Consider the following 141,666-nt stretch of genomic DNA (forward strand, 5'->3'; position numbering starts at 1 on the left):
TAACAGAGTTATTTGGTTGTTATTTACTGTAGTAACGGGGTTGTGCAGCCATAAGCACCATCAGTTTTCAGAGCATTTTCTTCACTCCAGAAAGGAGCCCTGTTTGTGCGGGTTTACCTGCGGCGGCTGTTCCGTGCGTGGCGTCCCGCAGCCTGCGGTCTCGCTGTGTCTCGGCGTGCCCCTCCTTGGCCTAGTGCAGTGTTTCTGAGGGCCGTCCGCGTCGTGCCAGGTGTCGGTGTGTCTTTACTTCTTTTTATCACTGAATCGTAAGTCGCTGTATGGACAGATCGCATTGTGTCTACCTGTTTAGCAGTTGATGGACACTGGGGTTGTCTCTACCTTTTGTCTGTTGTAAATATAATGCTGTAAACACTCACAGGTGTTTGTGTGGACATGTTCTTGAGTCTCTTGAGTATATATCTAGGAATGGAGTTGTTGGGTCATAAAACTCTAACCATTTTATAAACTGCCAGATGGTTTTCCAAAGCAATTGAACCATTTTATATTCCCACCAGCAGGTATAAGGATTCCTTTTTCTTCACATCATCACCAGCAAAAAAGCAATTATTTGACCTTTTTAAGTCAGTTTTTAAAATGGAGGTATAATGAGGTACAATATTATGTAAGTTTTAGGCATACAACAGTGATTCATAATATTTGAAGGTTATAGTCCATTTAGAGTTGTTATAAGATACTGACTATATTTGTATTAAATATGTTTGTAACTTATTTTGTATACTGAAGTTTGTACCTCTAAATTCACTACTCTGGTCTCACCCCTCCGCCTCCCGTCTCCCCAGTGATAACCACGAGTTTGTTCTTTATATCTGAGTCTCTTCCTTTTTTGTTGTTTACTAGTCTCCTTTATTTTTTAGATTCCACGTGTGATACCATACAGTATTTGTCTTTCTCTGACTTTGCTCGGCATGATACCCTCCAAGTCCATGCATGTTGGCATGATTATCTGCAAATGGCATTATTTCTTTTTTTTTTTTTTTAAATAGAAGTATTCCTTTGTACGTGTGTACCAGAACTTCTTTATCCGTCCATCTATGATGGGCATTTAGGTTGCTTCCAGTTTCTGGCTGTTGTAAATAGTGCTGCTGTGAACATCGGGGTGCATGTATCTTTCCTAATCAGTGTTTTCATTTGCTTTGAATATATGCCCACAAGTAGAATCGCTGGGTCACGTGGTGGTTTTTAATCTGAGAAGCCTCCGTTTCTCAGATCCGTAGTTCTCCGTAGTGGCTGCAGCAGTTCACGTCCCCACCAGTGCTGCGGGACAGTGCTCTTTGTCCCGCATCCTCTCCAGCGTGTGCTGTTTGTAGTCTTTTTGGTGATGGCCATTCTGACAGGTGTGAGGGGCGTCTCACTGCGATTTTAATCTGCGTTTCACTGATAATTAACGATGCTGAACATCTACTAATGTGTAGTTGACCATCTGTATGTTTCATTTATAAAAAATTTCTATTCAGGTCTTCTCCCCGTTTTTAAATTGGGTGGTTTGGTATGGCAAAACCAGTACAATATTGTAAAGTAATTAGCCTCCAATTAAAATTAAAAAAAATTAAATAAATTGGGTGGTTTGTTTTTTTGATGTCAAGTTGTATGAACTGTTTATACATTTTGCATAATAACCCCTTATCAGTCATATAATTTGCAGATATTTTCTCCTATTCAGTAGCTTGTCTTTTTGTTGATGGTATCCTTTGCTTTGCAATTTTTAAATTTAATTAGGTCTTATTTGTTTGTGTTTGCTTTTATTTCCTTTGCTTTAGAGACATAAAAAAATATTGCTGCAATTTAGGTTAAAGAATATTCTATCTATATTTTCGTTTAGTTTAATGGTTTCTGGTCTTACATTTAGGTCTTTAATCCATTATTTTAAAATGAAAGTGAAGGAGATCAGCCCTGGGATTTCTTTGGAAGGAATGATGCTAAAGCTGAAACTCCAGTACTTTGGCCACCTCATGCGAAGAGTTGACTCATTGGAAAAGACCCTGATGCTGGGAGGGATTGGGGGCAGGAGGAGAAGGGGACGACAGAGGATGAGATGGCTGGATGGCATCACTGACTCGATGGACGTGAGTCTGGGTGAACTCTGGGAGTTAGTGACGGACAGGGAGGCCTGGCGTGCTGCGATTCATGGGGTCGCGGAGTCGGACACGACTGAGCGACTGAACTGAACTGATAGTTGATTTACAGTGTTGTGTTAGTTTCAAGTGTACATCAAAGTAATTCAGTTGTGTGTGTATATATATGTGTATATCCATACATATATGTTGCTAACCTTTTCAGATTCTTTTCCGTAAGAGGTTATTAAAAGATACTGGATGTAGTTACCCGTACTATAAGTCATTTAAAAAAAATCTATTTTACATACAGCAGTGTTTGTTAATCCCAAATTCCTAATTTATACCCCCTTTGGTAACCAAGTTTGTTTTCTATGTCTCTGAGTCTGTTTTTGTTTTGTAAATGAGTTCATTTGTATTTTTTTTAGAGTCTACATAAAAGTAATGTATTTGTCTTTCTCTGACTTATCTCACTTCCCATGATAAACTCTAGGTCCTTCCATGTTGCTGCAAATGGCATTATTTCATTGTTTTTATGACTGAATGATATTCTGTTGTTTACATGTATTGCCGCCTCTTTATCCATTCATCTGTTGATGGGCATTTAGGTTGCGTCCATATCTTGGCAGCTTAAGTTGCGCTGCTGTGCACACTGGGGTGTGTTACCTTTCTGAATTAGCATTTTTGTCTTTGCAGATGCATGCCCAGGAGCGTGACTGCAGGACTCTATGACATCTGTCATGCTGTCCTCAGTGGCGGCTGCACCAATTTACGTTCCCACCGACAATGTAGGAAGGTTCTCTTTTTTCCACACCATCTCCAATAGGCCCTTATTCCATTTTGAGTTGATTGTTGTGTGAGGTGTGAGGAAATGTCCCGGTTTCTTTCTTGTGCATGAGGCTGCCATTTCCCAGCAACCATCTGACTTTACCGTCACCAGCCTGTTGGGCGTGACGTGCTGCCTTCTTGGGGTTTTACCTTGTATTTCCTGAAGGACTGGTAACGTTGAGTTCTGTTCATGTAATTTTTTCACCTTTTATATAGTCTTTGGAGAAATGTCTATTCAAATCCTTTACCCATTAAAAAAAAGTTGTGTTGCCTGTTTATTGTTGGCATTGTGAGAGTCTTTGCATATTCTGTATGCTGGCCCCTTACCAGAAGTGTGACTTGCAGGTGTCCCCTCCCACCTGTGGGCAGTCTGTTCACATTCTTGGTGGTATTGTTCACAGTGTGTGTTATTTATTTTGGTATGGTTCAGTTTATCTATTTTTACTTTTCCTGTTTGTGCTTTGGTGTCTTGACTAAGAAATCACTGCCCAGCCAGGGATCACGAATGGTTTGCTCTTTTCTCTGAAAGCCTTATATTCAGGTCTGTGAAGCACTGGGGTTAATTTTTGTATGTGCTGGAATATAGGGCAGCGGTCCCCAACCATTTTTGAACCCAGGACTGGTTTCGTGGAGGACAGTTTCTCCGTGGCACGGTGAGGTGTGGTCCAGGCGGTGGTTCGAGCCATGGGGTGCAGTAGGGGGAGCTTCGCTTGCTGTCCTGCCGCTCATCTCCTGCTGTGCAGCCAGGGACTGGGGAACCCTGAATTAGGGGGTTTGACTTCATTCTTTTGCCTGTGGGTAGCTGCATGTCCCAGCACTGTTTGCTGAAGAGGCAGTTTCCCCCCCACTGAATGGTCTTGTCATCTTTGTTGAAATCCATCTGCTGTTAATGTAGGGGCTTATTTCTGGACCCTTGGTTCTGTCCCATTATCTGTATGTCAGTCCTCATGCCGGTACCAACCGTCTTGATCCCGGAAGCCTTGCAGTTGTCCTGGGACCCAGTAGAGAGAATCCTCCGCTTCATTCGTCTTCCCCAGCATCGCTCTGGGCCATTGTGCATTTCCTCAGGAACCTTGGGCCAGCTGATCAACTTGATGAAGGCAGCTGCGATTTGTAGGAGTTGCCTTGAATTGTAGGTGAAACTGGAGAGTACTGCTCTTCTAACAATATTGCATCTTCCAACTCATGAACAAGGGACACCTTTCCATTTATTTCTTTAAAATTTTTTTCAATAATGTTTCATAGTTTTCAGTATACAAGTCTTACACTTGAAAAAATGTATCCATTTCAGATTTTTAGTAGTGTAGAGCAGTCAGTTGGTTTTTGTATATGAGCTTTGGATCCTGCACGCTTGCTGAGCTCATTTTTAATGATTTTTTGGTGGATTCCTTCGATTTCCTGTACGTGGGTCCTGCCCTCTGCAGGTGGAGGTAGACTCCTCTCCTTCGGCACGGCCACCTCTCCTCCTCCTGAGCTCTGGCTGGTCTCCAGCGCAGTGGGCAGAGATGGCAAGAACACACATCCTTGTCTTGCTCCTGGGCACAGGGGAGCTTTCAGTCTTCCCGTCGAGTGTGATGGCAACTGGGTTTTTCCTAGCTGTCCTGAAATGTTGAGGGTGCGCTCTTCTGTGCCTCATTTGTTGAGTGTCTTTATCACTATCCCAACTGCCAACTGATTTTTAAAATTGTACTTATATTGCTTTAAAATACAATGTGTGTTAAAGCTGAACATCGCTGTATTACATCAGTGTCCCAAAGCCATGTGTACATTTGTTTGACCAGAATAATTTTTTAAATGGGTAAAAAGACTATTGAAACATCTTGTCAACAGTTGAACCAGTGCTGGAAATGTTTGCATCTTAAGTTTACTTTGGTTACCTTTTACAGATACCACAGTTGATTTCTAATATTCAAACTTTAGTTAGTGTTTAGCTGAGTGAAAGTTTGGATCCCCACATTTTCACACATTTTATTCCAACAGCGCTAGTATTGCTGGGAGTCAGGGTGGGGGAGGCAGTTTCTTATTTTAAATTTATATAGCAGGTCACAGCCAGAACTTTAAAAATGCAGTGGGATAGAGACTTGAGAGTATGTCCCAGGAAGGGCACATTCTTTTGTGACGCAGGTTGTGGCTGGGTGTGCGTGCCTCCTAGCTCATAATGTAGGGTGCGTGTTTTTTTAAACGGAAAGGAAAGCTGCTGCAAATAAAGCTGCTAGAAGGGGGCAGGGGTGGGGCAGTTAGTTCCTTCTTCTGGTTGGTATTTCTTTCCATCCTTTTGGCCCCTTGAAAGTTCCTATAACTGAGCCAGTGTGTCTTAATTAGATTATGCGTGTAAAATATTTTTAACTATTCACTGTGTGTGAACATGTGAAATCTGATTTTAAAATGTTGACAACTCACCCAAAACTTAAAAAAATGGGTTTTGTAAAAGTTAAACCAAAACTCCATTATAAACCTCTAGGTTCCTGACCCAGATTCTGACTTTTGGCCTAAATGCTTGTTTTGCTTTGTGTCCTTCCGTTAAACAAAACCTCTGTTCACAGCATACAAAGGGTGATGCAAAAATAGTTTATTATGACATCGTTTATGTAAAGTTAGGTAATATTTACAGTAGAAATGATCAGCTACATCCATGGGAATCTAGCATGTCACACAAAGGAATAAATATTTTGACAAAGTAACACTTCAGTTTTAGCGAACACCTGATCAGAAATTTTGTTTTTAAAAAGGAGCCTCAAACTAAATGGTAAAAGTTTTGAATTGTCAGAGAGCAGCAAGCTGACCGGGCTCTTCTTTTCCTGGGGCCCCTGCTGCCCCCACGAGGGTTGGGCCTTCCAAGGGCGGGCTCTCGGGGTCTGAGTGCAGCCCTGTCTGATGAGCATTCTCTTTTAGCATCAGCACAGAGCGATGCAGGCTCGTTCTCTGAGCACGTGCCCCCTGAATGAACAGCCGGTGGGGGTAGGCATGGTTGCCGCCAGGGATCATCCACAGACGTGTCGCAGCGGCAGCCACTGTCTCCGTGTCCCCATTCTGTCTGGGGACTGCCTGGGCCCAGCAGTCAGGCACAGCATGTGTTGTCTCGAGTCTGGGTTGAGACAGTCACCCTGATGGAACTGTGTCTGTGAGGAAAATCTTTGAGGAACCTTATATTTTATAAATACTACTTAGGAAAACTCTTATCACTTAACTGGTTTTGAATCCTAACAGTCAGTAGATAACGTTGTTACTAAGGTTAAATCCTAAAATCAATTGGCTGTGATACAAACATAAACAAGAATGAGTTTTGTGTTCTTTGTACTCTGTTCCCAACTTCCTATGAAATAAAACGCAGACGTGTGTTGCGGCTCGCTGTGGAGAGGTAAGGGTGGGCGGCAGGGACATCTGGCGGACAGGCAGCATGGCAGGAGGCTCAGCCCCGGGCCCGCGGGTCCGTGTGGTGGAGGGGCGGCAGTGTGAAGCCGCCACGCGAGGCCCAGAGCGCGTGGCCTCCACGCAGCCGCAGTGCCGACAGACCCTGAGGCGGCGGCTGCCGGCGCGGCCTGCCGTGCACAGCCTGGGCAGAGAGGCGCTCCTGCACCCTCTTGGGTGCAGTCTTGGTTTTCCCTCAAGACTTTGAGTGACTTTCCCAAGAACGAGGAACAGGTATTACTGAGACCTTTCAGGAAGAAACAGAACCACCTATTAAATGACTCAGGCTTTATAAAAGGTAGGTCAGTCAGTAAAAATGTTTCCTTGTCATGTTGGTTGGAACTGTGTCGTACCCAAGCTGTTTCTTCTTGTCTTAAAAAGCGGTGCTTGTATAAGGAAAAAACCCACCCACACAGAAATCCATTGCAGTGACCCCGAGCCCTGTGGACACCGCTTGCTCTGCACGTCCCACTTCTGCACACAGAGGAGCAGGGAGCCGCCTGAGGGGCCTGGAGGGGCGGGCACTGTGTGTCCGGGCCACCGTGTGCTCAGGGAAGGGCAGGCCTTCCCTTTACAGAGGAACTTGCTGCTCTCGAGAGACTGAGAGTTCGCTTCCCTCCTGGGTTTCCGTCCCGTCTTCTATCAGGGTACCGAAACGCGTGGTTTCAAGGCCTCCCCTCGGGCTGTGGAGGGTAGAGCCTGGCGACAGTGTGGACGTGTGAAGACAGAAGGGCAGCCCCGCGCCGCCAGAGGACGGCAGGCCCGCTGCAGGAGTGTCCCAGGCGCCCTGCGCTCGGGGCCGCTGGGCGGGCGCAGCGAGGTGGCGGCGGTCCCTTCGCAGGACAGTGGCCCTGTGGGTGTCGGCCTCGGCTCGCTCAGGCAGACCCTGAGGATCACAAGTGCGCGTTCATACAAACTGCTGCTCCCGCTCTTCGTGGGTCTGGATGCTGCGAGTGACAGGCTCCACGTCTCTGGCCGGGGGCTGGGCCTTCCTGCGTTCTCTTCCTCCCACCTGCTGAGCCTCAGCTCGGCCTCCACCGGTCTCCCCAGCATGGCCATCGCTTCCCCCCACAAAGCCACACTGGTTCTGACGCCCAATGGCACAAGCCCGAGTGTCGCACTGCAGCCAGCATGGTCACCAGAACGCTGGCTTTCAGCCCTGCCGGTGGCTGGCGGAATGCACGACCGGAGGAGGCACGAACCTGGCACTTGTGCTGAAGGTGTGCAGGCACACAGCGGTCAGGTGACACCACACTGTCCGGCTGTCCCCTAGGCAGGTGTGGCGGCTCAGATGCAGGTGCCTGCAGATCCCCAGGGAAGGAGTGAATGTTTATAGGAAGAGTAGACGCAGTGGTCTCCTCCTATCCTTGGGGACATGGGGACGCTCTCCCTGTGGGGTCAGGGCTGGAGCTCCCTGGGCTTGGGGTCACCCGTGCCTCCCTGTCCACAGCCCCCCAGGCACCCTTTCTCTGCCAGCACAGAGACCACCTCCAAGGCTGCCCCGCACTTGTGCTCTTTCCTCCTCTGCAGTCGTGGCGGGCCCCCGTCGAGCTGGGGTCTGCTGACCCCCGTCAAAGAGCTGGGGTGCCTGTAGGGGGTGTGCCAAGGACACTGCAGAGCAGGGACCCGTGTCCAGCCTGCTTCCTCCAGCCATGCACAGCCCTCACCTTAAGTCGATGGCCAGCACTGCCCGGGGCAGAGGGTGGGTGTTTGGGGAGCCCCTGTGGCCCAAGCTTCTGCAGTGTGGCTCCTGGCCGCCTCCAGAGAGGCAAGCCCTGCCACCTTGGGTGCGGGGGCCCCTGTGGAGTGCTAGGTCAGACCCCAGGTTGACTGATGGAGACACGGGGCTAGAAGCTCCTTTGCCCGGATGAGTGGCAGCATGTGGCCCACAGGCAGACAGAGCAGCTCCGTGCAGACCCTGCACCCTGGAAGGAGGCAGCGGTGGCACAGTCTCAGTGCCCAGAGGGCCCGGGCCCCGCCCCCGCCCCCGGCCCCGCCAGACCCTCGGCGCTGTCACCCACACAGGCGGCTCTGAGACGTGCTGGTGTAGGGGGTGTCTGATGAGCAGGGTTAAGGAACTTTTGCAAGCATGGACCAACAGCAGTGATACAGTGGCCAGCACAGGATCAGGAACAGGGAAGGCCCTGCAGCCGGGTGCTCTGAGCTGTCGCAGCAAGAAGGTGGGCAGGGCTGCGTGCTCTACACCCCCGGGCCTCTGCCCTGCCTTCAGGGACACCCCACGTGGCCTCATGGTTCATCTAGAAACTGCACAACGATGTGTACGTTTTCACCCCCAAAGTACCTGCGTACCCCAAGACTGTGGCCCTCACCCAAGTGCCGACCAGATGCCGCGCAGGCTCCCCCTGGGGCTGTGTCCCTGCTCCCGTCCACACAGGATTAGTTCCTATGGAGTGCTGGACGATGCCTGGTGGCAGCCACTGAGAACACAGAAGCGCGGGTGCAGCCCAGCATGGGTGCCCCGGTGCCCTGGGCCTCAGCTCAAGTGAGCACACGTGCCAACGGCTGGTTTCCATCTAGCTCCAACATCCTCTCTGCCTTCTTGACATAACAGGGTCTCCGGTCAACCTTCCCCAAAGCAAGAGGGGGCTTCTTTCCAGAAAGGTTGAGGGGTGAGCGAGCTTCCTCCTGCAGTGACACTGAGGAAACGTGCTGTCACTGTGAGTCCAGTCTGGAACCCAGGCTGCAGGGCAGTGTCCACCTCATGTGAAAAAAGTAGGGTTCCTGGTGACCAAGAGAGAATGAGCATAGGAAGGAATGAGAGGGGCCGGGTTTTGTGCAAGATTTAATAAAAAACAGACAAAAATAGGAGTGGCTGCTTTCAGCATTTCCCAGGCTGTGAAGGGTTTACCACGGCGGTCTGGGGTGCGGCTCTAAGCGGTGTCAGTGGATGTGTAAGAGCTGCTGCCCTCGCCCCAAGCCCACGGGGCAGGTGCAGGCTCAGCCCCACCCTGGGCTTCCAGGGCCTCCCTGGGCTACGAGCTGTCAGCACGGGACCCACAGCACAGCCTTGTGGCCCCTCCTGCCCCACCTGCACGTGGGGTGAGACAAAGCTAGCTTATCCCAGGCTGCTGGGCCGTAATACTGACAGAGAGCCAGGGCAAGGCGGGGCAGGTTGCAGAAACCAGGGAAAGCTTGGATGAAGACCACAGGGAGTGGAGCGAGCCACCCACAGGCCAGTCTCTCATGCATCCAACCACAGTCAACGCAGACGACACCAAGAACAAGGACGACAATAAAAAAAGAGGTGGACAGGAGTGGCACGGGGGCTGTGGCCAGGAGGTGTGTCCAAGCTGCACAGGGGCAACTAGTCGCGCTCCAGGTCCCGGGACTCAAAGAGCTTCAGGCGATCTTGCACCGTCAGGCCTTCCTTCAGACTCTGGTGGAGAAACAGACAGGCTGTTGGCCTCAGCCCTGCATGGCGCAGGCGGCCAGTGGTGAGGCACTGCGCGGGGCCCCAGGGGGTTAGTGGGTGTGCGAGGAGGGTCACGGCCCCCGAGGAAGTGGTGTTACTGGACGAGAAAGAAAAAGTCAGAAACAAGACCAATGCTGAGCTTAGGGCTCTGTCAACAAGCAAGGATGAGACCAGTGGCGCTGCAGAGAAGACCCTGCGGAGAACAAGGAGGCACCTTCTGTGCCCATGTCTGGCCCCGGGAGGCCCCGAGCGTGCTCCAAGATGGACAGCCTCCCCGCTCCCGGGCCTCACGGGCCCTGCTGGTTTCTCTTGGGGCTTGGGGACATGGAGGCCATTCCTGAGCCTTTCAGGACGGAAGCCTGCCCGTGTGCATGTGCACCTTGGTAAAGGTGAAGGACGTGCAGACCCTCGTGGCACGTGCAGGCTTCCCTGAGCATGAGGCAGGTCTGGGTCCGCTTTCCCTGGGGCCCCAGCTACACCCAGGACAGTGCTGCTCGCCTGTTTTTTAATTCTGCCGCCACCGAGTCAGGAAGGGGATAAGCCCACGTCTCACTGACACGCGCTTTAATGTGCACGAGGGCCTCACGTGCTCTCGAGACTCTGCTCCCAAGCATGCCTGCTTCAGGTCAGTGGCACAGCACCCAGTTTCACCCAGGGGCTGGCCCTGGCACCTGCCACCCACACAGTTTTAGCTGGGACCTTCCTTTTCCCTAAGTGGCAGCAGACCGCCAACTACCCAGACCCGAGGACAGAGGCCTCCGAGCCCTGTCACAGGCTGGGAGGGGCCAGTTGCTGCCCACCCAGCACCTCTGTGACTCCACGTGCAGCCGCCCAGACGGGGCTCCCCCCAAGGAGCCTGGACATGTCCCGTCTGCTTTCAGTCCCAGAGAAGCCCGGCTGTTCTTAAGACGAGGAGCTGCTGACCCAGCGGGGCCAAGCCCTCCCGTCCCTGAGGGAGGCAGGTACAGAGAGCGCCCACAGGAAAGGCAGACATCCACAGAGCAGACCCTGGTTCAGAAAGCCCCAGGGACACGGTTAGCTTCTGGGTGACTTAATTCCTGTCTCCCCGCCGGGGGTGGGGGTGTTACAAACACATCAGGACAGAGGGCCACACGGGACCTGTGTGGCTGGCTGGCTGGCTGTTGACAGCACGTCATAGGCCCAGTGCCATGGCCAGTGGTGTCCCTGAGGAAGACAGCAAGGGCCCAGCTTGTCCCTGGGCCAGCAAGAACCCTGTTCTTATGTCGAAAACTTGCCAAGCCAAACCTACTCCAACGTGACTCTAGGGAACCCTGTCCCTGAGCTTCCCCCAACTCACTTGGTCCAGCCTTGCCGAGAGCCCCAGACAGACCTGCCCTCGCTTCCTGCCGTTGCCTTCACCAGCGAGCAAGGCCTTCCCAGCACACCTCTGCAGAGGCCTTGTGAACAGAGATCTGGCCCTTTGTCCAGAGCCCAAACTCCTTTTCTTGCTGTACTACTTTTAGGATCTTAGTTCCCGACCAGGGACTGAACCTGAGTCCTGGCACTGAGAGTGCCAAGTCCTAACCACTGGATTGCTGGGCAAGTCCTGCAAAGTACTTTATTTCCCCTGGCATGTAGTCCACCTGAGGAGGCGGGCTCACTGGATCAAGGCTTCCCTGAGGGGCCTGTTGTTTACAGGCACCGGCAGAAGGCCCACAGCACCCACGGTGAACCTGTAGCAAAGACAGGCCAGCCTCAGACAAGGAAGTAAGACTCGTCAATAAGAAAACCAGAAACCAAAGAAGCAGCCTGGGTTTGCTGAACAGAACTGCTTCCACATTTAAAAAAAAAGCCCCAACTAAGATTCTGACCATGAACCACATCTGGTGGGAAGCGGCTCAGGACTATAAGGAACAGAGTGGGCTGAGGACAGACCGCTGGGCTCAGCTCCTCCTGAGGCGGCCCCTGCAGCCTGGCAAGCTGGCACCTGCTGTCTGGCCCCGAGGCCCCATCAGCATCCCCGCTGCCCTCAGCTTCCTCACCGGGGCATCAACAAGCTCAGCTCAGCTGAGCTGGTGAACCCACTCAGGAGTGACTCGGGCCCTGGACACCCAGCCCTGTGGGAGCCAGGAGTGAACAGGCACAGTGTTGGAGTCAGGCAGCCAGTGCTCAGCCCGTGCCTCCTGTCCTCTGAGGTGCCTGGGTCCTCCGGGCTGGAAAACGCTCAGCCCCTAGCGCCTGTGGTCCCCGTGCTCTGCTGAGCATCTGCCAAGCTACAGGCATGAGGCATCAGCCCCCTTGGCCTGTCAATCCTGGGGGTGGGGAGTGGGAACTACTTCAGCGATGGGAGGTTCTTGTCAAGTTTGCCTCCTGACAGAGGGAAGAGGTGTCCCAAGAGAACGTAAGCACACACCATTCAACACGCGGGATGAAGGGCTGACAATGCCTGTGCCCCCCAGGATGTGGCTCTGGGCAGCCCACCAGGCTGGGGGAGCACCCCTCTGTTAAGAGGTTACAGTTAACTTCCCGGAAGAAGTTAAGAAACTTCACATGGATCCTGTCTGTGCTGCTGAGCAGGAGGAACAAGAATGACGGGAAAACGAGCTCCTGTGGAGGAGTGAGCAGTGCATGCAGGCAGCGCTCCTCGCGGGCAGCAGGCGAGTGGCGTGAGAGGAGGTTTACCTACACGACAGGGGGGCCGGGAAGCGGGTCGTTTCAGTTATCCCATGAGACCTGCTCAATTACGGACTGTCAGGGGAAGAGCAAAAACAAGACACACACACAGTAAATCCTAAGTGCAACAAGCTGGGCACCCCACCCTCCGCCCACCTTCCCGAGGGGTGCGCAGGGGGCAGGGGCCCATGTGGAGGAAATTGAGCGGACGGCGTCAGTGTGAACTGCAGACGTGCGAGGCGCGGTCCAGATGGCAGGACGGCCCCCGGGAGCCCTGCCGTCACCGAGGAAACAGTCCTGCTGCTGTGCAAGGGGCACTTGGCCTGAAGCCCCAGCACCGACCCAGTGGGATGTGCATGACTTGAGGCACCCTGGGGACCCTCCGTGCAGCCCCTGGTGGGCTCTGCACACCCAGGGAAGACCCCCAGACTCACCTTGGACCTGAGGCCTCTGAGCTGCCGGCCGACACATGACCTGTCTGTCTTCAGGAAATCGGGGTTGCTCTTGGACTTCATGATGTCTGAGAAGATGAAGAGGGCACACGGTGCTAGTTTTGTAAAACCCCCAGAACACACAAGTCTGAGGGCTTCCCAGCTTAGCATCGTCACCCACGTGACATCTCCATCACAAACCAGGGGAATGCCAAGCCCATAACCGTAAGTCATAAGATCCTCAGAACAAGGCACAGGGAGGCGTGGAGGATGACTGCGGCCCCAGGCTGGCTGCGGCCCCGCTGCTGCTGGGCCCCTGCTGCCTGCCCTCCCAAGATCCCGGGCTCTAGCTTTCTGTACTGAAGGCTCGCTCCCCGTCTCCTGTGAAGAGCTGCGTGGTGACTAGTGGGCCAGCCCCGCGACTGTGGAAGCTGAGCCAGCTCTGTGCTCCTGTGTGAAGTGCCAGGTCACAGGATGCGTGCGCTTCTGGGTAACCCAAGTCCTCTGGCCCCCAGACTCCTCTGAAGCAGCTGGTGTTACACCTGAGCTGAACTTTGCTGCCTGTGGCCTGCCTGCTTTGGGAGTCCGTCAGGAAAACGAGAAACATGGCCTGCTGTCGTGAACATGTGTACTGAAGAGTGACTGTCCCTTGTGAGCTGGCACCCGCCATGCCCTGCCCATGCAGCCAGGGAGAGAGTCTGACACAGAGAGGGCTCCTCTGCTGGATCAAGGGCCAGCAGCCCGACCACCCAATTTCGAGAGAGAGAATCCAGAGCTGCAGGACTCACCATATCCGGACACAGGTGGGTTCTCCGGGGACTTCTCACCCAGTGCTTCCGTGGCGGCTTTCAGCTGCTCCTTCAACCTGCTGACGTCGCAGTCGGCCTTCGCCCTCACGATGCTGAGCTCTGTGTAGATGTCTTTGTACTTGTCACTGGCGTACTTCTTATCCTTGGGGACAAAAGGACAGCAGAGAGTGGTTACAGACAGGCTGGACTAGGGATGCCTCCAGAAGCAGAGGAAGCAGGTTGACCACACCTTGCGGAGGCAGAAACCAGACACAAAGTACAACAGGCATGGCAGGGCCCCGGCTCTGGGCAGGCTGGTGCTGCCTTGACCCTGAGAGCACCTCTGTGCTTCAGGCTGGAAACCCCGGTCTTGGCCACCCCAAGTGAGTCCGCCTCCAGGAGCACCCGCAGGAAATGGCCGTGTGCTGGGGCCCTGGGCCCCGCCAGGCGGGGGCAGGACTGCCCTCCCTCATGTCCGCTGCCCCGCCCGAGGGCCAGCATCCAGAACACTCCTGACAGTGAACGCACTTGAGCCTGTGTGTGTGATCTCGACCCACGTGGCCCCACCCTCCAGGCCCTCATGGGACGTGCATTACCCGCAAAGCTGTCTGTAACTCGTCCTTGAGGGAGCTGATCTCCTGTTTCAGGTACTGAATTTCTGATTCCTTGACCCTTAACAAGACCTAGAGAGAGAAATGAGGGAGCTGCAGTATCACGCAGCTGCTCAGTGTTCCGTTTTGGAGGTCAGCACTTGTGATGTGGTGGAAACCAGGGAGAGGGGCAAGGGAGTGAGGGTGGGTTAAATGTAAAGGTCCCTGGGGCCTCGAGAGGTCCCATGCTGTCTGGCGGCTAACTGTTCTCTGTGTCCTGGCGTGACTTGGGTTTTCCCGTAAGCTGGGGCCACCCCTGGTCCCACGTGCGACTCGTGTGCCGCAAGCTGGTGAAGGGCCTGGCTCTGAGCCATACCTCTAACTCGTAGGCGTCCTTGCCCTGTGTGAGGGGCGAACCAGCGGCCTCGCCACCGGCGTCCCCAGTCAGCAGTGTCCGTAGCCGTGAGATTTCTGCAGCCAGGCGGTTGTTCAGCTCCTGGAGACAGCGACACAACCACAAGCTGCTCTCAGAGCGGCCTAGGGCTGTGGTCACGGCGCAGCCGGGCGTCGGAGCGAGCATGTGAGCTGTGACACCTGTGCAGAAGCCGTGTGCACGGGCCAGAGGTTTCCACGGAGCTGCCCCGGCAGGAGCTGCGCTCCCAGCCCCCTGTCACCACAGCCGGCGCTGAGCAGCTCCGTGTCCCCGTCTCTGCAGGATTGGGGCCTTTCGCTGCCCTCAGCCCTCACTTCGTGTTCCTTCTCTCCAGCTGACAGGTGGTCACCTTGGGCGACTGCAGTGACCAGGCGAACAGCTGCAGGCCCCAGGGTCTCGAGCCGGGGCCAGGCTGACAGGCCTGTCTGCTCGGTGCCTTGGGAGGATGAGTGGTCCAGTGCACACAGAGCAGCTGTCTTCAGACTAGACCTACCTTGAGCTGTTCCATCAGCAAATATTTTAAGTGTGCCCCAGTTTTCTAAGCAGCAGGCATGTTTTAAGAGAATAATCTGACAAAATCCCATGTGAGCACTGTATGGTCTTGACTGGGAGGTGTTTAAACACAGTCCCAGCCTTGGGGATGAAGCCCTGGGCCCCAACCACACAGTGACGAGAAACAGAGCCCTAGGCTAGCAGCCAGCAGCGGCAGTGACTTCTGCCCACACCCTGGTGAAGCCGGACATCGGGTGGTGCCTGCAGAGCAGGGCCCCGTGAGGCTCACCTGGTTGTGGGCATTGAGCTCCTGGTTCTCACGCTGGCACTGCCGTAGGGCCTGTCGCTCGGCCTCCAGAGCCTGGGCCAGGTGGGCGTTCTCCAGGCACTTCTGCGAGTACTGCTCTGAGAGGACCTCCAGCTCACGCTGCACGGACTGCAGCTCCTCCCTGGGGAGAGGGCACCGCTCACTCCTCTGGCCACGCCCTGGGCCCAGCATCCCCTTCACGAACTCAAGGGACAATGGGACACCACCAGGCCAGGCAGCCACGAGAGCCCCGTGCCCCATCACAGCTGCAGGTGTGTGCCCAGCCTAGTGGCTCCGTCCATCCCGCAGTAGTCTGAACTCTCCTGGGGTTCGGGGTTGGGAGAGCCTCACCCTCACACCCAAAACGCGCTGTTTCAGAGGTGCAGAGGTCAGAACTGGGCCATTTCTGGCCCTGGCTGACAGCCTACACCAGCTCTACGCAGATGTGGAAAACCAAGGCCAAGAGGCTACAGACCCCCTCCAGCTGAGGTGAGCTGCTGCCGCTGCCCACCCACCTCTGCCGTGAATGCGGCCCCCCTGAAGGCGGCTCTGCATGGCCTGCGGTGGCCGAGGGGAAAGCTCCCAGGGGTGCTGGTTCCCCTGACGGCAGAGCTCAACAGCTGCTGTGGGGTGGACACGCCTCCCCCTGCTGCCTCGGCAGACAGCACTGCAGTGAGTGCTGTTTGAAGACGTGGGGGTTGTGGCCGCATCTGCACTCCCACCCCCCAGCTTTTGAAGCAGCGGCAGCTGACGGAGAGAAGGGATCCAGGGCTCTCCCAGGTGGGTCCTTAAGATATGACTGTGTAAGACCTCTTCTGCTGCATCTTACTCTCTCTGTTTTACTGATTGGCTTCTGTTCAGCTCAGTAATGGGACCACTTGGGCCGTGAGAGCAGTGCTGGGCCAGCCAGGGTGGCGTGGGGCGCCTTGAACAGGAGGCTCCGAGTGGGCTCAGTGCCTTGGGCCTCCACCCGCGCTGCCGGGACCCACGTCTCAGAGGCTTGTACAGAGACAGGCGGAAGGCACAGCCCGCCCAGCCAGCTGGCCCAACTCACAGGTACTGTCGCCGCAGGGCCTCAACGTCTGCGTTGACGCTGCTGATCTGGGACCGCTGGCTCTTCTCCAGCTCCCGCTCCATCTCCTCGCGGTGGGCGTTCTTCATGGCTTCGATAGCTGTGGACAGGATGTGGCCCTTAGTACTGAGCAGCTTGGGGCGAGACCAACAGGAAGGGGATATCCCGCACTGCTGAGGCTTGGCCTGTTGGCAGTTGGGCCAGGAAGATTCCCTGGGAACTCCCCAACAAAAGGGATCAGGTGGGGTTTGGTTTTAATATTAAATAAAAAAAAAAAACTGATTCCGTAAATGTCCAATATAATATAGAACAAGCAGACTTTCGGGTTGGCCTGTCTTCTCTCTCGGTGCTAAGACCCAAAGCTGTTGTGGAACACAAAGGAGGGAACGCCCGCCGAGACCCAGTGCTTGGTGCTGACTCTCCAGGCTCTGACGGACCAAGGCCCTGCAGAAGTGTCTGCTATCAGAGAAGCACCAGCAGAGGCTGACAAGACGAAGACAGCCCCTCCGGTGCACAGATGTGACTGGCTCGGGGCTGATGAGCTCCCGAAGGGCTCCTTAAGCCAGCCGTCCCCCTGGAGAAGTGTTAGAGCTGGTGCCCAGCTTGGGGAGAGCGACTCCCACCTGAGATGGTGGCTGCGGTCTCCTCAGCCAGGAGGCGGTCCTTCTCCTCCCGCAGTTTCTCCAGCTCCCGCTGGTGCTGCCTCTGCAGGTCCTCGATCTTCTTCTGGTGCGTCTCTTCCATGGCTGCAAACCCCCGCTCGCACGTGGCCTGAAAGGTGCACAAGGGGCTTTACCCACTTCCCTTCAGCTCCCTGAGCAAACTGTGACCGAGAGGACCACAGCCCCACCCTGCCTGGCCCCCGGGCGGGAAGCTGCTCTCTGGAGCAGAGCCCGGCACCAACTCACTCCCAGTTAGAAAAGGGTGTTCACCCGGTGAGTCCTGCCTGATTCCTGTGGTTGAGTTCCATTTCTCTGCAAAGAGCTGGTACTGTGGGCAGGAGGAGGCTGCCGTGGAATTAAAAACGGCCCAGCCAGGCCCTTTATGGAGTGACTGGCAGGTAGGCCTGACAGGACGACGACAGAGAGCATGGGCAGAGGCTGGCATGCCTGGTCTGAGTTAACCACTGACGTGCTCAGAACCGCCATACCCCGGGCGTTGGGCACAGTTGTGAACAGAGATGAGTCTTGGTCAGCTCTCAGGAGCTGAGAGACCCTGTGAATGACAGTGACCCAGAACATGGAGCTGGGGGCCCAGCCCTGCCACTGCCCAGCTGGCCACTCTGAGATGGTCACTGAACTTCTCAGGCATGCGCTGAAAGAATCAGATTAGGGTGTGGGACATTTCCTTTTCCTTGTGAAGGAGTACAAAGAGGGGTGCTAATCACCAGGCGCCTCTGCTCATCGCATCGAGGTCACGGCGGAACCGCTCACCGGCCTGGTCTGAGCCTTGCTCCAGCCTGGCTTGGTTTATGACCTGGATGTGGGCTTGGGGAGCTAAGAAGTGGTCCGACTACCCCACACACCCACTCTGTATCCCCCAGGCCTGGCGTATCAGGTTAGTCTCCTGCACGGGATGGGTGAGTGTGCCTGTGGCCGTCAGGGCTGGTCTGTGCAGCTCTTTTGTGGATGGAGGCACATTGGGACCTCTCTAAAAGAGAGGGCTTCGCTAAGTAAGGCGCAGGAACCATGCTGCTCGGTTCTCTTTCAGAGCTGCGAGAATGTGGCCACGTCACCTCTGATGTAAATCTGGGGGATCTTCTTGTGCCCGGATTCAGGAAGGATACCAGGAACCCAGTCTGTGTCTGGGCACCTGTCTGACTCCCACAGGAGCAGACAGACCTGCTGTCCACCACTCACTGGGCATTCCTCCTCACAGTGGCTTCCAGATGGAGCCCCTGTCTCCTCTTTGCAGCTCTCACACCCCTGGACACCTGGAGACTCCCAGAGCTGCCCTCCCACATGCTTTGGTTCAGCATGGCCTCTCGGTCAACACACGGGGGAGGGTCTAAGTCATAGTTTGATGGGAATGTTTTAGAGTATTTCAAGATAAGGGTCAGAACTCTTCTTACAGAAACACTCAGGTACTTCCTTGGAGAGCATATGTTAATCTGTAAACACAATTCTAACTTTTAAGACAGTGAACCCTGGGGTCAATCGGTTCCTCAATGACTACTGTGCAGAGGTGCCAGAAAAGGCACCAGCTTGCAGCTATCAGGAGAGACTCCAGTCTCCCTCAAGTGACTGCTGTCAGCCCGGCACCCAGGAAAGCAGTTTGGTTGTAATTTCTATGTCTCAGAGGACCCAACGAGAACAGACTCAGGACAGAGAATGCTACGCAAATCCTCAGCCTGGCCTACATCCCCTCAGGGGCCCAGCATGCACCCACATCAGCACAGGGGCTTCTTCCCTCCTGACTTCAGGCTGACTGCGCAGACCCTGAGTGTCAGGGGAAGCAGCTGGGATGTTACTTTCAAACCCAGGCTGGTGTGCCCTGACCGCACGGGACCGTGCAGCACTTTCCATCAAACCTTGAAACCTCCTGGGATTCAGAATGGCTTTCAAAAGGTTTGGACTGAGTTGGGAAAAGGCAGTGCAAACAGCCTGGCAGGTGCCAAAGTGCCTGCTAATGCCCAAGTGCTTATCACAGCAGCACAGAGCCACCTCAGCACTGGACGTGGTGCCGGCTAGAGGAAGGGGAACATGTGAGGAACCTGGCGTTTACTGCATTCGTGTGGTAAGAAGCCCAAGAGCAGGCAGCCCAAAGCCCAGGCAGCTCCACACAGCTGAATGCTCCAGGGCCGGGAACGTCACCTGGACAGGCCAGGGCCATGGCGTCCTGCCCACCAATGGGGGTGTGAAACAGGATGGATGTGTTAACCTTGTGGAGAAAAGAAGGCTGCATCTCCTTGAGAGAACCACCATTCCAGACAAGGCTCCCCACTGGATGCGGCCCCTGGGGAGGGTGGAGGTGGGAAGTGGCCCTTGACACTGTGTGGCAAACACCCCTGTCCTTTGACAAGCCCGGCTTTCCGCTCCCAGGACAGTTAGAAGGAGAGGAACCTTGCCAAGTCTAGGTCTGCATGGCCTGGAGGTGAGGGGGGCCCCCACCGGGCTCTGCTGCGACCCCCTACGCCCACAGGCGGTCGAGGGGGAACAGCGCCTTTGGAGCTGAGAACCCTGTCCCAGCTGCACCCCGACCACTCCGCGCTGAGACCTTGAGGCTCTCCAAGTCCCTCTGGCGCTCCTCCTGCAGGGAGACTACACCGCCCGCCGGGTCCTGATGCTCCAGCTCCTCCCGCAGGACGTCCACTTGTGCCTCCAGCTCCCGGACGCGCTCCCTCAGCCGCGCCACGGACTCGGCCTCGCCCTCGCCCTCGGCCAGTGAGCCGCAAGGGGGGTGGCTCTGGTAGTGGCAAAGAGTCTCCTGCAGGCACCGCAAGGTCTGCGAGTAGTGCTCCTGCAGGGCCCGCAGCTCCTCCTCATGGATGGTCTGGAGCTCCCGGACCTTGAGCTGGAACCTGGCCTCCAGGGCCTGCACCTGCTCCACAGGCCGCCCCCCCAGGTCCTGCTCAGCCCTGGCCCCAGCTTCAGGCTGGCCCCAGACCCCGCCACATGCGGCCCGCAGCAGGCCCTCCACTGGGACCACCTCCTCCTTGGACTGCTCTGGTGGGGCAGCCAGGCTCGCGCAGTGCTCGCCATGCACCAACTCCAGATGCCTCTGCTGCTGGTCCAGCTGGGTGACCTTGGTCTGGAGCTCCACATTCTCCCTTTGGGTGAAGGCGATCTCGTCCAAGTACTCGCCCTTCTGCTTGCGGAGAAGCTCGGACTCCCCCTGCAGGGCCCCCAAGGCCTGCTCATGCCCCTGGTAGGGGGCCCCCTGGCCCAGCCAGGACTCTTTGTAGCCCCGGAGCTCATTCTCATACTCAAGCCGGATCCTGCAGGCTGCATAACACACCTGAGCCTGAAGAATTGCATCCTGAACTAATAAAGAAGAATACTGGCCAAGGCCTCCCAGACAAGCACGGCGCGAGAGATGCTGGGATGCCTGCAGGAGCTTCCGACAGTCCCCAAGTGCCTCCACAGAGGGAAGCGAGGTTAGGGAGGCAGAAATCTCCCCCAGGAGACTGGCCTTATCTTTAAGCTGCAGGGCAAGCTCCTCCTGAATAGCAGCTAAGACTCCAGAACTCTGGCTGGACAAGGGACAAGCCAGGGAGTCGGCTGGGCCCTGATGACTTGGTGCTTCTACCGGCGGGTGCCCGGCCCAGGACACCTGGTCACCGTCTCTGGTGCCCAGTGGAAGCTGCAGGGCTTCCGAGACCTGCTGCATCACCCTCTCAAAGGCAGGGGTCCGGTAGGCCCCGAGGACCTCCTGCAGCATGCACTTGTGCTGCTGCAGGGCCGCCTGTGTCCCCTGGAGGGTCTCCTGGACGCTCCGGAGCCTGCGGTGTAAGGACTCCCTCATCGAGCACGCGGCGAGACTGAGCTCAGCCCTGACCCATGTGGCATCCGCCAGGGCAGGGGCTGGGGCTGGCCGGGCACACGGCTGCCTGCCTCCCAAGGCGCTGGCTGCCTCTCCGCCCAGGTGCCGGCTCAGGGACTCGACCTGGCTCCAGAACTCTCCATCCACCAGCACCTTCTTGGCCCAGGCATCTGCTGGGGCCCCCGGACAGACCACAGCACTTTCAGACTCTAGCCGCCACCGATCTGACTGAGAGATCTCCAGGAAGACTTGCGACACGTCCGACGTTGTGTTCCGTAGCGAGTCTGCAATCTGGTCTATGAGGGCGGCTTCCAGAGCTATCTGCTCAGAGAGAAGCTGCAGCTGCTCCTGCTCGCTCAGTGTCAGCATGTGTGGCAACTGCTGGGATGGAGCCTTCTCCTCCTCCGAGAAGCCTGTTTCCCCCGTGGAAGCTGGCTTGGGACGCAGGGCCTGGACAGCACCCACGAGCAGGCTCTCCAGACCAGCCAAGGACCCCGCTCCTGCGTCCCCTGGCAGGGACCGCAGCTGTTCTCGACAGCTCTCCAGGCAAGCCAGGGCCTGGCTGTTCTTCACCTGGAAGTCGCTGAGCTCCCCGACATGGCTCTCGACCGCCTCCGCCCTGGCCTGTCTCTCCTGCTCCAGCTGGGCGGCCAGCGCGGTGACCTGGAGCAGGCTGGCTCGGAGCTGCTCGCAGAGCCGCGCCTCGGTGCTAGCCCATTGCTGGTGTAGCACAAGCAGCGCTTCCTGGCTCTGGCCCTGCTGGCTCTCCAGCCTTGCTGTCACGCCTTTGAGCTTCTCCTCGGTGACGTAGAGCTTGGTCTCCAGGGAGTGGATGATGGACAGGTAAGCGTCCGGGTCACTGGGCATGGGGAGTGAACTGGGGGTAGCCTCCGATGACATACTTTCCTCCGAGGGTGAGCGCTCCTGACTGGTGTCTGAGGACACACTGCTGGCTCCGGTCTTCTCGCACCCGTCAGGGTGGGTGTACTTCTGACACTGGATCGTGGAGAATCGGATTCTTTGCCTTTTAATGCCAGGTGCTCCCTGGTCAGGTTTTGAGGACACTTCCGACCTCAGGGGCACTGTGCTCTCGTCTCTGCTGGGGCTGCTGTCCCCCAGCTCCTCCTCCCCTGGGGCCACGTCCTCCAGCCCCGAGCAGGGCAGGCCCGGAGGCATGACAGCAGTCTGGCACTGCAGGCCCACACGAGCAAGGCTGTCCTCAACATCCTCCAAAGACTCTGTGGCCACTCGCTGTTCGATCTCTCCCTCTGCCTGGAGCTTCCCGTCTGCCTCATCTAGGCTGCTCCCCAGGGTGGACGGCCCCAGCACAGCCTGCTGCAGGCCCCGCCCCTCCCTTTCCAGCGCCTTCTCGTGTGCGTCCTGCAGGCGCCGCAGCTCCTCCTCCTTCTCTTGGAGCCTCGTGTGTGCGCCCTGGAGCTGGCCGGCCACTCTCCTGAAGGAGTGCTCCAGGCTCTGGTAGTCAGCCTCCCTTCCCCTCAGCTTCTCCTGCAGTGCAGCTACATCCCCATCGGACAGGGTGACACGGCCCAGCAGCTCTTGGAAGCGCTGTTGCGTCAGGTCGCGCTCATCGCGCAGGCTCTGCACATGCTCGGCCAGCTTCTGGATGCTGGCCTCCTTCATCTCCAGCTGCTCCTCCAGCCGCTGCACTGCCTCGCTGCCCTCGGACCCGGGGCTCAGCTTCTCCTCCTGCAGCGCCTCCACCCGGTGCTCGTGCTCCTGCAGCCGCCCCTCGAAGGCGCGGGCCCTGTCCTCTGCTTCCGCCAGGCTCCGCAGTAGCTCCTGCTTCTCCCGCTCGCAGCTCCCCAGCAGCAGCTCATAGTTCCTCTGCAGTTTCTCCTCCATCAGCCTCTGGGCCCGCTCGCTGGCACCCAGCTGCTGGCTGAGGTCGGTGATGCGCTCCTGCAACTGCTGTACCTCCTTGTGCCGGTCCCGCTGCAGCGCCTGCTGCCGTTCCAGGTCCCGCAGCTCCTGAGTCCTCCCCAGCAGCAGGGCCTCTGCACTCTGGAGCTTTCGCTCGCTGGTGCGCAGCTGGGCGCTGAGCGCGGCCTCGCTCTGCTGCCACTCCTCCAGCTGCTCTCGCACCTTGTCCTTCTCCAGCTTCAGCTCGCCCTGGAGCTTGGCCAGCGCCTGCTCCTTGATGGCAAGCTCGGCGGCAGCGTTGCCCAGCCGCACCTGGAGGCTCCGGATCTCGGCCTCGTGATGCCGGATCGCATCCTTGGCCTCCCCGTAGCTGCGCTTCAGGGCCTGAATCTGCCGTGTGATGAGCTCCTGGCGCTGGCACTGGGCCTCCAGCTCGCCGTGCAGATCCTGGTTGACTCTGTGGAGCCTCTGCCAGGTGCCGGACGGGGAGGTGGCCACTTCGGTCTTAAAAAAACCGATGAAACACGTGTTAGTAACACTCGGCCTCCCAGTTCTGAGTGTCACACCTCTGGCCAGGGTCAACCACAGAAAGGCTCCTTTGTGGGTCTGTCTTTTATCCTTTGCACAATTTTTTTTTCCCCATTTAAAAAAAACTAACAAATCATCTCAATTTTTTGGTAAGCAGCTGTTTTCAGATAAACAGAAAACATGAACAGTAACATCAAAACAGCTCTAACAGCACAGCTTCTAGGAGAAATAAACCAAACAAAACTGAATAATGGAGCAGAGTGGTAAGCAAACGAAGACTGCGGGACGAGAGACTCTGGCAGGAGGCGGGGGCAGGAGCAGAGCAGAGCATCATTTGTTTTGCAAAACAAAAGGCACATGGCTCTAGACCACAAACCCCACAAGAGCGCAGCACCCGACACGCTGCCCCTTCCTTCTGGGACAGGAGAAGGAAGGGCGGCACCGCTGGTGGACGTCAGTGAGGTGACATCCGAGACACTCGTGTGGGAGGTGGCGCCCGTCCTCCACAGTGACAGGAAGAACTAACCTCTACCTGCAAGAAGACAAAACGAGGGGGAACGGAAACCATGGAGAAAAACGTGAGAGTTAACAAAACAAACAAACCTTTGTGGAGTTCAAAATAACAAAGTGAAGCGTGCAGAAAATAAAACAATTGAAACGAAACTCCTCAAACTGAAAGGCATGCAAAATACACAGAACTAATTAACGGAGGAAAAAACAAGAACACGAAGGGAGTGAGAACAGCTCAGCCTGAGAACTGGCCTGCCCATGGCTCCCTCGAGGTATGCTGGCGGGGAAGCCACAGGTGTGACACTCAGTTATGTAAGTTAAGAGACAGTCCACGGCCACACGTGCCAGCTCCTCCTCCCGGCTGGCAGCACGGCGCCCACCCGCCACCATTACCGTCCTCACCCGTAACCCTAGAGGCCCTCCTCGCTCACCCAGACTTGAGATCATAAGCACAGTGAAAGCAGAGGAGGTTAAGAATAACCGCCCTCTGACCTGGCAGGGAAGTATTAACATGTCTGGCCTGGGGTCAGACACAGGTGGGTTCTGAGGTTAGCAATGTGCAAAATCTGCTGCCAGTATCTTCTCGGCCTGATGTCGGCAAGCAGCCCAACCGGGGTTTTAAAAGGTGCTCCCCAAACCTGCAGGGTCTCTGCACAGATGTCCCAGAAAGTCCTGGAGTGACATGTGCAGGAAAGAGGGGTGCCCCCATACCAGGTCCCAGGGCCTCAGGGTCTGAACTGGGCATGGCAACAACCATGGCTGAAGGCTGGGAGGAGGGCCCAGGGCACATGGGGCACCTCGGGCTGAGGCCAAAGCCGGGAAAAAGCAAAGCAGAAAAAATGTCCACCAGAGGGTGTTGCAGAGGGGGCAGGAGGACAGACTGCCCCGAAGGTCCACCGGACCAAGGAAACCATTGTGCTGCAGTCTGCAAATGCAGAGACGTACCACAGCGACTCGGGCCTGGAGAGTCGGGGGGCCCTCTGGGACCGTGTCTTGGTCTACAGAGACAAGGAACCTGGTGCTGGGGGACGGGGTGCAGGACCTGGCGCCCTCAGCCTTGGATGACGAGACTCGCGTTCTCAGTCCCACCATCCTGCTTTGCTCTTCCTGGAGCTCATCTGTCTGTTACCTCTCACCACCACATATTTGCTAAGGGGGCAGCGGAGTGCCGTACCCCAGAACTGGAGTAGGGCCTGGAGCACTGCAGGACTCGCAGCCCACACCAGCCTGCCCTGCCCAGATGCCCTCCTGCCTGGTGAGACACCTGCGGCTCCCTGAGACCACCTGGTGACTGGCACTCTGACACAGAGACACCTGCGGGAGACGATGGGTCTGGACTCTTGGCTCGGGACTGGGCAGCCATGTTTCCCCCTCAAACCTCAGGCTCGGCAGAGAGTAAGAAGTGGGGCTGCCAGGCGAGTAGACAGTCCCAGGCTGCCCTGTGGGTGGGGCACAGACACGGTCGGGGGAGGGGACCAGTCCTAGCTCTGCCACAGGCTGATCCTAAGGAGGCACTTGCCTGTTCCTCAGTTTCTTCTGTAAAATGAGACTAACACTGTTCTTGTGAAGTTAGAAATGACTTGCAAACATGTGACACTCATTAATAAATGTATGTTGGGCTCTTTGAGAGCTGAAAAGAAAGACAACAGAGTTATCTTATTAAAAAACAAAAAAGCCTTAGCTGTAGAGGGTTCATCAGATTCTCCCAATGTTACATGAGCAGCAGAAGCACACTGTCCAGAGCACCTGCTCCTGCTACAGAGGACCCTGGAGCCTGGCACTGGTTTTTGCACATTCCTAGCCTGCCTGGGTCCTGCACATGAAGCCCGTGGGTGCCCAGAGGGTGGCAGCCCCTCAGCCCTACCTGCAGCACATAGCCCTCCCGGGCGCTCTGCTCCCGGCCCAGAGCCACCCTCAGCTGGTCCTGCAGCAGTCGGTTCTGTTCCAGAAGGTCTGAGGCTTCCTTCTGGCTCTGCTCCAACTGCAGGCAAAAAGACACACGTGTGAACCGGGACGGCAGCAGCGGTCAGGAGCAGCGCGGCATGGCCCTTGCGGTCCTCCTGGTCCAGCGTGGTGGAGCTCGCCGGCAGGCGCGCTTGTCAGGTCTACACTGCACCAACGGCTCAGCTCAGGCTGTGAGTCAGCACGGGCGCCACTAGCTTCCAGCTGCTGGGGGCTGCACCAGGCCAGGCCCTACAGGAACAAGGACTCCATGCCTGTGTCTGAGGGAAGACTGCCCAGTGGGTCCTTTGGGTGTCCTCAGCATGACCAAAAAGGCCTGTGCTGCTCCAGGCAGGCCTTGTCCAAGGCTCTACCTCAGCTCCTACAGAACCCCCTTCGACCAGCTGGACACGATGGATTTTGTATAAAATCACGTTGGTGAGGATGGGTCCTCAAGAAGCAAGCGGCCCCTCACTGTGGTTCCTAGCAGCTGTGAGTCCAGCCATCACCTCCTGCCCCTTCCAGCTGCAGGCTGTGCTGACTGGCACAAGGACCTTCGTATCAAACCCTGCTGTCTGAAACAGTCTCAGAGTCTAGTGTGTGTGGCCTGCTGACCTGCAGTCCAGCTGTTTAGAGCAATCTGATTTTGGACTGTTAATTTACTGTGTTTTGCCTCTATTATTGTATTAACAGTCATAGAAAAATGTTGATGCTAGTGGTAAATACCAGCCTCATGAATCTAACAAAATAAGACGAGAAGTGAAGGCAGGCCAAGGGCCCAGCCTATGGTTTCATCAGACCCCAAAGTAAAGAGCACATCGGAATCAGCAGGCAGGCCGGCCATTTACACCCCTCCGGGCTTACCCAGGGTGCAAGGCTGCTGTGCCCACACAGGAGCCTGCCTGTTCACTGTCCTCTCCGCCAGTGTGCCCCAGAAACAGGGCAGGTGAAACACACACCCCACCTCTGGCACCGCTGGCTCTCAATGGCAGTACCCACCCCTCTTGTCTATGAAAAAGCCTGGTGTGCACCTCCCCCTGACCCAGCCCTCCCCCCAGTACTTATCTGGGACCTGTCTGTGTGCCTGGTTTGCTGAGGGATCTACAAGCCCTTGGGCCTAGGCCCATGGCTCCTACACTGTTGGGCACAGAGGGGGCCAAGGAAGGGGGCTGCATGGAGTCAGCCAGCCTGCCCACCCGTCCTGGCCGCTACCTCCTTCTCCAGCAGCGAGGTCAGCTCGGGCGTGGAGAGTCGGTCGCTGCCGTCTTCAGAGGACAGGTGCAGGGGGGCAATGGGCACCTGCTTCTCCTCCCGGAGGGGGGTGGTCTCCACCTGATGCCAGCGCTGCTCGATCTCCACATGCACATTTTGGGTCCTGAGCTCCGCAGCTGAGGGCGGCCCCATGCCCCGGTCAATCTCCATGCGCAGGGCCACATCGTCTGCACTGGGCCCCTCCACGTCAGGCGTCCCAAAGCGCTTGCGCCGCTCCTCCCGCCGACGTGCGCGCTCCCGCTCCAGCTCCCCGGGCTCCACCTCGGCCCGAGGGCCACCGGCCCTCTCCTGGGCCAAGGCCTGCTGGATAGGGCGGAACTCGGCCCAGTCGAAGGTCTTGGAGCGGCCCTCGCGCCTGCGCTCACGTGCACGGCTCCTCCTCTGCTCAGGGTCGGGCTCCCCAAGCTCCCCGTCCTGCTTCTCCAGCGGCCTCGTCTCTGAGGGGGAGCTGCTCCGGGCCTTCACCTGCGGCAGCGAGCTGCAGGGGCCGGAGACAGTGGTCAGGTGGGGCCCCCACCACCAGGCCCAGCCCCTGCTGTCATTATGTTCTTTTCCTGCTCAGCCGCGGTCCCTGGAGGGAATCCCAAGGGGCTCAGCCCTGCCGACAGAGGAGCCGCAGACAATGGCCCAGAGGTTTCCTGCTGGGTGATGCTAGGGTCTGAGAGCCTTGTCAGGTTTGCTGGGCACAGCCACCATCAAACCAGGCCATATGGGAGGGAAGCGTGTGCTGGGCCGGCGGTGACAGAGTGAACAGGAGCAGTTACTTTCCTCAAGGCTTGTGGGTTTTCAATAAGCAGGTAAGGAACACAGTCACGTCTGTGTTTTAAAAAACCACTCTGGTGGCTGGTGTGACAGCCCTGGGACCACCTGTGGGCCAGTGAGCTGGCTGACCTAGGTGGTTCCCACCAGCCAGCACCACATAGGGGCTCACTGGTCAGGACTCAAGAAGACTGGGTGGCCCACCTGGGCTGGACGGTGGAGGACACCCCTGCCTGCCCAGCAGCCGGGTGCACCCCCTCCCCCACAACCGTAAGTTGTGGCTGAGGACAAGACCCCGAGACTTCCCCCTCAGCCTCTGGTCCCACTGAAGCCCTCAGCACAGGGTGGGAAGCCCCTGAGTGGCAAGGGCTAGGGCTGGGGGGCTCCAGGGAACACAGACAAGGAGCCTCCAGAAGAGGTACCCTCTGTCCTGGGGGCTTCCAGGTCAGGACCACATGCCTGGACACACTTCTCCAGGATGGACCTTTCAATAACACCCAACTGCAAGCTGGCCCAGGGCCCCAACTGTGTGATGGTCAGGACATCACACCACCTCTCTGCCACTCTCTCTGGAGAGGAAGCCCCTGCGACCCCACCAGATTGGGGCTGCAGCACATGGATTGAGCTAAACTTCTGGTGTCTATACCTTCCTGGGACATGCATGGCTTAGCTACACTAAAAAAATCATTCTTTCCTCAAAGGGTAAAAACCCCCACACAGAGCAAACTGAGGCAAGCACCTCGGCTCAGACCAGTGACACTGGAGTCTCTTCCTGTCAGGAGGACGCTGCGGCCCTGATGTGGAGGGAAGGCACCTGTCCCGAGCCACGTGGGCCTGAGCACGTCCTCCACACTGCTTCTGAGGCCAGAGCCCCACACCTGCTCTGTGACACCCCGAGGCCAACGTCCCCCCACCTGGAGCTGGACCGGCCACGTGGGGTCCCTCAGAGAGTCCAGAGAGGGCCTTGGCCTCTGCTCCCGGTCATACAGACTCAGGAACAAATATTCTGTTCGTCTAACAGAAGAAGGAATAGAGTCAGCACAGGACAGAAGGAGTAGAAAGGAGAGTCTCTTTAGGATCCCTTCCCGACTGTTCAAAAATGTACGTCACCAGCCGGGAGGCAGGACTTGGCAAAGGTGTGAAGCCACCCCCAGGAAGAGACGTGAGTGCTCTGTGGGCACGAGGGCCACCCACCAGGCATGGCCTCCAACCCAAGAGAGGCACTTGAGAAGCACTGGGACTACAGGAGAGAAAAGTGTAAGGGAGAAACTCTCAGGACCAGTGAAAACACTGAGGGCAGGAGGTGAAGGCAGCAGATTTCTGGCTGTCACAGAACCAGCTGCATGCAGAGATCCTGTCTTGTCTGCTTTTTGTGAAATGAAAACAGCAGGTTTCTAACCATCAGGGCAGGAGGAAAGTGTGGGGCAAATGATGAGGTTCCCAGAGCATGGCTATGAACACAGGAACATCCCCAGCTTAGCCCCCTTGCACCAAAAGCTCCAAAGGGACATCTGTCCTGGTTGCAAAGACATCCTGGAGATGTAGGAGTGAGGCAGGAAGACCAAGAAAAGGCAACGCTGAGGTGCCCTGTGGACACAGCATCTGGTGCTGCCTTTGACCACCCAGGGCTCAGCGGCCAGAGATGCCTTACACCCAGGCCCCAGGGAGTTCATGCATTGGGCAGGGCTGGCAGGGGGTGGGGGCAGTGCAAGTAATGGACAGAGGGACAGGGCGGCTGCGCTGAGCCTCCTGGGCACCTGACTGGCTCACCTCGTCACATCCGGGGCAGAGGTCGGGTGGACGTGCTTCATGATGGTCTGGATCCAGTTCCTCCGGATTCCGGACGTCATGGCAGAGAGGGTGAAGGCACCTTCCTTCGTCTGCATGGAAGACAAGGCGTTAGCCATGAGTGCCCCTCGCTGACCCCGAAGGGCTCGCAGGAAGGACTCACCCCCAGGATGCCCCTCCCAGAGGAGCTGCTCTTGATGGGAGGAGCTGAGGGAAGGGGGTCTCAGCACGAGGCCCAGAGAGCAGGAACTTAGCACCATCCCCAGCACTGTCCGCAGAGGCGGCTAGGGGTCTAGCTCACTGAGTATGCCTCTCCCTCCTGCAGGACATGGGCACAGGGAATCATCGGAGCCCCCAAGTCACAGCTGGAGTGCCCTGCCAGATGCCCTGCAGCCCAATGGACTGGGGGATGGATTTCTCCTTCTAATGAATTCACTGGCTTTCAGGTCGGAACTCGGTCTTCTCTGAGTTTGGTTAACCTTGGTCACTGCCACATGCTGGATCTAGGCCCAAAGGTCAGGAGAGGAGTCCCAGCCCGGGAGCCCAGGGTGGCAGCTGGTAGGCTGCTGGGTGCCCGTCACACACCTCACGCTCTCAGGAGGGAAGAATTAGCTTTTCCCAAAGACAGGTCTGGACTTCCCTCGTGGTTTAGTCAGTAAAGAATCCACGTGCAATTCAGGAAACCTAGCAACTAAACACAGCACAGCACACAGGGACAGGCCTGGCCTTTGCCCTGCACCACTGTGGTTCAGAGTGGGGCTAGCCAGGCCAGAAGGACCAGGCGTGTGGGAGGGAGACGCCTGGCTGTGTGATGTCAGCTGGCCTCTGGGGGAAGGGCTGGAGCTTGCTGGAGCTTGCCTGACCACATGGACAATGATCCAGTTGATGGGTTATGAAGCTGCTATGAACACTCTGGACACACTTGGGCCTGGTGCCAGGCCTAAGCCTGAGCAAGCTCCCCAGGCTGGAAGCTCTGTGTATTACCAAACGTCAGCACCAACAGGGAGACTGTCCCCGAGGATGTGAAAACTTCGTGTTCAGTACAGTTCTCCACAAGGTGCTTCCTCAGGCTGATCCCAGTCTGTACCCTTTGCTAGAGTGTGTCTACAGTTCTAAGTAGAGTGTTCCCTGTGCTCTGAGTCCTCCCGGCTAGTTATATGACATGTGGGGGGTCTGGGGCACCCTTAGACTTGCAGTGGGCATCAGCCAGCTGGCATAGCCAGGGGTCTGTGCCCTCACCTCATCTGGCTACCCCTGAATAGTCCTTGAACCTCCATCTCTGATAAAGTGGCCAGTGAGAACTGCTCCATCTGTCCAGTCAAGTAATTTTTTTGAGAATGGGACAGCACCTTGCACATTGGAGTCCTTCACAAGATTGTGGGGCAGAAAAGACTCTGGTGAGTGGCTACATCGAGCAAAGAGTAGGTGCATGGGAAGCTAGTGCCCTGAGAGCTGAAGAAGCAACACCTTCGCTCTTACTCCCCATACCTCACCTCTTTCCAACTGTCCCTGTTCTACTGAAAGAAAGACCCTATTACTACAAAGGCTCTAGACAGCCTCGAGGGAGCGATGCTGGCGTCTGCTTTCTGCTGAGATCAGAGTGGGGATGGGGTGGGGAGCTACAGGGCAGAGAAAAGGAGAGGATGAGATGCCCGCCCGTCAGGCCCACGGTCCTCCCCTCACGCCCAGCCTGCTGCCCAGCCCCACCCCGCTCACGTGGATCTGGAAGCCATAGTTTCTCTGCACTGGGTACTCTGTGACATCGCAGCACGTAGACAAGTCAATTTCCCCATCCAAGTCGGCTGCCTGCAGAGGAGATGAGAGATTTAGAAGGTAAAGGTCAGGGTCCCGCGAGCTTTATGGCTACTGGACAGGTGTTTTCGCAGGCACTGCCGACCACACACCATCTAGAAGCATCCGTGCCGCCCCCACCCCCATCCTGCCGGGACACCCAGGCTGGGGCTCTCAGACCTCCCTTACCCTCTTAAAAACTGAGGGCCCCAAGGAGCTTTTGCTCATGGGGGTTTTATCTACTGATATTTGCCATATTAGAAACTGAAAAAAAATGAAAAATAAAAATTTTTAGTCATTTAAGAGCACAAACCCATTTCATAAATAAAAAGTTATTATTTTAAAAAACCTGCAGGACTTCCCTGGCAGTCCAGTGGTTAAAACTTTGCCTTCCAATGCAGGGGGTGTTTGTTCAATCCTTGGTTGCAGAGCTAAGATCTTGTGGTCAAAACCAAAACATGAAACAGAAGCAATATTGTAACAAATCCAGTAAAGACTTTAAAAATGATCCACATCAAAAAAATTTTGGAAAAAAATCAGAGAGATTTTTGCACCTGCCTTTAATGCCTAACTTCTGAGGACAGCTAGATTCTCACATGGGTCTCTGAACTTAGTCTGCTGGCAGCTTTTGGCTGAAGTGTATAAGGAGGGCCTGGCCTCACACAGACTCAGGCTGGAAAAAGTCTTTTCAGACAGTTGCGGCTGTTCTTCTTTGAAAAGTGGTAGTTTCCTAAAGATGAACTGCATAGTGGAATCTTTCTGTCCTTGCTGTTATGTTAAAATCCATGGTTCTACCCTGCTCCGTGCATGGACCTCTCACCCACGCGTGACCTGGTGGCACTACGTGCCGCTCCTGGGAGAGTCCCCAGACACTGGCGTGCTCCTTGTTGCAGAGCGAACGCCATCCACTGTCATCCCTGCCTATTTCATCAGGGAATCTAGGCTCAGGGACGCTGTCAGGTGAGAGACGACGAACACAAGTTTTCCAAAGTTCCAGTTTTTCTTAAAATCTCAAATTGAATCATTGATAACAGTTCTTTCGGTCGTTTTCCTTGGAGGAAGAGACTCGGTTTATTTAATCGAGTGAGCATCTGTGCGTTGGCGTTTAAGCAGAGATGGTGGGCCGCGAGGAGGGGGGATGGCAGAGGGCAGCGTGGTCGCAGTGGGTGCTCCCCACGAGGTGGCGTCACGCCTGGACAAGCAGCACAAGGGACTTCGCCAGCTTCCGGTGGGTGCTGAAGGCTGAGCCTAGTAAATCAGCACTTTCCTGTCCTGTGAAGGCGCTTTCTGTAAGGCTGTAAACGTGTGGCGGTGAAGGACACACTGGCTATCTGCTCCCGTAGCCTGGCTGGCTAAGGCACCCACCATCAGCACAAAGGCCAGCACAAGGGAAGAGGTCAATGGCATCGCAGTCTTCCAGCACTATTTTTGTTATAAAACCCTGGACGGGTCTCCAGGGGTCCATAAAGTACACTGTGAGAACAGCTCAGCACCTGCGCGTGCCCCTGCGGCCCCTGGCACCCACGCTACTCCCCATCTGCTTGCCCACCAGCCTCTGTCGCCTGGGCGTACAGAGGCACAAGAACCACTAACGTCATTCACATTTGGGAGTGTATCTCCCAAAGGAGATTCCTGGAGTGGGAAGCAAGGGAAAAGGTACAGGAACAGAATGCCAAACGCAGAAGAGGTTTTTCTGTAGGTGAAGAAAAAGCCCTTCTGTTTGGTGTTCAACCACAGAACCAGGGCTCTCAACCAGGCTGCCAAGTTCACCTGCCACATCCCATCCTTGTCCAGAAAACAAGGGACAAGATGAATTAGTTTGGTTCTTTGCAAGACAATTCACCACAATATTTCCGTGTAGAAAGAAGAAAACTGCTCATCCTGAGTTTTAAAATGAGACATCTTTCAGTGTTTTTCACAGAACACAGACAAGAAAAGCTGCTGAAGCCCCCCCATCCCAGGTGCTGAAGCAGGGCTTGGAGAGCCTACTTCTAGCAGAAGCCAGTCCCAGAACATCAGAGTCTGCCCCAGGGCTGGACTGGGCCACCCGTCAGCACACAGCATGGACCCGAGACACCCACCTCTTCAGCCACCGAGTCCCTGTAGAACCTCAGGCTTTGATCAGCAAGGACAAACCAGTGCTTCTTCCACTAAAAAAGAAGGGGAAAAGTCAAGACTGAACTCCACACTCCTGCTCCAAGGCGCTCCACAGCCAGGGTCCTGGGGGACCTCCCTGAGCACAGGGAACGCAGACAGTAGGTGGCCCCTCTGGCTGGGGCACACACACAGGACTCTGCTCAGGCCACAGGCAGCCACATGCACACGCCTTCTCCCCTGTGATAAGGCGGTGTGGGCACTCCACCCATAGGGGTGTGGCTGCAGAGGGGAGCCAGGCCCCCCAAGCCCAAAGAGGCAGCCTGTGAGTTGTGGCCACCTGCTGCCAGCAGGGGTGACCCAATCACAACCAGCCAGACTTCCCAGTCTTCACTGTGAGGATCGACAGGGGTGCTGAGTCTGCAGGCAGAGCCAAGGGGGTGGATATGGAGCGGGGAGAGGGAGAGAGGGAGAGAGAGGGAGAGAGAGGGGGAGAGAGGGGGAGAGAGGGAGAGAGAGAGGGAGAGAGAGGGAGAGAGAGAGAGAGAGAGAGAGAGAGAGAGAGAGAGAGAGAGAGAGAGAGAGAAGGAGGGCGGGGAGGGGCATCCGGGGGTCTCGCAGAGGGACCCGAGGCTTCTCCTGCCTCCTGGAGGCCTGATCTCCACCCCAGCAGCCACTAGTGGCTCGCTCTTTCTGCTCAAGTCCGCCAGCTCCTCCCAGACCTGTGGCTGCATCTCAGCTGCTGCCTACCACCTCACAACCAGGGAGCCTGTTCTTGGGGAACCTGGGCTCTCAGGAAACCTCTGCAGAATGTGGCCAGGCGGGAAGCTCAGGTTGAAGGGCATCCCCAGGCCTGAGGCTGATGCCCACCAGGAGCGGGGAAGCAGTCCACATGCTGGCAGCAGGCAGGCTGGTGCACCCACTGCCCACCACACCCCCACTTCTGAGGAGACGGGGTCGTGGTCACAGTCCTGGAGGTGGTAGACAAGGGCCAGCGCTCCCACACCCATGGGGACAAGGCCAGCTAGACCTTGCACCCGCTCCCCAGTGCCTGGGGCCACGGCAGTTCCAGCCACTCACCTGGCCATCCTCATACTGCTTGGTCAGCCAGCCTTTTTTGAAATTCAGCAGGTCGGGCTAAGAGAGAGGAATAAAGAACAGCTCAGAGAAAAGCAGCCTGGTGTCTGGATCTGTGCAGAAGCAGACTGATGAGGCAGGCATTTCTCTCCCAGTGAGGGGCCCTAGGAAAGGGGGCTTTTCCACGTGCCAGATGAGCACATGTGGCTCCTTGCCCTGGCAGGGGCTGCCCAAGCCACTCCCAGGGTGTGCATCTCCAAGGAGGGTAAGGTTGCGCACCGGGCACAGGTGCGGCCCCCTCGGCCCATAAGTAACACAGCAGGGCTGCCGGGAAGCAAAGAACAGTCCAGACAGAGCCATCCGGCATCTCACTGGAGGGAAGATGAGCACTGATGGCTGAGACTGAGAGTCTCATAAAGGCCACGGGAAGACTGACAGCATCTGGTGTGAGCACGACGCAGCAGTGAGCTGCCAGGACCCTCCAGCCACTGGCCTGCCAGGATGATCCTGAGCCCCTGCTTCCCTACAAGCAGCAGAGCCAGGACAGCAGGTGCTAACAGCACCTGAGAGCACCCATAGGACTCTCGCAGCCCTGGGCCTGGCTGGTGTCTTGTGTGGGTGTGGCAAGGCCAGGTGCACAGAGATGCAGCACTGCAACGTCCAAGGACCGAAGGAGAGCTAAGAGAACACAGGCCCCGGGGCGGGACACACATCAGCCATGGGTGCCCTGGAGCCTCTGCTGCAAAGTCCAGACTCCAGGTGAGAGAGCATGTGCCCTGGCCCAGCTTGGGAGTCGCTGGGGTCCCCACGCCTGGGGGGGTTGGGACCAGCCCTGGTTCCTCAGGAGGCCGAGGACGAAGGCATGAAGGACCCATGTGAGCCGCTGTCTTCACTCCTGGGGCTCTAATCTGCCTTTCAGGGCTCCCTGAGTGGGCGGTGGTCCCGCCAGACCTGCCTGATCACTCCCTACCTCCACTCAACGGCCACAGCTCTCATGCCCTGGAACGAAGGCCAGCCCCCTCCGTGGTGACCCCATGAACAAGAGACGTGCCCAGTGGGAAGGGGGCTCCTGCCTCCAAGACGTTACAGAGACAAACACTCAAAACGAGAAGAACAGAGGTTCGTGCTGTGGCCCCAGCCCCCAGAGCCAAAATTCTGTGGTCCTGGCGGCCTCCTCTGCCGGAGATCTCAGAGCTCAGGATGCCCATGTAGCCCAGAGAAGGGGCAGAAACACAGCATCTGCTTCTCACACAGACACGACGGCCCGTGCACAGGGGGCAGTCAGCACGGACACCAGCAGACAGAGCCCCGTGACAAGCAGCAGGGGCGACGTCTCCAGGCCTCAGAGCACAGGCGCCCGGGCTCACCGTCAGGGAGGACTCCGTGGACCTCCTGTCCAGTGACTTGGCTCTTCGGTGTGGAGACAGGGGGGAGGCCGAGGCGTCTGGGAGAGGAGCTTCGCTGGGGAGGTCCTGTGGCAGAGAGCAGTCCCGTCAGCACCAGCCAGTCCCTCATCCGCTAGAGCCGCAGGAGGGTGGGCTTCAGGGCCGTGTTGCGGGCAAGGAGTGGGGCTTTGCTGTCTGGTGCCTCGGCACCTCTGCCCCCGCGGACAGGACCTGCGTGCAGATGGGACCCACGCCCAGACTCCTGGTCCTGAGCCTCCAACTGCCTGCCGGGGCTTGAGCCACTCTGGTGGACAAGGCAGCCTTTTCTTGCAGACGTACCAGCCACTCGGCTCTCCGGGTCCCCATTCTCTCTGGGCCTCGTGGGTTCACAGAGGGAAGAAGCTGGGCTCTGTGCAGCGAGCAGGAGAGCCCAGAGAGAACGGGAGGAAGACAGAGGGTGGACTTAGCGGAGCCTCAAGAAGTAGGGGCCCTGGAGAGGAGTTTCAGAAGCAGAATCCACCTTGGAGATTCAGCAGAGAGAAACGAGGGCTCTGGCCATGACCAGAAAAGACAAGAAGGAAGGAGACCAGACGGCCTCAGAGAGGAAGAGAGTGGCTCTAGTTAGGACCTGGGACCCAAGGCGCATGAGAGCAGCTCTGAGCAGAGATGGATGGACTTCCAAGAGAAAAATGCGGAAGATGGGCCTCACCCTCAAGAAGTTCACTCAGGGAAGAAGGTGAGAGACGCAAGAAACGACCAGGAAACAAGAGCAGGAAGCTGGGCAGAAGTGGACCCACATGTGAATGGGCTGTATGGGGGGCCATATGCCACCCGTCCCCACCGCCTGCACCGCCCCAGTATTGCCCAGAGCCCGGACGCTCACCCGCTTCCTAGGGAACGCCCTCTTCTCACTGCGGCCTTGTCGAGTGTCACTTGAGGCTGAGGGCCCGGTGGACAAGTTGGTCTCCATGTGCTCTGCCTTCTCTGTGTCCAGGGCCTCAAACTTCTCTATTACCTGGGACCTCCTGCAAGAGAGGGCACGAGGCCACTGAGCGGGGAGACAGGGTTCCCTGGAGCCTAAGGGGACGTGGTCCGGAGTCTGAGGGGCTCCTGCAGCCAGCACCCCAAGCCAGCTCACCCCAGCTCCTGGGCCACCCTTGCGTGGGTGCTAGCCGCATACACCCCTGGTTCGGCCAGCTCGCCTGATGCCCCCACTTCCTCTCCCACCTCCACACGGGGCAGCTCTTGGACATGGCCCTGCTCTCTGCCTCCCAGCCCCACACTGCAGACGCCGCACAGGCTGTCGGGCTGACACAGTCGGCTCTCACACGCCAGCGGCCCCCTCCTGAGCCACAGACTGGTGGAAGGCAGCCAGCACCTCAGGCGCCCTGGCCTCACCACGTGCCTCAGCAGACCGGATGCAGCCCCCACCCCAGGGCGTCCAAAATTTAGCAAGAAAAAGACCCATGAATTAACATTGTTTCTGCCAACAGTAAAAAGAATCAAAACCCAAATTAAAAACAAAGCAAGTTGATTTCGTGTGAAAGGGCGGGCGGCATCATCAGGCCATCTACGGCTGGAGACGGAGCTGAGATGGGAGCGAAGCAGGCGGAGGAGGGGCGAGTAACGTCACAGCGACACAGCAGGAGGAGTGGAGAGGGGCAAGACCTGGAAGAAAACAAGGCTGGAGAATGAATAAACAGAAAGAACTGCTGGTAAAAATCAAATATGGTAAATCAAAATCATCCCAAGAATTAAAGCAAAAACCCAAGGCGATTACTGAGGAGGGAGACTATCTTGTCCCCGCGTCATGAGCATCCGCCTGGTGGATGCACCCTCATGAGCTGCCCACGTGTGCCCAGGCCAGAGCCCTGTTCCCCTTGAGATATCTCACAGGGAGGGCTGTCCTTGCATCGGACTAGCAGCAGAGTCGAGGGCAGCAAGTGAAGGGCCACTGGGCCCAGTAGCCTGAAGCCTAACTTCACGAGGAAGGGGAGGGGAACCCGGAGGCCAGCTCGTCCTTGGGAGGGGACCAGCGGAAGGGGCTCTCAGGGTGCTTCCTCAGGAAGGCAGACTCCCAGGGACCAGCTCCCTGTGGAGCCATCTCTGCTCCCATGGAGTCTCCTGCAGGCCAGCAGCAGCTGCAGCGGGGGAGCGAGCGAGCGAGCGCAGGAAGCCAGGCGGCGTGGGAGCGCCTGGGAACCACGGGGAGTTCTTGCCAGTGCTCGGGCTGGCTGCAGACCCGAGGTGGCCTGTCCCAAGTGTCCTGCTAGGTTTAGAGGACAGACCCGCTCACATGTAGAACGAGAGCTCTTCCAACCGACCTCAGGACCAGAAAGCCCCACGATGGCCTCGAGGTGTAGGGGCCAGTGAGTCAGGCCAGTTGCATGCTGCGGGCCGGGCCAGCCACGAGAGGTCAGAAGAGGGAGGGAAGTGCCACCTGCCAGGGATCTGGGGGAGTCCACCTCAGGCGTCTGTAAAGTGGGGCCTTTTCAGCTCAGGTCCCTATAGTCCTACAGCTGGGACAGCAAAGGCATCCCAGTGAGCCTGGTCCAGACTCCCAGCCAAGCGGCAGGTAGGACCTTGGCAGCTGGGCCTGGTTTCAGTCACCAGTGGTTCAACCAGCCACCCCCTCCACACTTGCTCGGCACAGCTCACCATTTGAGAAACACTGGGGAGGCTCTGTGGCCAGTCCAAAGACCACTTCAGGGCCAGGACTGGTCAGGACACCCACCCTAAGGCCTCTCAGCCAGGCTTCTGGCAGCCGCCCCCTGGGTATGGTGGCTGGTGTCCTGCCCATCTGGGGCTCTGTTCTGCACCACAAGACAGGGATCCAGTCCAGCACCAGGAGCGGCTCAGGATCAGAGAGCAGGCCTTGGACAGGACAGCAGCCAGTCAGAGGACACGAGGGCAGTGAGAAGTAATGTGGCAGGGTTAGGATGCAGAGGAGAGGGCCCCAGGGGAGCCGCACCAGGCAAAGCCCCTCCCCATGGTTGCAGAGCAGGCGAAGCAAAGCCCCAGAGGTGCCATCTGTCCCAGCCATAGCCGGGAGGGAACTCCAAGCCAAGCAGGTGTGCTGAATGTTAATTCTTTGGTCCCCGCCAAACCAAGGTGTGGCTGCCTGCTTGGGGGCCTCCAGGACGCGGTGAGAAGCCCCCTTGCCCAGGCCACTGCCTCCTACATCTAGCAAGTCCCTTCACTTACACCTAGTACACTAAGGACAACCTTGGCCCTGCCCCAGCTCTGCCGTCCCAGGCTGTTCCCGTGAGGAGGAGCCCTGCTCCTGCATCCCGATTCTGCCCTGAGTATGGAGTGCTCACACGCCTCAAAGGGTTACTAGTAAACCAGGTGGAGAGGCTGTTTGGAGGGTGTGTCCCCTACCCCTCCAGGACTGAGGCACCTCCTGTTTGCTTCTCTCTTTAAGTGTGTTTTCCTAGTGCTGGAGGAGATGCTTGGAGGGCAGGTGGGTGGAAGGAGCAGGGGAGCAAAGTAACCGGAGCTCTGCAAAGGGTCATCCAATGTGCCCACTCGCTCCAATTCTGAGCTGGGTCTGGGGGTGGGGCCGAGGACACTGCACTAACAGTGGGTCTGAATCTCCTCAGAAAGCAGCTTCTTTGGAAATGAATGAAAACCTCGATTTTCTCTTCCCAGAGCATGTTACAGGCTCTGGAATCATTTTGGGAGGTTTGAACCCCTGCATGACCCACTGCATGCGAGGGTGCGAGCCCTGCTACTGGACAGAGGCTCTGTTTACACGTGGGGCTGGAAGCTTCTACTGGAAGGGGCACTGGGGCACTCTGGTCCAGGCCTGGACTTGGGAGGCTTCAGAGATGGAACCATGCTCTTTCCCTCGTTCTCCGCAAGTGCAGGGCCCTCCCCGCCTCAGACCACAGCTCCACCTGGCCTTGGCCCATCTCCAAATCCGTGACAGAATGTCACAAAATGTACGAGTTTGTGAGTGCACATGTGGGTACCTGTATGAGAGAGCATGTTGAGTGTGCACAGTAGGGGCTGCAGGAATGGGCAGAATGTGTGCAAGCCCCTGGCGCGCCAGTCCCCCCGGCCCTTACCTCCTCTCGTTGCCAAACAGACGGGCCACCTCTTCCCTGCCAGGGCTCCGGGCCCGAGTCCTGCGCTCCAGTCGCCTTCTCTCCACCTGGAAGGCTTCTCGGTGGCTGATCCTGATGGCCTTAGGGACGTCGGCCAGGGTGGCATACTGCCTGCTGGCTTTAAAGGCATAGGCACGCCCCGGTCTCTCTGCTCCCCGCCCCCCAGCACTGCCGGAGTCCACGTGGGCAGGGGGATGGCTGGCCACATCCAAGGAGTTGAAGGAGCTGCTGCAGACGGTTCGGGCAGGGAGCTGAGGACCTGGGGGAGGAAGGGGATGGCCAGGCTTGTGGGAGGGTGGGCCGGAGTCGCTGTACCTGTTGGTGGGGGCGCCCGGGCTGGGCGGGGAGAGCGGTGGGGGCAGCTGTTGCTCCTCGGCCTTCACGTCCTGCTTGGTTTTCTCCAGGGAGAAGTAGCCACTCTCCACCCGGACTTTGCGGCCACAGTCCACGCGGTCACCACTTGTGGTGCTCTCCTCTGGAAGACGAGGGACAAGAGACGTGCTCGGCCTGCTGCCACCTCTGGTTCTACAAGCTTTGGAGAAGGCACGCAGGTCCAAGGCCACCCTAGGGCAGAGCCCTTTCCCAGGAAAGGAATGGGGCATCCTTACCTGCCTCTCCGTAATGGGTACCTCTATGCCAGATGGCCAGGGGTCCCTAAGCTCTAGTCTGGAGGCTCAGCTGGGACAACAGGATCCCCAAGAAGGGACATCCCACCAACAACCACTTCCCATTGAACACCAAGGAGAACCCAGGGAACGTGGTTAACACTCCAAGCTGCACTGCAGGGGGTGCGGTTCAATTCCCTGGTTGGGGAACTGAGATCCCCAGTACCACACAGCCAAGCTGGAAACCAAGTACATCATGACACAGAGTACATCATGAGAGGCCGTGCAGCCTCTCAGTGCATTGTTAAGGGGTAGGGAGGCACACCCGGGAGGAGCAGAGGAAGAGCAAGTCCTGGATGTGGTGGGCACCCACAGCTGGGGAGTACCGAGCGGCCTTTTGCCCAGAGCCTGAACAAGCTGCATCTTGCCTGAGTGGGCACAGTCTCAGCTGTCCATGTGTCTTTAGTGGAAACAGGGAAGCTGGCCTTCATGCAGAGCCCTCTAGGCCTGGACAACAGAGACCAAGTGCTGCCCCACTCTGCTCAGACAACTACAAGTCCTGGAAGGAGACATGCGGTCATGCCAACTGTTCCTGCCAGATGTTCCCCTGCTTCAGCCAGCACCTGGGCAGGGTGCATCAGTGGGAGAAGGACTCGACAACCCTTGATGCCACTCACAGGACACAGTGGGCTTCAGATAACCAGGCCTTGAACACAAAGCAGCCACGGGGAGCAGAGGCTCCTCTGGACACAGAGCTCACTACAGAGCATCCAGATTCTCCTGACACCAGGCTGGGGCACGGGAGCGACTGAAGGCTGGTAGGCCAGCAGACACACAAGGGCACCTGAGCCCCAGCACCAGCTCGCTCTGTCAGGAGGCCAGAACTAGTGCTGGGAGGTGGGGCACCAAGACAGGCAGGCACTGTGGCCACCCTGGCTACCACTTACCATCTCTGCCCTCAAGCCCTGGCTCCCTCAGGGTGCTGGCCGCAGGAGGCTGGCCCTGGCTGGGACTCTGAGCTGGACTCGGGCTGCTCCCATCTGGCTGGTCCTTGGCCCTCATTTCTTCCTGCCAAAGTGTGGACTTGGTGGTGGGGACTTTCTCAGCACTGGGGATGCTGCTGCTGCTGCTGGTGACAGCCATCTTGGCCGGCCCTGGCTCCTGCAGGGGAGAGTGGTGTCCATGCAAGCCTGGGAACACCCTGCCCGAGCCAGCGCACGGGTCTGGGCTGCCCGAGTGCCTGGCTACCAAGGTCAGCTGCAGTGTCAGAGGCCCAGATGCCAGAAAGCAAGGTTCAGCACAGAGATGTCCCGGCTGGGCTGGAAGCCTTCTTTCTTCTGCAGCCCCAGCCAGCACCCAAAGCCTCTAGGCATGCAGAATGGGAGCCTGGAGCCCAGGTGGGAGCCCAAGCTGGAGCTGGTGCTGCCCCAAGGGACAGCATTTGTGTACGAGGTACTTAGCCAGAGCATACAGAGAACTGTAACCCCACACTGTAAGCCTATGGCACCTGCTCATGCCCCGGGCCCAAGCTCCTGCCCAGCCAGGCACTGGGGTGCCTGCTCCTGACCTGCCACCAGCAGGATGGCTCTGGGCACCCCTCAAAGTGAGGCACATCTTGGCGGTCCTTCCCAAAAACAGACTGCCTGCTGGGCTCTGACTAGCACCACACCTTCCAGTCCTCACCAGCCACCCCAAAAGCTCCTACAAGGGGAGCTCACCTCGGCTGAGAGGAGGTGGCAACCCACGTTCGCATGGCCAGTAAGAGGCAGAGTGGGGCTCTAAGCATTTGGCACCCCCAGGGGCCCCTGGGAGAGGAGGCGGGCCCAGGACGGGGGCTGCCTGTTGGGTGGGCACCTGCGTCCACAGTGAGACAGCCAGCACTTTGCCTAGTCCAGAGCTTCCTCAGTTCCACAAGGGGCTTGGGCCTCCTGGGACAGATGAAGCTGGGATGGCTCTCCCGCAGGCCTGGGAACGCCCACTACCCCTTCTGTCACAGCCATCAGTAGCCCTGCCTCCCTGGCTGGAGGCTCCTGAGTGACCTGAGCCACCGAGAAGAGGTGGCTGGAAGAACGTGGCTTCTGACGGTTCCCCAAGGCTCCAACAGAACCAGCTCCAACGACCCGAGGACACCAGCCCTGAGGCCCTGAGCCTGTGGTCAGCGGCGCCCTGGCTCCACACCCAACAGCCATGCTGCCCTGAGCAGAGGTCTCTCTGGGTGGCCTGCTGTGCCCCCACAATAACCTGGGGCCCACACTCTGAGGCCAGGCATGGCTCTGCAGGGCTCAGAGTGGAGCCGTGTGGGCGTTACCTAGAGACCATGCTTGACGAGTCCGTCCCCTCTGTGGAGGGGGGGTGGACCAAGGGACACAGAGGCTGCCAACATGGGCTGTGGAGGAAGGGCAGCGCTGTGCCCGGGAGAGTAGGGTCCTGGCACATGCACACTTTCCTGATGCTGGGGTGAACCCAGCATGGGGCAGGGTGCTGGTGAGGCTCTCCAAGAGGAAATTCCAGGCCTGAGATGTGAGGGTCAGTGACAGGGCTTCCTAGCACCAGGCAGTTCCAGGCCTGCCTCCTGGGCCCCTGACTGTCCTAAGACTCAGCCCAGAGGAAAAGGGCCCTGGAGGCGCCAAGGTCCATGGTGAGTCTCCCGTGGTAGCCATGCTGTCTCCTGCCTGTGTGCCCAGCCTCACTGCGTCAGCAGGGGCAGAGGGGCAGGGCAGGGGCTGGTTTCTGGGTAGTCACTTCTCTCCTCCAGAGCACATGGGTGGAAAGCAGACTTGGCAGGGGCGGGGCCAGGGCACATGGCAACACGCCCATTCCCCACAATGTCAGCACCGTGCTGGGGGGTGTTGCCACTCACACCAACAGAGTCCTGGTGCCTGTGTAAGGCGGGGGAAAGGCCCAGGGCCCCAGGGTGCTCCTCTCTGTGTGGCCAGGACTGCTGCAGGCCCAGGGCTGTCAGTACCATAAAGAAGTCAGCTGAGAGCAAAGAGAAAATGGGGCAGGAAGGGAGGCCCAGTCAAAGGGCTTCTGCAGCCTCCACATGCTAAGCAGGCCCCTTGTGAGCAAGTTTCCCACAGAAAGCCACCTTTTCTACCCCTGGGGCATGGGAGCTGAGCAGAGGGCCAGTAAGAAGGAGGGTTCTGACCCAGAGTGGGCATGGCAGCAGGTCCCAACGGGTAAACAAGATGCCTGAGAAGAGGTGGCAGCTCAGAGCAAACGTGTGGGCCTGTAGTGGGTCGGACCAGGGCCTGACAGGAGCCTCAATCACAGCAAGAGGCCTGCTGTTTTATACATCCCTGAAAAAGACCAAGAAGCAGGGGCCAAGAGCCCAAGCGGGTGAGCAGACGGAGGAGCCAGCCTCCCACAGCTCCACCCAAGGATGTGTGCCCCTAGCCTGCACACTGGGCTGGGTGAACACACAGCCCCTGGCCTTACCCAAGTCCCAGCTCTGGGGTCTAGGGAGATGGAGTGGGGAACCCCTGGTCACACCCTGAGTGGATGACCACTCCTCTCTAGGCATCTGGGTACCAGGACGCCCTTCCTCAAATAGCCAGAGCAGGAAGAGGCTCTTGGGAACCCATGCCTCTTAGGCTCCAGCTCTACAGGTCTGGGCCAGCCTGTCTCCCCACTGCCCTGGGCTCTGCTGCAACCCAGCCCCCGGTCGAGGGGGTGTGTGCTCTCCCCTACAGCCCCATTCTTGACCTCCCTCTGGCCTGAGGGGTACCTGCACACTCCATGGCCCCAACTCCCAGATGCCTGAACACCCTCCTTGAAGCAGGACCCTGGGCCCCCTGCCTGCCTGAGTTCCTGGAGGGCAGGGTACAGCAAAGGGACACCCCCAGCCCTGTTAGTCTGACCCAAAACTCTGGGGCAATAAGAAAAAGGCTAGATTTGGGTCTTGGGTTCTTCTCTCTATAGGGGCCCCTAAGGCACACAGTCAGTTGGCCCACTGTGCCCACTGTTCCATACCCATGAATTCCACCAGCTGAGGAGCGTGCAGTCCTGCGGGATTTACTATTGAAAACAATCCACACAAAGTGGACTCCCAGAGTGCAAACCTGTGTAGCTCCAGGGTCATTGTACTGAGCACCCAGGAGGGGCCTGGCGCTTTTGCCACCGCTCATAGTAAGCTGAGAACTCGATTTCAACAGGCCCGTTTCACAAATCAGCCCGCTGAGGCCCTGAGCCCTCCTGGTGCCCTGAGCCCCTGCAGACCAGCCAGGGGAGGGAAGCCCTGGACCCGGGGGACTGCCCCAGCCACCTCCCACTCTGGCCTCGTGGGAGCTGGTAGGAGCACAGAATCAAGGCTGTGCCAGTGCTTTCCATTGATGGTTACCGTGAGAGCCCCTCACGGCCAGGCACTGCAGGACCACTCCTCCTGGCCCCCTGCCCAGCCTGCTGTCTGTAGAACTGTCTGTGCGGAAGGTGGAGCTGAACTGAGCCTCTCCTCCCAGCATGCTCTTGGCTCCCAGCAATTGGCGGGATGGTCAGGGGAGGGATGGGCACTGTGCAATGACGCTTCTTGGGGCAGCCCCACAGCAGGCCAACCTCTCCAAGTGGGGGTCTTGCCCTGGGGCCTACAGAGGAGCATGCAGAAGGCAGCCCACAGACTCGGAGAAGGCAGGTGAAGACCCCTGAGCTGAGGGCTGCCTCAGCCCTAGCATCACCCCTTCCTTCCCTTGCCCCCAATTCTAGGCTGGGTCCTGAATCCCCCAATCTCCCAGGGTGCTTTTTCTTTGCCCCAGCTCCACTGAGGGGATGCCTCACCTGTGGTGTGGGGGGCTCCACCTTCCGCTTCTTCTTCTGGTTCTGCTTATTGGTCCTGGGATAGACTGTGAGCATCTCCAGCCACCTGGAAGAGAGGAGGGTATGGCACCAGTCAGACCAGAGCTGCCACTCCAGGGCAGGAAGTGCCAGCTGCACAGCTGGAACACGGACAGCCTGACCACTGGCCTGGTAAGGACTTGGCACTGTTTTTGTTACCAGCCTTCCTCTGGGGCTGACACTCCACTCTAAAATTGCCCTCCTGGAGTGCGGCTGGCCAGCACAGACACGCTGCGACTGGGAAGCCCCGAGGACCACTGGGGCAAGAACCTAGGAGTCGTTGCCAAACTTTCCGACAGTGGTCACTTCTGGGCACTGTGCAGCTGACCTCCCACACTCTGGAGAGGCTCACCTCTGGGCCCCAACTGCACAATGAGGGCGCCCTTGGGGGCACCTCGGAAACACCTTTGGGGAAGGCCTAGTGGAACTTCCCAGGGACCAACACCAAGGCCCACACACTGGAAGGTTCACTCTGGACCAGCAGCAGGGAAAGCAGGCAGGAGCATGGACTTAGATCTGGCTCTGCTTCCCTCAAACCAAGACCCAGGCAGCTCCTAGCCCTCGGGGCTCTGGCCTCTCATCTCTGGAACCAGGGGGATACTGCTTGCCTCCCTGGAGCTCCGTGGGAGCTGGGAAGGTCGGAGCGAGGGGAAGGAGGAGGTGTGGTGGGGTGGAAGGGTGGTGCTCTCTCCACAGGGGACAGTACTGCAGGGGATGCTGGGCCAACTCTGCCCAGACACAAGGGTCTGCGTGGGCTTGCGGCCAGCCTGTGACAAGAGCCTGGCAGCAACGGCTGAACTGCTGAGGGAGGCAGGGTCTGCAGCGCCAGCATACTGGTTGAGGCCGCAGCGAAGACCAGCACCCAAGCGCAGGGCAGGAAGAAGGGCCTGTCTTTAGTTCTCAGAGGTGCTCCTTTAATGTGTTTGTGTGTGGGATGCCACTGGGGTGGCTATGCTGCCAGCAGCTGGGAGAGGGGTTGCATGTGGAGTGCACCCCTCCAGCAGTGGAGCTGAGGCCCAGTCAGATGAGAGCAGGGTTTCTTGGCCTGAGAGTGCACGAGCGAGTGCACTGCATGAAGAGATCTGAGCACAGGCTCTGCTCCCAGAGCCCCGAAGCTAAGAGGAGACGACGGCTCACTCCGCACAAGAGCAGACGAGCAGGCTCCAAGGGCTCACCCATTTACCCTGAGGAGTTCGAGTGCTTGTGGGTTAACAGACTTGCTTTCTAGCTTGCCAAAGGGAACACATTTCCTTTGCAAAGTTCACACCAAGGACCCCGCCTGCAGAGGGCCCCTCTCCAGGCTCTACCTGGGAGGGGAAAAGAGACTGCTTGTGAAGTCACGTCATCCTCCAGGGCCTGGGAACAGGGCTGCGGCAGGCATGTGCAAAGCAGTCAGGGAGCCCTGAACCCATGAACACTGGCCCTGTCGCTCTCGACTAGTAATGCTACCGAGCTGGGTAAACCTGTGCGCCCCACACGACAGGGCCTTGAGGGGAAAGGAGAGAAGACCTGCACCATGGCCACACAGTTGACTGGAGAGAGCCCCTGAAGCCCCTGCCAAGCACCAGAGGGAGGTCCCGTCAGAGGCCAGGCTGTGTAGGGCTGACCTGGGCCCCAGCTCCCATACTCCTAGTGCCCTGGGACCTCGGACACCCCTCCTGTCCTACGTCACCCAGACCCCTCCCAACTCAGGTGTGTGCTTCTGTGTGTGATGCCTAAATCTCCTTGAGGAGTCTGGTTGGGCAGTGGAACCTCAGCCAAGGGTGCCTGCCAGACAGGCCATGGCAGCAGGTGGGAACCAGGACCCACGAGTGGCTCTGCTGCCACTCGTGCCTGGGGAGATCAGGTTCCCTTCATCTCTGGCCGTCCGTCTCCAGCTGCAGAACCACTGACACTGGAGGAGGGAATGGCAAACCACGTCAGCATTCTTGCCATGAGAACCGCATGAACTGTATGAAAAGGCAAAGAGACATGACAACGAAAGATGAACTCCCCAGGTCGGTAGGTGCCCAATATGCTACTGGAGAAGAGGAGAGAAAGTTCCAGAAGGAATGAAAAGGCTACGCCAAAGCAGAAACAGCCCTCAGTTGTGGTTGTGACTGGTGGTGAAAGTAAACTCCGATGCTGTAAAGAACAATACTGCATAGGAACCTGGAATGTTAGGTCCATCAAGGTACATTGGAAGTGGTCAAACAGGAAATGGCAAGAGTGAACACTGACACCTTAGGAATCAGGGAACTAAAATAGACAGCAATGGGCAGATTTAGCTCAGATGATCTACTACTGTGGCCAAGAATCCCTTAGAAGAAAAGGACTAGCACTCAGAGGCAACAAGAGAGTCTGAAATGCAATATGCTGGTGCAATTTCAAAAATGACAGAATGATCTCAATTCATTTCCAAAGCAAACCATTCGATATCATACTAATCCAAGTATATGCCCCAACCAGTAATGCTGAAGAAGCTGATGCTGAATGGTTATATGAAGACCCAGAAGATCTTATAGAACTAACACCAAAAAAGATGTCCTTTTCATCATAGGGGACTGGAATGCAAAAGTATGAAATCAAGAGACACCTGGAATAAAAGCTAAGTTTGACCTTGGAGTACAAAATGAAGCAGGGAAAAGGCTAACAGAGTTTTGCCAAGAGAACGCACTGGTCATAGCAAACATCCTCTTCCAGTAACACACAAGACGACTCTATGTATGAACATGACCAGATGGTCAATACCAAAATCAGACTGATTATATTCTTTGCAGACAAAGATGGAAAAGCTCTATACAATCAGCAAAAACAAGACCGGGAGCTGACTGTGGCTCAGATCATGAACTCCCTATTGCAAAATTTAGACTTAAATTGAACAAAGTAGGGAAAACCACTACACCATTCAGGTATAAATCAAATCCCTTACGATTATACAGTGTAAGTGACAAATAGATTCAGGGATTAGATTTGATAGAGTGTCTGAAGAACTAAGGACAGAGGTTCGTAACACTGTAGTGATCAAAATCATTTCCAAGAAAAAGAAATGCAAAAAGGCAAACTGATTCTCTGAGGAGGGCTTAAAAATAGCTGAGAAAAGAAGAGAAGTGAAAGGCAAAGAAGAAAAGGAAAAATATACCTATCTGAATGCAGAGTTCCAAAGAATAACAAGGAGAGAGAAGAAAGCCTTCCTAAGTGAACAATGCAAACAAATACAGGAAAACAACAGAATAGGAAAGACTAGAGACCTCTTCAAAAAAATCAGAGATACCAAGGGAACATTTCATGCAAAGATAAGCACAATAAAGGACAAAAATGGAACAAACCTAACAGAAACAGAAGATATTAAGAAGAGGTGGCAAGAATACACAGAAAAGTGAAAGTGTTAGTCGCTTGGTCACGTCCAACTCTTTTTGACTCCACGAATTGTAGCCCACCAGGCTCCACTGTCCATGGAATTCTCCAGGCAAGAATACTGGAGTGGGTTGCTGTTCCCTCCTCCAGGAGATCTTCCGGACCCAGGGATTGAACCCACATCTCTTATGTCTCCTGCATTGGCAAGCATGTTCTTTACCACTGGCACCACCTGAGAAGCTGAGAATACACAGAAGAACTATTACAAAAAAGACCTTAATGACCCAGACAACCACAGTGGTGTGATCACTCACCTAGAGCCAGACATCTTGGAGTGCGAAGTCAAGTGGACCTTAGGAAGCATCACTATGAACAAGGCTAGTGGAGGTGATAGAATTCTAGCTGAACTATTTCAAATCCTAAAAGATGATGCAGTGAAAGTGCTGTACTCAATGTGCCAACAAATTTGGAAAACTCAGCAGTGGCCACAGGACTGGAAAAGGTCAGTTTTCATTCCAATCCCAAAGAAGGGCAATGCCAAAGAATGTTCAAACTACTGCACAACCGCATTCATTTCACATGCTAGCAAGGTCATGCTCAAAATCCTTCAAGCTAGGCTTCAACAGTACGTGAACCGAAAAATTCCAGATGTACAAGCTGGATTTAGAAAAGGCAGAGGAACCAGAGATCAAATTGCCAACATCTGTTGGATCACCAAAAAAGCAAGAGAATACCAGGAAAACATCTACTTCTGCTTTACTGACTTCACTAAAGCCTTTGACTGTGTGGATCACAACAAACTGGAATATTCTTAATGAGATGAGAATACCAGACCACCTGACCTGCCTCCTGAGAAACCTGTATGCAGGACAAGAAGCAACAGCTCGAACTGGACATGGAACAACAGACCTGTTCCAAATCAGGAAAGGAGTACGTCAAGGCTGTATACTGTCACCCTGCTTATTTAACTTATATGCAGAGTACATCATGTGAAATGCCATACTAGATGAAGCATAAGCTGGAATCAAGACTGCCGGGAGAAACATCAACAACCTCAGATATGCAGGTGACACCACCCTTATGGCAGAAAGTGAAGAGGAACTAAAGAGCCTCTTGACGAAGGTGAAAGAGTGAAAAAGCTGGCTTAAAATAACATTCAAAACACGAAGATCAGGGCATCCTGTCCCATCACTTCATGGCAAATAGACAGGGGAACAATGGAAACAGTGACAGACTTTATTTTCTTTGGCTCCAAAATCCCTGCGGACAATGACTGCAGCCATGAAATTAAAAGATGCTTGCTCCTTAGAAGAAAAGCTATGACCAACCTAGACAGTATATTAAAAATCAGAGACATTACTCTGCTGACAAAGGTCCATATAGTCAGAGCTATGGTTTTTCCAGTAGTCATGTATGGATGTGAGAGTTGGACCATAAAGAAGGCTGAGCGCTGAAGAATTAATACTTTCAAACTTTGGTGTTGGAGAAGACTCTTGAGAGTCCTTTGGACTGCAAGGAGATCAAACCAGTCCACCCTAAAGGAAATCAGTCCTGAATATTCATTGTAAGGACTGATGCTGAAGCTGAAACTCCAATACTTTGGTCACCTGATGCAAAGAACTGACTCACTGGAAAAGATCCTGATGCTGAGAAAGACTAAAGGCGGGAGGAGAAGGGGACAACAGAGGATGAGATGGTTGGGTGGCATCACTGACGCAATGGACATGAGTCTGAGTAGGCTCAGGGAGTTTGTGATGGACAGGGAAGTCTGGCGTGCTGCAGACCGTGGGGTCTAAAGAGTTGGACATGACTGAGAGACTGAACAACAACAAAAATGCTTTGCTCTCTTAAAATCCATGACATTCTAAGAGGAGGATTAAGGCAAGACAGTGAAACTGGTCCTCCCGTCTGTCCCTGGTGTTAGAACCGAAATCCTGCCTCTCCCCACGGGAGGATGACTAGCAGGGAGCTGGCACCCCAGGAAGAAGCCACCCACCCCTCAGGAGCATGGGTCTGGCCCCCGCTCCACACCCACCTCAGTGAAAACGAGATCTCACTTCCTCCCACGGCAGTCTTGGCCAGCTGCAGCTGATGGGGCCCCAAAGCCCAGCCCATCCCTCAAAGCCACCTCCGTTTCCCGAACACAAGGTGCCTGATGTCCTAATTCCTTCTCCTTGTGCAGTAATCAGCCCAGCCCCTCAACCCAGAGAGTTTATTTTCTCCTTTGCACCTTAGGAATGACAAGCTTCTCCACGACCCAGTGCCCGAGCTCCTGGCTGGGCCAAGGGGCACCTGCTCGCTGTCACGCACCATGTCACATACCTGTGCAGCTGCGTGCACAGAAGAGCAGGGCCCCCAGGAGGCAGATGTGACAGGGCTCAGAGCACGGAGCTCAGCCCCCTGCGCTGGCAGCTGCCTGGAAATCTGGGTCCCTCTACTTTCCAGGGCTTCTCCCAGCCTCCACCCAGGGCATGCTGGGGGTGGGGTGGCCCAGAACTCTCTTCTGTCATGCAGACAAGAAAAGCAGTGCATGTGGTCACCCTGTGGTGACTCCTGAGTGCACACACGGGGGTCATGAGGGAGACATGGCCTCTGCTCCAGGGCTGACCGCTGGCTGAGGAGGACAACACACTTGGGCAAACCCCAGCCTTCACAGGCGCCAGCTGACAGAGCCATACACCTCGTGGGGAAGGCCTCCTGGGGGCCGCACAGCCTGGAGGACGGAAGGGAGGGCAGGGGAGAGGCAGCAGGGGGCGTGCGTGGCCAGCAGCTCAGAGCTGCAGTGCATGGGCTGCAGGTGGGGGCTGGGAAGGGCCCCAGGGCCTTTCAGGCAGGAGGCCGGTGAGGCTGGATGAGCTCTGGAGACCAAGACCCTCCTGTCTGAGTGAGAAGAGGCCAGAGTGAGGTGAGGATGGACTGGGAGACCAGAGAGAGGCCTGGAAGATGTGCTGACGCCAGCAGAGGGAGGCGGCAGGGGAGCGAGGCGTGCAGGGGCAGCTGGGCAACTGAGGGTGGGGATGAAGCAAAGGTGGGTGGAGAGAAGAACTCAGCAGACATGGGGCGCAGGCAGTCCGAGGACCCCGGCAGGTGGGGCGGCTCGGCTCAACACACGTGTAGCAAACTCACCCGCTGATGATCTCCTTGGTCTCAGCCCGGATGAAGTGCTCTTTCTCAGGGGTCAGAATGCACAGGGAGAACTTCTGGCCCGTCCGGCCCTCCCCATCCACCACGTCCGTGCACTGGTTCATGTTGATGGTGCCCTGTGGGAGGGTTGTGGGCTGCAAGAGGAAGACAGGGCAGGAGTCACTGTAGGGGCAGAGGGAACATCCCTGTCTCCCCAGGTCCTTCCGGACCCTCCTGGCTTCTCCACAAGCACTAGGGCCTCACAGCTGTGCAGATCCCCCTGCCACGCGGAGCATGGGGGCGGGCTGCCTTAGTCTGGCCCTCACAGCCCCGCGTCCTACTGACCCACCCCGGGGGAGAGAGGTGACAGGCCTGCTCTTCTCAGAGGACAACCAGCTGCATGTTCCTTCCCACTGAAGAACAGCCCAGGAGTGCTGGGGGAGGACAGGGGCTGTGTGTGGGGGGAACAGGCAGCAGACCCTCTCGAGGACAGCGGGGGTGACAGAGGCAGCCAGGAGCCTGGTCTCAGAGGATGGCTGATCCAGAAAGCAGTGAGAAAAGCTACAGGAGGTGGTTTTGAAATTGCAAGGCTATTTTTAAAGGCTAGGAGGGGCCAGAGAGAAGCACACCTTGAAGGCGGACTGGGGCAGGCAGCCCGGAGCCTCGCACCTGGGGTCGTCAGAGGTAGGCCTCCTTCAGGGCTGCCTGGCCAGGGCTGGGACAAATTATAGCACTTCCCCCCTTTTCTCAGTCAAAGCTATGAGACACTGACATTAGGGAGAGAAATCCAAAAACAAGATACTGAGCGGATGAGTGAGGACCCTCCTGGAATGCAAGGAGGCTTTGGGGAAGGAAGCAGGGGGCTGTGGCGGCCACCACACCAGGCGCGAAGACTCCGTGAAGGGAGGGGAGCCCAAGCTCCAACTCCCACCCCACCTCCACCTCCACCAGGGGCCCATTCCAAGGGCCCAGCGCTTCCCGGCTGGTCCTGGAGCAGCAGCAGGGGCAAAAAAGGCCCACAGTGGTGCCTGGGTTCCCTTCCACCTGCCAGTCCCCTGCTGCAACAGAGAGGAAGGGGATCTGGTCTGAAGATGAGATGCCGAGCTCTGCTGACCCACCACCAGCCAGCTCCCTTTTTGTCCACTGGGGCCCCACCCAGGAGCCAGACCCCAGAGGTGGTGGCTTTCCGGAGTCCTCGCCCTGACACAGCCGCCAGCTCGCGGGGTTACTGCAAGGCAGGGAGTAAGTTCCCCACTCCAAGAAGCCTTTCCGTGGAGCCTCTGGGATCTGCCCGTCCTCCTGAGGCCCAGCTTAGGACAGAGGCGGCAGGGTCGGAGGGCAGCCATGTGCCCACAGAACAGCATGCACCTTCACTGTGTCTTCAAAGTGTGTCCTGTCTCAGAAGTGCTCCCAGGTGGGCATGAGAGAGGGGCCACACCCACGCCAAGCTGAGCGCGTCCCAAGTGAAGTACAACCTCGCAGCGCCTCTCCTGGAGGCCCCTGACCAGCCCTTAAGCTGGAGCAGGGGGTCTGGTGGGTGGTCCTCAACCAAGCAGCTGACAAGGGAAGTGGCCCAGGGCCCCCACCTCCCTCAGGATGAGCGCTGTCTTCCCACCTTCCTGCCTCAGCTCCAGGCCCTGCTTCCTTCCCCCGCATCGTGCCAGTGCCCAGCAGAACCCTCCCTGGGTGGTGGTCTCTGCCCTCTCCAAAGGCAGACTCCCTCAGGCAGGACATTTGATCCCCACTGGCCCCGACAAAACACACGGCCTCTCGGAGGCGGGGCCTCAGGAAGGACCAGGGCAGCACGTGGAGCGAGGCAGGAGCGTAAGAGCAGGCAGGCCCAGCACCCTGCTGTGCTCTCCTCCCATCCCGCACTTCCTCCCTTGTCCCTCATGCCGCTGGGGCAGGTACACGGCCCTGATGAGTCACCCTGTGTTACACACACGCAACACACACAGGTAAGTTCAGCAAGGGCCATAAAGTACATCATCAGAAGTTCTAGCATTTTCTCCTCACTGGACCACCTAGAGGGCCCCGGGCGACACACGCTCCTCTTCAGAGACCACTGCTCCAGGGCTCGGGGGCCAAGCTGCTCCCTGGTCCCTCTGCATAGCGAGTGCTCCCTGTCGCCCCGCAGCTCCGTGTGGTCTCGGGACTCAGGCACCAACTGTACCCTGAGACTTTTGGCAACCTCTCCATGATAAGAAGGTGCTACCTCCTCCACAAAGTTTGCAGAAGGGCCACGAAAGGCAGAGATGTGACAGGTGAGGGCTGAAGGGCACGAGCCTCTCTCCACCACCTCTAAGCCAGGATCACCCAATTATAGTCTCTCTCATCCTTCCTTAAATATGACCTCCCATGAGGCAGGCGTGACCTCATCCTGTCACAGACAGAGACGAGGGAACGAGAGACAGGAAACCTGGGAAACCTGTCCAGGCTCACAGGGGCCAGCCCTTCTGGTCTCAACAGCGCCCGCCCCACCAAGCCCGGGAAGCAGCAGCACAGGAACAGCCACACAGGCCCCTTCGACTTCAATGTGCCTCCCATATAGTACAGACTATAACCCAGTACTACACGATGGGTCTGTGGCTCAAACTGTCCTGGCCTCGCCCGTGTGGCCTACCAGCATGCACACGTCCCACTGTTTGCAGGGCAAGGTGCCCCAGGCTCAGCTTCTATGTACCTACCCTGATCCTAGAATCAGCCATTTCTCCAAGGATCCCTGGTTCCTTTCTCTGGAGAACAGAATTAGAAATCAATACTGAGGAACTAGGTATGCTCACTGCTTTGGGGGCGTTGCTGCCTCCAGGCCTTCTCAGATGACGGGCCAGGAAACACAGGTGCGTATAACCTGTGCAGAGTCACATCTACACTGACTTCCCCAACCCCCACCTACTCCCATCTATCAATTGCGGGGTCTCTCTCCTGAGTGTGTGTCTCTGAAGCTAAACACACATGTGTCCTCCACTTGAATCCAGGACCATGTGGATCATTCCAGCCTCTCCCCTCGCCCGCCTGGGCCCCAGCACACCAGGTGGCCCAGACTGTGAACCAGTGCTCCAAAGGCAACTCCACCGCTGTGCACAAGGCACCCAGCACGATTCCTTCTCCTTCAGTTGTACAGACTCCACTCATGTCCAAGGGCACACACCACCTTACACACCCGTACCTGGACTCTTCAGGGAAGCCCTGGAGAAGAACCCATCATAGCTCCTTGTATATCTGAGAGCCCTGTCGGGGAGCAGACACTAGTTCTACACCTTCTGCCTCCAGCACAAGTTTCGGAGCCCTCTCTTCCAGGGCATGCTGGGTGAAGAGGGAGGGCAGGCGGGCACAGAGGGGAAAGGTCAGGGGCTCAAGGCACCTCCTAGTAGAAGCCATTCTTCCAGCCGAGATGGAGACCGGGGCTGCTCACAGAGGGCAGGGGGCACTGGCACACAGGCAGCAGGCCCTGCTGTGGAGATGCATGCCCCAGCTCTGGTCTGCAGGGTGCCGTGCCCGGGTGGAAGGCAGTGCTGGTCTGCCCAGCGGCTCCAGGCAGATTGGGAGAGAACACACCATCATCTGCTATGGGTGGGCTGGAAGCCACGCAGCTGCTGGGGCCGTGGCACTCAGCAAGCCCTCCTGCAGGGGCCCCTGCTCACCCTGGTGCTGAAAGACCCCCGATGCTGAGGTCTGAAGCAGCCAGAAGAGACTCTTGGGGACCAGGAACCATGAGAGAGGCTGGAGAGAAGGCAAAAGGTCCTAAACTGTAAGGCCTGAGTGCTTAACGCGATGGTTTTCAACTTTTGCTGAATAATGGAATGACCTGAAAAGATAACTAAATGGAGGTTCCACGCCCAGATTTAAACTCTCTGGGGGTGGGGCTTTTTAAAATCAGAATTACCAAAAAGCCCCTTCATGCTTCTAACGCTGAGGCTGGGAACAACCGCCTGGAGAGAAGGCCAGTCTGCTCACAGCCGCAGCAGGCCCAGCACCGCGGGCTGGATGCCCAGGCCCTGGCCGGCTGCACCAGGTCACTAGGCAGCTTGTGGTGGGCCAGGGAGGACCTGATGAAAGCAGAACAGAGGGGACAGAGAGAAAACACAGCTGCTGCGAGCCCGCTGCGGATGAGCGCCAGCAGGGTTCACAGAGAGGGGGCACGACTGGAGACGTGGTATCGTCAGGCCCCAGCACCCAAGGCTCGGGTTAGCACCCACAAAGGCCCTGCCAGCCACAGTGAGAAAGAAAACGAAACCTCAGGCAACCTCCTGAGGGGAGAAGGAGGGACATGGGTCCTCTCCTCGGGTGACCCTAGGAGGCCCTCGACCAACTGAGAAGGTGAAGACCACGCCAGGCAACCCTACCACCCACGGGAAGGTGAGGGCCATGGTGGGGCTGCCACACTTCCTGTGATGAGAGGAGAGTCCCTGTCCCCAGTGGAGCCCAGGTAACCCCACACAGGCACAGGCTCCCGCCTCCATCCCCCGGCCCTGAGCGCCAGGTCCAGCTCCTCTGGCTCCTGCCCAGTGTAAGCGTCCAGCTGGAACACAGAATCGGGGGAGCTTGTTGCCACATAGAGCATGCAGGCGGGTCACATGGGCACGCACACACACACCCCTCCTATCAACCACACTGCTGACACACACAGACACACACACCCCTCCTGTCAACCACGCTGCTCACGCACGCGCGCACACACACACACACACAGACACACACACCCTCCTGTCAACCACGCTGCTGAGCCTTGAAACCAAGTGGGGCTGGTGCTACTACAGAATATGGCTAGGCAGAACCCATCCAAGGTGGGTGCCCAAAGGACTTCAAATAACCTTTTTATGGAGAAATTCTCTGATTTATTCTGAGAATTCACACAATCGAGAAAGTCTGCTCTGAGTCCACACCACATCAGAAGTCACTGGGCCTCCTCTGCTGTCCAAGTTTTAGAACACAGGGGAGCAGAGCAGTAACGAGAGTGTCCAGAAGGGGACTCCCAGCCTGGACACAGGCCAGGCACGGCCACGGCCCCCCAACCCTCCCCACGCCCCTCAGGGACCGCAGGCTCCAGGGACACTCGGGTGCCCACAGGCATCTACCTGCAGCAAGAGTGCAGGTCCAGGGCACACATGCTGTGAGCCCAGGGCTGACATCCCCAACCTGTCTCAGAACAGGCCTGTGCCCAAATGCCATGGTGCTGAGCAACACATCCCGCCCTCCCGTCTCTGACCCACAAAACCCGGCCACAGGACTGAAACCCTGTCCTGTACAGGCTCCTAGGCTCCTTCCCAGGGATCCATGGGGCTCATCAGCAGAGGGGTTGGAGCCTCCTGGAGTGAGTCCAGGGCCCTGGAACAAGCACCCTGTTCTTCCCAGACTCAAATGCTTCTCCGCAGTCCACAAGAGAACCCACAGGTACAGACCCTCTACCTCCCAGGGTAGGAAGCCTGGAGCACGTCAGTGCCGATGTCCTCCTGCTTAAACTTCCCAACAGCGGGAGAAGGAGGAAAACCTCCAGAGAGAAGGGCTTGACAGCAAGGCTCTCTGCCTCAGGGAAGTGCAAAGACTTCCCTGCCCAACAAGGGCTGTGAGAAGCTGAGGCCTGGCAGGCTGATGGGGCCTTGTCTAAGAAAGGACGCTCTCACTTCTCTCTCCTCCTGGAAACTCCCAACCAAGGGCTTGGAGGTGTGCATTTCCTGGGCCCTGCGCTGACCCGGTGATGTTTTAACGTCCACCTTACAATCTGCTCCCGCCTCACCTCCTCTAGGTCCAGTTCTCCTGCCCCACCCCCACCCCTGGAGCCCCGCCCTGCCGCTGGCTCTCCTGGCACCCACACCTGGTTCTTGACAGCAGATGTCTGCCCCCAGTGAAACCTCAAAGAAGCCTCTCATGGAGGCCTGGGAGCACCCGAGTTCTCTGGACCCATCAGCGGCCTCGGGACACAGAGGATGGGGAGGGAGAGGTGCTATCTGCAGACGCCGCCCAGCCACAAAGGTGTGCACCCTGGAGACATGTGTTCTGCACCGCCCTGCCCTCCCGGGTCTCCTGGACCCATCAGGGCCCTGTGGTGGCTGTCACCACTGCAGAAAATAACTTCAAAAACAAGTAAACATACACAACTGGAGTCCCTGCTGTTGTCCATGCTACTGTCAAAATGGTTCTCAAGTGTGTTTCTTTAAAAAAAAACAAAACACAGAAAATACACACTTAAAAAAATCTAGATGTACTATCTCAAAACGTTCATCTCTTAATTAGGCAACAGATGTCCCTAAACCTGAGAGGAAAGGGCTCCTTTGGGGAAGCAGGCCTTTGTTTGACAACAGAGCCAGACCCTCCCCGACCTCGCCCCTGCAGCAAGACAGGAGGGTGGTGGGAAGACAGGCCACGAAGCTGCAGTCTCGTCCAGAGCATCCAGCATCCACGCTCATCCTGAAAAGCACTGCTCCTCTCCCCACACCACTGAGAACACAGAGATGTCGTTGAGGCTACAGAAGTGACCAGTCAGCTAGCAGGCGGAGCTGGAAGTCAGCCCACACACAACCACCCAGGTGTTTTCTGACGAGCTGCTCGAGGACGGGCCAATTCAGTTTCATTTCATTTTGACGAGTTCCGAGAGGGGAACTGTTGCTGCCGCTAAGTCTCTTCAGTCATGTCCGACTCTGTGCGACCCCATAGACGGCAGCCCACCAGGCTCCTCCATCCCTGGGATTCTCCAGGCAAGACCACTGCAGTGGGCTGCCATTGCCTTCTCCGTCCAAGAGGAGAAAGTGCAGCCTAAAACAAGCCATGAGCCTGGGCGGCCTGTGCTGGTGCTGTGCTCTCCCTGGCCAGACTGATGACGCTTCGGACAACCCGGACCTCGAGGCAGAGTCCCTCCAGAATGCAGGGACCCAGGTCTCCAGGCTAACTGGCCATTACCCTACACCCAGGACACTGCAGGGCACTGGCAGAGCCTGGCCAGCGTCACTGGAGGGCCTCTTTATGAACTGAACTTTAGCATCTCCTCAAAACTCCTTCGCTAAAGCCCTACCCCTCAATGAGACGGTGCCAGGAGGTGGGGCCTCTGTGAGGTCCACTCTGCTCTCCGCCACGTGAGGACACAGGAGCAGTCGGGGACCTGGAAGACAGCTCTCACCAGACAGCTCTCACCAAAACCCGGCCATGCTGCACGCATATCTTGGACTTGAGAAATAAACCGTGTTGTTTGTCAAGCCACAGCTGCCCAGATGGAGGTCAGCCCCCACTGCAGCACCCCTGAAAACGGGTGCCCCTGCAGAAGGACATCCACTCTGCTCTCTGCAGAGGGCTAAGCAACAGGCTGGCAGCAGAGATGTGATACCCAGCAGGAGTAACTCTGAGCAAGGAAACCAGAAAAGGCATCGCATCATATAAACCCCAGAAGTTCACATCAGAGAATTTTCTAAATTGTCGGATTATCACCTCATCTTTGTGCTGTCCTGTTCTCACAAAATCTGTGCAATGAGTATGTTACTTTTATGATTGGGGAAAACAGATGTAACAGCAAACAGTTTTTGTGGCATTTGTGCCCCTGCATATGACCACTCCCCTTGGTTTCAAGATCCAATCCAGTCTTTACATATTTTTAATTGTCTACATTTTAGCCACAGATTTGCTTCATTTTAAGAAATCTTAATCAGCAAATTCAAAGTTACAAGAAAAGCAAATGCAGGGGCGACCTTTTACACTAGGGTACAGGGCAGTGGGTTTAGACTTCCCTGTGGGAACCAGTGAAGGCGCAGTCTGGGGTAGCAATGGAAGAGAGGATGTCCATTCTTCCTGCGGCTAGTGGTGTGTGTGGGGGGGTCCCGTCCTCCCGTGACTGGGCAGGAGTTTGGAAAGAAAGGGCCTGTGAGGAAGAGGAGGGAAAAGAGGGAGGGCTCAGAAGCAAATGGCTTTCAGCTGGCTTCAAGCTTGCAAGGCTTGTGCCTTTGACATGGCTATTTTTGGGTTTCTGAGTGGGGAGAAAAAAAGAAATTCTTCCCACCACTGCCGAGCTTGGCAGCCCCTTTGCCCTGGCTCCCCTCCCTGCCCCTCCCCCCTCCACAGCCCCTCTGGGATGGAGGAGGCCCACCCTGGAGTACTTCTCTCCCCCAGCCACCCCTTACTACCCCCATGCTCTGAGGAGGATCGGGAGGCCTCACCCACTTGCCTGTCTCTTTCTACGGAGCTGAGAAAATGGGGGAATAAATGAAGCCTCAATTAGGCATGCATCCAGGGTTTGGGGGTGGGGGGAGGGGCTGAGGCTCCAGCCCAATCCAGGAATGCCTGAGAAAGCTGCAGGAGCCTCCGCAGCCTCCCAGGGTGGAGGCTTCCCACAGACTCCTTTTTGGTCCACGCTGACCAGGCAGGCAGGGGCCTGGGAGCCCGGCCTCACTCCCACAGCAACTCACTGCAGGAGGCCCGTCGGCTGCAGAAGGCTGGCCTCCCTCCGCCACCCCACGTGGGCTCCTGTCCCCCCCACCTTTCTTCCTCTCTGGTGCCCTTCCCAGAGCAGGAGGCAGGACCTTCAGAGTGTGGACCCAGACCCAGGCGGGTGGCAGCCCTCCAGGCCGAACAAAGGCAGTTTTCCCCTTTTAACTGTGGAAACCCAGCGTTTCTTATTTATTCCACTCTGAGCCTAGAAAGAGCAATGAAACGGGGATCTTATTTCTTCCCTGGGGGAGGGGTAGGGAGAGCCAGGCGGATTCTGTAGGGAGGAGACTGGAGACTGGGCAGGAAGAAGCTCTGTACGGATATTTTTAGAGCATGGGAATTAAGCAAGCAGGGACATTCTGGGGCCGGAAACCTTTGTCTCGGTCCAACTCTGAAAGGCCAGTGGGTGACAGAGAGAAGGGCCTGGGGCAACGTGCGGCAGGCAGGGAGGGTGCATCAGACTCCAGGGAAAAGGAAGCAAGCAGGAGCAGAGGGCTCTGCAGCCCTCTCCCACCCCACCCCACCCCACCCCTCCAGGCTGTTGCCACGCTTTGTAAGCCGGGCAGATGTCATGGCCACACAGCAGCTTTGTGGCAAGGAACACTGGTGCCCGGCTCCTGGCAGGGCCACCCCTCAATTGTCTGCTCCAGTCCCCTAGCTCTCAGAAGCATGGGGAGGTGCAAGAGGCCGAGGTGTGATGCCAACCACTCCAACTTCCTTTTGCTGCTGGTTCTGGTCTGACTGTGGAGGAATGAAATGGAAGCTAAAATGAGGCTTTTCAGCTATCATCAGGGCTCCAATGCTTCAGGATGTATCAGTTCTTTAAGACTACAAATACGGTCTAACCGTCTGTGGGGTGCCTCGCTCAGAAAGTACCCCTCTACAACCTCCAGGACAACCACACAAATCTAGGGGATCCAGACATGGAGGGAGGAAAATGGAGAGGACACCCTCCTCCCAGCCGAGGAGCACGGAGTTTCCAGAGCACAATCTGGCAGTAACTATCAACTGCCTCAAGACGGTTCACAGCCTGGACCCAGCAACTCTGCTTCTGGGATCGTCGCCTGAACCATTATACTGAGAGAGAAGGAAAGGAAGAGAGTAGGGAAGAAAGAAAGAAAGAAAAAAAAGAAAGAAAACACTTCAAAGCGACTTGAATGCCTGCAGTATGGAACAGAGTAAGCACAGCTACCTGGTGACCTAACAGGTAGCTGTTCAAGACTGTGCTGCAAAGGGTGACATAGAGAACCGTTAGAATAGTTTCATTAAACACAACAATCTTTTTTTGCCATGAAATATTTATTTCTGGCTTTGGCGGGCAGAAATCCCTCTTTCTTTAGTCCCATCTTCTACCACCATCTGTGTGCTTTGACCAGTTCTGAACGCCCACCTCTGGAATGCTCTGAGTTTGTCCCTCCCGAGGGCGATCCGGAGCTTGCAGGGAGCACTTCTGGGGCCAGGCAGAGCATGTGTCTCTCAGCGCCGTGCCCCCGTGCCGGCTAACCCTCCTGTCTGATATCGGCTGTGAGGTTCTGGACGGCAGGACTCTTCCTCATCTTCATTTTTCCAACTCCCAGCCTGCCCACGGCACACAGCAAGTGGATGAACGCATCAACCTCTCCTGGCTCCTTCAGGTCGCAGGGAGCACCGTGAGGAAAACAAACGGTGTGGGAGAGGGAACAAGCGCGCGCAGCCCAGAGGGAGGACAGGCCCGCGCCACACACCCCCATGGCCATTCTCACGGCGGCCAGAGTTTCGGTTACAGGAGCTGCCCAGCCCCTGCCAACAAGCGTCTTATTGTTGGTGCAAGTAGGGGCCTGGGCCCAGTCAGTCAAGGGCCTTATTCTCCAAAGGGAGATTAGACGGAGTCTCCATCTAACTTTTCTGGAACAGTGGTCATCGTTAACCCTGGGGTTTCCAACCAGAGAATCAAGAATTTCATCTTGATCCAAAAACTCCTGGACCAGAAGAACTGTTTCCTAAGAGATGAAAAGTATCTCTTTCTCATAAAAGGCACTGCAGCCTTAATTCAGGAGGTGAACACACACCCAGAGCAGGCACATTTACGCTCACTCTCAAAGACACCACACCAGGCACACGAGTTGTGCAGACCCAGGGCAACAACCTGCCCCACAGACGATCTAGGAGAGGACAGAGGAGCAGGGCTCACGAGGGGGATGCCCAGGGTGGACACTGACTCCTGAAACGCATGAGGGGCCTCCAGTCAAGCACGGCCAAAATCACACGGAGACGCATTCAAGTTGCTGATAAAACTCTGATAAAAAACGACCACAGATTTTTAAAAGGTATAACTCTCAAAGACAAAAAACAGGAGAGAGCAGCAGATGTGGGATAGTAAACAAATTGTGCACACCTGAAGAGGGACCCGGGGGAGCAGACTCAAGCGGTCCCAGAATTCCTCACACTCAGGGCTGGCCCAGCACCTCCGCCAACCTCAGAGGCGAGACGGGCAGGAAAGCTGGGCAGTCCCCATTCAAGGAGCACCAGCCCACAGGGCAGGCTCCCATGGGCAGCACCCACAGGACCTCTCTGAAGAGGTTCTGGACTCAGGGCAGGAAGCACCATGGCGGGGTGGGCGTGTGTCGGGGGGCGTGGTGGGGGTGTGTGTGCATGGCGGGGTAGGGGTGGGGAGCCGGAGGTGGAAGATTCCATGAAAGTCATCATCCTGAAAGCTGAGGCCGCCCCAGACAGGAGAGGGGAGGACCTGGATCTGGGGGCTCTCCAGTTCCCACCCTGACTGTCCTTCTAAGACAAGGCCAGCCAATCACCACATAAGCCCTGCACACACATAACCTCGTTCTTGAATACAAATGTACAGCTATGGGTCACAGTCATTTGAGAAAGCCCAAGACAAAACAGGCAGGGAGGGAACTAAGTCAGACCAGAGACAGAATGGAATTTCAAAATAACTGGAATTATAAGAGACAGTACTGCGTCCATGAAACTGGAATAAGATGCTATAAAAAGGGATACACAGAGAACAAGAAATGAGCCCCAAGAAACTGTAAGTATCACAGCTGACATAAGAACCAGAATAGAACAAAACAGGATCACTGGGATCAGAAATAGAAGGGTTTACAGCAAGGTTAATGAGGTCTCAGGAACAACAAAGCCATGCAAAAAGATAATAAAATTAGAGACTGTGCAAAGGAACCAAGAGCCAAGTAAGAGGAGCTCTGAGAGTAAAGACCAGGGAAGATGAAACAAAAAATTACCAGAAGAAAAAAAAAATACAAGAAAACTCCTGGACCAGAAGAACTGAACTTTCCTCTTTGAAAAGCACACAGGCTTCTGGTTCAACGAGAGAAAACAGGCCCACAGCAAAGCACAGCCCATGCATTTCTAGAGCCCAGGGGCTCACGAGCAGCTCCTCAGAGTTTCCAGAGAGAAAACTCCCTTCGTTCAGCATGGGGTCAGGAACCGTATGTGAACTTCTCCACGGTAATGGTAGAAATGAGAGACAATGGTGCCTTCAAAACTCCAAGGGGAAACTGTTCCCAGCCTGACATTCCATAACTAGTCCAGCTGCCAATCGAGAGTATAGGCAAAAAAGGCATTTTTAGACACGCAAGGTCTCAAAACTCTTTCCCTTGTGCCATTCTCAAGAGGCTTTACCAAGTAGAGAAGCAAACCAAAAATAAGAGATCAATCTAAAACCCTCAGGAGGAAGCTGAAGGAAGCCCAGGTCAAGAGCTAAGCAGCAGGCCTGGAGAAGAGCCAGGCCAGATAGGACAAGCAGAGAGAGGTCTCCATGAGGGATGTGAATACGAAAAAACGACGACTCTCTGACCGAAGGACTTGCCCACACTCAGGAGAACTTTGTAGTTCTGTCAGAAGTGTAAAGTTCAATTAAGGTTAGTTAAATATAAATCAAAACAAATGGGGGAGGGCAACCATAAACGTCAAGAAAAACCAAGTGTGGAAGGAAACACAGCCATGGTCATTACGTGGCTTAAGTGGCAGTTTTCACAGGGTCAGAATAACATAAACATTACTGATCTAGTCCTCCATTTAATACCTTACATGGGTTGGCTTATCAGACTGTTTGTATTGCCTGTTTCCCAGGAAAGTTAAAAAAAAAAAAAAAAAAAAACGGTCAGGCAGGGAGGGCTGGGCTCATGACGGGGTCCCAAGAAGTCAGGGTGCAGGGCTGTGCCCTGGAGGACTCTGCAGCCTGGCCCTGAGCCACTCGGCCCTGCACAGGCATGTGTGGGGGCACCATGGGTGCACACACGCACACACCAATACCAGTCACTTGGCTTTGTTTCTTGGACCCCAAATGTTTCCTGTTGCTGACGCTCATAAAATGACTCTTTTTCGACAGTTCTCTCCCTACTGCTACTTAATTTGCTCCCTAACCAATTATTCCAAGCTGCTCCCTTTCCTAAAACCCAAAGTCATACCTGTCCCTGCAGGAGGGGCCAGACCCACCCAGCCCATTAACGCAGATGCTCACCCTCCAGACCAGAGTCGCAGCGCCACAGAAGTCTACCCACAGCTCTAAGGACCTCCACCAAGAATGCCCACCACAGCCCAGTCTCAGCTGCTACCCCTGCAGAGGGTGAGACCCCCAGAAATCCCTCCATCAGCTCACAGAACTGCTGCTCCAACCATCCCATGACCCCCTCTATCTCTGTGAGTAAGAGCCGTGCACATGCAGAGGGCTGGCAGGGGCCCCAAGCGGGCAGCAGGACGTAAAACCACCTGCAGCACCTCTGTTCACAAGCCACGGGTGTCCCACAACAGCTGTGGGACAGCAGGGGAGTCCGAAAGAGGACCGTGGTTCTCACTGGGCTTGAGGGCACCAGACACAGTCGAGAGCGCGTCTCCCCCTGCTGCCTATGACTGAGCACGTGGTAACTGGGACGGGATGAAGGCGCACAGGATGGCACAGGGACACGGAAAGGCACTCGCTGGGCCCCCAGGCCCCAGGTCCTCTCACTAGAGCCTCAAAGTCAGAGAGGGAGGATTCCGGGGCAGGGACAGGCTTCTTAAACGCGTACGACAGACATGCCAGAATCAAAGGGGATGGCAGACTGATCTCCACCCTTGGGTCAGCTGACAGGTGCCGGGCTTCTCCCACACCCACATGCACAGTTTGAGGTTCCGTCTATGCAGGCAAATAGCAGGCTCTCCCTGAAGCACTCACTGCCCTGTGCAGGAAGACTCATACGGAAATCTGCGTCCCGGGGACCAGGGACAGAGGAAGGAGCCCCCCCGGGAGTGGTGCCTGTGTCCTCTCTTGGTTCTTTGAATAATTCAGGGTTACCTGCAGAGCCTTCCCACCCCACCTGGCAGGTATGCACGTGCTCCTTTCTATCTGAGCCTCTGCACCCACTCACTCCTGCATGTTCTCCTCTAACTTCTTTGCTCTCTGAGGCACTGGCAGCACAGAGCATCCATCCTGCCCCAGATTCAGGCCCCATGGAAGCAGCAAGCCCTTCCCTTCAGGACCAGGTAACCCCATACCTACTGGTGGATTTCCCCAACCACAAACGGACTTCTGGACCTGGTCACTCTTGAAACCCCTCTGCTGTAACTCCCAGGAGTCTGCTCTGTTCTTCATTCCAAACAGCCCCATAAGTAACCACTGGTGGCCTCCACCCCCTAGCTGTTCCACACTGAGAAATGTCACCCAGGCCAGCAGGTAGAGTGGTAAATGACAACAAAAAGCTACCAGAGGCAGAATGCTGTACGTTCCAGTAGACACCAGGCTCAGACATCTTAACAAGCCTGTGTCCCAGGCTACTTCCTCCACTCCGTGAGAAGGGCCTACAGTCTGGCCACCAGTCTCCAGGGAACACCTGTACCAAAGAATGCTTCACTCTAATGGGTGCAGCCTTCTGCGTCCCAGGGAGTCATACTTAAGGAAGGAAGGTGCGTGACACTTCTGAGTGCCACCGCTGACCCCTGATCTTTGGACAACAGGGCTCAGTTGGGAGGAGTTCCCAGTCCCAGCTGGGTTCATCATGCCCTTTCCTGTCACCCACCGTAATATTTCCAAGTAACCTGAAATTGACCCAAGGATGCTCCAGGGCAAGGCAGCCCGCAGAAAGCCCAGAGGCAGAGCCCTTTACAGATTATATTTCAACCCCAATGCACTTATACTTAAGAGTCATTAAGGAATTAACTGTGACAACATCCCTCCCAGAGAGGTGAAAATGACGTGTAGTACATGATTAAGTAAAGACAGGACAAGGAATTCAGCTGCAGCCCTCAAGTCTAAAAATGAAAGCAGGCAGGGGTGCAATGCCTCAAGCCTGGAGTCACCTTCTTGACATCTGGCTGGGGCCTGGCTCCCGAGCTCTCCTGCTGAGCTGTCCTGCAGCAGACCCTCCCCGCCGCCCGGCTGCTCTCCCCTTCACCCAGCCCCTGCAGAGGCCTCAGAGCTCACAGAATTGGGCGGGGGGGGGGGGGGGGGGGGGGCAGGGGGCAGTGAGGGGGAGGGAAGGTGGCTGTTCACACTGGTAAAGCACTCAGACTTTGGCAAATGTTTTTTAAGTTCATTATTTTGGAAAAATAATTAACTGGCGGACACGGAAGAGGTGGTACAGGCTTGCTCATGCAGCCTGCGGGCTTGGCCTTGAGGCACCAGGGTGATTTTGTCTGGGGAGGTCTGCCCAGTCCAGCCAGGGCTGCTGGGGTGGTGGGTGGTGAAGGAAGGGTGGGATCATGCACAGCTTCAACGGAAGTAGCACCAGACTGCGTCAGTTTAAAGCTCCCGTTACGTTTCTGTGCAGAATTCCATGGAGAAGACAGAGGTCACCAGCCTGCCTGTGACAGCACCCAGAGAGCCCTGCGGGACGTGGAGCACCCATAGGGCTAGGGCAGCCCCTGCTCTTTCACAGCCCCCATCTTGTTCACAGGCTGACATAAGGATGAAAACACTTCCAAGTTTAAAGTTACTTTTCGAACTGCCATTTTTACCACAGCAACCACAGGACTGAGGAGGGACACCTGAGCAGAGGAGGGAAGGAAAACAGTTAGGGGTCACTGTGGGTCCAACAGCCTCTGAGGTCATGTGGAGGGCAAACCGGCCACTTCCTCAGAGAGGGGGCACTGGAGGAAACCCTCCAGGTACAGACTCCACACCAGTGCCCTCTCCCTGCACCCCTCGGGCCCCCGGCCCTGACACAGTACGTCTGCCTCCGTGCCGTGGAAGCTGAACCCAAGTGGAAAAGTACAGAGGTCAAAGCCAGGCCAAATGCATGAAAGGTTTACAAATAAATCTAAAGACATGAGACTGATTCATAAGGCATCAGACGGGGGTCACAGAAAGCTTCTCTGCCTCTTAGAGGCACAGGGTGAACTCTTTACTGCAATTTCCACACACCTCTGAAGGTACATTCACACACCCGACTGCAAGCCTGAAGTGAGTCTAGTTCAAGGAGCTGGAAGGCTCACGGAAAACCAACAGAGCTCCCATCTGTGGCCACAGACAAACCCGAGGGTGGGCCAGAGGCCAAGAGCCCAGCCAGCCTGCACCCAGCTCCCCTCCCCACACCACACGCAGTGGCCAGGTGCGGCCGAGCGGCCCACCACTAGACACAGCAGCAGCAGTGGCGGGCAGGGGGGTGGGGCCACCGGGGAAAGGACCCGTCCTTCTCCCAGAAGGCATCTCACCAGCTCGCAAACTCCCAGTTCTGACACCCGCAAGTTGAGTGATGCCACCATCTCTTGGGACTTCGGTTTCTTCTTTGAAAGGAAGGGCAGTACCTGTCAAGCAGTAACTGGAGCGAACATCACAATAGAGGAGGTGCCTGAAGAGCAGCCACAGACAGAGCACCAGGCTGAGCACATGGCACCCCGGCAACCCCTGTGACCAGGAGGGTGGTGGCCAAGGCCCCCACTCCTTCCAGAAAGCTTCTCTGACTCCACAATCCACCCACTGCCCTGAAGAAGGTGTGCACTGTGGTTCAGCTTTGTATTCACATGGGTCCCAACGAATTGTGTGCTTCACCATGAAAGGGGCCTTCCTGTGGCCACATGGCCTCCTACCATGGCTGTGGACATGATGGCCACCATGGCTGCCAGTGAATCAGAATAATCAGTCTGCCTGGGAAAGCTCCAGGAGCGGGGGAGGTGTGGGAGGGAGGGCCAGCACTTAGAGCAGGGCTGCTCTGGTGCCTGTGCCTCTTCATGTCGCAGGGGTGGCTACTGAAACTGTGGTCCCTGGGCCCTGCAATCTGGAGGCTCTGATGCAGGGGTGTGATGGAGACTGGGCTGCAGGGGAGCGTCCCCACGGGCAGCGGGCCAAGCTGAGTCCCTCCCCATTCTGCCCTGGGGCCCAAACGCATGGAAAACCCAGTAGGCAAAGGTCCCGGGATCAAGCATCCTCCAGGACTGTCCTAAGGAAGAAAACTGTAAAGGAGGCAGAACCACAGCCCAGCAGCTCTCAGTTCCTCTGAGGAGTGCTCAGACCAAGCCACCGCCTCGCCCGTGAGCACAGACCCTGAGGTGACTCTTCTGGCTGGAGCACCTTGCCCAGGGGACTGATGAGCCCACAGCTGCCCTCCAGCAAGACACATGAGGGCTGCCAGAGCTCTCCCCACTACACGACTGGGGTGTGACACACACTGAGGAGCCAGCAGCACGGCCCCCGTGAAGGCAGCTCAGCATAGCTGTGGTCTGGGCTGCCTTTCCAGGAATCTCAGGGCACACAGTGGGAGGACTCCACACACCTGCCGGGGAAGCATGGGCACAGCCTCTCCACAGGTATCACAGAGGAGAGACCCATGGCCAGTTCGCTTCAGAGCAGAGTTAACTGCATCAGACCTTCCAGATAAGAAGATTCTATCATGTGCTCCGACATGAATGAACCTTGAGGACATATGCTAAGTGAAACAAGCCAGACACACAAGGACAAGTACCATGACCCCACTTACAGGAGGTCCCTGGAGTCCTCAAATCCAAAGGCACAGGAAGTAGAAGGGTGTGTGGTGAGGGTTTAATGGGGACAGAGCTTTGGCCCAGGAAGATGGGAAGAGCTCCAGAGAGGGGTGGAGGGGTGGTGGTGGTGGGTACACACCAGTGTGAGTGTGCTTAATGCTGCCCAACTGTAGTTGTTAAAGTGGTACGTTTTGTTGCATATATTTTACCATAGTTTAAAAGCAAACAACAACAACAAATGTTTTTGCCTGGCTTCCAGGAGGAAAAGGAAGAGAAAATGAAATCAAGAGACAGGCTCCCAGAGCCCATTGGCCACAGGCTCCCCTCGCCCCGAGTCTCACTGCCCAGCAACCTCACCTGAGACTGGGGGCTGCTTCCCCTCTGGATGGGGAGCTCCCCCAGGAAAGCCTTCTAGTGACCCCAGCACCACCGCTCAAGGGCAGAGACGCAGAAACAGCAGAGCATAGGGGCAGAAACAAAGGCAGAGGAGAGGGGGAGCCGGCTGGGCTTCCAGACTCTTCCCTCTGTCCTCTCCATAAGAACCAGAGGCCCAGCCCAACTGCTGAGGCTCCCACTTGTCCGTGAGACTGCCCTGAGCCCACCTCACCTCTGCTTGCGTTTGGGAAATTTTTTTTCCTTTTTTGGGCAATTTGCCTCTCCTCCACACCCACCAGTTACAGGGTATGTGGGTGTATCAAGAAAGAAATTTCCCAAAAAAGGAAAAGTGATCTCGAAGGTTAGTCCCATCTCAGAGCTGCCTGGAAGAGAAAGGCAACAGTCACCTCTGGAGTCAAACTAGCCTGAGGCCCCAGACCCAGCAGGAGACCCCACACAGAAAGGTGTCTCCAAGCAGCCCTCCAGGGACCAAAGTCCCCTCTCACTCGGAGTCCCCACCTGTGCTCTGAGCCCTCTGGAGTGTGTTCTCTCTCTGCCGAGGAGCCACTAAGAGCTTCAAGGCAGTACACACCTAATCCTTCCCCCAGGAGTACCCAGATCCCACCTCCTCCCCGTGCTTAACAGAAGTCCTGTAGCAAAGCACTTAAAAAGTTGATGATTTCAACTCAACAATTTTGACAGGACCTGTGCTTCCCAGACCCCAGGTCAGACAGTGCAGAGAGGGGGACCAAGAACTATCGGGGGCCTAGGGACACAGGGAAAAAAGCCAGTTTGTTAGACCACACTTAAGCAAATGAAAACAAACAGTAATACGGTAAATGTAGAAGCCCAAATAACAATTTGAACAAACTGTGACTAAGTGTTAAGGGCCTAGCCATAAAATGCTACAATTTATTACATGCAGTAGATTAGTTGGAAAGGGATGGGGCAAAACTAAACTCTGAAACGGTGGCACATTAGTAGTGGCTGGGGGTGGCTCAGAGCTGCTGCTCTCGCCAGGGCCCTGCTCCTCTCATCTTGGAGGCCTAGCTAGTGCTTGGATGTGGAGCTGCTGCTCTTGGAGACCAACAACCAGATGGCTGTTACATGGGCCGGGGTGGGGATGAGGTCTGACTGCCCTGAGCAGCCATGAGAAGAGGTGCCCATTTGCTCCCTGGCTGTGAGCCACACGAGCAGCTCTGCTGGCCCTGCAGCTGCCTGATGTGCAGGACACCCCACAGAAACCGCCCCCCACCCCCCCAACAGCAAGAACAAGCCCAGGACTACTCCACTGGCACACAGCATCCCAGCCAGCAGGCTACCCCGCCCCACCACCTCCCCCACTCCCAGGAAATCTCATGGGAAGTCCTTCTGAACCTTGTAAGAACAGAGATGACAGCAAGTCAAACATGCTTAAATCTCTTAAAAAGACATAAGCCAGCCACTGACCAGGCCACACAGGGTCTCTGGGCTGGCACTGGTTGTAGGGCCGTCCTGGGCACTGCACACTGTCTGGCGGCACATGGCCTCCATGAGGTCTAGCAGCGCCTGTGTGACCTGGCGCCGCTGAGCCTCAGGACGGCAGCTCTGCCGTGCGGCCCTGGAGGCCTCGCACAGCAACTTCGGCGCCGTGGCCACCCACTCCAGGTGGAGGCAGGAGTCAGCTGTGAAGAAAGGGCCTGACACAGACCACAGGGTTGGAGAGACCGTTCCAGCCCTGCAAGCCCCACAATGCCAGCCTCCAGAGGCTTTCTCAGAACATCCACCATGGGGGCTTTCCTAAGGCAACAAGGAAACATGTCACTTTACAGGTGCTTCAACACAACGGCTACCGCTCCCTGGCACACGGAGAAATGACGCTCCTTTACCCCTGGAGGGGCCGTACGCCTGCACTGAGAGCAGCACCAGCCAATCCCTTCACCCACGAGCAGGGCCAACTCCTCCACTTGGCACCCACCACCTTCCCCACAGCCCTGCTTTTCCAGGGTTTCCTTCTTCTTGAGTGCAGCACGCCCCACCTCTGCCCAAGCATGTCAGGACGGGCAGGCGGCAGCGAGTGTAGAGGGCACGTGGGGCCATGCAGGACCAGCTCTCAGACCAGTGTGCGCTGCGTGTCTACCCAGCGGCCGCCCTCATGCTGTGCAGCTGAGCTGAAGAGACCACAGCCTGTACCAAACCCCAGCTGGACCTAAAGAAAGATTTCCTGATCAAAATCATCAGTCTCCAAGCCAAGTCCAGGAACTGTTTTTCAGGATGGTTCATGGTGCAGTCCTGCCTGGAAGTCATCCAGCGAACTCCGAGGCCCCTTCCCCATGGTCAGTCTTCGCAGGACTTCAGAGCAGTTAGCCAGACACAAGGAGGACAAAGTAAACCCCCATGCATCGGGCCCAGCTCCCATCTCAGGGTGCCTGCGGGGGTGATGGCCAGGTTGGGAGAACACACGAGGCAGTGCAGTCACCAAAGGACGTGTGTGTCCAGGTGAATCTACTCGCCTGCTCCTGCCACCAGCAAATTCTACTCTACCCCAACCCCCACAGTGCCACCACCCCAGTACCTCCTGCTGCTCTGGACACAGATGGGGCCACAGCAAAGCCCCTGCAGCCCATCCTTGTTGACAAACATCTTCATCAGAAAGAAAGAAGAAAAAGAAAATTCTCTTTTAGAAGGAAACGAGGCACTAGTCGACACAGAACAAAGTGCCATACCTATCAACTGCATCCTTAGATATCAGACCCGTTAACGTGTCCTGTAAACAAAACGGTGACCACGTGGCATCACAATGATGAGGACCCCCCACGTGGAAACAGCATTGATGACCTGCTAATGCACCCGTGGTGACAACCACCAAAAATCCACGTGTCCACCGGACTGCGGCGTCCTCTGCTCACACCCCTGCAGCAAGCAGATGCACTCTGAAAGGGTGGGGTCCACCGTGCTACATGTGTGAATGGACGTTCCCGAACCGTCCCAATTAAAAACGCTGAGCGCACACACACTCACACGTTCCAATGGATAGGAAAAGGTACTCAGTTTTGGAATTCAGTCATACTTCAGATTAGTCAGGACAGACCATCTCCTTTAGAGAAAAGGCCAGGAGACAAAATGAGTGGAAAAGAAAAGCCAGAATATTGCACCAGGTTGGTAAATATCCCTCCAGCCCAGGAAGCAAACTAGGCAGATGGCAGGACAGGACGGGGCCTGTACACCCAACTTAGCGACAGGAACACCAACCCCGTAGCCAGGAGGCCTCTGAACAATGAATCGGATAAGCGATACCAATTACAGCCACAGACCTGAGAGGAGCCCTGGGCCAGGGTAGGGGGGTCTGCAGAGCCCGGCGGGCACAGGCCCACACAGGGCCACCCCACCCACCTGTCCTGCAGCCCCTCCACTTCTTACTGAGGGGCTCCTTCTCCCTAAACAGAAAGGACCTCCTCCCTCACCACTGACTCTCACCCATGGCCATAGAAGGTACCTCAAAGCAAAGGTCAGGGCTGTTAAGGGCCACTGCAACTAGCTGCCACACGTGCTTCAAAACTCCAGGCTTCGGAGCAGAAGCCGCAGTGAGAGCACAGAGCTGAAGAGGCCTGGCAAAGGCTGGGGCAGAGTGGGATGGGAGAGCTCACTTACCATCTCGTCCAGGGCGTAGCGCAAGAGGCCGTGCTCGTAGAGGATGAAGAACCGGCGCTGCCATTTCTGCAACAGAACACAGAGGAGTTGGGAGGGTTCTGGCTGCCTCCTCACGCGGAGCCCCTGCACCTGAGGCTGTCACCTCAGTGACAGGCCTGCCGCTGAGGCCTGCGGGCAGCACAGCTTCCACTTCCGGGGCCCCGGGGTGGAAGAGCAGGGCCTCGTCAGTCAGGACTGGGCCAGCAAGAGGCCCAAACCCAGCATGTCTCCAGTTACTGAGGCTGAAAAAGCTGCCTGGTCTGTTTCAATCTGCGAGCTCTCCTGAGCAGGAGCCATGCCCGGATCAACTTTCTCTATTCCTCATGTACCAAGCACAGAGCTTATTACAATACGTGTGCGTTCATAATTTGTTGAATTACCTGACCTGATTATGGGATAACCTGTGAATTGCTAGGCACTGATTCCCCACTTCTGGGAACATCTGGAAGAGTGATATAAAAGGGTTGTTCCAGTGAGCCACAGGGAGTGTAAGAAAGGGGAAAGTGAGCCAGGCTCCAAGATTCACTGAGGAGGAGAGAAGTAACAAAAATCAAAACTGAGGAGGGGCAACCAGTGGGAATGGTTCTGATATCCAGGGAGGGACTGACCAGAAAAAGGGGCCTCTCCCTGCCCTCTACCCAAAGGCCAGGCCACCGGGGCTGATGGAAGCCCAATGGCACTGACATGGGGATAGAAAGGCCCTCCCTTTGAATGTGTGGGGGCAGGGGGCGTGTCTAGAACATGAGACTGTTGGGCCCCAGATCTCAGAGCTCGTCACGAAGACCCATAATCTATCTTCAACAAGTCCAGCAAAATTCATACTTCTACTGGCAATAAGGCCACAAGAATGAACTAAAAAAAAAAAAGAATGAACTAAAATATCATGGCTCTTTAGTTTGCACCAGAATTATATCATTTATAATAATGATTTTCCCATCAGAAGCTGGAAATGGCAATTCTATTGCCATTTAGTGACCTAAATACAAAATAGGAGAAAGAGCTGCCCCCCAGTTACTGCAGCCACTGAACATAGTAGCCCCCGTGGTCTTCACACCCAGGTGGCAGGCACAGGGCACTCATGTGGCCTTGCAAGAGGGCCTGCAGAAGGCTGGGCCACCTGGGCCCTTCCCGAGAAATATTCCCAAGGCTCCTGTGCTGCTGCTGCTGCTAAGTCGCTTCAGTCGTGTCAGACTCTGTGCGACCCGATAGACGGCAGCCCACCAGGCTCCCCCATCCCTGGGATTCTCCAGGCAAGAATACTGGAGTGGGTTGCCATTTCCTTCTCCAATGCGTGAAAGTGAAAAGTGAAAGTGAAGTTGCTCAGTCGTGTCCGACTCTTAGCGACCCCATGGACTGCAGCCTACCAGGCTCCTCCATCCATGGATTTTCCAGGCAAGAGTGCTGGAGTGGGGTGCCATTGCCTTCTCCGAAGGCTCCTGTGAGTTGTTTTTAAAATTAAAACCCATTCCAGAGGAAGCCTGAAGACCCCAGATACAAGGCATGTTCTACGGGTACCACGGCCCCATCCCAGAGTGTGACACTCAGGCTGGGGCAGCAGAGACCCAGAGGGGGGAAGAAGCCCTCCGGAATCAGGGGATGGCAGGGGTGGGCAGCAGTTCCCGGAGGAGGATACGTGGAAGAGGAAAGCCAACTCTAGCTGGAGCCAAATCCAAGGGGACCTCTGACAGAGGAATAAGCACTGACTGGGCTGCTGCTGGTCTGACATCTCCCTGCTCCTCTCTCACCTGCTTGAGCAGCAGCCTGTGTTCAGCAGAACCCGGCCCCCAGGGGCTGGGTGCCCAGCAGAGATGGGACAGAAGCCAAGTGGGCCCTGGAGGCCACCTCCCTTCACTTGTGTTCATCTGCTGAGCCCCCAGCTGGGGAGGAAAGGAGGAGAAGAGATGGGCTGCAGGAGCAGGACCCCAGCACTGAAGCAACAGGGAACCTAAAGAGCACAATGCAAACATGTGCTGAACTGCCCTCTGACCTTTTCCATTTAACTGTTTCTAGAGCTGACTCACAGAACAGGTAGCATTCTTTTGAATGAAAGGCGAGGTACAACTATGTGTAACTGAGGCTGTTCCTGTGGGCTCTGCAAGCTCACTGAGTAAGGGTTTCCTGTGGATCCTACCATCCTAGGACCCACAGCTCACTTCCCTCCTCCCATAGTCCATCTGCCTCGGAACACCCTCTCTGGTGAGTCCTCCCCCAAGAATTCACTCTGAAGTCCTTACCCGAGACCGGTGCACTGGGTTGTCGAAGTCCGTCCCGTCTGGAGCCAGGAGCAGCCAGCCGCCATAAATGGGCTTTGCCTAGAGGAGAGAAGGAGGGCCGGTCATCAGTGACCTTGGACAGGTTCGATGGGCAAGCTGATGCCAAGCTGACAAGTGTCCCCTGGAAGAGAATCCACCTCTGCTCCAGGCCCTCCACACATGCACCCACTCCCAGCAGGACACGCACTGGGGAGCAAGAGGCTCCAGCAGGCCGGGAGCGCCCGCTATGGAGACAGGAGCATGAAACCCAGCAGGAGTCCAGACAAATGGAGAACACAAGGCTCCTAGGAGTAGACACTGCCCCACAAGTTCCTGATCAAGCCACCAGGGTCACATTCTTCATCACCACGTGAGCTCCTGGCACCAGGGAGAGCCTGTGACCAGCACGGCCAAAGGCCCTCGTCCTGAGGGCACAAAGCCTGGGAGCAGAGACACTGCTTCAGCCATCGCCACGAGCATGGCCAGAGAATTGCCAACTCGCCAGCTGCATGACCTTGCTGAAAACCTTTCCAGTTTCATCTTCACATGCGAAAGTAAGTATGACAACAGGTGCATCTGCACCTCATGAATCTCACGTGAGGATTGGTGAAACACAGCCCAGCACAGGAAGAAAATGGCAAGGCCGCTGGGAACAGTCTGGTAGTTCCTCACTCACTTTAAGGTTACACTTAAAATCCCTATGGCCCAGAATCCCACTCCTAGGTGTACACAAACCCAAGAAAACTGGGAGCAAGTGCTCAAATAAAAACCTGGATGTGAATGTTCACAGCAGCACCATTCACAATTGCCAAAGAGCAGAGACAACCCCAGTGTCCATCAGCAGATGGAAAATGTGGCCCATCCATTCACTGAAACGGCATCCAGCGATACAAAGGCATGACGTGCTGACACGCTCGCTGCGACACAGCTGAACCTTAAAGACCTTATGCTAAGTCAAGAAGACAGACACAAATGACCGCAAATTACATGATTCCACTTACATGAAAGGACCAGAATAAGGAAATCACAGAAAGAGGAGGCAGGTGAGTGGCTACCAGGATGTCGAGGGAGCAGGAAATGGGGAGAGGCTGATAACAGGTGTGGGGTTTCTTTGGGGGTGATGAAAATGCTCTGGAATTAGACAGTGGAGTTATTTGCATGAACTGGTGATTATGCTAAAAATTACTAAATTGTATGCTTTAAAAGGGCTTCCCTGATGGCCCTATCAATGAATTGACAGAGAATTCTCCTGTCGAGAATTCTTGACAGGAGAACTCTGTCAATGCAGGAGATCCAGGTTTGATTCCTGGTCTGGGAAGGTCCTTTAGAGAAGGAAACGGCAACCCACTCCCTATTCTTGCCTGGAGAACCCCATGGACAGAGGAGCCTGGCAGCTGCAGTTCGGGGGGTCACGAAAGAGTTGGATACGACTTAGGGACTGAACAACAAATGCTTTAAAAGACTGAATTTAATTTTATGGTATGTCAATTATCTGAAAAATTGTATAAGAGAGGGGAAAAAACAACCTGAGTACAGAGTCTGGCCTAAAAAGCCTTAATAAATGATGGCTAGTTTTGTATTTCTTACATCCAAAGAGTGCCCCCTCCCCCGAGACCCCGGCAGTAGGTGTTCAACAGGGGTTAAAGGATGAAGACACCAGACTCCACCTCCCTGTGTGGCCACACCAGACCTGAGAACCGGCAGCTGAGGCACAAACAGCAAAACAAATCAAAACCCAAACCTTCCGCCTGCTGTCTACACACAGACTACTCTAGGGTCCTCTTAGCATGCGCTTTACTCAACATTTCCATATTGGGAGGCCTTGTCACATCAACTCATTTTGAAAAGCTGTAGAATCTGTGACTCGCAGAGGGGAGGTCAATTGCCAGAGGTCACAGAGCGTGGGGGTGAGCATGTCTAGGCTCCTGCAAGGCCCTGAAACCCAGGGAAAGCACTGGCTTCTCCCTGTGAACAGAAAGAGGGGTTTCGGGCATGGGGTATGGAGTAGGCTGAAGGAAGGAAGCAAGACGGGCTTTGATGAAACGTGGAAGTGGGTGCTGGCAGGGAACCAGGAGTTAGAGGGACATGGCCCAGAAGGACTGTGGAGTATGTGGGATGAAATACTGCCTGGGAAAGCAGAAGCAAAGAGAACAGAGGTCTGTTTTCTCAGCAAGCACCAGAGGCACCCAGCCGTCCCCTAGGCAGACAAGCACACTCGGCCTCTCTGCCCCACTGGGAGATGCACACACAGGACAGACGGGTTGGCGCTGGGGGCTGACCCCTTGTACCCCAGCCAGGTGACTCCCCACCATGGCCATGGGTGCAGGTCTCTGGCCTGTGACATCAGGAGGTTAGAGCCCAAGGCCATGTCTCCTCAGTTTCTGTCTGGCTTCCATCACATACCACCCTCCCCTTTTCTGGCTCCAGGGCTTTGGGGTGACCACATTGTCAGCTACACCTACCTGTCCTCTCCTCAAAGGGGCAGTGAGAGACATGGGCTTGGCCAGGGCCCTCAGAACCTGGCCTGCAAGCAGCATCATTATTCACTCAACGAACATCTCCTCGGCGAGCCTACCAGCACCACCTCATCTGGTGTGACTTCCTTATACGAATCACCCCAAAGCAGACCCCACCCGGGTGAGTAGGGCGTCCTGAAAGGTGGGAAGGCTGGGCCAGAGGAGGGCATGAGGCAAGAGACAAGGGCTGCAGCAGCCCAGTAAGTGGGCAGTGTTATGCAGGAGCGTTTACCAAGGCAAACCCTACTGACAAAGGGCAGCCGGGGCTGCCCAGGACAGAGGGGACAGACGGGCTGTCGGGGGTGACGGCTACAGCTAACAGGGTTCCTTTTGGGAGGATGACAGCATTCTCAAACTGACTGTGATAATAGCTGCACATCTCTGGGAATACATTAAATCACTGAACTGCACAGTTTAAATAAGTCAACTATATATGGTATGTGAGTTTCATCTCAATAAAGCTATTAAAAAAAAATCATTTACCAAGGCCTACGTCAGGCAGTGGGGAAGCAGAAATAAATAAGAAACTGCTCCCCCTCCATGGGTTCACAGTCCACAGCAAGCGAACCGGGAACAAATGGCCTGTGAGGAGGCGGCGGTTGGGGAGGGGAGCGCTGGCGATCATGGGCACGGCTGAAGCGAAGGCAGAGGCAGGAGCCCGCCCACCAGCAGGGCCGCTTCAGCTGCCGCCCGCCCTCAGCCGTCAGCGCCTCTCAGGGAGGCCTCCAGGCCCGGAGCCCCTTCCGCAAGCCTGGAGAGCCGCGCCCGGGGACGCGCTCTGAGCCTCCTGCTCCTCGGGGAACCTCAAGCTAGACATGCCCACCTGCCCTCGGTCCACAAGAAGGGTGCCCCAGCCTGCAGCTGCCGCCCTCAATGTTTCTCAGAGGGTCTAAAAATGGCAACAGCTGGCCTGGCCGTGCCGGCGAGTCCAGAAGCGCCCCGCACAGCCTCTGTCCCCAGAGGAGAGGTTTACAAGCCACAAGCCAGAGCTCTGTAGGGCAGTATCCCTCCTGTTCTTGCCTACCTCCCCTGGGAGCCCCCAGTGACCTGACATACAGACTCTGGTGACCCCAAAGGCAGCTGGCACAGGAAGTGGGCTCTAGAAACTCCTAGTGGCCTGTAGTTTTGTTGCTGTTTTCTGCCTGGGTGACTGGGGTTTACTTTAAGGGGCAGGAGGACAGGAGAAGCAGGTAACTTCTTGATACTGAGGGCCCAAAGGATGGGACTTTGGGAGTTCTGTTTCAAGCAGGCCACAGGGAGGAAGCCCACTGGTCCAGTCCCTGTGCAAAAGTCACCATTTGGGACCACCCGCTGGGCCTCTCTCCCTTCCATTAAACTCAGCCCCGCCTCACACACCAATAAACCAGAGGCTGCACTTCCGCTGACCTCTGGGAAGAGGCTGCTTGCTGGTGGCTGTGGCATCCTCCTCAGCCCAAAGCCCTTTCGAAAATGCTCACTTGACATTTCTGCTTCAAGATGGGGTGAATGTAACGTCCCTATGCCTCCCACTAAGCACAAATAAAAGCCTGGATACTGTATGTTAGACAAACCTAAAGAGACTTGAAAAGCGGGAGAGAAGGCTGCAGAGGGGCTGGGCACTCAGGAGCCGAGGCACCGCCGGGAGGTGTGCAGCCTGGGTTTCTTCCGGCCTCACTGTCCCAGATCAGGGTCCGGAGGAAAGGCCACACAGAAGCCCCAACAGGCACAGACAGAAAAAGCCTCAGGAAAGGCTCTCCCTAGTCGAAGAACCAGGGAAGGGACAACTTGGAAAAACAGAGAACTCTTCCAGAGTAACCAGCCTACCCCAGTCGGACAGAAGAGACACCACCACACTCCCACCCTCCCCCAGCAGAGGCCAGACTTCCAGAGACTTCCTACTCAGTAGGGTGAGGTATTGGGACAACAGGCAGGGGCCTGGGACTGCCCTGCTCCCCCAGCAGTAAAGGTCCCCTCCCTCTCCCTGCTATCCGAGGAGGACACCTGAGGGGCTGCACCCCGCCCCCTATGGCAGCAACCACGCACCTCCTGCCTCAAGTGTCCACGGAGCCCAGTGAGGAGGCAGGAGGCAGCAGCCCTGCTTCCCCTGCTGGGCAGTGCTAGAAAAACCTGACTGAAAGAGAAAGGTCAAACACAGCCCAAAGTCACCTGGCGTGACACAAAACTGTCCAGGTTGAAAAATCACCATGATACCAAGAACCAGGAAGGTCGATGCCAACACCAGGGCGTCAGGCATGTCAGAATTATCTAATGGAGGTTTAAAGCAACCATGCTACATGGTTCAACAAGAAATTATGAACATGCTTGGAATAAATGAAAACACAGAGAGCCTGAGCAAAGAAATAGAAGCTGTAAGAGCCAGGTGAAAATTCTGAAACTGTAAAATACAATAACTAAATCAAAAGCTCAATGGATGGGATCAAAAAGCAGAAAGATGGGAACAATGGAATGAATCAGTGAGCTGGAAAACAAAAGAACAGAAATTGCACAGACAACACAGAGAAAACAGACTGAAAAATAAGAGAACAGAGTCTTAGGGACCTGTGGGACTGTAACAAAAGACCTAACATCTGTGTCGCCAGAATCCTGGAAGGAGAAAAGGGTTAAAATACTAGGACTTCCCTGGTGGTCCAGTGGCTAAGATTCTGAGCTCCCAATGCAGGGGGCCCAGGTTCAATCCCTGGTCAGGGAACTAGATCCCACTTGCCGCACCAAGAGCTACCATGCTGCAACGAAGATCGAAGATCCCACGTGGTGCAACGAAGACTCAGCACAGCAAAACAAGTATTTTCTAAAAGTACTACTTATAATCATAAAAAAAAAATGAAATACTGGACCTCCCTGCTGGTTCAATAGATAAGAATCCATCTGCCAATGCAGGAAACATGGGTTTGATACCTAGTCTGGGAAGATTCTGGATGCCACAGGGCAACGAAGACCACGTTCCACAACTACTGAGCCCACGTGCTACAACTGCACACCCAGAGCCGGTGCTCTACAACAAGAGAAGCCACAGTAATGGGAAGCCCAAGCACTGCAAGGAAGAGGAGCCCCGCTGAGAGCAGCTAGAGAAAGCTGGGGCACAGCAACCAAGACCCAGAGCAGCCATAGATAAGCAAACAAACACCCAACTACAACATAACTCAGGAACTGCATTCCTGGACACATTCCAGAGAAACAAAAGCTTACACTTCACAAAAACTGTATGTCAGTGGTTACTGTCTCTTTTATTTGTAAAGGCCAACAAAAACCTGGAAGCAATGTAGATGTCCTTCAGCAAATGGGTGGTTAATCCATGCACACTGCGGAATACTACTCAGCAATTAAAAGGAAACAATTGGTGATAATACTCAACTTGGATGAGTCTCCAGAGAATTAGGGTGAGTGGAAAAGTTAACCCTGAGGTTACGTGATGTACGATTCCACTGACACAACATGCCTGAAATATGGAATTTCTAGACATGGAGACAGACTTGCAGCTGCTAGGAGTTAAGGAGGCAGCAGAGTTAAGAGGACAGGAGGACTGTGAAATGCCCTGTAGTTTTATTAACATAAGATGCAGCCACTGAAGGAAACTGGGTAAAGAATACAGAGGATCTCTCTGGATTGTATCTTACATCTGCATGCAAAACTACAATGGTCTCAAAATAAAAATTTTAATTAAAAATAAAAACCAAAAACCTATTACTTTCGGATACTTGCTCCACACACACAGGCATATGCCCCCCAGAAGAGGACCCACTGCAACCCAAGAGCAAAGAGGTTTAGCCACGAAGGCTTCTGCAGTCCACAGGGGCCAGCCCCAGGCCAAGCAGCCTGCCATGGCCTCAGCTTCTCCTGAGGCCACAGGCACACGCAATTTCTGAAGGCTATCGACCGGACCACGCGAGCTTCTTCATCCCCCTCCCCCTGCACCACCCTCCCGGGGCAGGCCTGGGTTCCATCAGGCCAAGTGGGACACATCCAGGCCTCTGGACACAGCTGTCCAATCACAACCAGCCCTACGGCGTCCAGGCATTACGTGCTGGGCTCTCAGCTTCACAGGGCCCATCTGAGGCTCAAAGAAAGGAGACGTTTGTTAGAGACTTCTGACAGGCTGCAAAGCTCGCTCTTCTGTCCCCCTCAGCTTCACCTGTCCCAGAGCACAAGGGGCCCTAAGAAAAGCAGACACATCCCACAGTGTGGCACCCACAACCATCCATGCAGAAATGCGGGTACCACCTTCCCACCCCTGTCATCCTAAAGGCCCCCCACACAAGTACCTCTCCTCCATGGGCAGGAGTAACCCCTCGTCTCTACGCAGGTCCCTTCAAGTAGAGTAACCGCCCAGAGCCAGCTGCTCACCGAGAACTTACTGGGGCTCCCCTCCTCCAAGCTGTGCCCATACTCACACCTCCCATGAACAGAAAACTGTCTTCTGGCCTCGGGGCTCTGCATACACAGGCCTCTGCAGAGAGGAAACCCCACCCTGCAGCAAAGCCCTGCTTACCCCCAGGCCCTTCTCCAAGCCCCCCCCCCCCCCCCGCCATCTCCAGCCCTTCTGCTTTCACATCCCACCTTTGTTCAGCAAGGCGCCCAGTGCAAAGCAGGGCCACCTGACACGTGAGTCAGTGGACACACTGAGGCAGCACTCAGCTGCTCCCCACTTGTCCTCCAGGTGCTGCTGCAAGGCCTCCGAGCCAGGACAGGGTGAGCCCAGGCCACACCTCTACCTTCCACACACGGAGCCCAGTCACCAGGAGGAACCTGTCCATCCCCGACACCAAGGGACAAGCTGAGAGCTGAGGAGCACGTGGACAGGCTGGCCTCCAAATGTCCTCCCTTTCCTGAATCCAATCCCCACCAAAACCACGTGCACCATGGTGGCCCTGACAGAAAGCAGAGACGACAAAGGAAAGCCGGCACTCTAGGAGCAGCCAGGCGGCCACACGTGGAGAGAACTCGTCTCCCTGCTCCTCCCTGGCAATCCCACAGCCAGACACGGCGCCTAAAGAGACAGCACAGAGCAGCAACTCGGCATGGGTTTGGAGCTCAAACCAAACCGGGGCGGGGCTTAGGGCCAGCAGTGCTCAGGGGAATGAGCCCGAGTGGACCTGGCACGCGAACGGCCCCAGAACAGCGTGGAAGGGAGGGCTGTAGAGCATCCAAGGCCAGCCCGGAGGGGACCCCAGGATGCCTGAGTCAGGCGGGGCAAAGCATGCGAACCCCACACAGGCACCCTCACACAAGGCTGGACATGTCAGCTCCAAGCACCAGCCTCATGAAAGTTCTTCAAGGATAGGGGTCCCACACAGCCTTGAAGACAGACCCATACTGTGGGGGCCAGCGTCCCAGCTCAGGGGCATTCCTGGGCCAAGCTGGAGGATGAGGAGCTGCACAGAGGCCTGAGGTGAGGATCTAGCGAATGCTCCGAGGATGGGATGTTTGTAGACTGAAGCTAAGTGCTTCTGAGGTTGGCTCCCGGCTCTTCTTCTCCCCAAGTTTTTGTGGAAACGCTTCCATGCGCTCATAGCAAACAGGTTTTTCGATATCTTCTGCATTTCTATTCCAAAAGGAGAAATGATGCCTGGGTAGCAGCTGTCTGGCTATCTTTATGAGCATGTAAATCACAGGAGATTTTGAGGTTGCCTGTCTTTTCTGGGACATGTGGAGGTAAATCAGTAACACAAAATGTGGGCACACGTCCAGGTCAGCCTGAAGCCTCGCCCTCACCTTGTCCCGGCCACCTGAGAAAGAACACTCCATCTAGGCAGACCGCAGCGGGAGGCCTGTCCCACCTGCCTGACCCACACCTGGGTCAGCACACGCCCCCACAAGCCACTAGAGCAAGACCCCAGGCGCGTGGGCTTCTCACTTAGAGCAAACCTACCAGGGCAACCGGGTCAGCCATCCCTGCAGATCCCACCTCAGGCTTCTCCTCCCAACACATCGTGGGCCACTGTGCTGGGACTCGTCTCTAAGACACGTCCAAGGGTCTCAAGCCCTCAGCAGAGAACACTGTCCTGCTGCTTTACGGCCATTCAGTTCCAGACCCAAACTACACTCCTCCACGTGGGCACACCTGCCGGCATGAGCTTCCCGGGCATGTCATCTGCCTCTGAAAGCCAGCAGAGGATCATTGGCCACTGCCAAGACGAGCACAATCGCGGGGCAGCCCCTGCACCCGATTCAACACCATCAGGACCTAGGGTGAAAGAAAGTGTGGCTTCTGAGAAAAGGGAGCCACAAGGTGAGTGGCCCTAAGGATGCACGCTGCATCGAGTGGGCGCGTGGGCAGGCTTTCCGAGATGCCCTTCAGTCTGCTCTGCTACCCAGCCGTCCTACTCCCCAGTGCCAACAGTCAACACCCACGACTTGCAAGGCAGGTCACTGCACCAGCCACTTCACTCACGCACTCTGTACCACTCTTCCTCATCTCACATACAAGGAAACCGCAGTGTCTCAACAAGTGTGAGTCAAGGCCACCTCCCGTATCGTGCCTCTAACCTCTGGACGCACAGAGGCGAGGGCGGGACAAGGCGAGGCCGAGGCCACATCAGTGAGCCACTCCCAGGAGTAAAGCTGGCGCCACCCCAGCAGGATGCACGAACCCAGTGGGTATTCTCCTTGGGGGTCTAGTCCTGACCCTGTCACTAGGGCCTCCCCAGACATCCCTCCACCTGAGGCCTGGGATCTGCGTGGAGTCCTGATTCGTGGTCCCTGTAAGGAGCTCACCACAGGATGGACCACAAGCCACCCTCCATGGAGCTGTCCACCTGGCATGGCCAGGCACCAAGGGCTGTGAAGGGGTTTAGGGAGCGGACAGAGGCCATGAGGCTCTTCCTCAGAAGGAGTCTTTCCTATCTGTGCACACAAAGACAGAAGTGCAAGCACGGGCTCCCACCTCCGCCCAGAAAAAGCAGAGCCTCATAAGTAGAGCAACTCCATCCATTTAGCATCCAAATTGGGACACTCTGGGAAATGAGCAGGGAGCCTACTAATTACACCAGGACACATGGCCCTAAAGAAAGAAACTTACAAGAAACGCAGTTTACACATCTCTGCTGCTAAAAGTCAGGTTGCAAAGACAACAGAGCCACAGAGAATACCTACAATGAGACAAAGACACAAATCGTGGAGCTAAGGGTAAGGACCTCGGCAGCAGGGAGCAGCGAGGAAGGATGTGGAAGAGACCTCTGTGAGGAGCAAGCACAGGCCAATGGCAGAGATGGAGGTCAGGGAGGCCAGGTGGCATGTGAGGAGCCCCACGCTCCTCCCAGCAGCAGCAGAGCCTCTCACACAGTGCCGCCCCCTCCCTGGGAGCACGTTACAGAGTGGGGTTCCCGGGGGGTGGGGGGCGCATCCCAAACGGCCAGGCGGCTGGAGCCTTTGGGGCCCTCCTCAGAGCTCTAAGCCTGAGAATCCTCTGACAGGCCTACCCTGCGGCCAAATCAGAAGTAGCACAGGACAGAGGCAGAGACAATAAATACTTAATGAAACAATCACCCGAACGCCAACTGCTCTCAGCACAGAACACATCCACACTGCTGCCACACACCTGACCACAGCCGAGCCCCAAGCTGTGTGTGCAGATGTGCACACGTGGGTGCGACACAGCAAGGCCAATGCCGTGGCAGTCCAACACGCTCCTGGGGACCTGGGGTAACTAGGATGGAGCAGAGGACGGAGGTGGAATCTGCAGCGTTAGCTACACATGGGGCAGCAAATGCCAAGCCAAAAATGACAGAAATACAGGAAACAAAGATGTCAAATAATGGCTTGGCAAAATGTGGGCTGGGCTTCCCTGGTGGCTCTTTCCTGGCAAAAACCCCGCCTGCCAAGCAGGAGATGTGGGTTTGATCCCTGGGTTGGGAAGATTCCCTGGAGAAGGGAATGGCTTCCCACTCCAGTCTTCTTGCCTGGAAAAATCCCATGGACAGAGGAGCCTGGCAGGCTATATATAGTCCACGGGGTCGCAAAAGAGTCGGACACGACTTATTGACCAAACAACAAGCAGAAACCAAAACTGAGATGGGGATAATAATGGCTTTGGGTTATTTTTGTAACAACATACTTTTTTGAGGCATAATTCACGTACCATACAACTCCTCTGTTGTACAACAGGTGTAAAATTCAATACAAATTCAGGTTTGTATTGCATCCATCACCACCATCAAGTCTAGAACAGCTCGTCACCCTGGAAAAGCAGCCCTATGCACTTTAGCTGTCATTCCCACACACCCTCCCCCAGGGTCCCCAGCAGCCACTAACCTGCTTTACGTCTTCACAAAGTTGCCTAATAGGGACGTTTCACACGAACGGAATCAGGTAACACATGGTCTTCTGTGCCTGACTTCACTCACTGTATGCTTTCTAAGCTCAGCTGTGCTATAATGGGTGCTTGTCTCACTCCTTTTCATGCCCAAATAACATTCCGTTGTGTGGACGGACCACATTTGTTTACTGATGACACTGGGGTTGTTTCCCCTTTTTGGTGACCGTTGTTAAAAATCCTTTAAGAGAGATCAAAGAAGTAAACAACAGCTGTCTAACTGACCCCAAGTCCCTTGGCGACTAGCTCCCAGCAGCTTCCCAACACCTCGCCATTCAGGGGTGCACCAGCATCTCCCTGCATCGCCTGGCCTTCAGCTCCCATGGCCCCCGACCCCAGGACATTGAAGCCCCAGCTTAGCTCCTGCTCAACAGGATCTTCAGGAGGGAACGGAGGTTGGGGCAGGGGGTGGCCTTGGCTGCTCCTGCACACAGGCACAGCCCCTCCAGGTCCTCATCCTGGACTCCTCCGCCCGCCCATGCCATCTCTGCCCCTGCACCCCACTGTCCACAGTGCTGAGGTCTGGCCCGTGCCCGATGAGGTGCTTCCCAGTGCAGCTCACAGCAGATCTCCACGGGACCCAGCAATACCCCCACAAGCCAGTCTCCACCCTAAAGAGCTGAGGAGTCAGACAGATGTGTGTTCACAGCAGCACGATTCACAACAGCCAGAGGCAGAACAGCCCAAGTGTCCATCTACAGACAGACATAAACAAAATGTTCTATGCCATAGAATGCAATATTCATCCAGAAACAAGCAATACACACTGATTTCGTGTTACCGCGTGAACTCTGAAAACATGCTCGGTGCAAAAAGCCCAACAAAAGGTGACAATTTCTACAATTCCATTTTGATGAAATATCCAGAATAGGTAAATCTGTAGGGACAGAAAGCAGACTGGTGGCTGTTGAGGATGGGGGTGGGAAGTGGGATAAAGCTGCTCAGTAGTAATGGATGTTCTTTTGGTGTGATGAGATGTTTACATTACAGAGTGCTGGTGACTTTAGCATATCGTGATGAGATGTTTACATTACAGAGTACTGGTGAATTTAGCATATTGTGAATGTGCTAAATCCAAGTGAACTGTACCCTTTAAAATTATTAATTTTACATTTCATGAATTTTACCACAAAAAAAACCCAAAAACTCACATACAGAGCTCACTGGATCCCAGGCCCCGAGATGGGAGGGCACGCAGCCACCAGCCTGCTGGCCACCACCCCTCATTCCCCAGCTCAGCTTCTTGCTCACCCCTCTGCCCACACACATGCCCTACAAGTCCAGTCCGTGCCCAGGCCTCCTCCCTGGACTGCAGCAGCTGGAGGAAGAGGGGAAAGGAACACTTTAAAAAACCCCTTCCCTGTTTGGGCTTGACTAGGAGCCCGTGGCCACAGGATTTTTGGAACATGACGCCATTTGTGGCAAAGGGAGGAATGCATGGGACAAATTTTGGAGCCAATGGTTTTGCAGGAAAAAGTCACACCCTGTCCCTCAAAAAGCAGTGCTTCCTATAAAGTGACAGGTAGGACAGGAGAGTCTGATGAAAGGAAGTAAGAGAGAGACAGGAAATGTAACAAGTTCAGCCCAAGCCTCGCCTCCACTCCGCCCTTCCCAGCACACACACACTCCAGCAGGGCAGGTCCCAGACGTGAGGGGCCAGAGGCCACACAGGGCCAGAGACCTAAGGTCCAGAAGGCTGGCCTGAACCCACTCAGGTCCGTTTGGGAACCCTGGGAGGAGGGTCCAGGTCAGACTGTCTGCGCAAGTTCCAGGACCTCGTTCCATCTTAGTTTTCTTATCTGTCTAATTCATAAGGCTGCCGTGAATGTAAATGAGTTAGCAGTGGCTGGGCACACAGCAATTACTGTCAGCTCTGAATCCCACCACTGCCACAGAAAATAATCCCAGAGCACATCAACTACTCCTCCACCTAAGTATAGAAAACCACACCAGAGACGCCTATGTGGCCGGTACGCTGGCTCCATTCCCAGGAAGAAAACCCTAAGCTCACAGGTTTCCAGGAGGGAAGGGAGATGTAGGGATGAGAGTCAACGGGCTGTCTGCCGAGATGGCACCTGCCTGTTGACAAGCTAGACTGCAAACTCTCACAGGGAGCCACGTCTGCTCATTTAGACCCCACAGAAGGGTGCCCTTGGCAGAAGGCTCCACGCCCTGAAAGAGTGTGTGATCCCTAAAGGATGTGGGGCAGTGGGGGAGAAAGCCAGAGGACCCACCTGCCAGCTGAGGCGAGTTATCGAAGCTGGTGACCCAAGGGCCTGGGCCAATCTCCTGCTCACTGCCCAGCGACTCAGTACCAGGCCCGGCTGCTGCTCTCTATGCTCCTCCGGCCCTTTCACCCAGGCCCACTGCACAAGCTTGGATTCCCAGACAACTGTTCCCAGGGGCACCTGAAGGATAAGCAGCTTCTCTTAACCCTCTGCCACCTTGCTGACGGCAACTGAGACAGTTCCACACGAAGTGACTTCTGAAATTGGGGCGTGCCACTGCCATTCGACTAAACAACTGCCCTTCCTGGGACTGACAGTGTGCATTTCTCTGGGCTCGGCAGGTGCTCAGGGGTGCCTACTGTCCCGGCTGCTGGCCTCTGGAGCAGCCCACACCCTCCAGTGGTAGGTCTTAGTCCAACGTACCTGGCCTCTCCAGTTTTGTCATTGTTGTTTTTGCCACACAGAGCAGCATGTGGGATCTTAGGTCCTTGACTAAAGGGACAGAACCTGTGCCTCGTGCAATGGAAGCACAGAGTCTTAGCCACCAACCACCAGGGGAGCCCTGCCTCTTCGCTTCTTATACTCTAAAAATTCTTAAAACTGGTTCACTCTTCATACTTAAACATGTTCTGAAAATCAAACCCACACAAGCAAACGGACTATGGTCCTTCCAATCCCTAGGGGCTGATGTAGGGCAGCTGCTAAGTGGTGCCAAGCAGCTCACAAGAGAGGGGCAGCCTGGGCTTCTGTTGTGTGGGCACCAGGTAGACAGACAGAGTTTGAGGGCAGCCATGCCGCAGAATCTCATCACAGAGGCGGGTCCCCTCTCGGGGTCACCACGTGCCCACCACACACTCAGGCGTTTACAGAGCTGAGGCTTGCTCTTTCCTGCAACCCCATCCTCACAGGCACCCAGACGTGGGTCTTGTTGCAGCCCCCATTTTCAGAGGGAGGATGCAGACACTTAGACTCTGAGTAAGTTGCTAAGTTGCTTAAGCAGCATAAGACCCAAATCCGAGCTGAAAGCCCCTGTCCTCAACCCTCCCATTCCCTTACCCGAGCACGTGTGAACTAAAAGTGGGACTGTGTCAGATTTGTAGGTCAGAGCGGTCCCCAAGCAGAAGACCCGCCAGCTAAGGTAGAGAGAGGCTCTGAGAGTAGCACCCGGGGGACCTGGACTCTTTCTCTGGTTCTCCTGGGACTCTCAGCAGCTGCTCCCCTGCCTGGCCCCTTGAGCTGCACACCAGGACACTGGGAGGGGAGAGAACATGGAGTCTCCCTGTTCCAACTAGGGCTTTAGGATCTGGAGATCAAGGACACAACTACTTCCTGATTCGGAATCCTCAGGGGAAAACAGTGCTTCCCGTTCAAGGCTCACCAAAGGTGTGGTCACTCCAACAGGCCAGCAGCCTGTCCAGGAGATGTGCAATACCCCAAAGCTGAGATGTTAGGACCTGCGAAATGCTCTGCCCTTCCTATGCCCCCCACCAACTAAGGAATCCAAGTCAGGGCAAGGCCCTGTCTCTGACAGAAAGGTTAACATTTGCTTTCTGACAGAGTGGGCAAACAGAACTCTGAAAACTCCACACTGGCCTTCCTGTGACCTAGGCTGAACCTCTCTGGGTCTCAGTGGCTCCATCTGCTAACGGGGACAATCCTTCACCTGCTTAAGGGTGGGGGGATCAACCAGCCCCTCAGGCCCCTTCTCCTTGGGGTAGGAATTAGAAGTCCATTAAACAGCTTCAACTTAGTTTGCAGACCTCGGCCTCCTACTGAAACCTTAACAGGTTAACAAGTCACAGTGGTCTTCCCAGGAGAAGGGAGGCCGGGCTCCTGGCAGCATATAAGCTGGCATGGGAACCAGGTGGAACACAGCCCATCCCTAGGCAGCTCAGTGACCTCAGGCTGATCTAACCTAACCCTGACCGGTTCTCCATGTCCCTACTCCATAGGCGGCCATGCTGCCCCCAGCCCTGCTCGCCTCCCCAGCTGAAGACAGTGGAAGGAGGTCATGGTACTCACAACACCGGATCCAGGGCAACGCAGGCTCAGGAGGACTGCACAGGCCTGTCCATTCACCCTCAGTGCAAGCTGACCCCAAGCCTGGGGGCAGGACACCATTCAGCACAGCACACACACCAAGCTGAGCGAGGGGAGGAAGGAGCCAGAAGGGTTACAGGCTTCAGGCAAGAATCAGGCTATGGTTTCATGTGAACTGGGATGACCCTGAGGAAACCAGCAAGTGGTTTGGAAGAGTCTAGTCCAGTCTCCAGAGACAAAATGCCAAGCCTCTGGCTCTCCTGCCCCCAAAGGAAGTGAGAACATAAGATCAGTGGAGCTGGGCGTTTGGGGGTCCCAGCCACAGGGCAGCTGTGAAAGAGCCCAGACCGCTTCACAGAGCCCTCACTGCTAAAATCAAAGGGACCACAAAATCTCAGGCAGAGGCTTCAAACCTGCCCCTCGTACTCTCAGAAACAACTGGAGGGCCCATGTGTGAGAAACAAACAAACGGCTGAGAGGCCACGTGCCAACCGCCTGTCGCCCAGAACCATGTCACTTCTCCGGCTTCATACGTGCTTCTGTACGAGACTCCTTTGAGTAAAAGGTGCTGCAATTTAAAGTTTGAAAACTGCTGACCTGGTTCAACCATGTTGTCTCAGATGGGAAAGTGATGCTCAGAGAGTAAGTTTTCAAGGATAAAGGAAGCCTGTTTTCTCAGATTAATTGCTTCGAAACCAGCCCCCAGCGCTCCCCCTCCTCCCCGTGTCCTGCCGGCCGCCCACAGCACGAGGGTGAAGGCAGCAGAAGCGCAGTTCCCTCCAGCCTCTCCTCCCTGGCTCAAGGCTCTTTTTTCACGTCTAGATGGCAACTTGGTAACAACTTAAAGATAAGTATTCCAAGTCAAATTTATTTAAGCTAAACAGCATCAGGGTGCCAGTGATCTGGAGAGAGCCCAAACAAAGGCTGTTCCCCACAGGAGAGGCCCTTGGCATCCTTTCTGGAATATTAATTACCACAAAGGGAGATGGTGGCCTTCACAGGCCTGGTCAGTACTCTCCATCCATTCCGTTAGAGAACTAGACCACTCCTGAGAACAAAATGTGGGCAATGGCTTTAGAGGTGGGAAGCTGAGGCCAGGAGAACACAGGTGACCTTTCTGGGTCACCCTGCAAGGTCTGTGCCAAGAATAGAACACAGGTCTTCCATTGTAGCCCTTCTGCATGGCAAGGGAACAAGAACTCAGAAAGAAAGGTCAAGCAGCAGGCTAGAAGGCTGGGGAAGCAACGAGGAGGCAGCCGCAGAGCACTGAGCAAACACAGAGGGTGGTGCCCGACGCAGGCACCCCACCTCCACGTGCCCCCACCACCCACCCTGGGCTCCCACTCGCTCCCCACAGCAGGTGTCTACTAAGCCCGGGCCAGCCAGCACCCTGCTCTCCTCTGCCCTGCTGGGCAGTAGGAACCAGAGCCCAGAGCTCTCAAGTACAGTAAAAGGAGTCACCAAAAGAAAAGTGACTTTCAAAGAAAGAACCCCTGAAGTTGGCAAAAACACACCATGAGGGGATGCAGGTAAGAGTGTCAGTCCCAGCTGATACTCTTTTTGTAGCTCCAGGACTCTGAACGCGAGCTGAGGAGGAAAAATCCACAGGCACAGCCTTCCCACCCTGGGCTTCCCCGGAGGGTCTCAAGAACCCAGCTGTGGGCCAGGCCACTGCAGCCAGAGCCGCCCCATTCATCACTGTAGACAACAGCCAGCCACACGTGGACACTGAGCACTTGGAATGAGGCTAGTCTGGACCAGGTGCTGTAAGGTAAAGTGCACGTAACAGCATGTTTACATGTTGAAACAGTAATTAATGTTTTAGACACATTAGGTTAAATATAATTAAAATTAATCTCACCTGTTTCTTTTTACTTTGTAGCAACCAGAAAATTTTAAATTACCTATCTGGCTTGCATTACAGTTCTACTGGACAGGGCTGGTCTAACGGGGGGCGGGGGGGGGGGGGGGCGCAGAGGGTGAGGGGTGGCAGTGGGTTGGGGGTTGGAAAGCTATGTATGCTCACTCCAGAGGCCAAATCTAGCCCACTGGTTACTTTTTCTTAAGGTCCCGAGACCAAGAATGGTTTTTACATTTTAAAATGGTTATATAAGTACGTACCTAAATGCCTCAATTTTGCCTGTGGTCCTACAAAGCTGAAAATATTATCTGGCCCTTTAAGAAAGTATTTGCCAATCCCTAGACTCTAGAAACAAAACAATCAGATACTCACTCCAGAGACACTAGAAGCAGAGGGCAGGTTTAGGATTTGTGTGTGTGTGTGATTCTTGAACTTTTTTTATTGAGACAAAATTCACATCACATAAAATTAACCACTTTCAACAGAACAGTTCAGTGGCATTTAGTACATAGTGTTGGGCAAACAGCTTCTCTGTCTAAGATCACTCCAAAACAGAACCTTGATCCCATCAGCAGGTATGCCCTGTTCCCCTCTAACCAGAACGCTTGCAACCACTAATCTGCTTTCTGTCTCTACAGATTTACCTGTTGTGGACATTTCATATCAACGCAATCATACAGTATTTGACCTTTTGTGTCTGACTCTTTCACTTAATATCAGTTTTTGAGGGTCAATCATGTTGTAGCCCGTCTCATTACTTCATCCCTTTTTTATAACTGAATGATACTGTAGTGTACGGACAGACAGTAATTTCTCTGTTCGTCCACTGATGAATACTTGGGTTGGTGCTACTTTCAGCTATTGTAAATAGTGCTGTTAGAAACATAGGCATAAAACTATTTGTTTGAATACCTGTTTCCAATTCTTTTGGGTATATGCTAGGAATGGAATCACTGAGTCACGTGCTGATTCTTTTGAGGAAGTGCCAAGCTGATTCCCAGAGCAACTGTACCATTTTACACTCCCAGAAACAATGCACGAGGGCTCCAACTTCGCCACATCTTCACCACACTTAACACTTTCCCTTTTTCTTCTACAGCCATCCTGGTGGGTATGAAGTGGTACCTCATTGTGGTTTCAATTTGCATTTCCCTAATGACTAATGATATTAACCACTTTTCATGTGCTTGTTTGGTCATTTGTAAGGTCTGGGACTTCTGACACACCCTTTACCAAACTATCTACCAAGCTGAATAATCACAAATCTTCTAAAATGGGTGGGCATGAAATCTTTCCGTTGTTTCTGAGATAAATGTTAAGTCAAATAAAGAAGCTCCATACCCTGGAACATCTAAGAAAATCACAGAAGAGAAATGATGAACTGACTGGTGAAATGATTCACAAGGACAGCAAGGCCTGGTCTACCCACCTCCATGTCTGGGATTGCTACCCCAATGCCCCAGCGGCCCCAGCGGCCCCAGCACTGGAGTACGAGCGCAGCAAGGGGCAGAATTAGACTAGGGGGCTGAGGGAAGACACAGGAGGGCTGAAGAGCTAGGAAAGACCAAGACCAACTTCCTCTTTCTCCTGGAGAGAGACAACCCAGCCAAGGTCCCAAAACAGTGCTAGACCAGGGACCAGAACTGAAGTTTGGTGATTTCTTTCACAAACAGCCGTGCTTAATGGTGCACAAGTCAGCTGGAGAGGGAGACATCCAGCCAACAGCCCCAGGAACCCAGGCTGGCACGAGGACCCGGAAGCCAAGACCCCTCAGTTCCAGACCTGCTGCTCCCACTGACCAACAAGCCTCCCCCCTCTCGTTTCACTCTACACAGCCTCATGAGCAACTCCATTCACTTCTATGACATCAGAATTCCCACCGGGCCTCAACCCCTCCTCCAGCTCTAAACAACTACCTAAGTAGGTGATTCCACCTAAGGACCATATTGGACCTCCACCTCCTTGAAGTCAAATGTACTGCTTTTTTTACTCGGGAATTCCCTACTCCCCCAAACCTACTCCAAATCTGCTATTCTCAACTGCCGTTAAAGGTACTTTTACCCAATCAGGTTTCCTCAATTCCCACCTCTGATCGACTACCAATGTCTTGTTCCCAGTGTCAGCACTGACCTGGAGAAGACCTTTACAGACATTTACCTGGACTTCTTCAAGAGCATCTATTACAGCTTCTGCCTTTAGCCAGAATTATTATCTTCCTACAACACAAACCCAATGGGTTAAAAAGCTAAGCACAGGTAATTCTCTGGAGGTCCAGTGGTTAGGACACCATGCTCCTTTCACTGCCAAGGGCCCAGGTTCGATCCCCCCGTCAGAGAACTAAGATTCCCACAAGCCACACAGTGTGGCCAAAAAACACAAACAAAGTTAAGCATAAAAATAATATTTGCTTACTTATATTAGAGAAAATATTAGAGGCTATTCTATAATGCTGGAAATAAAACCTTTATAAGCATGACATTAAAACTACAAACTATAAAGGAAAACATGGAAACCTAACTGCATTCATATTTAAAACTACCATATAAAGGCTTCCCAGGTGGCTCAGAAGGTAAAGAATCTGCCCGCAGTGTGGGAGACCCCGGTTCAATCCCTGTCCTGGAAGATCCCCTGGAGAAAGATATGGCAACCCATTCTAGTATTCTTGCCTGGAGAGTTCCATGGACAGAGAAGCCTGGCAGGCTACATACAGTCCATGAGGTCACAGAGTCAGATACAACTGAGCGACTAACACACACATGTAAAAAGGAAAACACCTTACATTCACTTAAACACAGTATATAACAGGTACTGCAACCGCTGAGCCTGCGTGCTGTAGAAGCCTGCACGCCACAAGACGACCCAGGTACCAAATTAGTATCTAGAGTGGGAGTCAGCAAACCATGGCTCCAGGCCAATCCTCCCAACTGCCTGTTTTTGTAAATGAAGTTTTACTGGAAACAGCCATACCCCTTAGGTTACATCTTGTCTATAGCAGCTTCACACAGCGGCTTTTGTTGTACAGTGGCAGAGCTCCATAGTAGCCACAGAGGTCTATGGCCCACAAGGCTGAAATATTTACTATCTGATCTTTTACAGAAAGTTTGTGGACTCCTGACCTAGAATATATACAGAAAACTCCCACAACTCAATGGGATGAGGGGTTGGGGGGGACTAACCTGATAGAGAAATGGGGAAATAATATGAAAATCCACAAAAGAAACAAAATATACCCAACAAATATTATTAAAAGAGGCTTAACCTCACTGGTAACTTGGGAAATTATTATAGAACTAAATCATTTGATAATACCCAGTCGTGGCAATGATAAGATATACAGTCTTTTCCGGAAGACAATTTGATGATTACCTGGAAAAAATATATGTATGTATTTAATATATTTTATATCAATTCAGTCATTCTATTTTTACAGATCTTCCCCCAGAGAAATACTTGCACTTGTGCGTGTGCAGGTGCGCACACACATACCCAAAAGCAGTTAGAAAGCTGTTCATTGAAGCATTCACTATCTATAACAACAAAACCAGTAAGGAACCTTGCTGCCCAGCAATAAGGTAATGGTTAAACTATGGTACATCCCTGACGACACAAAATGCAAAACAAGTTTGGTATACTGATATGTATGACCATGAAAATGGCTACAAGACATCATCAAGAAGAGAGAAAAAAAATTATGTGGCAGAGCAAAAATGCACACAGTTTAGGTTAAAAAAGATTTTTTCACTGTACTTGACTCCGTGTGTATGCAGAGAAATGCATAGGAGAACAACTAACGGATAAACGCCTTAAAGAGGAGGTAGCCTCGATGATCCCTAATCTATCTTCCAGCCTTGACGGTCTAAAATAAGCCCGGGGCGGGAGGGGCAACAGGAAGCAAGGACTTGGGGAAGACTGATGGGAACCGATTGGCTGAGGTTTCCTAATGGAGCCATGAGGATGGGGGGGGGGGGGGGGCCGGATGCAGGGAGCAGCAGCTAAGGCTGTTGGCAACCGCCCTAAGTCTCCCTCCTCTTTTCAAGAGCAGTTTCTTCCTGAAAGATCCCAGGAGGTAGAAGCCTGGCGTAATCCCTCCAGGCACAAATAACCCAATCATTTCAGAAACTACCATTCCACTTGTGCCTGGGAGGGCCCAGGCCTATTTCAAAACCTACAGTTCAACTGTGAATACACTGCAAGATTAAGGTACTTTTAAATTTGCAACATCCACCCACGAATCCAATTAATAATCAGCATTTTTTAAACAGATACATTTCAAATATGCAGATTTCATTCCAGTTCAACTAAGCTTAAGAATCAGAAAACAAGCCCTTTGAGGTGTAAACACTCAATTTAAGCAGCTGTCTAGAATAACTAGAAAACTCTCAGAATAACCCTTGCCAAGACCAGAAACTTTCTAAATTCAAGTTTACTGTTCTGCAGGTGATTCTTGTTTGTTTTTTAAGCTGTAAAAGGAAAAAGTTTACTAAGGTATCACGCCGCTTTTCATAACAGCCTGGTGAGGGAAGATTCCTGCTCCCAATTTATGGAGAAGGAAATGAAACTATACCGAGCAAACGGACTTGTTCAAGGTCACACACTTGCCAGTGACAGCAAGCCTAAGAAGCTCGGTCTCCTGAGTCCTGGTCCAGGACCCTCATCGTCACAGGAACTGCTTCCCCGGGCGAGGAGTCCGGTGGAGAGAAGGGCATGTCCCTTAGAAGCCCACTCACCACCGGGAGTGGGCCCTGAGGTCCTGACGCTCTGACTCTGCCGCCCCGGGTGTGGAGTCTCGGTAACGGGAGTCTTTTCCTGGCCGCTGGGGACGGCGGCGGGTCCCGTGCCGTCATCCCTGCCAGGCCACCCACTCCGCAGCGAGAGAAACGGCCCACCCCGGCCACTGGAAAGCGGTGAGCCGGTGAAGGAGCCGCCGCGACAAGGTCAGCTCCCAACCCCGCGCAGAGAGACCAGGGAGACCTCGAGGAGATGGGGACCGGGGAGAGGCCGCGTGGGGGCACGACGGCCCAGGAAGCGGGAGTGCTCGCGCCGGGCCGCAGAGCCCAGCTCCGGAGGCCGGCCGTCCCAGTAACCCCGCCCGGGCACGCGGGACGGCCCGGCGCCGCGCTGTGGGCGGGTTTCCGCCGCCGAAGCCTGCGAAGCCCCCCGGGGACGAGGGACGCGGCCGGGAGCTGCGACTCTGGGGGCGGGGAGGCCGCGAGCCCCTCCTGCCGGCGGCCCGGGGTCGCGTCCGGAGCGAGACCCGGACCCAGGCCGCCCCCGCCCGGAGCCACCGGCGAGAGATGGGGGGGCGCGGAGCCGGACGGCCGCAAGCGGCCCCGCGCTTTGTTCCCCGCGCTCGGCCGGGCGCCCCGAGCCGCCGAAACGCATGAGTCACCGGGCAGCGAGCGGAGGGCGCCGCTCGTCCCGCGGGCGCCGCTTTGTCCGCCCCGCCCGCTCACCTGCGTCAGGTCTTCGTCGTTAAGCAGATGCGACTCGCGGGGCTTGAAGCAGTTCTGACACTTGCTCTTGTTGAAGATGTTGGCCTGGAATTTCCTGCACGGGTTCTCCTTGGCCGCCGACATGGCCGGGCGCGGGCTCAGGCCGGGCGACGCCGCATCCCCGGCCGCCGCCTCCAGCCGCGCACGCAGGCCAGAGCCTCAGAGAGCGCGCGGCCCTAGCCGCCCGCCCGCGCCGCCGCCGCCGCCGCCGCCCGCCGACCCCGGGCCCATGGACGCGGCCTCGCGCGCCCGCTCCCGCTCCCACTGCCCCGCCGGTCCCCGCGCTTGGTGCCCGCGCAGCCCTCGGCGCCCGCAGCCGTAGCGAAGGGGAGCGGAGCGCCGGGCGCACTCCAGGGCGGCGGGCGCGCGCGAGGAGGCGACGGGCCAGCGCGCGGGGCGGGGCAGCGCGCGGGGCGGGCCCGCGTCCCGGCGCGATCGGCGCCTCGTCGGACCAATGGCAGCTCCACCTCCCGGCTAACAAAGAAACCCTCTAGCCAATGGGAGTCGGGGGAGGGACAGCAGGCGGCCTGGCGCAAGGTAACTTGTGTGTAGGCGGAGGAAGGCGGGGAGTGGTGGGGCGTTCAGGCTTGGTGGACGGGCGCGCGGCCGCCGGGCCTGACAGCTGCGGGGGCGGAGCCTGAAGGCGGGGCGGGGCCTGTGGGAGGGGCGGGGAAGAGAGGGGCCTACCGGCCGGCTCCACAAACAGCTCCTGCAACCTCGCGGTCGCGCGCCCACGCGGAGAGGATTAGTTTGACACCCACTGGGCGCGGGCCCCGCGTGGCGGTCAGTAAGGCTCCATACAGTTCCAAGTACTTGATATGCGCGAGACTCACAGCCTCCCCATCCACATTTTACGTGGGCGGATACTAAGGAGCGGAGAAGTTAACGAGAGGGAGGTAGGGTTTCGAGGGGGTGACTAAGAGGCGTCAGCCTGGAAGAGCTGTCAGTTCTATTGCGGGAGATTAGTGAGGACTGACGCGATGCCAGCTACTGAGCCAGGCATTCCTGCCCCCATGACGTGCTGGAGGAAATTAAGGCCCGAAGTCACTGGGGGAGGGAGGGGTCGCTGTGCTAGGCGGGCCAACTCTCTCTCCAGTCGTCCACTCTCCAGCCTCCTAACCAAAAGACCGCTTGGCGAAGACTGTAAAGGGGGCGCAGGCGAAGGCTCAGCAGCCCAGAGAGGGGGCTCCTCGGGGAGATCAGGGGTGGCTTCAGGGAAGAGGGAAAATCCAAGCAGAAGGTGAGAGGTTGGGAGGGCATGGGGTAAGGGAGGAAGGAGCCGGACGGGATGGGGCTGGCAGCCTGGACCTCGGGTTTCAAGCTCCGACGGGTAAAGGTCATTCTGCTGGCAGTCAGGAGTCCACCACCGGAGTTTTCAAACAGGGGGGTGAGCCAACTCGCCTCACAGAGGAGGTGACACCGAAGCATGTGTTAGTGGCGGGGACAGCAGCTGTTGCTTAGGGAATGGAAGGTTTCAGAAGCAGCAGATGCTTCCAGGGCTGTGTACTTTTCCACTGAGCATCCGATGAACATCGCAGGGAGGTGGATTTCAAGTCAGTGTAAGACAATACTTCCCTCCAAAGGGAGCTGAAGAAAGGTGGATCCACGATCCACATCCTGTGGCCACCTGAGGGGAAAGGCCAGCTCTTGACCTTGGGCAAGTGCCGTCACCTGCCGGCTGCCTCAATTACCTCATCTACAAAACTGGCATGATGGTGTGCTTGTTGTGAGCATTACATGACACAATCCTTATAAAATATTTAGCATAATGTGTCAAAATGTTAATTGGTGAATCTAGGCAAAGGGTGTTTATTGTCCTATCCTTGTAATATTTCTGTTGGTTTACATTTTTGCAAAGTAAAATAATGTGTGTGTGGCGGGGGACAGAGAGAGGTGCACAGAATCCTCAGAAACTGACACCAATGCTGGCCTCTGGGGAGAGAGCTGGGTGGTGAGAAGTGACCTACTTTTAATTTTCACTGTGAGCCCTTTTGTTTCTTTGGATTTGGTATTATGTGGTATCCCTGGGTTGGGAAGATCCCCCAGAGAAGGGAATGGCTACCCACCCCAGTATTCTTGCCCGGAGAATTCCATGGACAGAGGAGCCTGGCGGGTTATAGTCCGTGGGGTCACAGAGTCGAACACGACTGAGCGACTAACTTTCGCTTCACAACTTGTTTTAAAGTAATTTTTAAAGTCTTACCCATGCCTGAAGGCCAACTCAAAGGCTCCTGCCCTTAAGAAAATGCTTGGGGGACTTTGCTGATGGTCCAGGGGTTAAGACTCCACACTTCCACTTCAGTAGGCACTGTTCCATCTCTGGATTGGGAACTAAGATCCTGCATGCTACGTGGGGTGACCAAAAAATTTTAAAAAGTGAAAAAGAAAATGCCTGGCATGTTCAGCTCTAGTTGGCACACACATGTGGGACCTGCCTTGAATGGAAAGGGTCTGCAGCTGGGCAGAAGATGACGTGTGATTCAAGCCACCTGGGAGGAGCTCACACTGAGCAAGCAGGGACAGATAAGAGCAGAGGGCACAGAGACAGTCAACCTGGGCTGTTGTGAGGGTCCAGACAAGGGGACCCAGCTGTGTGCGTGCGGCTTCTGGGAGGGCTGCTTGGAGGAGGCAGTGCTAGGGCTGAGACATGAGCTGAGTCAGAACCAGCCAGGATGAGGCAGAAGGCGAGCATTCCAGACAGAAGTAGGGCAGAGTCAAGAGTGATCCGGAAAGAGCGAGCAGACCGTGCTCACAGAGCTTCAGCCCTTGCAGAATGGACACCTGTTACCATAGGTTATAGCCCGGCCTCTTCAGGGAGATGGTTGTTGATGTTTATTATCATCATTTTATCTCCATTTTACAGAAAACACACATGAGACTCGGGGCATTTAAAGAACTTGCCTGTGGTTACAACACATACCCTCTAAGAGAGGATTCAAACGCACACAGGCTTCAAACGACCCCAGAGCTTCCTGGGCAGCTGGGAACCAGTAAGTGATGTTGTTAGACTGAACACTTAAGAAGGGCTGCTGGCCTGAGAATGAAGCAGAGGAGGAGACTGGAAACATAACCGATCGGAAACTACTGCCACAGCCCAGGTAGTGGCCTGAACTAGGACAGAGTCAGGGGGAGATGATCAGAATGAATTCGGGAATATTCAAGAGGGAATCAGGTATACTTAACCCTCTAAGTGCTGTCCTCCAGACAGGACCAGACCATGGCACCATGCGAGCAGCACTGGGTTAGGAGTCCTGCTCCATTTCCCCAGAGCTTCCCTGCCTGGCACAGAGTAGGCACTTACGAAGTGAATGGACGAAAACTGTCTGTCCCATCTCACTGTTGTGTCTCCCACACCAGAGTATAATACCCATGCACACAGGGCATCTTATCACCTTGGCTTGTTTCTGGGATCCTAGAACAGCACCTGGGACCACACCAAATACTGCACGTGAATGCTCTTTGGGCTGTCCACTCACAATCTGTCCACTGCAGACATCTCTATGGATGATGTAAAGCTCAGGCAGGCAATGACGAGGCAGTGCTCTTCACGTGGGCTCCAAATGCAGACAGGGGCATCTCCCTGCTCTGCGCCCCAACACCATCCTATAAGGGAGCAGGACTCATGGACATGCACACACACACATACATACACATACATACACATCACACACACATGCGTATACATGTACACACATATACACACAAACACACGTATACACACACACACAAGCACATACACAAATGCACACACGAATACATATACACATGTGCACACATACACACGTGCACGTATGTACACATATACACATGCATGTATGTACACACACGTGCATACACGCACACACACATATACACACACATGTGCATGTACCCACTCTCAGATTCAGTGACAGAAGCTCAGGGTAGAGACACACCTAGAGGGAAACCACCCTTTGATCTCGGCTCACCGTGGATGAGTCTCTTTTGCCCTGAACCACATGTGAGTGGAATCTGCACTGTGTCTGGCTTTCCTCACTCAGCTGTGGGTCTGCGGATCCCGCGTTGTCATGCATGTCAGTGCCTCGTGTGTTCTCAACGCTGCCTCAGAGTCCGCTGATTGGATTGCCCTGAAAATGCTCTCGGTCTGGTTCATGGTGAGTAACTCTCATAGGAACATCCTTGGCCTGACTCTGGCCGAGGAAAGCACTTGCTTTGTAGGATCCACCCAAGAAGAGTTAGTTTGGTGAGAGTGTATCTCAGGTAACAGGAAACTGACAAACAGTTCTCCAACCTGGGGGCTGGTTATCCTCTCCCCTTTGCTTTAAACTTGGTAATGAGATTCACCAAGGACCACGCTGCCCCTCCAGCTCATGGGCCCCCTCGGAGATGCTGGACCTGGGCCCAGCAGCACTCAGGAAGCTGTAGGTGCTGTGCTGGGCCTGCCTGATCTTTGGGAAAATTTTTGAAACAGTGGTGGAGCTGGGGTTCTTCAATCTTAAGGGATTTAAAAAACACCTACTCTGGGCCCCTACACCCACATATTCTGATTTAATTAGCCTCTGGAAAAACTCCTTGAGGGGTTGCTGTCAGGGCAGGGGGGTGCGGCCCACTGGTTCAGGCAGAGTGGGAGTAACAAGCCAAGAGGTTGCCAGCCTAGGAGGGCCCAGGAGGTCATGTGGCTGCATGAAAACACCCATCTGACCCAGCTCATGACCGACTCTGCTTTACTGCCTCTTGCGGTTCTGTGAGCTGACTGGGCCTGGCTCTGCTAGGTCTCACAAGAGCACAGTGAGACAGTGTTCAGGCTGAGGCCTTCCCTTTCCACCTCTGTCCCATGGCCTCTCCCCACAGCTCAGGGATCCCCAAAGTCCGGGAGGGAGGAGGCAGAACCAGCAGGGATCTCCCACCCTGGCACCAGGTCCACCATCCCTCCATCTTCCGAGTCAGTGTCACTGCCCAGCCCCAGCACCGCCCCAGGGCCTGCATCCCCGGGAGTGCTTCCTTGGGCCCCTGAGACTGGCTTCCACAAACAGTGTCTGCTTCATAGGTTACTGTGAGGATGAAATATATTAATACACAGGACGTGTCTAATTTGATACTTGTGACAGTAGTTGCTTAGAAGCTTTCTGCTTTTACTGTTGTGCCTAGAACCCCTGTGCTGGGATTGGCAAGCTTCTTCTCTAGACAGCCAGCTAGTAAATGTTTTAGGTTTTACAGACCACATGGTCTCTGACACAAGCACCCACTCAACTGTTGTTCCAGGGAGGCTTCATAGGCAATACATAAATGCATGAGTGAAGTGGGGTTCCAATAAAACTTTATTTACACTAACAAATAGAGGGCCAAGTTTGCCCTCTCCCTTGAGTCCCCTCTTTTCCTATCGGTCGGGCCTCCCTGTCCTGGCCAGTGTCTCAGGAAGGTGGGTCTCCCTGGTCCTGGACTAGCCCCTGTCAGCCATCATGTCGAATCATATGGTTCTGTGGCCATGGAACGCTGTCAGGGTGCTCCGTGCTGGGTTCTGTGTTCTCTCACATATAATCTCACTAAACGCAAATCAGTTCCCACAGCACCAAGTGGTGCCTGGTGGGACTTCTTGGTACCCCCTCATCTTCCAGTAGTCCCCTCCAAAGCCACCCCAAATGACCTATACTTCAAATGTTGCAAACCCATCTTGCTGGCCCCTCCCTGCTTGCCGCTTGGGGTTAGTATTACTTCCAGTTTACAGATGAGGAAACTGAGGCACAGGGAGGTCAAGGACCTCATTCAAGGTGGTAGAACCAGTAAATAGTGAGGCTGAACTCAGACGTGTGCAGTCCATTTATAACCAGTGCTTTACACTATGCAGCCAAGGGTGCTGTGGGCAGGTGGGCCCCGACCTTCCCTGGGGCTCAGGTGCGCTGCCCTAGGAGGAGGTCAGAGGAGCGTGTAGGCTCCTTCTAACCTGATTCCCACAGGCACCAAATGACCACAGTTCTCAGATACAACAGGACCTGGGCAGATAAAGTCCAGCAGGAGGGAAATTTAGCTGTTCTATTAAAATTTTCAGCATGCACACCCTCTGACCTAGTGAGTCCTCTGGGAAGACAGGTGTGGAACTGCTCACACTGGTGCACAAAGGTATGTCATGGACAAGGATGCTCAAGGCATCATTGTTCTCGAGAATAGAAACATGGAAACGCTCCAGCTGGCCACCTCTGGGAGATCTGATAAATAAATGATAGTTTTTTGATATAGGGGAGTGCCATGAAGCCAGTAAGGAGTGAGAGGGTCAGAGTGGACAGCCTTCTGCAATGTAAGGTGAAGTCTAAAAACTGGTTGGGGGGTGAGGTGGGAGGGAGGCTCAAGAGGGAGAGGATATATATAGTTATGACTGATTCCCATTGTTGTACAGCAGAAACCAACATAGCATTGTAAAGCAATTATCCTCCAATTAAAAAAAAAAAGTAAATGTAGGAAGAAAGCGTAGGGGTATGTCATGCAGTCAGTTATTAAAAAATGTTATGTTTTTACTTGAAAATAAAAGAGCTGGTGGGAGGGACTTCCCTGGTGGTCCAGATGCCCCATTCCCAATGCAGGAGACGCAGGTTCCAGCCCTGGTTTGGGAAGATCCCACGTTCTGTGGAGTAACTAAGCATGTGGGCCACAACTGCAGAGCCCAAACTCTATAGAGCTCGTACGGCACAACAAAAGAAGCCACCGCTATGAGAAACCCACGCATCATAACTAGAGAAAGCCCTCGTATAGCAACGAAGACCCAATGCAGTCAAAAATAAATTAATTATTTAAAAAGAAAAGAAAAATTTAATAAAGGAGTCAATGTCATCTCAAATAAACCTTTTAAAAAAAAAGCTGATGGGAAAATGGTGTGTGTTGTGCTGATTCCTGCCTTAAGTGTATATAGATAGATAGAGATAGAAAATATATCCACACACAGCATTTGCACAGAGAAAGTCTAAAGGCACAGACACCAAACTTGACATTAACCTTGGGAGGTACAAGAATGGGAACTCTCAGATAAGCTACAGATTTAGAGTGTACAAACATTTGGTTTTTATTAATATAGAGAATCCTGTGATGAAGGTTGGTATTCCCATTCCCAGCTCCACAGTCACCAGCTCAGGATGAGTCTCCTTTTAGGCACCCTCCTCCCCTCCCATATTATATTAGAGCAGAACCCCCACTCATACCATTTCTTCCATAAACACTTCACTGTGTGCAAAGATCACACCCAGGCATACCTTGGAGGCACTGTAGGTTTGGTTCCAGACCATTACAATAAAATGAATATTGCAGTAAAGCAAGGTGCACACACACACACACACACAAATTTCAACATGTGTCTCTAAAAGATAAGGACTATTTTTTTTAAAGCAGCCACAACACCATGATCGCACCTAAAAATATAATAATTCTTTAACATCATCTAATGTCCAGTAAGTCATTTCTAGTTATCTCATAGAAACATGAATTCTTTTCATAACAATAATAATAAAGGTTGAAACAGAAAAGAAAGCCTGTCCAGAGGGCAGGCTGGTACAATCCTCCTGGAGGTTTGTTTAGTGACACTTATCAAAGCCTTAAAAATGTGCTTATCTTTGGCCCAGCAATCCCGACCCACGAATTTATTCCAGGAAAACAAGATGAAAGAGGGAGGCAGACGCCGTTTTGCCGGGTGTGCCGCGCCTGTCACAGAGAGGCTGCTTGGAAAATATTTGTTGAATGTGAGGTTGAGCTTCAGTGTCGTTCTCTGCTGCTTTGTTTGTAAAAGGAAAAACTGAAAGCAACAGAACTGAAAGACGCTAGGGTCCCAGCTCAATAAACAAGGGCAGATCCATAATGGAATGTGGCCCCGTCATTGAGCTGGTTGTGATAATACTCAAAGATGCTCCCATTTCCTCGAGTGCGGCCCAACGTCCCGGCGGGCAGCCCAGGCTCGGGTAGGGAAGGGAGACCGTCATATGTCACGGTGGAAAAGCCCAGCAGACTCTCCCCCTGGACATCAGCTGTGATGGATCACACAGACCTCAGGTGCCCAGATGTGATGCAGTGAGACGGATCTCCCCCCAAAACCGCCACCCTAGTCACATCACGAGAAAACATCAGACAAACCCAAATGAACCTGCATTCTACAAAATGCCTGCTTCAAAACTGTCAAGGTTGTGGAACAGGAGGAGAGGAAGCAGCTTGGCCTGAACCCCAAGTGGGATCCCGGACGGGGTCTGGGAATAGGAGAAGGACAGCTGGGGAAGAACTAGCAAAATCCTGATGAAGCTCCTGGTTTAGTGAATGATAATTTACTAACGTTAATGTTTTAGTTTTGGCAAACATGCCATGGTTTAGTAGGGGAGGTTCGCATTCGGGGAGGCTGGGTGAAGTGTGGACAGGAGCAGAGTGTGCTCTCCCAGCTACAAAGCTAAGTCGTTTCAAAAAGTAGAGTATTTTAAGGCAGCGGAAGGTAGGTATTTCTTAGCATAGGGACGGGTACATGATACATTAAAGGGGGAATCTGTGTCTAGGCTCATATAGTTTTTGCTGAATGACTCCAGTTTTGTAATAAGTCACCAACCAAGTGTGTGTATATACATGAATGGAGGTATATGCAAAATACACGCACAAACACGTGGGAAAACAATGTCTGGGTGCAGACTCCCATGGCTGCAGGCCCGGGGCTGGGGAGAGGTGCCACCGTCCTTCTGAAATGGGCAGCGGCCTCTTGGTTCCAACCAGTCGTCCTGCAGGACGTGGAACCAGTCCTGATGGATCTTCTCATTTTTCAGAAGAAATTGAAATCCAGGCTGTTACCAAAGTCTCTAGGGCCCACTCAGCTGTGGGGAGAGGGCCTCCAGGGTCACGTGGCCAAGAAGAGGGCTGGGGAGCCGAGAGGCCTGCAAGCTGGGTGCCAGCAGCGCCATCCCGCCTCGCCCCCCTCTACACCTGGGCCTGGAAGACAGCCAGCTGTCGAGGGGGTTAGAGGGGGGGCATGCCACTCTCCCAGCCTCGCCCATGAACACAGCCAGGATGGGGCAGAGGTTTACTCACCGCCCACGTGCCCAGGTTCTGACCCTCTGGTTCGGCAGGTCACTCTATGTGCGTGCGTGTGAGTGATGGATCCAGCATCCCCTCGGGCGTCCATGTCTGTGTGTATCTGGGGGGTCTGGCCATCTTTGAGGGTGTACGTAGGCATGGCCATGTTATGTATTGGTGTGTTACCACGAGTGTACACTACTCGTGTATGCTACACGAGTATTGGCATGTCACCCACAGGTCCACAACTCTGTGCGTGTGTGTTGTACAGAAGCACACGTCTATGTCTCTGCTGTACACGTGTGAGACAAGGCTCCATGTTGATGTGTGTCTGTGGGCAGCTGCCCTGTCTGGCTGGCCCTGAGGCCTCCATATCGGTGCTTCCATGGGACTGCCTGTGTGTCTGCACTGTGTATGCATACAAGTGTGCATGTGTGTGTTTGTGTCTATGTGTCTGCTCTGATCGGTTGAGTTGTGTTTGCTTGTATGTCTGTTGTATGTCTGGGCATCTCAGGCATGTCCATGCCTCTGTGTATGTTACTGTATGTAGTTGTGTGTTGTGTCCACTGAGTGTACATATGTGTGCATGTATGTGGGAGTGCTGGGATCAAGGCTCAGAGTTTGGGCCATTCAGTCAGCACCAGCTTCTCAATTCCCTGGTTCCTGCAAGTCCCTACGTAGGGTCTAAGCAGCCCCACGAGCACCCAAGTCCCAGCCACAGGGTAAGAAGGTCAAGGGCAGGCCAGCTGCAGAGTCCAGGCTCGGAGCTTCAGGAGTCCACTCCTTTGTGTACACACGATGCAGCCACCAGCCTGGCTCAGCATGGCTCCTGGGGGCCCCTTGACTTTGCCCTTCAGAGAGTATTTTACCTAAAACACAGCCCCCAAAAGTACTGCCTGAAGGTAATTTGTTTACAGGTGAGCAGGGGTGTGGGCTGGGGGAGGGGTTAGAGATTGAGGTGATGGGTGAACGGGAACAGCTGGATTGAGTAACAGGTGCAGGAATCCTCAGAGCCCCAGAGTTTTACAGATGAGGACACTGAGCCCAGAAAGGGCAAGATCCTGGCCTGAGGACACACAGCAAGTCCCCAGCAGGACTAGCATTTCCTTTAAAGAGCCCGGTATCCCAGGGTTCACAGCCCGTAGGAGTGACTCATTCATTTAACAAACATGTATTGATGGAGACTTTCCTGATGGTCCAGTGGCTAAGACACTGTGCTCCCAATGCAGGGGGCACAGGTTCAATTCCTGGTCAGGGGACTAGATCTCATATGCTACAACTAAGAGTTCACTAAGACCCAGCACAGCCAAATAAATATAAATATATTAAAAACACGTATTGAGCACCTACTGAAGCCAGGCTCAGTTCTGAGCCCTGGGGATACAGGCACAGACAAGACAGACACAACCCATACCCTCATGGAGCCTACCCTCTGGTCAGAGAGACAGACAAGAAACACAGAAATAAGACCACGTCGACTCATGCCAAGCGCACCCCATGTGACACCAGGCGGCTCCGACCAGGGTACCCACCAGCCACAGCTCCCCTCAGTAAAATGAAAGGCGCCTTGGCTGCAACAGCCACATCTCAGCTGAGCCTTAGCCACGTGTGGCTGGTGGACGCCAAGCTGGGCGGCACAGAGAGAGGACTTTTCCATCATCACAGAAGTTCCTGCTGGAGGCACAGTCTGGACAGTGACTAGAGGGGCCGCAGTGTTGGTGGCCCAGGACTGGGGACACCTGAGCTGCACCTAAGAGAAGGAGCTGCCACGTCATGTGCCAGCAAGGCGCAGCAGGGACAGAGCCCGTGAGGGCGGAAGGAGCAGGGTGGGGACAGAGGGGACACCGAGATGGGGCTGGGGAGGTCTCTGGGGGCCACTGGCCTTGGCCAGGAGTTTCTGCTTTATTTTAAGGGCACCAGGAAGGCACAGGCAGTGATATAAAGCAGGGGAAGGGTATGGTTTTTAAAATGCGTGGAGAATGGATACATGGTGGGGGATGAGGGGAGACTGGAAGGAGGGAGACCTAGTAAGAATGCCATTGTGTCCCAGGGAGGAAGGTAACTACGCTTTGGGGGACAATGGGGGAGAGGAGTCACTAGTCACACCCTGAACCTCAGGGTCCTGGAGCAAACCGTACCTGAAGCTAAGCTTCACTTGATCCTCAGGCTCCCTTCTCTCCTCTTGGTTACTGGGCACTGACTTGAACACCCTCACTAGTACCGTCCACCTGGCTCCCCCTCCCCCACAGGCTGCCTGAGCCCTCCAGTCCCTACTATATGGAAGTGCTCAGACCAGTTCCCCAGCCTCCCTCAGTGCCCGGGGTCTGGCTGCTCTTCCAGGGTCTGGCTCCTCTCCCTGAATCCCTGGGCTGATAAAACAGGCCCATCTGGTTGCTCTGGGTGCACAGGAAGATGCTTTAGGTCACCTGGCATTTCATTAACTTCCCCACCACGATGGCAATCTTGGAGCTGGCACGGAGGCGGCCAGAGGAGCCAGTTTGCTTTGGGGCCAGGGGGCCTAGAGAAGAAGCTGGGGCTTCATGTTGAGAGAAGGGGCTTTTGGTGCCACTGTATAAAGAATGTCCTCTTAAACACAGCAATGGCATAGCCACGCTTCACTAGCAGAGGAGCCCCCAAGGCCCTACGAATGGGACAGGAAACCCCATGCTGAGCAATGGGCAGAGCTGGGACTGTGCTCCCTTGTGGTCACCCTCACTCTGAAACCCCGGCCAGTGCTGAGAACAGAGCTATGTGTGTCCTGTTTCCTTCTGCACAAATCCCCCCCACCCCCGAGTTTCCTTCTGAAACTGCTTGGCCTGTGGGAGGCTTCAGAGTCTCCTGGAATGAATAGACAGCTCAGGAGAGCAGAGCCCACCACCACCGGCCACCCCACTGTGGTCCTGGATGCGATGGAGGAGAGGGGTGTTCGGTCTGGCCCGAACTGGAGAGGCCTGGTGGGTCACAGGCCAGTGACTGGTGCGGCTGTGGGCACACTTCCCAGGCGCAGCTCAGCCACAGGCATCCACTCTCACCTTGCCCAATGACCGGTCAGACTCAGGTGTGACCTCTCCAGGCCGCTGGCCTGTGGTTCAGCGTGGGAACTCTGCAGTTCATGAAGGAGGTGCAACTGGAAGTCCTGCCTGTGGTGGCTGTCGCTAGGCTGCCTGGCAGCCCAAGGCGTGGGTGCGCGTGTGGATCCCCGGGTCATGGTCAGGGCACCAGGCTGCAGACCTGCCCCTGGGTGTGCTTGGCCACGCCCTGGGCTTACATCAGTCAGTGGGGTGGACCATGAACTGGGCAGTCTCTCAGAAGAATGCAGCTCATTGTCAGCGATCAGCCAGGATTCCTTCCCGGCCCCACCCGGAGGTGGAGGCTGTCCATCTGTCCAGGGGCTGGGGAGGCACTGGCGGAGGGCTTCCCCACCCCCACCCATGATAGCCCGAGCACCTCCAGGAATGAGGACCGGCACTATCTGACCTTTCGACCACACGTCGAGACTTTATAATAGGAGTAAAACACAGAATGTGTTATATCCTGGCGGAAGCCTGTGTTACATCTGCCCTGACTTGTCTAAACCTCCCGACCCCATCACGCCCATTCTGCAGACGGTGAAGCAGAGGCTGGGAGCACTCACCCCATTTGCAGAACTAGGGGGCAGGGAGCCAGGACTCCACCTACACAGCCCCCACCAGACATCTCTCAGCATTACAGGGTCCCCAGATCCTGCCTGGAGCACACGGATCGGGGTGGGGGTGGGGTTGGTGTGTGGTCCCAGCTCTCTCTGGCTGTGATCTCCCGCTCCCTCCCTCAGAGGTCTCATATCCTCCCCCTGCAAAGACAGCGGTCATGATAAAACCTGAGGAATGAACAGCAAGGAAGGACCTCAGAGACGAAGCCAGGTCCCCATCAGGAGCCACACGTGTGTGCCCACATGCTCACTGAACTACACAACGCCAGATCTACACAATTTTTTAAAATGGGTAACCCTGAAAAAAGAAACACAAGCTCTGCAGCCTGGTGTAAATCCTGCCGCTCCTTCAAGTGGGTGGCCTCGGAGACACACCGTCCCTCCCCGGCTGGGCCACCACCTCTGGCGGGCAGGATCCCCTCCTGGGGTCTCACAGGGCGGCTGCTGCTGTTTGCCGTTTAGCATTCACTCATGTCCAGCTCTTTGCGACCCCATGGACTGTAGCCCACCAGGCTCCTCTGTCCATGGAATTTCCCAGGCAAGAATACTGGAGTGGGTTGCCATGCCCTCCTCCAGGGGATCTTCCCCATCATTGGCAGGCATTCTTTTACCACCTGGGAAGGCCTCTGCAGGGTGGGCCAGGCATAAAGCTTGAACAGGGAGGCCTGGCCTGGAGGAAGGTCCAGTGGCTGGTTGTCATCAGCAAGGGAAGACTGACACCAGGGGCTGTGAGACATTTATTTCACACGCGCTCCATCAGCGCTCCGCGTGCGGACGTGGGGCTGGGCTGGGCTGGGCCAGGCAGGCGGAGCGGACGTGCTGGGGCCGACTTAGCCTCTCCCTGGGGGCTGACAGGCCGGCTCCTTCCTCCAACAGGACGTGACTTCCCGAAGTTGCACAGCTCATGACGGCCTCAGCCAGGACCCTGGGCCGGCTCCTCGAGCTGTCCCAGCTGATGTCCCTCCATGCCTGTCACCATGAAAGGAGCAGACAGATGGGCTGGCAGTTGGTGCCACTGAGGGCGTGAGTCTGTGGGAGGATCTCCAGCATCCCCGTTCCAATCTTGTCCCCAGATGCTCTTCTCAGAGTCTGCTTTTAACCCACTGAAAAGAGCCACCACTGGCCAGGGGGTGGGCACCAGAAGGGCGAGGATGGCACTGGCCTCCAGGACAGCCTGACACGCATGCAGACTTTCAAGAAGGTCCTGCAGGGCACAGGGAGCCTCTCTGTGGCCTCAGCCAGGACCCAGCTGCCCTCCTGGCCCCAAGTTCACTGGTGGCCACGGTGGCTAGCTCTCAGCAGGATGAGTGGTTGGTCCTGGCCTCGGGGAGATGGAATGCACCCACCCAGGGGATGGAGTTGGCTATCTCCCAGTGTTTCCCAGGTGATTCAGTGATAAAGAATCCACCTGCCCAGGCAAGAGACGCAAGAGACGGGGGGTTGATCCCTGGGTTGGGAAGATCCCCTGGAAAAGAGAATGGCAACCCGCTCTAGTATCTTGCCTGGAAAATTTCATGGACAGAGGAGCCTGGCGGGCTATAGTCCATGGGGTCGCAAAGAGCCAGATACAAATGAGCACCGCCACCAGGGCAGGGCGCTTCTAGAACACCCTTGGCGAAGAGGAGCCCCAGGCACTGCTGCTGACCCCGCCCGCCCTGGGCACCCCAACACCCACCTCTGGTCCCACCGGGCTTGGGACCTTGCTCCCCACCAGCGAATGAGGCTGAGGCCAAGCGGCCTTCCCTGATGGTCTCTGAGGCTGGGTTTTGGTTTTCCTTCTCTGTCCTCACACTTCTGGCCTGTGCTCTGCTCCAGTGTCTGAGGCTTTGTGGCTGTCGAGGGTCCTCAGGCTCTTCTCGAGCTTAGTGCTGGGAACACAGGGCACGAGGCAGAGTCCCTGGGGGTCGGGGTAGGGGGCAGAGAGATGCTGCAGCTCTGGACTCCAGTGACCGTGGATGTGTCAAGTGCGTTCTTCTGGCTGGAGCCCTCAGGGTCTCTGCATCAATGACCACATGCCTGAAAGAATGATACTGTCTCCTTCCCTGGAGATGGGGTCTTCACAGGGGCTTGGGGTTACAATGAGGTCATGAGGGCAGGGCCCTGACCCAACATTACAGGTCTCCTTAAAAGGAGGATATTTGGACACAGAAACAGGCATCGAGGGAAGAAGACAACCGTCTGCAGCACAGGGCGGCTCCTCCCATCGCAGCTGCAGCAGGACCAGTCCTGCGTGGGCTCCGGGAGGCAGGAGGTCCCAGCGTTGAAGTTGCCCAGCCTGTGGGGCTTTGTCCAGAGCCCTGGCAGACTAACGCATGTCTTTACAGAGGTGTAACTCACACATCACAGAATTCACTCATTTAAAACATACTTTAGGGACTTCCCTGGTGGTCCAGTGGCTAAGACTGCACTCCCAGTGCAGGGGGCTTGGGTTCCATCCTTGATCAGGAAAATAGATACCACATGCTCCAACCAAGACCCAGTTAAATAAATAAACGAAGAATTTTTTTTAACGTACAATCCAGGCTTCCCTCGTGGTTCAGTGGTAAAGAATTCGCCTGCCAACGCAGGAGACACAGGTTCAATCCTTGATCCAGGAAGATCCCACTTGCCTCGGGGCAACTAAGCCTGTGTGTCACAACTACTGAGCCTGTGCTCTAGAGTCTGGGAGCCATAACTACTGAAGCTGTGCACCCACGCTCCATAACAAGAGAAGCCAGCCCAACGGTAAGCCTGAGCACTGCAGTGAAGAGTAGCCCCCTAGCTCGCCACAACTATAGACAGCCTGAGCAGCAATGAAAACCCAGTGCAGCCAAAACTAACTAAATAAATAGGATTATTTTTTTAAATGTGCAATTTGGGGCTCTTCATTCTATTCATGGACTTGTGCACCTCTCACTCTGATAGAAATTTACAGCATTTTTCTTCACCCCAAACAGAAACCCTGGACCCTCATTCTCCCCACTTCTCATCCCTGGAAACTACTGTTCTGCTTTCTGTCTCTACGGATTTGCCTGCTCTGGATACTTCAGTATGTGGAAGCATGTACTGTGTGACCTTCTATGACCAGCTTCTCTAACTTAGTGTAATAAGATCAGTATCATCCACATTGTAGTGTGTGTCAGTGCTTCTTTTCAAGGCTGCACAATTTTCCCTTATACGATGGACCACGTTTCATTTATCTACAACATCTGACGTGTAGTCCAATTTTGTTTTGAAAGAAGACCTGAAACACGGGAAAATGCTCACATTTGTTAAGTTCAAGAGGTGAAAACGTGGATATTTGTTATGTTCTTTACATTTTTCTGGATGTCTGAAAGATATCATAATTTTTAGTGTTAACCAGTATACAGATACAAAGAGCCGACTCATTGGAAAAGACCCTGATTCTGGGAAAGGGCAGGAGGAGAAGGGGGCAACAGAAGATGAGATGGTTGGATGGCATCACTGACTCGATGGACATGAGTTTGAGCAAGCTCTGGGAGTTGGTGATGGACAGGGAAACCTGGTGTGCTGTAGTCCATGGGGTCACAGAGAAACATAACATGACAACTAAACAACAACCGATATGCTTAAACATATATATTATATAATATATATATTATATATGTATCAGAAGAGGCAGAGAATGAGTCTCTGAGCATTGATGAGGGATGATGGTTGCTAATATACTAAAGAAAAGATGGTCTAACATTAAGGGAAATGAAAAAGGATTTCTGAACCTTGGCTTCCTGCTTCCCTCCCGACCAGGCCTCAGGGATGCTACTTAACAGCCCCGCCAGGAGCTCTGCCGGCCACGTCCTCAGCAGCCTTCCCAGCAGGCCAGCCTGGGGCCATGCTCGCAGGAAGTATGGATGTTTCCTGAACCTGGTCCTGTGGGAAGGGGCCCACCAGGCTCCCAGGGCCTCCCGCCTGGGTCCCCAGCCATTGCAGCCTCCTCCTCCTCCACTGGAGGCCCATTCCCTCCAGACTCTGGTGACCTGCCTCACGTACCAATAGGGAGCTCACCTCTCACAAGGGGGGTCTTCCCACTGCCAGGCACCACTGGGCACGCCCCGCGGAAAAAGGTTGGGAGGTCAAATGTGTCTGGGGACCATGTGCAATCTGTCGGGTCACCAGTGTTTACTAAGTACCCAGGGTACGCCTGGCCCTGGCTCCACCTTCACACCTCTCCTCTCAGCAGCTCTAAGAGGAGAACCACATGACCCCACGAAAAGATGGTGCTCAGTGGAGTAAAGACAGCACAGGTCCCATGGCAAGCAGGGGCACTAAGCACTCCCGTTTCCCCCACACCCATATCTCAAGACACCAATGCAGGTGCCTTGGGACTCCCCTTAACTGATCTGGGGTCCCTACTCCCCTAACCCATGGGAAAGGCCTTCAAGATCCCCCTTGGGCAAGGCAGCCTTGGGCCTGGACCAACTCCATCTGTTGGGCCTGCTTGTTTGCAGCAGCTTTCTCTGGGCATTGGCAGAGTAGCTGGTTTCCTCGAAACCGTTTGGATTCCATCTCGGTGGTGCTAGTGGTAAAGAACCTGCCTGCCTAGGCAGAAGTCACGAGAGATGCAGGTTTGATCCCTGGGTCGAGAGGATCCCCTGGAGGAGGAAATGGCAACCCACTCCACTATTCTTGCTGGGAGAATCCCATGGATAGAGGAGCTTGGTGGGCTACAGTCCACGGGGTCGCAAAGAGTCGGACACGATTAAAGTGACTTAGCACGCATGCATGTAGCATGTAGCCAGTTTCCTCGAAAACATTTGGATCCATCCGGCTCACATTTTATGGCCAGGAAATCTACATTTTTCACCCAAGGTGATGCCTCACCTGGCAAGAACTGTACCTTGAGGGTGGAATTTTAGGCATGGGCTGAAATGCAGCTGGAGGCCTAGGGGTGAGGCTGGGCTGAAGGTAGTGGGGAAGGGGGCAGTGCTGTGCTGCACCCCACCCCCAGACAGGCTGAGCGGTCCTCCCTCCAGGGAGAAGGTACAGTAGTGCTTTTCCGGAGAGTCTGGGGGAGCCCTGCCTCCCTCCCACATAAGGGCATTCTGCCCTCGAACCCTCAACCTTCCTAAGACTGAGGCTGCCTGCTGTGGCCAGCGCCTCCGCATTGCTGAAATGCCAGGAAGGCGGCGCCCTGGCCGGCGGGGGCCCAGGCTGTGGCCCCCTGGGCCCCTCCCACCTCATTGGAGTCCCAAGAATGTTGTCATCTGGCCACCCACAGCCTTATCAGCCTGGCCTTTCTCAGGATCCTGGGACAAAGGGCGTGGGCGGTCCTGGGACTCTGGGAATCTGTTCCCGCCTCTCCAGACCCTTCCCACCCTTCACTGCAGGGGAAACTGAGGCTGGAGAGGACAGAACTTCCTTACTGAGAGAGGCCTTGAGCTCGTGTGCCAGCTCCAGGGGTCATGACAGAAGCCCCGAGGAAGCCCAGTAGCCTGGCAGAGGCCTCAGTGGGAGGTACCCCGTGGAGCTGACAGGTGAGGGGGGCAGCAGCCACTGGCCAGCGTTCAGGCCCTGCTTGCCCAGACCTGCTGGAAGGATCTCTACGTATCCTCTGGTTCCAGTTGGGAGCCCGGAGCCTGTCAGGCAGCCCCACAGGAGACAGCAGCAGGAGGTGAGTTCAGACCCAAGGTCATGTGGGCTGGCCTCTGTAAGTAGGGTCAGGCCTTGATGAGCAGAGAAGGGTGCCTGAGTCCATTCCTTCACCTCTGCCCGTTAGCCCCATGACCCACTCAGTCCCCTGTCCTTGCGTGTTACTGCTTCCTGGGCAGTGAGGGCAGTACATAGAGCAAAACGAGTTGTGAGAACACGAAGAGGTGGGGCGGGGCTGCAGGCCGGATCTCATGCGGGAAACCCCTTCCTCTTTGGTCTCCTCTCTCTTAGGGGACAGAAGCACTGGCCACAAGAGGATGTCAGGGCATGGCGGGAGAACAGCCTGGTGTCAGGGGCTCCACAGGGTGCCGCTGGGGAGCCTGGGAAATTCCCTCCCATCTCTGAGCCTCAGTTACCTGGAGTGTAAAGTGGGCAGAGGTCCCCCACCCATCCCAGGGCCTGTGTCTTGAGGTCGGTCACAGCCCGGCTCCACGTGCACCTTCTGGTGGAGTCCTGACTGAACAGGACTTGATCAGAAACACAGATTCAGTTCTGGCTGTCTTCCTGTCACCACCCTGGGGGGGCCCTCTCAGCCTACCCAGAATCTCTCCTGATCAGCAACCATGATCCCAGCCTTGCCCAACCTGCTGCCCCTCTGGCTTCCCTCTGGGGTCTCCAGCCTCGGGGCCTTTGCACTTGCGGTTGCCCTGCTTGAACTCATCTTTGCAAGCCAAGCCACCCTCCATCTGCCCCCACATCTGCCCTGCTGTCCTCAGCCCTCAGAGCCGCCCACTCATTCCCTGCCCAGCACTGGAATTTTGAGAGCACTCGCTCAGGCCCAGTTCCCCTAGGAGGCTGAAGTCCCGTGAGAGCCCACTGCCCAGCCTGGTGTCCAGCACACTGGATGTGTTCAGTGATGACCAGCGAGTTCTGCAGTCCATCTGGGTTTATATATAAAAGAGCTGGACCATCACAGGGTGTGGCCCCAGGCAGGTCTGGAGTGGGCTCTGTCCAGGGAGGGGCCCAGCACTGGGAATGCCTCTGGGGGCCTGTCTGACGCCACCTGCCCCCGAGTGGGGAGACTCAAGTCTCAGGGGCCCTGCGTGCAGCCAGACAGGTTCCAGCCGGTTTGGCAGGATTGCTGTGGATGGCACTCAGCCCTTCCAAACTGTGGCCAGGTCACTTGGGGAAAGGTGCTTTGTCCCTCAGGCCCCCCTCTCCTGCCTTCTGTTCAGGAACCACACTCCAGCAGCACCCACCAGATGCCTCCCACAGGCCAGCCCCCCAGGGCAGGGGACCAGAAATGAGCACAAGGGCAGGTCAGGACTGTGTGGAATTTACAGATTGAGAATGTCCAGTTACACCTCATGGCCGGCCACGGCGGGTGGGAGAGCATCAGGGCTCTTGCACGAGCTCCGTGGCTGGGGGTACCCTAGCCTGAGATGGGTTCTGAGGGCAGGCGGCTTGGGTGGAAGGGATCAGGATAGATGATTGGGGAAAGGAGGCAGGGAAGGGGAGGGAAGGAGCCCAGGTGGGCTGCACTGGTGGGCAGGCCCCCACTGAGGGCACCTGGGTTCCCCGACCTGCCAGACCCCCAGACACTCGTGCAAGGGTTTTTCCTGCAAGCAAGGACACCCAGCCTCTAGCTCAGGCTCCTGAGATGCCTGAGGGGTCTCTGCCACCATGTTCCCAAAGTGCACGCGTGAATCTAATCACCAGAAAAGTGACTGACCCAAAAGTGACAGACCCAAAGTGACGGACGTTGTATAAAGTAACTCTGTACCGTCATGGAAAACGAAGGAAGGCAGAGAGCCATTTTCAGCATTAAAGGAAGTGAAATAGACGTGGCCCTGGTTTGTGGGGGTAGGGTGGGGGAAAGGGTTATAAAGACTGTTATTGGGCTGGTGACAAAGTTTGAAGTGGACCATATACCAGGTCTATTTGCGTTAATTTTGTGAATTCTATCACTGCCCTTGAGAAGAGAACGCCCTTGATCTCAGGACCCCAAGGGATCACCTGGAAGTCTTCACAGTGAAGGGCCTGAGGTGTGCAGTTGACCGTTGAGTGGCTCGAAGAACACCTCAGTAAACGTGCATACGTGATACGCCGCTCTGTTTAACTCTTACATATGACACACACAGCGTAGCATCACATTACTCCCCATGTGATCGCAAAGCATGATGAGAGAACAAACGTGATGAGGCGCTGATCACAGTGATGCGAGGCGAATGGTATCCTGGAAGTTCTTTCTTTACTCTCAGAAATTTTCTGTAGGTTTAGAATTATTCCAGAACAGAAAATTTAAAGGCCCTGGACCGGGTCCCTCAGTCCTTGGGGAGATGCCCCCTTTACCGCTCACAGCCCAGGTGACAAGCCATCACCTGGCCTCCTTCCCTGAAGACGCACAACTGGGTACGCCGGCCTCTTCATGTAACATTATATCATGAGCGTTTTCCTGTGTAATAAAAACTCCTTCCAAAACACCACTCTGAGTAGCTCTCAGTAGCAGACTTAGCTCTTTCTTTTGTCACCTTTCTAAACAACTTTGTCCGTTCACCTCTGCCACATCTCTGCTCAGCCTCTTTGGGGAGATTCTAAGGTGGGAGGCCGGGGTGGGGCGGGAGATACTGCTGGCTTTTAAAGGCACTTGGCAGGTCCCGCCTGGTGGCATCCCAGCATTCCAGAAAGGGTGAACCACCACCACACCGGCCGCTCAGGGCACCTGTCCTCCCCACTTCCTGACTGCGGGTTCGTGGTAAACTATTAAGACCCAAGCCAGTCCAGCACGCCCCAGGTGGGCCTCACTGTTTCCCCCAAGTGGAATGCACCCATTTTTGGTCTTTTCTTTCTCTACGCTGTCTGTATCCTTGGCCTGCTTTCCTCCGTCTGTCACAGCTTCTTCTCATCACCATGTGCTGGTCGTGAGGATGCAGGTGAGGGCAGGTCCGGGAAAAGCAGGAACAACACAGGGAGGCCAGGGTGCCGTGCCCCCGGGGTCCAGCCTGGCTCTGCCAGCCTGAGGCCCCTCCTCTGCCAGCACTGAGGGAGCCACCAAGAAGAGGGCTTGGGACCAGACCCCCTGCCAAGAGCCCTGCGATGTGACATCACCCGTACCGGAGGGGCTGATCCTCTTGCTGGCGGTTCCTCCTCTTTTCGGGGAAGCAGAGCATGCAGTCCCCCGGGAAGGGCAGGAGGCCAGGAGTCTAGTGTTCATGAAGCCACGTCACGGGAGGAATGTCTACCGCCGGGAACATTCCCAGAGTCATAAAGAGAGGCCTGCTTGGCCCCGAACCAAAACCCAAATTAGTCCCGAGGGAGATTTCGCAACTTCCTCTGGGAGCAGCCTCCCAGCCGGCAGTCAGGGATCCTGCCTGAGGACGACCCCAGCCCTTTTCTGCCCGCCTGTGTCTCTCCCCGTCCTGGGCGGGGAGTCAGCAGGGGCTTCACCCCGAGAGAGAGCCCCTCACAGGATCTGGTGGGCAGGGTGCACTGGGAGCCAGGCGAGGCCCTGGGAGGGAGATGGGCCCTTTGGGCTCAGCCTGTGCTCTCCCTGTGACTTGGGAGGGGAGGCCTGGTACCTGGCACCCCATCTTCCCAGCCTGCCCCTCACTCCCGAGGAGCTGTCCTCCACCTGGAGGAGCCCAGGGTGGGGTGGTTGGTGGCGGCCTCTGGAGAGCTGTAACTGGACTTCCTGGGGGACATACCTGTTGGCACCTGCAGCATCACAGGAGAAGTGTTTGTAAGGGGGCCTCACACCAAGACCCCCAGCTCTGAAGACAAGGCCAAGGGACTGCCATCAGCCTTGGTCCCAAGCCACACGCCTCAGGCCTCCTGGGCCATGGAGCCCAGAGCTCTGGACAACCGGACTGACCACCTCCCAGCTGGATTGGGAGGGACTAGCCTTGTTAGGAGTGAGGTTCCAAGTAAGTTGAAAACAAGTTATAATGTCATATGCATAATTAACCTGTTAGATAGTAATTCTACTTACAGGTATGCTGCTGCTGCTAAGTCGTTTCAGTCGTGTCCAATTCTGTGTGACCCCATAGACGGCAGCCCACCAGGCTCCCCCGTCCCTGGGATTCTCCAGGCAATAACACTGGAGTGGGTTGCCATTTCCTTCTCCAGTGCATGAAAGTGAAAAGTGAAAGTGAAGTCGCTCAGTGTGTCTGACTCTTCATGACCCCATGGACTCCGACATACAGGTATAAATATACCCAAATGAACTGAACACAGGGACTCAAAGAGATACTTGTACACCATGTTCACAGCAGCATCATTCAGCCAAAGACAAACCACCCAAGAGTTGGGACTTCCCTGGTGGTCCAGTGGTTAAGGCTCCAGCTTCCACTCCAGAGGGCGTGGGTTCAAACCTTGGTAGGGGAACTAAGATCCCACATGCTATGTGGAGCAGCCAAAAAATTAAATAAGTGAAGTAAGAAACTACCCAAGTGCCATCGACATATGAATAGATGACATAATATGGTCCATCCACACAATGGAATATTATTCAGCCTTAAAAAGGACAGAAACTCTGACACCTGCGAGGACATGCATGAACTGTGAGGACATTAGTGAAATAAACCAGACACTGAAGGACAAACACAGCATGATTCCATTCATAGGGGATCGCTAGAGTTTCCAGTCCATGGAGACAGGAAGTGGAAGGTGGGTCCCAGGGGCTGGGGGAGGGGTGGGGAGTGAGGGTTTCAGAGATTCAGTTTGGGAAGATGAATAAGTTCTGGAGATGATGGTGGTGATGGTTGGACAATGTGAATGGACATAAAGCCACTGAACTAAACACCATGGTTAAAGTGGTACATTTGTTATATGTATTTTACACATAGAAAAAGGCGTCACGTGCCCCAGAAGAGTTCCTCCCTCGCCCTCCCTTCCGTAGTTCGCCCTCCCTCCCGTAGTTAAGCTTCCGCGCTGAGGGCTGGGGCCTGTGCAGGTCTCCAGCCACTGTTTGCTGCACAGACTCCGGCTGTGGCCAAGAAGACTGGGACACCTATGTTTAGGAACCAGGTTCGGCTGCACCTCACACCAGCGGCTTAAACAGACGGAGTCCACCGATAGGGGCTGGCGCGAGGCTCAGCTTCGTAAAGCTGGGTCCCCGGCTCCTGTCTGGCCACCCTGGGGCGTTTCTCTCGCCCACAAGACTAGAGATGGTTCACAACTACGTCCCTGTCCTTACCACCAGAGAGGACAGGAGGAGGGGTGTTTCCTTTCTTGCAGACGCTGGCACCAGCTGCTCCCTGCACCCTGGGAAGATGTCAGCTGCCTCCCATCTCCCTGTGACAGCAGCTGTGGGGGAGCGCTGCCCAACAGCCTTTCCAGAGACTGTCACAAGACGTGCAGTCAGGTGACAGCCTCCAGCTGCAGGGCCCAAGGACTCCTCCGTGGGCCAGAGCCTCTAACTGCTTGTTCAAGCCCCTCTCCAACCTGCTCAAGCCCCTCCCCAACCTGCTCAAGCCCCTCCCCCGCCTGCTCAGGACCCGCCCTTGCCTGCTCATGTCCCTCCCACTGCCTGCTCAAGCCCCTCCCCGTGCCTTCTCAGGCCCCGCCCCACTCACCACAGGAGGTCCCCCAACGATTCTTGTGAATCTAGCTTGTCTTGTCCACTTCTGGGAGGGTCCAAAGTGCCATCTTTGCTCAAGGCTGCAGCCCCAGTCCAAACCCCCCAACTGAACCAAGAAAACACAGCGGGTGCTGCAGAAACGTGCGCCGACCCCAGCAGACTGCCGAGCAATGGGAACCAGCCACATGCCAGCGCACCCGAGAGCGGCTTCCAGTCACATCGGCTGGGCCCTTTGCCAATGAAAACAGGAGGCGAAAGTGAAGACCAAGCTGTCTGCGGTGGTGGGGGGCCCCCTTCCTGCCACCTGCAGGGCGGGGTCTTCTGGAGCCCACAGAGGGCACGGAGGGAAATAGATGCTCCGGCCAAGGCAGCCCCGACCTGGGCACCTGGAGCCCAGGATGGGGTTTGCTGACAGCGACCTTTTTCCCTACAGCTGCTCTGTCTGTGGAGATACTATTCAGGCCGTTCATGCCCTCATGCCCCCGCCACTGGCCAGCAGGGGAGGAGAGCCTGCTGCAGGAGGGCTGGACGCCTGTCTGACAAGCCTGGTCTGCAGGTGAAGTGCCCCATCACGGCAGACATGATGGAGGGGTGGGGGAGGCTGGGGTTGGGCTGAGAAGGCAGAAGTAGGCACCAGCAGGGCTGACCTGGGGCAAAGCCACAGACAATGATTCTAGATCGTTCCGGAATCCTCTGGACGACCAACCAGTTGATTCCCTTCTGGAGAAAGACTGACCTTGTGTGCAGACCCTGGCCTGGACTGGCCAGGGTGTCGATGCACAGGTGTGGGAGCACTGTGTCAGATCAGGGAAGGGTAAGCAGGCTGCACTCCAAGGCTCCAGAGAGACGAAAAGTTAGATGGTGGGCCAGGATGGGACAGAGAGGTGAACAGGAGGGCGGTTAGGATCCAGGGCAGGGTTATGCCAGGCAGGGAGGAGGATGGCCTTCTGGCTTTCCATGAAGGACCAGAGATGGGACAGAGGCTGTGTCAGCCTAGGGAGTGGGCAGGTGGTCTGCAGAGGGAGGCTGAGAGTGGGGGATCCCTGAGACAGAAACCAGAAAGGACAGAGAGGAGGAATGACAAATATGATTACACAAGCACAGGAGGAAATGCCTCCAAACGCCGAGCACAAGACAAAACAAACACGCAAACCCCCATCAGCAGGGCTGCAAGTGAGACAACCAGCTGAGGAAACGTAACCCATCAACCAGAATAGGTGGAGCACTACCATCCCCACAGAACAGATGGAGAGCTACCGTCCACCATGTAAAAAAGCCACACAAATCAGCAAGAAAAAGGCAAACAGATAGCGATCTGGAAAAGGACACCAAGAGGTGACATGCCCAGGTATCCCAAGCTTCAGATGTGTCCCACACGTGACCCTGGGGCAGACAGGCAGGAAACAGGACCAGACGCCACGGGCCCGTCAGGTCGGCACAAACTTACAGTGGCCGAGGACATGCGGAGAAAGCCCTGGGGGCAAGAGCATTGCGGGGGGCAAAGCTGCACAGCAGGGGCTGGGGTGGGGTAGGGGGGACACCCACAAGGTTAGGGAATCTGCACACATGCGCTCCTTCATCCAAGGCCCTGCCCCCATGAGGAGCAGCCCAGGGGAGTGTTCGCCCTGGTGTGCACAGGTCCACGCACACGGCCCCTGGTTACGTTGGCCACAATTCAGATTTCTGTCAACGAAGGACCATTGAATGATAGTACGTTCACAAGATGAGAAAGCCCACAGCAGCTATGAGCTATACAGTGGATCTATGTAGACTCCTCCCTTCTCCTCCCTCTCCCCTTCCCCTCTCCCTCCTCCTCTTCCTGGCTCACTTGTTAAGCCAGTTTGAGTTGATTTTCTTCACTTGCAAGCAAAAGAACCCTGACTAACACTCTGACTGCAATGGTAACAACTAGTTTAGGGTATTATCTTAAAGAGACCTAACCTGTGCATTGCAGCCAGGTGGGGTGTGGGGTGCTGAGTGCATACTAAGCACCTGCTTCTGCCGCAGGACCCAGAAGCAAGCTAGGCCTCTCAAGTGGGGGCTGGGAAAGGGCCCCGGTGCAGCTTGGGGGGGGGTCAAGGTGGCTCCACCATCCTGCACTGGTCCAGCACCCCAAATGCCACAGGGATGGTCACTCTTGAGTGAAGCCCTTTTCAAAGCTGACCCACCTGCAAGGGAACACCCAGCCCTTCACATCAGAAGTTCCACAGAGTTGTGACGCCACTTATGGAGACCTCACTACGTGCTAAGCCTGATTTCTGCTACATCTGCCAAACCAGGTCACCACCCTCCTCTGGGCCCATCACTGCCCATTCTTCATAAATTCAACCCACACAGACACATGCACAGATTGTAAGTACACAGCTCAACAAACCTTAAAAAGTGAACATGCTTGTGAGACCAAAGCCCAGATAAGAACCAGAACCTCATTGGCACCCAGAGTCTCCTTGCCCCACGTGCTGCTTTCCCCAGGGTCACGGCCTTCCTGGTGTCCCACCGCCAGATGGGTTTTGCCTGGTTTTGAACTTCACGCTGAGAATAAAATCACGCAGCTGAACCAACCATATCCGGCATCTCCTCTTGGATGTCACACCTGTGTCACACACGTGTCTCCCCCAGCAGCAGCAGGCATTCAGTGGCATAGCACCCCCAGCTGAAGACACACAATGTACCCATTTTACTGCTCATGGATGTTCAGTTGTTTCCAGGGTTTTCCCCGTTTTAAGGAACCATGCTGCTCTGGCACTTTGATTCTCTGTCATGGTCATTCATTAGATGAAGGGCCCACAGAGGGAGACTGGACTGTGTCCACTTCCGGTTCCCCCTTCCCTGTGCAGAACCAGGAGCTGCCCTCCCCCTCCGGGGTGTTGCCTGTCTCCACTCTGGTCCTAGGCCAGAGGATGGACTTCTCTGATTGTCTTCAGCAGGCCTGGGCCCCAGGACTGGCATAGTTTTCTCAGGGATCTAAAGGGCTACCTGCTTCTTGTCATCAAGCCTCTGTGAGCAGGACCAGGTGAGCCTGTTGAAGGAAGGTCAGGAAGAGAGAATCCTGTTTCACTCTGGACCAAAACTGTAGACCAGTGGTAACATCTGTACTAGTTAGGAACGGTATTTAACTACAAGTAGCAGAGACCTCGGAGAAGGCAATGGCACCCCACTCCAGTACTCTTGCCTGGGAAATCCCATGGACAGAGGAGCCTCGTAGGCTGCAGTCCATGGGGTCACTAAGAGTCGGACATGACTAAGTGACTTCACTTTCACTTTTCACTTTCATGCATTGGAGAAGGAAATGGCACCCCACTCCAGTACTCTTGCCTGGAGAATCCCAGGGATGGGGGAGCCTAATGGGCTGCCGTCTATGGGGTCGCACAGAGTAGGACACGACTGAAGCGACTTAGCAGCAGGAGAGACCTGGGAAACAGTGGCTTAGATAAAATAGAGGTCTATTCTCACAGGTCCAAGAATTCAGGTATTCCCAGGACAGATGTGATAATTCTAGAGCATCATCAGTTCAGTTCAGTCGCTCAGTCGTGTCCGACTCTTTGCAACCTCATGAATCGCAGCACGCCAGGTCTCCCTGTTCATCACCAATTCCCGGAGTTCACTCAGACTTACGTCCATCAAGTCAGTGATGCCATCCAGCCATCTCATCCTCTGTCGTCCCCTTCTCCTCCTGCCCCCAATCCCTCCCAGCATCACAGTCTTTTCCAATGAGTCAACTCTTCGCATGAGGTGGCCAAAGTACTGGAGTTTCAGCTTTAGCATCATTCCTTCCAAAGAAATCCCAGAGCTGATCTCCTTCAGGATGGACTGGTTGGATCTCCTTGCAGTCTAAGGGACTCTCAAGAGTCTTCTCCAACACCACAGTTCAAAGGCATCAATTCTTCGGCGCTCAGCCTTCTTCACAGTCCAACTCTCACATCCATTCATGACCACAGGAAAAACCATAGCCTTGACTAGACGGACCTTTGTTGGCAAAGTAATGTCTCTGCTTTTGAATATGCTATCTAGGTTGGTCATAACTTTCCTTCCAAGGAGTAAGCATCTTTTAATTTAATGGCTGCAGTCACCATCTGCAGTGATTTTCGAGCCCCCAAAAATAAAGTCTGACCCTGTTTCCACCGTTTCCCCATCTATTTCCCATGAAGTGATGGGACTGGATGCCATGATCTTCATTTTCTGAATGTTGAGCTTTAAGCCAACTTTTTCACTCTCCACTTTCACTTTCATCAAGAGGCTTTTTAGTTCCTCTTTACTTTCTGCCATAAGGGTGGTGTCATCTGCATATCTGAGGTTATTGATATTTCTCCCAGCAATCTTGATTCCAGCTTATGTTTCTTCCAGTCCAGCGTTTCTCATGATGTACTCTGCACAGAAGTTAAACAAGCAGGGTGACAATATACAGCCTTGACGTATTCCTTTTCCTATTTGGAACCAGTCTGTTGTTCCATATCCAGTTCTAACTGTTGCTTCCTGACCTGCATACAGATTTCTCAAGAGGCAGATCAGGTGGTCTGGTATTCCCATCTCTTTCAGAATTTTCCACAGTTTATCGTGATCTACACAGTCAAAGGCTTTGGCACAGTCAATAAAGCAGAAATAGATGTTTTTCTGAAACTCTCTTGCTTTTTCCATGATCCAGTGGATGTTGGCAATTTGATCTCTGGTTCCTCTGCCTTTTCTAAAACCAGCTTGAACATCAGGAAGTTCATGGTTCACATATTGCTGAAGCCTGGCTTGGAGAATTTTGAGCATTACTTTACTAGCATGTGAGATGAGTGCAATTGTGCAGTAGTTTGAGCATTCTTTGGCATTGCCTTTCTTTGGGATTGGAATGAAAACTGACCTTTTCCAGTCCTGTGGCCACTGCTGAGTTTTCCAAATTTGCTGGCATATTGAGTGCAGCACCTTCACAGCATCATCTTTCAGGATTTGAAATAGCTCTACTGGAATTCCATCACCTCCACTAACTTTGTTCATAGTGATGCTTTCTAAGGCCCACTTGACTTCACATTCCAGGATGTCTGGCTCTAGGTCAATGATCACATCATCGTGATTATCTGGGTTGTGAAAATCTTTTTTGTACAGTTCTTCTGTGTATTCTTGCCACCTCTTCTTAATATCTTCTGCTTCTGTTAGGTCCATACCATTTCTGTCCTTTATTGAGCCCATCTTTGCATGAAATGTTCCCTTCGTATCTCTAATTTTCTTGAAGAGATCTCTAGTCTTTCCCATTCTGTTGTTTTCCTCTATTTCTTTGCATTGATCTCTGAGGAAGGCTTTCTTATCTCTTCTTGCTATTCTTTGGAACTCTGCATTCAGATGCTTATATCTTTCCTTTGCTCCTTTGCTTTTTGCTTCTCTTATTTTCACAGTTATTTGTAAGGCCTCCCCAGACAGCCATTTTGCTTTTTTGCATTTCTTTTCCATGGGGATGGTCTTGATCCCTGTCTCCTGTACAATGTCATGAACCTCATTCCATAGTTCATCAGGCACTCTATCTATCAGATTTAGGCCCTTAAATCTATTTCTCACTTCCACTGTATAATCATAAGGGATTTGATTTAGGTCATACCTGAATGGTCTAGTGGTTTTCCCTACTTTCTTCAATTTAAGTCTGAATTTGGCAATAAGGAGTTCATGATCTCAGCCACAGTCAGCTCCTGGTCTTGTTTTTGTTGACTGTATAGAATCAAGGTCCGATGCTGTAAAGAGCAATATTGCATAGGAAACCTGGAATGTCAGGTCCATGAATCAAGGCAAATTGGAAGTGGTCAAACAGGAGATGGCAAGACTGAATGTCGACATTCTAGGAATCAGCAAACTAAAATGGACTGGAATGGGTGAATTTAACTCGGATGACCATTATATCTACTACTGTGGGCAGGAATCCCTCAGAAGAAATGGAGTGGCCATCATGGTCAACAAAAGAGTCCGAAATACAGTACTTGGATGCAATCTCAAAAATGACAGAATGATCTCTGTTCGTTTCCAAGGCAAACCATTCAATATCACAGTAATCCAAGTCTATGCCCCAACCAGTAATGCTGAAGAAGCTGAAGTTGAACGGTCCTATGAAGACCTACAAGACCTTTTAGAACTAACACCCAAAAAAGATGTCCTTTTCATTATAGGGGACTGGAATGCAAAAGTAGGAAGTCAAGAAATATCTGGAGTGACAGGCAAACTTGGCCTTGGAATACGGAATGAAGCAGGGCGAAGACTAATAGAGTTTTGCTAAGAAACTGAACTGGTCATAGCAAACACCCTCTTCCAACAACACAAGAGAAGACTCTACACATGGACATCACCAGATGGTCAACACCAAAATCAGAGCATCATCAGGAATCCCCTATCCTTTCTGCTCTGCATATTTAGAATTTGGCTCCCTTTTCAAGGTCACAAAATGGCCTCTGGAGTGCCAGACATCATGTATATGTTCCAAGCAGGGAGAAAAGGGAAGAAAACAAGCGGTGCACATATGCGTGTGTGCTAAGTTGCTTCAGTCCTGTCCAACTCTTTGCGACCCCATGGACTGTAGCCCGCCAGGCTCCTCCGTCCATGGGATTTTCCAGGCAAGAGTAGTGGAGTGGGGTGCCATTGCCTTCTCCATCCTGCTTGCTGCTGCTGCTGCTGCTAAGTCGCTTCAGTCGTGTCCGACTCTGTGCGACCCCAGAGACAGCAGCCCACCAGGCTTCCCCGTCCCTGGGATTCTCCAGGCAAGAACACTGGAGTGGGTTGCCATTTCCTTCTCCAATGCATGAAAGTGAAAAGTGAAAGTGAAGTCGCTCAGTCGTTCCGACGCTTAGCGACCCCATGGACTGCAGCCTACCAGGCTCCTCTGTCCATGGATTTTCCAGGCAAGAGTACTGGAGTGGGGTGCCATTGCCTTCTCCGATCCTGCTTGCTAGGGAGGTGGAAAGGTGGTCTTAGCTGCTCACCTGGTCATCTTGGGAGAAGGGGAGATGAGACATTAGGCAGGTGACAAGCAGGCTCCTGCTCAACATCCAAGCCCTGTTTCCTTCTGCCTTATTTGGGATATTGAGGGACAAGGGCTCTCCAGTGCCAGCCATTCCTAGAATCAAATAAGTCTGATTCCTGAAGAGAAGTATTCTGAATGGGCCTTGCCAACATGGTTTGTCCTCCTCCTTCAAGGGAGGCAAACAGAGCCCCTCAGGAATGCACACAGTCTCACCTCTCCTTGAGAACAGGGCTTATCATCCATAATCATGGGTGCTTTCCAAGATGAGTGATGAGAGCTGCTGTCTTATGGGGTCAGGTCAGGTGGGCCTGAGCTCTGTGGGGGGATTTATGCCAGAGTCTGTGGCTGGTTCTGGAAGCAGTCCCCCACACCAACAATTGTTGATATGAGTGGTTTGTTGGGGAGAAGCCCCACCCCAGCCAGATGCTGCAGGAGGCTCAGGGCACAAATTCCATCTCGGGGAAGTAGATAGGGTCTGGCTCTCATGGGTCACTAGCTGGGGCCCTTGGGATGGGCTGGAGAAGGGTCACCCACAAGCTCTGCCTGGGGAGGCCAGGCCAGGGTGCAGGAGTGAGCCCTGTGAGGCGGGGGCACACATGGGCAGTTCAGGGGGTGCATGGGTCTGTTGAAAGGGACCCAACAGGTGTAGGCAAGTGTCCACAGCATCTGCAGCACCCCGAGAGGTCTGGGCAGGAAACAGAGGCCCAAGGAAGGGACAGAGCCTGTTCAGATGTCAGAGCTGAGACGCTGTCCTGCCCTGAACGTCACCAAAGACCCAGGTTATGCCAGCACATGCGTTCCTCCCTTGCTTAGGCCAGCTGTGTGCAAAGCCTGAGCTAGCCCTCCAGATGGGGATGCCTGGCCCTCCAGACAGGGGTGGAGTGCCTGGCCCAGGTGTTCCTCCCAGGATGAGTCTCAGATTCACCTGGTCACTGGCCCCCATGTCGTCACCAGAAAGCAGTCAATCTAAGACATGACCACAGCACCAGGGTGTGTAAACTCAGGGCCTCCTGAAGAATGGGCACACAGAAAGGCGGGTGACCAGGCCCGCCAAGCGGCTCCAGGAGGAGATGGGCTAGTCTGCCGGCTGAATCCAGGGTTAACCAGCTTCTCTGGGAGGAAGGAGGTGACTCACCACTGACACAGCCGATAGTCAAGAAGGTGCCCCTGGCAGCAGGCTTGGAGGGCTTGTGGGTCCCATCACAGTGGAGGTAGGGGCTGCAGGTAGTTGACTTGTGCACAGGTCACAGAGTTGGAGCCTCCACAAATCCCAGCTTCACTAGATTTTACCACTGATTGGCTGTGTGACCTTAGGCAAGTTACTAAACCTCTCTGGGCCTCCATTGCCTTAGAATGGAGGGCTTGGGAGGATTTGACGAGTTACTTTGGTACTTGGCCCACAACAGACTCCCACAGGGATGATGACGGTGGTGGTGATGGTTCAATAAGGAGCATCTGCAGTTTCCTTCTTGGCCACGGGAAAGGCTCACTGTTGCCTCCGTGGCAACTTCCTCCACCTGGGTCCCCTCCTGCCTCACAGAGGAGCTGGACCCAGACAGCTGGGCTCCTAACACAGCCCTCCTGCCCAGAGGACATGCCATGAACGGCCCTCCATGCAGGCCCACACCCAGGAGCTAGTGCTGCTGTCTGCTCTGGTGTCTGCATGAAGCTTCTCCTGGACACTGCCCCCTGAGACTGTGTAGTCCAGGCAGCCTGGCGAACACTGTTCCCTCAGGAGCATCAGCACTCCTGGGCCACCCAAGTTCTCCAAGAACTCCTCCCCACCACCCCCACACACCTGCTTGTTATGGTATCCCTCACAAATGGTCTTTTAATATCTACTTGCATACCTCTGGGGACAGGAGACTCACCACCTCTCAAGGTCACTCCTCTAATCATTTGAAAGCTTGTCTCTGTCCTGAGCCAACACCCGCCTCTCTACTGGTCTGGCTTTGCTTCCAGGGGGCAGTGAAAATCCTGCAGGTCCGTGAGAGCAGAAGCCCAGGCAGTGTGACCACCCAGCGGTCACCACCTGTCCCCAAGCTGGTCTTGGATTGCTGAGCTGTGGACAGACCAGGCACAGCAATTCCTCCCACTTCTTCCTCCTCCTCTGCCCTTGAAGGCACCAGGCAGCTCCAAAACCTTTATGTGTCATGTGAACACAGTTACATAAATATTACGTGTGCATGATTTTAGGATCGTAAGTGATGAGATTTCAAGGTGACAAGATTCTTTGTCTTTTTTTTGGAGAAGATATTTGAATGCAGTGCTTTTTTGGGAAGGAGAGTGGGAGGCGGAGGTGGTTCTGTTTCAGAAACTTGCCTCTCCCGGCTCCTCGGCCCAGCTGGACACCTGCAGGGTGGATCAGGCTCACATCTGGGCATGCACTCCTGGCTATGCCCAGGTGTGGGTGTCACGTTGCAAACAGGCCACTTCTGATGCCAGTGAGGGGCCTTGTTCTGCCATGGGGGGCATACACACTTATGGGGAGGTCCTTAAGAAACAGGCCCCTGTTGGGGGTGGAGGGTGGGGATCAGGTGCCTCCCACACATACTTGTGCACAAGTATTCAGAGCAGCACAATTCACAGTAACCAAGAGGTGGAAGCAGCCAAAGTCTATCCACAGACGAACCAAGTGTGGTCCATACCTGCGATGGCGCATTACTCAGCTTTAGAAAAAGAGGAGATGCCGACCCTTTTTCCAACGTGGATGAAGCTGAAGACATTATGGTGAGTGAAACACGCCAGACACAAAAGGACTTATACCCGGCTGCATGACCCACTTACATAAGACACCCAGAGTCCCAATCCATAGCCACAGGAGGTGGTTCCCAGGGGCTGGAGAAGGGGTGGGGAGCGAGGGCTTAATGGGGACAGTTTCAGTTTGAGAAGATGAACAATTTCTGGAGGTGGAGGGTGGTGACGGCTGCACAACAACGTGAACACAACGCCACCCAGCTGCACACTTTAAAATGATTAAATGGTAAATGCTACTGTTAAGAGTACTCAACCATAACAAAAATACTAACACAACAACCCCGCCCCTCCCTCCACGACAAAAACACCACGATCATTCGGGGAGGCGCCTCTGCTGGGTGCCTGCCTGGTCTGTGGGCGGAGTGCGTCTCTGCGTGTTTGCCCGCCTCGGTGCAGGGCAGGTGCGCAAAGCAGGCGTTTCGGAGGGAAACTGAGTCTGGGAGTGTGGGGGTGCGCTGGGCCTGACTTGGCCCAAATCCAGACTCCGCGCTCCTTTCCGAGCCCGAGTCCTTCGGGGGCCGGCCCTGAGGGAGGAGGACGGGGGGCTGGTTAGGCCCCCGGAGCAGACCGCCGCAGGCGGATCAGGTAGGAGGCTTGAGTCAAGCCTCAGCATCAGGGAAGCCTGGCCGGGCCCAGCACCGCGCACGCCCTGCCGGCAAACGCTGCCCTCCTGCCACAGCTGCCCCTGAGTCCACGCCGGCCCCTGAGGCCACGCCCGGCTGTGCGGCCGCCGAGCGGACGGGCGCCACCTGTCGGCTGGGAGGGCGCTGCGCGGGCCGGGCGGGGCTTCCTCCGGCTGCCGGCGAGTCTCCGCGCCCTGGGATGACAGCAACCATGCTTTATCTTCCAAGTCCGAGCCCAGAGCCCCCTCTGATAGCCCGGCCGGGGTCGTTCCCAGCCCCTCAAACCCCGCTCGCGGGGGCGGCGGGCCCCTGGGCCCCATCTCTGCTCCGTCCTCCAGTACGGCCTTACCCTACCCGGATCACGTCTACCAAGACCCCATTTCCATCCCACATCACCGGCCTGGGAATGTGAATTTGAGTGCACGCTAGTGAACTCATTACAGCCTCTGATGTTTCCTCCTCCCGGCAACCTTCCCCGACCGCCGGGACCAGCCACTGTCCTCCGAGCTGGCCACCTGGGCTGTAGGGGGGTCTGCACTGGACTTGCCTCACCACGCCCAGCTCTGGGAAGGGGAGTCACAGCCTCATCCTTTTTTAAAATTGACTGTGCCTCGTGGCTTGTAGGATCTTAGTTCCCCCAGCTGGAATAGAACCCTGGGCCCTCTGGTACTGGAAGCACAGAGTTCTAAGCGCTGGACCGCCAGGGAACTCCCCAGTCCTCCACCATTCTTATGTGGCAGGAATGGGACCAGCCCCAGGTGGGTATTCAAACTGCAACAAAATTTTTTTTCCCCTCTTACTAAGGCACCCTCATGGATGCCTGCTGCTGCTTCTGCTGCTAAGTCACTTCAGTCGTGTCTGACTCTGTGCAACCCCATAGACGGCAGCCCACCAGGCTCCCCAGTCCCTGGGATTCTCCAAGCAAGAACACTGGAATGGGTTGCCATTTCCTTCTCCAATGCAGAAAAGTGAAAGTGAAGTAGCTCAGTCCTTTCCAACTCTTAGCGACCCCATGGACTGCAGCCCACCAGGCTCCTCCGTCCATGGGATTTTCCAGGCAAGAGTACTGGAGTGGCATGCCATTAGACCTAGACTATTTCAGATGCAATTCAGGATTCACAAGATGAACCTACAGAAAGAACTATCAGATCTCCGTGGTGTGGCACGTTTCATAAAGCAAATCTCAGCCTTTACCCACATGGCTCAGTGAATGGCTATAGTTCAAATAGTTGAAAGCAAAACAGAAGGAACACTGTTGTCCTGGATGTTTTTTTAATTCTTGACCCTGCCAGCCAGCAATGTCAAAAACCATGTTCAAGATGGCTTTGCCCCCAGTGCTTTGGAAGTTAGGGAGGCCTGGGGCAGGGGAACAGATTTCTGCCCAAGCATTTACTGTATATGACCAGCCAGCAAATGGGTGTGGACCACATAAGCAGCAAAATGGAAGCATGCTCCTGAGATTAAAATGTTTTCAAAAGCGAATCAAATGCAGAAAGTGCTAAAAAGAAAGGTTACATCAGCACATTGTGCCACATTTGGGAAATGGGCAGGGTGTGACCTATTGCTGAGCAGCCGAACCTGGCCAGCAGGAAGGCCTTGGGCAAGCCCTCTGCTTCTTGTCATAAGAAGGAAAAAAAAACCTTTTATTCAAAGTAGATGACAATTCTGGTTACACAGAACAACAACCATTAATATCACTCACCCGTGTCTGTCGCTGGCCCTCTGTCCTTATTAAAACCCCCATAAAGTGGCGGCAAAACCCTGGTTCCCTGGTGAACATGGCACCCTGAGACCTCCACTGCTGGTGTTCAGGAACTTTCCAACTTAAGGCTTTAAAAATGACACTCAAGGACCTCCCTGGTGGTCCAGTGGTTAGGAATCCACTTGCCCATGCAGGGCACATGGGTTTGATCCCTGGTCCAGGAATATCCCACGTGCCTCGGGGCCACAACTAGTAAAGCCCATGCACTTTCTAGCTGTAGCAAGAGAGGCCACCCAATGAGAAGCCCATGCACCGCAACTAGGGAAAGCATGTGTGCAGCAGTGAAGACCCAGCACACCCCAAAATTTTAATACTTTTTTAAAAAATGACACTCAAGTGTAGGCTTAAAACTTTGCCTGTATTTCGGATCACCTCTTCTGGATGGGCCTTGGAAGTGGAATTCCTAAGTCAAAGGGAAAAATAATTTTTAAGTTTTTTGATGAGAGGTTTCAAACTGGTAGCCGCAGAGCCATTTTGTCTCCCAGCTGAATCTGATTTGTTGCTATTGTTCAGTCACTCAGTCATTTCTGACTCTTTGCGACACCATGGACTGTAGCATGCCAGGCTTCCCTGTCCTTCACCATCTCCCCGAGCTTGCTCAAACTCATGTCCATTGAGCCTGATTTGCCCCATGCAAATTTTTTAAATTCATGTCAACGTTTTAAAGAAAGAGGAAAAAAGAATAAAAGAATAAAGATTCAGCTTGTCTTAGAAAATCAGAGCTACCCAATCAATCAATGTAATACATCACATTAATAGAACAAAGGGAAAAAGCCATATGGTCATCTCAACTGATACAGAAAACACATTTACAAAAGCCAACGCCCCTTAGGATAAGACACTCACCAAAATGGGAAGAGAGGAAACATCCTCAGTGTGTAAAGGACATCATACTCAGCAGAAAAGACTGAATGCTTCCCCCTAAGACAGGAGCAAGATGAGAATGCCTGCCCTCACCACAGCTGTTCAGCTTAGTGGTGGAATCCTTGCCAGAGCAATTAGACAAAAAAAGAAAGAAAGAAACAAACAAACAAAAATCACCCAAACTGGAAAGGAAGAAGTGAAGTATCTCTGTCCCCAGATGACATGCCCTTTGTTGTTGCTATTGTCTAATCACTCAGTTGCATTTGACTCTTTGTGACCCCATGGACTGTAGCCTGCCAGGCTCCTCTGTCCATGGGATTTCCCAGACAAGAATACTGGAGTGGGTTGCCATTTCCTCCTCCAGGGGATCTTCCCAACCCAGGGGTTGAACCCAGGTCTCCGGCATTGGCAGACAGGTGCTTTACCACTAAGCTACTAGGGAAGTCCGTGATGTGACCTTACATACAGAGAATTCAAAGAATCCACCGAGTAACTATTAGTGCTAATCACTGAATTTAGCAAAGTTGCCAGGTACAGGATCAACATACAAAAATCAGCTGTATTTTTATACACTAGCAACGAGCAATCCAAAAAGGAAATTAAGAAAATAATTCTACTCACAATGACATTCAAAAGAATAATACTTTGGAATAAATTTAACCAAGAAGGTAAAAGACTTGCACACTGAAAACTACAAAATATTGCTGAAAGAAATGAAAGATGATATAAATACACGGAAAGACATCTTGTGTTTACAGATTGGAAGACTTCATATTGTTAAGATGCAATACTACCCAAAGCAAATAAATAGATTCAAATCCCAATGGCTTTTTTTTTTTTTTAAGAAATAGAAAAGCTGGTCCTAAAATGTATATGGAATTGCAAGGGACCCTGAACAGCCAAAACAATCCGGAGTAGAAAAAGATATCTGCAAAAGTCTCATGTGCGTGCTTAGTTGTGTCCGATTCTTTGTGACCCTGGGGGCTGTAGCCCGCCAGTCTCCTCTGTCCATGGGATTCTCCGGGCAAGAATACTGGAGCGGGTTGCTATTTCCTTCTCCAGGGGATCTTCCCAACCCAGGGATCGAACCCAGGTCTCCTGAGTCTCCTACATTGCAGGCAGATTCTTTTACCACTGAGCCATCATGGAAGCCTCAGATCAGAATACAAAAAGAACTCCTACAAGTCAATAACAAAAAGGCAAATAACCCAATTTTTAAAATGGGTATAGGACCTGACTGGAGATTTCCCCCAGAATATACAAATGGCCAACAAGCACGTGAACGTATGAAAATGTGTGTAATGTCATTAAGGAGTCAAGCTGAAACCACAATGAAATATCACACCCACTAAGATAGAGTTTGCTTTTGAAGGAAAAATAGTAAGTGTTGGCAAGAATGTGGAAAAATGAGAACTCTTCCATTGCTGATAGGAATGTAAAATGGTACAGCCACTGTGGAAATAGTTTGACAGTTTTCCAAAAAGTGAAACAGAATTACCACATGACCCCACATTTCCACTCCTAGGTATACACCCAAAAGGACTGAAAACAAATACTCATACGAGGTGTTCACAGCAGCATTATCCAGAGTGGCCAAAAGGTGGAAACCCCTAAACACCAATCAACTGATGAATGGGTACACAAATGTGGTCAGTCCGAACACTGGAATATTATTCAGTCATAAAAAGGAATGAAGTACTGATTCCTCCTCCTGCTGCTGCTGCTGCTGCGTCGCTTCAGTAGTGTCTGACTCTGTGCGACCCCAGAGATGGCAGCCCACCAGGCTCCTCCGTCCCTGGGATTCTCCAGGCAAGAACACTGGAGTGGGTTGCCATTTCCTTCTCCAATGCATGAAAGTGAAAAGGGAAAGTGAAGTTGCTCAGTCGTGGCCGACTCTTAGTGACCCCATGGACTGCAGCCTACCAGGCTCCTCTGTCCATGGGGTTTTCCAGGCAAGAGTACTACAACATAAATAAACCTTAAAACTTCATCCTAAGGAGAGAAGCCAGATTTGACAATCACGTATTGCATGGCTCTGTTTATATGACAAGGTAACAGAGACAGAAAGCAGACTTGTGATTGCTGGGGGCTGCGGCGAGTGGGAGGGGTGCACAGGTGGTGACAGGGTCTCCTCCCGAGGTGACAGAACATTCTGGAACCAGACTCAGGGGACAGGAGCACTGCAGGTGAGCGTGCTGAACGCCACGGATATGCACACTTGAAAATGGCTAAAATGGTAAATCGTACCTCAATCAAAAGTTTAGAAGCCAGATAACCTGGCTCCAGGCCCCAGCCATTGGAGACCAGATCACCTTCTTCTACCCGAGGATGGAAGAGAGACATTCTCAGACAACTGGGGAGTCCCAACCCTTTGGGGGTGGGCAGCAGGGGAGCCAAGAATGTGAAAAGAACTGGGGGGAGACACAGGCAGCCCTGAGCACCATCTGTCCACAGGGACTCGTGTGGTTGGAGATGGACTGTCTGTATCAGTCTGAGTACAGCCACCAGCCTCTTGGTGTCCAGCACATCAGGAAACTGAGATGCTGAATTTTTAACTTGACTTAATTGGAATTGAAGTGTAAATCTCACAAGACTTTAGGGGCTGTGCTGACGCTGGTCACCTTCGTGTGCTGCCCCACCTGGTGGCTCCCCTCCGCGGCTCTGCCCAGCAGCAGGGCCTGAGATCCTCTGGGGTCAGCTCATCACCCTGCCCCAGCAGGCAGCAGGTCTTCCCATCCCAGTAACATCATCACTCTGCTAGCCCACGAGCCCTGCTCTCTGTGGCCCCTTAGATGTCTGGTCTCCCTGCCGCTGCTCCTCTCGTGCCAGGACCACGGGGGCCTGGTTAGGAGGAAGCCCATGGCCCTGCAGGCACTCCTCCCAGACAGCACCCGCCTTTCCTAGCAGGAGCCCAGAATACTCAGGTTGCTAATTTGAACCCAAATAGTGAAGTTCTCTCTCTCTCTCTCGCCTCTTTAGGCTCTCATTCTGTAATTTCAGTTTTCAAAAACAAAACCCTCCTGCCTGCAAAGCTCGTAGATGGCTCCTGAGAGCTGCCTCGTAAAATAAATGGATCTCCTGTGGTTTTACGGTTTCATAATCACCCCATGTAGCAGTGGTGCAGTTCCGAGAGAAGCTGGCCCAGAGCCGCAGGTGAAGGGGCACGAAGGCAGAACGTTTAGACCAGCGAGTGAGCTGAACCCCTGGACAGCGTTGTCTGTGGGTTCCTGGTCTTAAACCGGACAAATGCACACCCACATTTACTGTTCTAATGGGTATGGGGATGAACAAACAGAGAAGCTTATTAATTCATTCAGCAAGCATTTATGGCCTCCTGTGTGCCAGACACTGGGTGTATTAGTCAATATTCTCCAGAGAAGGAGAACCAATAGAATTGAGAAATACGTACATGTGTATGTATCCTACTCATATGGATATGCAAAGAACCTAGAATATTCAAAATAACTCGGAAAAATAGCAAAGTTGGAGAACGTACACTAGCTGGTTTAAAGCTACAGTGAAAAGGAGAGTGTGGCATTGGTGTCCAGCAGACAATTAGGGCAATAGTACAGAACAGAAAGTTTAGAAATAGACCCACGGGTCTGGACAAGTGAATTTCAACAAAGGTGCAAAGGAAACTTAGTGAATAAAGGCTAGTGTTTCAACAAATGGTGCTGGAACAATTGAAGTCTGTATGCAAAAAATAAAAAAGGAAGAACTTGGATTTATATATAAAAATTAATAGGTGGAGGGATAGATTGGGAGCTCAGGATTGACATGTACACACTGCTATATTTAAAATAGATAATCAGCAAGGACCTACTGTAAACAAGTAAATAAACAAATTTAATACAAAATATTGCTAATACACTGTATACAAAAATCAACACAAAAGGGAACACGGACCTTGATGTAAAACCTAAAAGTATAAAACTTCTAGAAAAATATATGAGAAAATCTTAGTTAAGCAAAGACTTCAGACACGACACCAAAAACGCCATAAAAGAAAAAAAAAATAAACAGTTGAACAAATGCCCAGAAGGTTTTAATATTCAGAGCCATGCAAGAAATAATTGACGAATTCCCCAGAGGGGCCTTGTTTCCAACTGGTTGTGTCTGCTCCATATTTTTCTGACCCACTTTCTCTGAACAAGCCCAGCGGTGCCTTGCCTTGTCCCATCCTGGAGGTAACCTTTCTTGTAATTTGGTTTCCGCATTTTCAGTCCAGCTTTTGCAGTGTACCCCTGGGTGTAAGTGCACCGCATATTATTTGGGGTCTGTGTTAACATTCACACCAATTAAACCACTTTTCTTCAGACCCCAGGTGACACACACGATCTACTTCTTCCTCCTGCAGTGCAGCATCCCACTGCCAGGATGTGTCACGTCCCAGGTCCCTGTTGCTGCCTCAGAGTCTGGGCAGGAGATGGACAGATGGGGACATAGAGCTGGAGCAGCCAAAACAAGAAGCTGAATGAATGTGGGCAGGGCTGGCCAGAGCTGCACCCCCCCCACACTCCCCCAGTCTCTGCTTTCGAACGTCCTTGCAGGGACCATTGTTCTCAGGGAGGGGGTTGTGCAGAAGCTCCTCCAAGATCACCAGGAGGTCTGAATCTGCATTACCCTGGCTAGTTCTACCCAAGAAGGTGTGTGTGTGTGTGTGCACGTCTGTGTGTGTGCCTGTGCATGTGTCTGTGTGTATGCACGTGTCTCTGTGAGTATGCACACGTGCATGTGTGTGTGCACACTCAGTTGTGTCTCACTCTGTGTATGATGACTATTTTGACCCACAAATGAAGGCACCTCACAAAGGAATTTACCGAGTCGCCTCCTGGAGGGTCACCAGGAGGACCCCATGGGGCTTCCTTTTCCTTTTTTGGCCCAGCCATGCAGTTTCCAGGATCTCAGTTCCCTGACCAGGGATAGAACTCAGGCCCTCTGCGGTGGACGCGCTGAATCCTCACCACTGGATGGCCAGCCAAGCCCCACCATGGGGTTTTCTTTACACAGTTCTGTCAGCACGACCCCCTTGAACCCCTGCAATCCACAGAGTGACAGAGGACAGAGTCCGGGGTCCAGCCTCAGCCCTGGCCCTTGCGAGCATGACTCTGTACTTCTGTCCTTTCATTCGTGGCTGGGGCATCACAGCTGGAGCCAACCACCCAGAAAGAACCAGTGGGGGGCGGGGCGGGGGCAGGGCCCTGGCGGGTCCTCCGAAACACTTCTCTTCTGTACAAAGAACAAAAGTGCCCACCTTTCTCTCACTTCCTTTTTGGGGCCTGGGCGGTTGGCCTGTGAGTGGCCAGCTGCTATTTTTGGGTCTCGGCTGCTCCATGTGAAACCCTAGTCCCTCCACAGAGGAAGGGGGGCCCCAGTGACCTTGCTCTTGGTCTGGGGTGCAGCCAGCACAGGTGCGGTGGTCAATGCTCAGAATGACACGCACGTTGGAAGGCCGGGAGGGTTCCACAGGCAGATTTCCTAGCAGATAAGCGCCGAGCGTGGTATTTATAGCTGCTCAAATCAGAGGGCCTGCTGTGGGACCACGCCATCTCCTCCCCTGGTTTTGATGGAAAGAAAACAGGCCCAGGATACGGAGAGCCTGGGCTGAGGTCACACACAGAGCCTGGGACTCCTCCTGGGGGGCAGGGCTACCCGTCAAGAGCAGGAACAGGATGGGTTTTCTTGGATCTGGGACCTCTCCCCCGCCCACCCACACCCCTGTGCTCCCAGTGGGCGAGGCTGAGCCACAGGGGAGCAGGGCCAGGGCCGTGCACAGTCTGGGGTCCTGGGGTCTGCATCAGGGCAGACGGGGGCTGCCTGCCTCCCCAGCTCCCTGCCCCTCCAGGGCAGCCGTCTGCAGCCTCTTCTTCTGCACCATCTGGGCTGCTCTCTGGCTTCACTGTGACCCGATTTCACTGGAATGAAAGTGGCCATGTGGGGCCTGTGCCATGAGCCAGACATGGTCAGGGCTGTCCTCACGGAGGAGTGAGGTTCACACAGAGCCTTGCAGGAGCCAATGGGTCACCCGAGCAGGTACCCGGCAAAGGGCTTTCCAGGCCAAGGGAACCCCACAGGCAAAGGCCTGGGAGGGAGCCTGGGTCTGGGGTGGTGGGCTCTGAGAAGGAGGGATTCGGTCTCCCAGGCAGAGGGTTCTGGGCAGAGAAGGACGAAGCTGTGTCCTGGGCTGTCGGTTGCACTGGTCCCAGGCTGGGTCACTGGCATGGGCAGGAATGGCCAGTGTGGAAGCCACCTGGCCAGGCCAGGTGAAAGGGAAGTGGCTTGGAGGAGGCGGGGCCAGAGGCCAGAGTGGTTGTCTCAAAATCACCTTGAAGGGACCCCTGCACTTTCAACGGATGGGGGTGTGGAGGGAAGTGGGGAGTTGGAGCCCACGAGTGCTGTATATGCAGCACCAGGCTGACCACTGGCTGTGCCATCCCCTGGATCCCCACTCAGCACCCAGCAGTCTGCTCGGCGAGGGCTCAGGAGTGGTGGTTCTATTGGTGACAAGACCAGGGCTCCTGCTCACGGGGATCTGGGGCAAGTCTCCTCCTTCTCCACGTCCCCCTTCTTCCTGAATCAGATGTGGGGCCACTGGACAGGCATTTCCGGAGTGTCTCCTCCCACTGCTCCCCCAGGACACAGGTGGACCAGCCCAGGTGCCTTCCAAGGACACAGGAGATGACATCTCAGGGCTGAAACAGGAGGCCGAGTGGGGCCGGGGCCGGAGACTAAGGGTGCGCCCGAGCTCTGTTGGCCGGGAG

The 141,666-nt window shown here is 54.7% G+C and overlaps 1 protein-coding gene across 12 annotated transcripts; it reads right to left on the minus strand.

Annotated features, from left to right (window-relative positions):
- Positions 1 to 5,449: 5,449 nt before the first annotated feature.
- MPRIP (myosin phosphatase Rho interacting protein) lies at positions 5,450 to 98,438 on the minus strand. 12 transcript variants are annotated; one of them, XR_009731337.1, is made up of 25 exons: positions 98,021 to 98,437; positions 75,597 to 75,674; positions 73,324 to 73,389; positions 52,000 to 52,151; positions 45,481 to 45,565; positions 41,658 to 41,871; positions 40,067 to 40,637; positions 36,880 to 37,021; positions 35,979 to 36,083; positions 34,615 to 34,671; positions 33,522 to 33,590; positions 31,366 to 31,455; positions 29,632 to 29,741; positions 27,043 to 27,580; positions 25,754 to 25,870; positions 19,705 to 23,355; positions 17,112 to 17,259; positions 16,471 to 16,588; positions 15,399 to 15,558; positions 14,561 to 14,680; positions 14,191 to 14,277; positions 13,595 to 13,757; positions 12,810 to 12,895; positions 8,639 to 9,705; positions 5,450 to 7,609 (listed from the first exon to the last, which is right to left on the minus strand). XR_009731337.1 is itself a non-coding variant. In XM_061391292.1 (25 exons), the coding sequence occupies exons 1-25, from the start codon at positions 98,141 to 98,143 to the stop codon at positions 9,634 to 9,636; spliced, it is 7,032 nt and encodes a 2,343-aa protein (XP_061247276.1). In that variant the 5' UTR covers positions 98,144 to 98,436; the 3' UTR covers positions 5,450 to 9,633. The 12 variants fall into 12 exon arrangements, 10 of the variants coding, with proteins under 10 accessions (XP_061247276.1, XP_061247275.1, XP_061247271.1 ...); XR_009731336.1 differs by having other exon boundaries at positions 5,450 to 8,233; XM_061391292.1 differs by having other exon boundaries at positions 5,450 to 9,705; positions 40,067 to 40,330; positions 40,421 to 40,637; positions 98,021 to 98,436.
- Positions 98,439 to 141,666: the final 43,228 nt, after the last annotated feature.

Source organism: Bos javanicus, chromosome 19 (assembly GCF_032452875.1).
Source record: "Bos javanicus breed banteng chromosome 19, ARS-OSU_banteng_1.0, whole genome shotgun sequence".
NCBI classification, from domain to species: domain Eukaryota; kingdom Metazoa; phylum Chordata; class Mammalia; order Artiodactyla; family Bovidae; genus Bos; species Bos javanicus.

Excerpts from the sequence above, each read along its gene's own strand:
- MPRIP (XM_061391287.1), bottom strand. The coding sequence starts at position 98,143 with ATGTCGGCGGCCAAGGAGAACCCGTGCAGGAAATTCCAGGCCAACATC. Across the intron at positions 40,638-41,657 it reads AGGGCTTGAGGGCAGAGATG|CTTGTAGAACCAGAGGTGGC; the intron begins GTAAGTGGTAGC and ends CCTTCTCCAAAG. Across the intron at positions 14,681-15,398 it reads AGCTCAATGCCCACAACCAG|GAGCTGAACAACCGCCTGGC; the intron begins GTGAGCCTCACG and ends CGCTGTCTCCAG.